Genomic DNA, 136,521 nt, shown 5'->3' with positions numbered 1-136,521 from the left:
CAGGTGGTTGTTGCATATATACCTCTTCTTCAAGAACACCATGAAGGAAAGCATTCTGAACATCAAGCTGCCTTAGAGTCCAGCCCCGAGACACAGCAAGAGACAAAATAATACGAATAGTGGCAGCTTTAACAACAGGACTGAAAGTATCTTCATAGTCTATCCCATATCTCTGTTTAAAACCTTTAGCCACAAGACGAGCTTTATATCTATCCAAGCTTCCATCAGATTTTCTTTTAATTTTGTAAACCCATTTACAACCAATGACATTCCTACCTCTCTGTGGTGGAACAAGATGCCAAGTTTTATTTTTCATAAGAGCATTATACTCAAGATCCATTGCTTCTTTCCAATTATTATCAGCTAAAGCCTCATCAGTGGTACTAGGTTCTCCTGTAGTTGTTAGGAAACCATACCTGACAGTACCATCAGTATAAATCTTATCTTTGCGTATACCACTCTGTGATCTGGTAGCAGGACGATGTACTGATGCAGCTGGCACCGCAGCAGAAGAAATTCCCTCTGTACCGTCATGAGCAGCAGAGAGTTCTCCCGCCCGTGCAGATGCAGCTGTGACGTTCACTGGTTCGTCTCCACGGTCGCTGACGCCTGTCCCGGTCGGCGGAGGAGAAACGGTTGCCGACGTGGCTGCTGGCTGGTGGTCGAGGCGATCAGCAGGAGAGTCGCCTGCACCTGTGCCTGATTCTCCTGATGTTGGCAACGATCCTGAAGCACCTGCAACCAAGTCTTCTTGTGTGTTTGTGCAATCAGAATTTGCTTCGGTTACTCCAGCCTGTACACTTGATTCTTCCTGGTTTTCAACATTCAACTCAGAGAAAACATTAGATGGACAATTAGTATATTGGTCTGCTACATGTTCTCCCCCTAAACCATAGCAAAGAATTTCGGAGCGAAGTCTAGCACCGGCATTAGGATGTAATTCACTGAATGGAAAAATATTTTCATCAAAAATTACATCTCTAGAAATATAAACACGGCCAGAGGAGACATCAAGACACTTGTAGCCTTTGTGCATGGTACTGTAACCAAGAAAAACACATCGGTTGGATCGAAACTGGAGTTTGTGTGTATTATATGGGCGAAGATGAGGCCAACATGCACACCCAAAAATTCTCATTGAAGAGTAGTCGGGTTTTTGATGGAATAAACGCTCTAGGGCGTAGTGAAACCAATCGTTTTACTAGGCACACGATTGATAAGATAAACAGCTGTTTGAAAAGCTTCGTCCCAGAATTTGAGTGGCATACTCGCATGGGATAACAAGGAGAGCCCGACTTCAACTATGTGACGGTGTTTTCTCTCAGCAGACCCATTCTGTTGATGGGTGTGTGGACAGGAAACAAGATGAACTATGCCTGTCTTATGGAAAAAGGAATTTAGAGTTTGATATTCGCCTCCCCAGTCAGTTTGCATAGCAAGGATTTTTCTGTCAAACAAGCGTTCTACAAGGAGCTGAAATTCCTGGAATTTTTGGAACACTTCAGATTTGTGCTTTAAGAAATAAATCCATGTGAACTTGCTAAAATCATCAATAAAACTCACATAATATTTTTTTCGACCAACTGATTCAAGAGCATAACCCCAGACATCAGAGAACACAAGTTCTAAAGGAAATTTAGAAATACTAGACGACTTGGGATAGGGCAACTGATGGCTCTTCCCTTGTTGACAGGCATCACAAACTGACTGACTCGATGACTCATCACGATAGGGAAGATTATTGCTACTGACAACTTGCTTAACAATAAAGGATGAAGGATGACCCAGTCGACTGTGCCACTGAGATAGAGGCAATCTAGTGGTACTGTAGACTTGCTTTATTGATGGTGCTGGCAAGGGATAGAGGCCTCTGTGGCATCTTCCTCTAAGAAGTATGTTCTTCGTTTCCTGATCCTTAATAAGAAAGAAATCAGGGTGAAATTCTAGAAAAGCAGAGTTGTCAGTAGCAAGGCGATGAACAGAAACAAGATTTTTCTTGGCATGTGGAACACATAGAACATTATTTAAATGCAGATCACGAATAGGGGTATGAACTGTAGTATGACCAATATGACTAATGTCCATACCTGTTCCACTCGCCGTGTGAATCTGATCATTCCCTTGATACTTTTTCTTCATGGACAACTGCTCGAGATGTCCCGTCACATGATCTGTGGCACCGGTATCAGTGTACCAGTTGGTGTCCACACCGTACGAGGATGTTGCTGCTGCAACAAGGCGCTGATCTGGCACGAAGTTTTCATCGAACCTGTGCCAACACTCTGCAGCCGAGTGGTTTTTCTTGAAGCATACCTGACATCTGTTCGCATCAGAGTCGGTTGGAGCGCCTGACATCCCGCGGCTGTTGTTGTAGAAGCCACGAGAGTTGGAGTTGTTGTTGTTGTAGGAGCCGCGTCCTCCTGAGTTCCTGCGACCAGAATGCTGGAAACCGCGACCAGAAGATGCGCCGCCACGAGTGGAGCCTCTCCCGTGTGACTGAGTCTTGCCGCGCCACGATCCACGACCCCGGGTGGCGGAATTTGCCGACCCCGAGCCAGAGCTGCCTCCTCCATAGATCAAGTCCATTCTAGTCTCAAAATTGAGGAGTTGAGAATAGAGTTCACCAACTGAGATGGGTTCCACTCGAGCGCATAGAGCGGAGACGATCGGTGAGAATTCTTCGCCGAGCCCGGTGATGATGTACTCCACCAATTCTTCATCTTCTAGGGGCCGTCCTGCAGCCGCCATGTCGTCGCCAAGAGCCTTCATCTTGGCGAAGTATTCAGCAACGGTGGAGTTCTCCTTCTTGGTCGTTGCCAGGGCAATCCGCATGTTGACGGATCTTGCTCGCGTCTGTGACGCAAACATGTCTTCGATGATCTTCCAGGCGTCGGCGGCAGTGGCACAGGTGGCCACCTGCGTGAGGACATCCTTGGTGACCGACGCCAGGAGATAGCTAAGGACTTGCTGGTCCGTAGCCTCCCAGTCCTCACGCTCTGGATTGGTGACCTTCACCTCCTTCCCATCGGCGCCCTTCTGGACGACTTCGGCCGGCGGCATCTTGGCGTCACCAGTGAGATAGCCCAGAAGACGTGCGCCTCGGATCGCCGCACGCACTTGTGCTTTCCACAATGCGTGATTATTCTTGCCGAGTTTCTCTGTGACGGGTTGGGCGAGGAGAGGATTGGAGGAACTAGATGATGAACTCGCCATGATAGTTGCTCAAGAGCGATGCAATCTATTCACGGACTAAGGCTCTGATTACCATGTAGAAAGATCAGAGGAGCGGAAGCACGACGCCCTATCTTGGGTCGCTCGTGAGTTGCGTGTTGATTGATGCAGAACAGCCCTGCATGCAGCACTTACATATAGGCGTGAAAGCTTTGGAAGCTAAGCCAAGAGACTATCCAAATATAACCTTCCTATACATAGATAGTCTATTCCTATACATAGATGAACTAAATCTCTTGGCTTTGGCAAGATACGTTAAGGCAAATATACATCAAACCTTCCTATCTAACAATGGCTAATGACGAGGGCTGCTGTGAATGTGATAGTGGTGGAAGGAAATTTTGAGCTGAGTAGTCGCCGCTGATGTAAACCGTACTGCATGCGTAGCCAAGTCAGTCGTCTCGTAGCTAGTGTAACGCCTGTCTTTATTTCTTGCTTTCCTTGTCAACAATGCAAACTGTTACAAAACCATTATAATAGTAATAGTAATAATAATCGAGGTTTTACAATAATTGCAGTGACGCCGGGAATGGCATGCATGTCGGGGTGGAGCTGCAGGTTGACTTTGTCAAAATCTCCATGCATGGTGGTGTGTGTCAGGCCAGGGCCGGCATCAGACACACAGTAATATAATGTAGGAGTCCGTAGCTAGTTTGCGTGAAAATAAATTAAGACACATGAGTTCCCTCTCGTGGTTTGATTGGAGTTGGTAGTGGAAACGCAAATGGCCGCCCCTCTTGCTATATATGACCCTCCATGAGCTACAATGATCTTGATTAACCAGATCAGTCATCGAGGGCTACCAATATGGGGTGGCCGTAGGTGCTCCCACGGCCATCTCTTTTTTCTCTCTCTTTTTGATAGTTTTCAGTTGTTTCTTTCTTTTTTCTTTTTTTTCTCCAAATAGCATGTAGCGGTACCATAGGGTATATTTTAATAATTGCCCTCATATAGTCAGGGCGAATCAAGTAGGGGATCGAGACCTCCTACCTCCCGAAGATCAATGGATACCCTCTTAGCCCCTCTTCTTTTTCGGAACAAATAATGAAGAAGAAGGGAGGAAGAAGAAGAGAAGTGGGGAACAAGAAGAGAAAGAAGATGAGCCCCCTCTTCACTTTGCTGCTGGATTCGCGCCACTACATATAAGGCCTGTTTGGTTTCACTTACCTGAGAATTGCTTATCTGAGAATCAAGATTTTCTGATAATCCGCTGTCTGAAGAATCTGCTGTCTGAAGAATCTGGGATGTTTGGCAATCATATTTCTTAAATTACTGTGTGTTCTTAATCTGTGGTAGTAGCTGCTTAATCCATCTACAACACAAAAGCATGATATAAAGATCATTTTTTTAAACAGAACAAACACCTATTCAGGTAAATCTTGATTTTAGGAGATGCCATACGCAGAACCACTTGAATTCTTATGTCTGAAAACCTGAGTATATCTATGAGGAGGAAGAAAAATTACCTTGAAGCACCTCCAGCAAGATCAATCCGGCTGGATCTGTTCGGCGGTGACCCTGGGGAGGAGGGGCAACGACCAGGCGACCGGTGCAGAGGGGGAGGCGGCGGTGCAAAGGGGGCGGCGACCGGTGCAGAGGGGGGGCGGCTAGTGCAGAGGGGGCGCCCGGGCGTCGAGCGAGGGGAAGGGGGCGCCGCTCCTGGAGATGGGGAGGGGCGCAGAGGGGGCGGCGGTCGGTGCAGAGGGGGCGGCGGCCGGTGCAGATGAGGCGGCGGCTGGTGCAAAGGGGGCGGCCGGGCGTCGAGCGAGGGGAAGGGGGCGCCGCTCCTAGAGATGGAGAGGGGCGCAAAGGGGGCAGCGGCCGGTGCAGAGGAGGCCGGCGGCAGGGAGACGCGTTGGCAGCGCAAGAGGTGGGAGGAGAGAGCGAGGGGTAGGGAGGACCGAGGGACATGCGCACGGGGTGGGGAGCTGAGGGAGGGGTATGCGGAGGAAAATGCGTTCGCTTTCCTACGAATCGAGCGAAAGGAGGCCGGCCAGAAAAATCGCTCGATAGTTGTATTTTGGATTCCCAGAGAAGCGACGGTGGAAAAAATCAAGCCGGTGAAGGAAGCGTTTGGCGGGATTCTCGTTTTTTTCCACCGAGAATCCAATTTTAATCGGAACCAAACAGGCCCATAGCCCCATGTCCTATATATGCTGCGCTAGTCTGCACGGATCTTAACTCTTAAGGCTCAACTCGGCTGACGCGAGCAATGAACAATTCTTCTATTTTCCTTCTTCCTCGAGGGGAGCGATGAACAATTCAACGGAAGGAGCAATGTTTTCAGATACCCATCACCCTCACGTACGTCACCAACTGATTTGGTCTAAACTGAACTTTTTGCAACCCGTCCTGCACTGCTGCAGTTTTTTTCAATTGAAATTTATTTTTTATTTTTTCTGACGCTCGTAAGGAGCGGTGGAGAGAGTACAGGGGGTTGGAGGAAGCAGAATGACCGAAGTTACAAATAGAACCAACCAGAGATTACATTTGGTTACATGGGAGAAAATAACTCCATTCTTCGAGACAAAGTTTGTCGACCGAGGTGCGGAGCCGGTTTTGCTAGAAACGGAAATCTAAGGCGCAGCGTCGAAAGATAACATCATTTGATTCTTAAACATGGTTGAAAATTGCTGCATTCCTACATTTCCATAAATTCCAGAGGAGCCCCGTTAGTACTGTCGAGCGCATGTTAAGGAGGAGCATCCTGGCCCCGGCAGGTCAACATCCCACAGAGCTTCAACCTGTGAAAGGATAGAGGAGGAAAGTCCAAAGGCACTCCAAAAACTCCGAGCGCGGTGGCAGTGAAGGAACAGATGTTCATTGTCCTCCGTCAAAGTTACATAAGGGGCAAGAACCATCATCGTCCGCACCACGGGAGCTGAGGCGAGCATTGGTGTTGAGCTTGCGGTGATGGAGAAGCCAGAGGAAGGATTTGCAACGTGGTGGAGCCGCGTTTTGCCAAATGCAGGAGGCAGAAGCATTCAATTAGGATTATTGCCAATCTAATCCTATCTGTCTGTCACAATACCTGAATGACGTAAGAATACTCATCTTAATTTATGGTCAGTGGGTACCATCCTTGTGTTCCTTCCAGCTAGCTAGTTGCATCAGGCATCAGCAAAGCGGAGAGCGTCAAGCAAGCAACTCCAGGGAGGCCAGGGATCAGATGGGTCAACCTCAGGCAGGCTGAGGCCCGGAGTGTCGGCGTGATGCATGTTCATCTTCATCATCTTGACGATGCGATCGATAGCTCCATTTGAAGCACAGAGACAGTCAAACCTCAACCCATTTACGTTCTCTGAATATTACAAAGAAACAGCCAATGTATCTCCTTTTAGAACATATAATACAAGGAGAATCGATCAGATTCGAACAAACTAGGACAGGATTACTCGGTGTAATTTAAGGACTGTTTAGATCTCTACCTCGGACGCCGCGCCACGCCATGCCACACGCGCCGCAGGTGTGGCGGCCGAATCGGCCGCCGCACCTTAGGCGCGGTGTGGCGCCGTCGGCAGGCCGGCAAACAGCCCTCTAGTCAGCTTCACCAACATCTTTGCTCTGACCAAGGTAAAGCTTGGCCTTGATGATCAGGGAGTTGAGAAACCAGCCGTTTCAGAAACCCTGATCCTGCTGAAGAAACCTCTTGGGCAACCTCTGGTATCGATCGGGAATAAAACCCACACGTCCGCATTGTATTTGACTATTACTGAACAAGAACTGAGCAATCAACTAGGTTCAGATGTGCATCTGCATGCAGATCTGAGCTAAAAGATCATGCAGTGTACTCCGATCTTGCTTCTCCTGCACGGTCCATTCACGTCCAATGTAAAACTTAGTCTTGATAATGCCTTTGCGTCTTTCTTAACAAGTGGAATATAGGAGCAAGCAATGAAAATATCAAAATAACATGCTTCAAATCGACTTCAACATGCTTCAGTGCTCAGATAGGTTCTCCACTTCCAAACCAGTAAAATGTACCCGCCTAGCTAGATTGATATACTGTCAGATAAATAATCTCTAGGAGTTTCTAACACCATCATCTTAAGGCCTGCCAGCACTAGAAGCTGCAGCATTGCCGCTTCAAAATAACCATCTACTACCATTACACACCATCTTCCATATGTACAGACATAAGAGAGAGCCTGCCAATCTCACTACCTAATCTCATTCATTAGACAGCATCATCACTTCTTCCTTCTTTTGGAAGTCCTGGTTGCCTGCGAAGCTCCTGCAGAAGACGCCTGTTGAGCAGCCTCAACCGCTTCGGCTTTAGTGCTTCTAAGGGTCCTACTCCTAGGCACTGCTGTTGATGGGCCTGCGTTGTTATTTTCTTCCACCAGCTCCGCTTTGACTTGCTTGCGCCTCTTCCTCGACGAATGGTTAGCTGAAGGGGCTTCATCCTCACCAGGCTCATTCACATAATCATCGCCACCGGCTTCACCATCCTGGCGGGGCCATTCGGTACCGCAACCTGGACAACCTCTCGAAGCCTGCATATGCAGATGAATTAGCAAGCCATATCTTAAAAATCAACAATGGTAACAGTGTCAACTAGAATTAGGTGGCTACCTTTCGTTGTGAAAATTTCTTCCTCTGACAGTACTCGTGAATTCTTACATTGCATTCATCATTAGGACAACTTGAGGCCTGTTGCAGAACATAAACAATAGAAAAATAGATCATAACTTTTGTAGGTTACACGGTAAATTTAAAACAAGACCAAGGCAACTGAAAATTATAGAATCGTCAAGTATCAGTACCTTAATACAAGCTTCATTACAGACCATGCATGATGGGATGTCATTACCACGGAACCAGCTTCGGAGATCAAGAAATGATCTGGTGCCCAGACCAATCTTGCCTGTGGAGGTGTATGACAACCAACGGTCCCGTATCAGTTCATCCAGAGTTTTCTCTTTCTGGGTCAGTGAGAAGTTCGTTACGGAAGTAGGAAGACGAGATTGGCTGTCCTGTGAACCGTCTACAATTATGACCTGGGAACAGAACAGTCAACAACTCGTCACACCATATTGCAATCAAGATTAAGGCCAAACAATCAGTATATATTGTAGTGCTGCTATGCCATGCCATTTCAGTATTTCACAGAAAATACTGAAGGTACTACTGCTATCATTGATGACATGGCAACTGCAAAAAGTATATGAAACTATTATATGCTTAATTGCTTGCAAATTTGTAACCATTATGAGCTAAACCAAGCGCATAGCCATATACATGTTTATATAAGACAACCACGTGGTGAATAAATACATGAAAACCAACAAATCATCTTCCCAGAATACTGTACAACAAACCTGGTTGTCCAGCCGGACATTGAGAGCGTCAATACTGGTTATGCTCCCATCATTTCCAGCTTCCTGAACAATTGCTTCTAACTGCCACATGAATCATTAGTTACATCAATACATGTGAAAATCAACAGCATATGTGATATCAGATTGAGCTATACAAAGCAAGCCAACACATACCAATCCCTTGTAGAATGCAATCTGAGGCACAGAATACTTTGTTCCAAGCTTTGATTCTTCGTCAGCAATGTTATTAACCACTCCGTAGTACACCATTCCATCATACTGGTTTATGCATGCTCGCAACTCAAACTGCAAATATGCGAGGTCCTTGTTGATCTTGAGAAGTGTATCACTGAACAGTTGTTGATGAGTTGCTGCAAGCCAGGATATGAAATAAGTGACTGGAGACTAGACAGTTGGCAGAATGAATTAGAAGCTTGCAACTCCTAGGCTATATACTCTTCTATATCTGGTACTAGATGTATGATTCAGCCAAGTAACCAGCCAGGCATCAGTTGAACTGAAAATGATTACAATCCCACATGCGAAGGCCATTAGAGACAGCAAGCGGCGTGGTATAGGAATGGGTACCGGGGTCCCTGTCAGAGGCAGCAGCGAAGACTGCGTGGAAGTCGGGCTCGGCAAGGGGGCCGCGGGAGAGCAGCGCCTGCAGCAGGGTGTGATGCCGCTGGCGCCAAGGCAAGGGTGCCATGCTCTGGCTGCTCCCCGCCGCTTGGAAGATAGCCTAGCACTAGCAGATGATTTCGAGAACTAAGAACCTAGAGAGTAACTTGAACCCCGCTGAATATATGCAGTGAAGGATGGGTTGGCCGTTGCGTACTCTGGAAGGAGAAGGGGGCGGAGTGGCTTGCACTGTAAGCTGCTGCTTGCCCCTGCACCCTGTTCAGCATTAACAAAGGCCCCCATTTCCACGACTCTTTTACCCCACCCCAGGGCTCAGGCCACCCTTTCATCCACACATGGTGCTCCAGGGGGGCAGCCCCCTGGCCGCCCAACCGGGCATGGCGCAGGAGCATTTCGTCGAGCACTTGTCGGGCAATGACGCGTAAAGGGAAGATGGCTTACCGGGGTTCTTGCCGGAGAGGGCGGCGAAGACGGCGTGGAAGTCGCGCTCGGAGAGGGGGCCGCGGGAGAGCAGCGCCTGCAGCAGGGTGTGGTGCCGCCACGACAGCGGCGCCATCGCGAGCTCCTGCTTGCTCCCGCTCTCGCTCGGGAACCGGGTGCTGCTAGGTTTCGCCCCGATTGGATTAGATCCGGCGCGAATCGGGAACGAATTCCTCCGCCCGGGGATTGGGAGGATCAGAGTAGAGGACGGAGGGAAATCGATTGATGTTTTGGGTGATGGATGGATGCCGATGAGGATTTCGGCGTTTCGCGGGAAGCGAGCGAGCGGGGGAGACGGGGAAGGAACCCGGGAAAGGAAATCGATGCTGCTGGGTGGGTTGGGCTGGCTACTGCAGCTGCAACTGAATGGGCTGGGCTTCCTGGTCAGGTCTGGGCTCGCCAAGGTGTGTGCTCTTGGGCCGGCTTGGCTTGCTAGATATTTTGCCAGGCAGGCTCTCAGCCAATGATGGCCACACACGACGCGCCGACTCGCAGCGGCGCGCGACCCACCCACCCACCCAGCGATCCTTCGGCTTGCCTTCCATGGCGCTCGCGTCCACCACCATGCTGGCCGCGACGACTCTCCCGCGGCTCCTGCCCGGCTCTTCTTATCCCTACGCATCGCTCTACCTGCAGCCCCATGGCAGCAGCTACTGCGGTAATGGTCGCGGGGCGCGCAACGCCGACCTCCGCTGCCGCCGCCGGCTCCTCACGGCGCGAGGCGAGCGCCCGCCTCCCGACGACGAGGACGAGCAAGATCAGCAGGATCCGTCGTCGGCACCTGCTGGGGGGTTCGACTCGGCGGTGGCGCTGTTCAACCGCGGCGAGTACCACGCGTGCCACGACGTGGTGGAGGAGCTCTGGTACGGCGCCGAGGACCCCGCGCGGACGCTCCTCCACGGCGTCCTCCAGTGCGCCGTCGGGTTCCACCACCTCTTCAACCAGGTCCTCGGTCCTACCCATCCATCGACCGATGAATTGTTGGATTTGGTGAACTGCATATGCATGCCAACAATCGATCGATGGATTCTGAATTTGACGCCAACAATATATCCATTGCTCGATGGATCGGCCTGTTCGTGCAGAACCACCGCGGCGCGATGATGGAGCTCGGTGAGGGCCTCTGCAAGCTCCGCAAGCTCAACCTCGACGACGACGACCCCTTCTCCCAGTTCCGGGAAGAGGTCGCCGACGTGCTGCAGTTCCTCTACCGCACCCAAAAGGAGCTCGCCGCGTGTACGTGCAAACTTTCTTTCTCTCCGTTCTCGGTCGAATGATAATCGATCAACACAGTCGAATCAGAATCCATTGTTCCATTGATTCAGGCACCGATTACCTTTGTTTAACCATGGATGGCTCGCCGAGCTCGTACCAGCTGCTCGGCAACTTCGCCGCCGGCCAGCAACTCTACCGGTTTGAAGCTGATGATACAGACAACGGCGCTTCTAGCATCATCTTTTCCGTATCTGACGATCGCACTGCACAGGAAGCTCATCATAGAGTGAAACTTCCGACATTACATGCCACGGAGCAAAATCTGACAGATCTTCAATGTGCCTACCAACATATATAGTTGCGTGTTTCAGCTGAGGTTCGGTCGAGTGCAGTGGCTGGACCATTTATCTACCAATGTATATATGTAGCCTAGCACATCAATTTACGCTTTTCAATGTGTTACCTATCTCACTGATTTACGGTTTTGAACGAGATCTAGTTAAGTGGTTGAGCATTTACTTAGAACAAAGTAGTTAATATAATAAGACCATTTCATTCAAAAGAATTATAAAATATTATTTTAATAAAAAATTGCTTTGGGTCTTAAATTTGATCTAATTGTAGTCAATCCAATAAAATATCTGCCCACATGTTACCTCAATAAGAAAAAATAACTTATACCAATAAATTATTTTTAAAAATGTAAAATACATTTAGCATTTCCTATCCTAAGTTTTACAATTACACGGCTTTTCTTTGCAGCTGCAACTGCTCAGACCTATAACTGAACGGTTGGGCTGTGCAGCTGCAGCCAGTCCAAGAATTTGAAGTGAACGAGCCAAATAACATGCAATCTGTTGATTTATTTCTAAACTCGCAACACATGCATTTCTTCCTTAACGATCCATTTATCTTTGACTTTATATCCGATGGCAATTGTGGTAGAATATGCTTTTTTTCTAAACTCATAGCATGTATGTTTCTTCAGTAGTAGTATTCTCTTCATAACTTTAATATTTATACATCATTAAGCTAACACTTACTATGCAGTCATACAATATTTTTCTAATCTCAGCACACATATCTTTTCCTACAAGTTTTTTCTTCGAATTTTAACGTAATCTGACACAATAACATATACCTATTATTACCATCGCTTTGCTTTCTGAACAGCAGCGTCTATACGTCAGTTTTTTTTTACACCTATCCTAGTTGACGCACAAAATAAGCGGCATCAACATTCGCACAAAAAAAAAAGAAATAAAACCCCAGAAACACACACGCCCAAGGGCAAGGGGAAAGAAAGGGTGGAAAGCCACCGCAGCAAAACCAAACCCTCTCGGCTTCGCCCCCCTCCCCGCTCCCCTTCCCCTTCTCATCCGCGGCGGCACGCTCAAGCTCAGGGACTCGCTACCGAGGTATGCATCTCTAGCCCCCTAGAACTCCGAGCTCCAATCTCTCACCATAATCCCAAAATTTCTGATTTTCTGGGATTTTTTCCGAATTTTTACGCGCAAGATTGGTTCGATCTTGCTTCACAAGGAGTACACATTTGTCTAGGTTTTTGGGGTTTCCGCGAGGGAGCTTAATTAGTTGGAGACTTGGAGCCTTCGTGATGGCGGCCGCGAAGGCGGATGCAGACGCGGAAACGAGGGACGTCGGCGGCGGCGCAGGTGGCGCGGGCGGCGGGGGAGTTGGTTCCTTCAGCGAGCAGAGGCTGGTCGAGAAGCTCAACAAGCTCAACAGCACAGCGGCGAGTATTCAGAGTATCCTTTTTTCCATGGTTACTTTCCAGCACGCTCGCAAATTCCGAAGCCTAGGTGTTGCTGTCCCTTTCAGATTCTTTTGATTAAGTAGCGCTAACTTGCAAACTGCAATGTCTATGAGTAGAACTGCTCAGGGGATTTCATTGGGCATACTAAGTGTGCCTGTTCCGTGCAGTGCTTATTGTCTTGTTAGTTTTCTGGTGCACATGGATAGAAGTTAAAAATCCTCTTTGTGTATGAATTTATCGTATCTGTAGGACAATGTGATTTATGGTTACTGTACTGTCAGACATTTTTCTTGATTTTAGTGTCTTTCTCAGGCAGTTTATTTGAGAAAAATAGTATTGTAAATGTAAATACATCATGGTAAAAGTTTTGGATATCTAATGAGCTTGATTTTTTATGTGTTTTTATCCTTGGATATAAAGGTGTAGAAATCAGGACTCCATGTGTTTCACTAGGGGTGCAAATTGGTGACCCTTAGGTGCACCTCCAACCTTTTGGAAAATTAGCACAAAAATTTGAACTAAAGAGGGTTGAAGGTGCACCTAAGGGTCACTAATTTACACCTCTATGTTTCACTTCCATTGGCTAAAAGGTGACCTAGGCTACCATCATCTTGCTAATAGCACTATTACCATCATCTTACTGTCACTAATACCCTTTTGTCTTTTACTTGATTGTCCCTTTTATCGCTGGCTCTTGTTTGGTTTCAGCTCTAGCCTACACCAGCTTTCTGGTGACTAAAAGGCTTTGTTATTATTGTTGTTACTGCCAATGCTTGGTTACCATCTCTCTATAAATATGATTTTCATTATCTTTCGAGGCCGTTCCCTTTGTGAAATGGAAATGATAACAGGAACTCCTACGGCTCTACATTGCATATTTTAATAATCACTATGTCTCTTCGGGACATATATTTCTGCTATCCTGTTCAGTTTGCCAATTAAGCGAGGAAAATAATTATATGACATATCCTTCACTAAGGAGCTAAATATTGGTGAGGTGGTTCTAAGTTCTAACTGCCAAACTAGCTTGCTCTGGTTGCTGTTATTTATGTACTAATATGATAGTAACTAGTAAGCCGTTTTTTACTCTTGGTTTGCTGATTGAGCTTTATGGTATTCTGATCATAACCTTATGTTATCTGTGCCATGTCCAAAATAAATTGTAGCAGCATATTATTGCGCTGAAAATGTATTGTGAAACTACTTCACCTTTTTATATTATGGCTGTATATCTTCATTTTGAGCCAACTACCCAGTGAAATGAAGACACATCCTACACCCCCTATTGATTAAACAAATTCTGTAAGGCATATGTTTGGAGTTTGAAGTAAAGGTGCCCTCTGCAGTATTAGCATGCTGCATGCCCTTCTTATTGACCGTAAAAAAGAGAATCCTATGATTTCAATATTATTGTGCTGCTTCTTTGTGAGGAATTTCATGCCATATGTTGCATATGCCACTCCATATCTAAGCGAGGAACTGTGAGATATACTGCATATGTTCTTTTTTTTGTCCCTTCTAAATTAGAATTGTCCTTTTTTCCCTATATAAGTTTGCATTTAGAGATTGTATTAGCAGTTCTTTTTTTTTGTATTCCTTAATTCTTATGCAGCACTTTCACAATGGTGCATTTTTCACCGCAAAAAGGCCAAAAGGGTTGTAGACACATGGGAAAAGAAGTTTAATAGTGCAACGAAAGATAAGAAAGTATCATTCCTGTATCTATCGAATGATATCCTGCAAAACAGCAAACGCAAGGGAGGAGACTTTGTGAATGAGTTCTGGAGGGTTCTACCTAGGTCACTGAAACATGTATATGAAAATGGGGGAGAAGATGGAAAGAAAGTGGTGGCAAGATTAGTAAGTTTCATCATTTTTCACTGTTACGTAATTAATTCTTCGCATTCCACCAGCTCCTTTTATTCTAGAGTTGTCCGAGAGCATTGTCCAAGAATTCAGGAGGATCTACATGTGTCAGTACCATTGGATTGACCGTCACTGGTTTAGTGTTATAGGAAATTATTTGAGCCATATGCTATTGCTGCTCTATATTATTTAATTATCCTTATTACTCCCTTATAGGCTTATCTGGGTTCCAGATAGCACTTTTGTTTGCTCTGGTGTATTTTGATGATGTTATCATAGTCACCTGCATCAGGGAATGGTGCATTATATTTTGATTTATATAATCATGTGTAGAGAAAATGTGAGCTAATAGTAATACTACAGCTGCATCAATTAGTAAAACAATTAGCCTTTTTGATATGCAGCTTTCCTTCGTGTTCGGGAGAAGCAGATAGCCTTCTTAGTTTCTAGCCTAATTTCTCTATTTCTAGGAGTGTTGGGTTTAATGAGTACATATTTCTCAAATGAGTGTCTTGCTTGGTATGTTGCTAGTCAGCTGCCAGAAACATCGATTCAGACTCTTCCACTAGTATTATATGTATAAAATATTTGCATAGGGTTTGTGAGTCATAGTTTGCTTGGACCTTCATCAATACTCTGTAAGGAAAGTTCCTATTCATAGCATGAGTGGATTTTATGGAATTACTCATGGTAAATTTAATCATTTACTTATCTTTATTGCTAGTAAAAAAAACTAAGTCTATCTTGCTATTCTTTTTGGAACTACAGATAGGAATTTGGGATGAACGTAAGGTTTTTGGGACCCGTATTGAAAGTCTGAAATATGACATTCTTGGTGACAACCCTCCTATATTGGATAACAACGGGAATAGTTCAAATCCTAGCTCAAATCCCCCTTCAAATTCCAAAGTTTCACGGAAGGATTCTGGTACAATAGTAAAAGTAAGTTGCTTATTCTACTGCATGAATCTAACATATTGGATTGGATATTAGAGCACCTTCTTATTTGTTGGCTTTTACTGTAGAAACTTACTGTTGGTGGGATGCCTGAAAAGATTGTGACTGCATACCAACCGGTCCTTGATCAACATTTTGATGAAGACACAGCTTTAAACAAATGTAAGAGTACTGTTGGTGTTTTGGAGAGGATAAATAAAGATATAGGCGATGCTAGCACCAATGGTAAGGATTTTTCTTGCTCATATTTAATGTTGTGAATATTTGCTGTTGAAGAAAGTTTGACAGCACTCTTATGTGCTCTGCTTTTTTTTTGTCCTGTATTTTTTTTCATAAGGTAATCAGCCAGCATCGACATTGATTTCCGACCTTCAAGAACAAGAAATGACCCTAAAGCAGTGCATCGAACAACTTGAAAGTGTAGATGCAGCGAGGATATCCCTGATCAATCAATTAAAAGAAGCTCTCAGCGAACAGGTCTTGATGCTTTCATTATCTCTCCAATGTTCCATTTCAATTACATGCCTTGTGCTGTTCAGAACTATATGTTTTTCTTATATGACAGGAGTCAAAGTCAGTGGTTCTTCGCAGTCAGTTGCAAGTAAGAATTATTCTTTATCTTATTGCATGCTGTTGTCCTTTTTGTTTGTTGTTATTTCCTTGCAAAATCATGTCCTAGGTCATTCTGTCCTATGATGCCTTTACTGTTAATGCCCAATTAAATGGGGTTTATTAGGTCATAAATGCTGAGCATGTTCTAGATCTGTAAGTATTCTCATTATGATGCTTATATATCTTGTCCTGTCTATTCTTTTAATCTATTTTGGAGTTCCTGGACAATATTCTTTTATCTTGGTACTGACTAAGATGTCCCATGATATGTGGCCATAAGTAGAATGTTTCATCTATCTTTGGCATCCCGTTGATGAATGCATCCACATGCTCAGGATGAATAGTGTGATAAAATAATTAGAAATAGAGGCAGGACATGCACAGATTCCTAGGGAGGCGCTAACATTATTAAACCAATTGAGGTTTGCGTGGTATGTGTTTGTTGCATGTCTATGTCAGCGATCATAATTCATAACGACTTGGTGCGCCTTATGTTAAGGACAGTATTTTGTGGTACTTTTTACATGCATTTGGGCTCGGACCATTCTGTGAATTCAGATGTTTTCTGTTTTGGTAGGTATGGGGAACCCGATTAACATCCATATCCATCAGAATCTTACTTTTCCATCCATAGCCATAATAGCGAGTGTCTATAAGTGGATATGTGTAGACCTACAAGTAGATAATATTATCCATTACCCCTGCATTGCAAGTGGACTCACCTGTGCAGTTGGTCCTGCCAGCTCCGGATTATCTTCCCCAAGTTTCAGTTGAGCTATTAAAATTATGGTGTTGACACTAGGTTGAATTCCAATACTAAACTTTTGGTCTTTAAGGCTTCATCCATTTTCTTCATGCCTATGGAGTCTGCTTGTGCATTTAGTTTCCCATTCTGTGCAAAGCAGATCCTTTATAGTATTGAATCACGCCCAACACATGTAATTGATCTCGTTAGAATTCTATGGTGTCAACGAGAGTTGAGTACAGTGAAATTTTGCTCAATTTAATAGAGTGGGGAGTATTAAATTTCTAATGATCTGTACAGGCATGGGTAGGGGAGTGGGTGTTATCCTTCTCATACCCTATATTCGAGTGAATTGGTAGATTTGGTGGAAAGGATTCTGCTGCAGAAGATAGCTGTGGTGTGTTTGAGTGTGTTAGAAGACTTGGTTTTGCAATTCATGGGCGCGACTGGATAGCCGCGCCCCCCAGCAGTGCTCAGCTACCAGACAGCCCCAGGGAGGCAGGGTTGAGAGGGCACTGGGAAAGGCAGATTGCTAATTCTTGACTAATCTTTGGAGTCTTTTTACAGTACTGTTCCTGACTATGGTAATCTTCATCCAATGGCATCCCCATCAAGATTGATGGAAATTGTAGAAGATCAAATCACCACCCTGTCTAACTACTTCTTACTGTGTGTCGTCACATAGATCTCGAACACTCTTGCCTCTTTCTCCTTTTGTTCCCCCAACCCCCCCCCCCCCCCCAACACACACACACGGATGTAAAATGCCCCCCCCCCCCCTCCCTTTTTTTTTGTGGAGTGGACATATCAGAAAACGTGGTTTCAGTTTCACGTTAGCCAGCTCCCGATTCTAAATTCATGCAGGTTAGTTAAGAAAAAAAATCAAGATTTCATGAATTATTTGTTTGCTGAATGCACTTGGGATAGTGAGCAGTGAGCACATGTGTCAAGCCATCTAGTGTTCCTCTAGCACAAGTATGCATCTTACCAACTCCTGTTGCTACTTGGCTACCCCACAGGCTTAGTTAAATCCCACGGTTCACTTGAACTGCTTCCTGATTCATTTATATTTGTGAAAAAACCACACCTAGACTACTTCCCTAGCACCTTGATAGTCCCTGTGCATCACCTTCCATATAGGTCTGTGGTCTTGACATCCACCCTGTCTGGCTGTTGCATTCCTCTGTCTGATTGGGGATGATATGGTAACAAAATGCCTGAGGTCTTATTTTGAAATAGAGTTTGTATCCCAGGTTATGGAGTCATGTGTGTCTTGTTGCCTATCACTGCCTCAATTAACTTTCTTGCTGGAATTTATCTGTGATGTCACAATTAACTTTGTTTAATATTGGTGATATCATTGTATTTGATATTTGTATCTGTTCTGCAATTATAATTAGGCTTTACCCATTTTATGACATTATTAAAGTGATACCTTGCTAATCTTTGATCTCATTATCAAAACAGGTTGCTCGAGCAGAGGCTGAACGTGTCATTCAACTTAGACAACAACTGGGTGGTGCCCTTGCCACTAGCGCAACACAATCTAGTCCTAGTCCGCTCATGATTACTCCACCAGAGCAAACAACTGGTATGGTGCAAGGTTCAGGGGTAAGGACAACACCTCCACAGTCACAGCGACTGACTCCAGCAACCTCACTTCCCCCTACAGTCAGTGCAGTGGGTGACGAGTCCAAGAGGTCGGCAGCAGCTATGGCAGATAAGCTTGCATCTTTGTCAGCACCTGTGCTGAGCTCCATTCTCTCATCTCTTGCCGCTGAGCAAGCTGCTTCCATAAATGGTGGATCATCTTCTGGAGAATTCTCTGGAGGACCACCAGGCTTCCAGATTGAAAAGAGGCCTAGGCTTGAGAAGCAGGCTGGTGATATGGGTGCTCCTCCCTTTTTTGGGCAAGCGCCACAGGTGCAACAGCAGATTGGAGCAGTACCTACTACTCTTGGAGGCGCGCAACCACCAACGCCAGTTCCATTTCCACCACCTCCACCGCCATTGCCATCTCTATTGCCACCGCTTCTACAACAATTTGGTCAAAATACTGGAGGAATGATCGGAATGGGAGGACCTTTCGGGATGATGGCAGGCTCTATGCCACCTCCACCTCCTTTGTCCAACATTCTGCCGGCAGGTTTCCCGGGACCAAGTGGGCCACCTCCTCCACCTCCACTTCCACCGGCGCAGAGCCAGCCCCAGCAGCAGCAGCAGCAGCAGCAGCAGTCTTCTCAGGCACCACAGCAATCACCGACATCAACTGGATTCTTTCAATCATCAGGCATGAGCTTCTTTCCTCCGGTGCAGGTGCAGCAATCTCCATCTGCCCAACGACAGTGATTTAACGGTGGCATAGCATTCATCGGGCTATAAAGGCAGCGCCTTGTGCTAACTTTGTACATTAAAAAAATAATCTCTGAGTATCGAGCTTATATGTGACTGGTCCTGCAAGCGAAGCAGGACCAATGGTCACGGATTAGAAAGATTTGTAGAATAGGCATGCGGCTTTTGTGATGTATAGCTAAGTTGTTCCTTTTGGTCCGAGGAATTGTTTGACTCTTCATGGTCATATGTAGTAGTTAGACTTTGCCTTTTCCTTTGCATTGATCTTCTGAGGCAAAAGAAACCGACGTTGGCATTGATCCTTAAGAATTGCCCACTGTTAGAACAGTTTTAGCGCTGAAACATCTGTAGAACTTACTGGTGATATGACGTGAACTTCAAATATTTGCGATGACGTTGTTTTAATTTAATTTTATTATTATTATTTTAAATCATAACCTCCTTTTTGGGTGCCGTCATGGCTCTCTCATCATTTGCTGTCAGACGAGGGCTAGTTTGGAACAAGGAACAGTGATTTAGATGAGTTGAAATGAACAGATAGGATTTGGGGAAAAGAGCCGGTGCCTGTATGGTCAAGTTTGTTGGGGCAGAGATCCCGCTTGGGGGTTGGTTATGTGTGGATGCAGTAAGCTATGTAAGCATACCCATGACGGCCAAGCTTCCCTTATTTAACTTCCAAAGATAAGGGCAATGCTGTTTGAGTGCCTGAACATGGCAACAATGATGAGGGAAGGAAGACGGACGAGTATCATGCACAGATGGATCTCCAGTTACCAACATAGAGTGCAGAGAAACAGACACACTTGTTTCCCCAATTCCAACTTCAGGATGAATGCCAACAAAATGAGCCCTCCAATGAAAAAAAAACATTATGATCGTTTCTATTAATAACACAAGACTTGTGATTCTATGCTTAACTATGATCCAGCACTATTTTTAACTGAAATTACCTTGTCTGCTCGTAGTAGTCCTACCAGGTTAGTTATGTCTACTACAAGCTGACCAAGGAAAAGGGGAGAGAGAGAGAGAGAGAGAGAGAGAGAGAGAGAGAGAGAGAGAGAGAGAGAGAGAGAGAGCAAGCTAGTTACAAGCATACAAAAGAGGATCATCAGAAGAGGTACAAGCTGTCAGACCCAAAGGGCGCTTGTAGATTCCGGCCAATCGGCCATGACCTTCACTGATGGATTGGCTAACTAATAATTATGCCTCGGGTTAAATCTGCTCCCCGGCGCCGACTTCGTGCTGGCGTTGAACTCCACGCTAGGTTTAGCACCTCTGGCCACCGCCGTTGTCGTCGTCGTTGATGGTTGATGGGCGGCACCCTTGACATGGAAAGTGTTGGTGGCCGTGGCCATGGCCGCCGTCGGTTGCAGTAGCAGCAGCCTCCTGGCAGCCGCCTGTTGACACTCACATTTGGCACGGGTAAATTTGAGCATGAAGATATAAAGATTAGCCTTAATCGAATGTAAGATGGAATCAAAATGCAGAAAGATGATCACCATTAGATAGCCCTCGTCGAATTGACCGAAATGGATATATGGATGACCCAAATCGGACTTTGGATGAGGAAGTTATGGCCGACGAAAGACGAAGTGCTACAATTGACACATTAATTCAGTTAAAAGCATCGCTGACGAATCGGTCGTTCCAGAGCCAAATCTGAGCCGATAACGAGCCGAGCCGATTAGCACCGATTGATTCGGTCAAAAGCATCGGTTATAGCAGAGAATGAATTGGTCATTTCAGAGCCGAAACTGAGCCGAGAATGAGCTGAGCCGACAAGCAGCGATTGATTCGGTCAAAAGCATTGGTGATAGCACAGGATGAATCGGTCATTTCAGAGCCGAACCATAGCCGAGCCAAGGAGCACAGATTGATTCGGTCATATGTTATTGGATTGACCGAATGAGTCGGTCATTGTCCGAATTTGCGGGTTTTGACGAGATTTCGAGATCTACTCAGATTTATACTTTCCTTAACCCGTGTTTTGTTGGTTTGAGACTTTTTGGTGCGGCCCTTGCTTGTTGGACAAGCCCATACCGCCCATGTATAGTTGAAGGGTGTAGGCCGATTGAATGAACCACAATCGAATCTATGAAACACAACTACTCTTTTTTGTCTTTGTCATTACTTTTCCAACCCTAGCTGCTGTTTGTTCTTCATCTGAATGGCGATCTACGACACCCTAGCTGGTCTGCCAAGCCTAGGGCAGTCCATTTGTAACATCCTAGATTTTTCTGAAATGTTATTTGTGTGAAAAATACGGGTTTCAAAATATTTTCGTGCATGTGCTTGTAGATAGCCTCAACCTAAGTGTGAATTCTTTCCCTTTCTAAAATTCCTAGTAATTAAACTTAAATTTGAACTAAGCATCATTAAAATGTTAGCGTGAAATAGTTTGCAGTTAATTGGATTTCTTTTGAGCTTGTTTATTCGAATTTGAATTAGATTGTTTGAGTTTGAATTTGCATGGGAATTAAATTTGAATTGAGCCATTCAAATTTAATTCCAAAAGCTAACATCTAACTCAGCCCAGCAGCTAGCCCAAAACCCTAACCGGGCCAGCCCAGCACAGCCCAACCCAAGCAGCTCAGCTGGCTGAGCTCGGCCTACTAGTGGCCTATACCTATAGATAGCAACGGGTAAAATCCGCGTGGATATTAACTTTGTAAACCCGTACCCGCGTACTAAAATTCGTACCCGTACCCGCGCCCGCAACCCGCCACGGGCATGAAATTTCACCCATAACTGCTATCCGCGGATATCCGCATACCCGCAAGATTTAGAAAATCAAGCACATATTACATTTCAACAGCAAATAAACACTATTTATTTAAGAAAATAAATAAATTTAAGCATATAAATAAACTAGTCTCGTACATAAATACATGATATATCACACATTAACATAAACACTAGATGAAATCAGTTTAGGACCCACATGTCAGCCGCTAAATCGGGTTTGGCGGGTTTGCGGATGCGGATATTATATTTTCAAACCCGTTAGCAGATATCTGTCGGGTTAAGGTTGTACCCACGCCCGCGCCCGCGGGCATAAATGCAAACCCGTATCCGCACCCGTCGGGTTTGCTATCCGCGGGCACACGTATATTTTGTACCCGTTACCATCTTTACCTACACCCGCGCTGCACCCCGCATGGCCCAACACCGGCCCACGGCCATCCAAGCACCACACTGTCCTCACACACCGCACCGCCCCTTACCCGCTCCCCTCGCCCAGCCATTGACAAGCGGGTCCCGCTTGTCAGCTTTTCCTTCATCCTCCAGCCGCTCCCTCGCCGCCTCCGCCCCTACGTACCCGCGCCAGCACCGCCGTCCTCGCTCCGCAACAAGGGGCATAACCGCCCGCGCCTACCCTTCTCCACCTGGCCCTTCTCGCCCGCAAGCGCCCAAAACCTAGCAACCACCCACGCCGCATGTAGCCGGATGTTACCACGCGTCCGCGGCATGGAAGCCAACGATCCCAGCCGTCCCTCAGCGTCTGAGACCCCTCAAACCCTAGCGGCCGCCCTATAAAGACCCCTAGCCACCCGCACTCGCGTAACCCTGGACCCTTTGGGGTTTTCCCCCTTTCCCCATCCGCCGCTGCCACACCCGAGAGGGAGAGAGGGTGTCAGTGTTTTACCGCCAAGCCTACTAAGGGATACCACTGAGGTGGTGAGTTGTAGGTAGGGTATCGCAGAGATCAGGACCTCGAAAGTGCAAGGAACATAAAGTTTAGACACAGGTTCAGACCGCCGAGAGCGTAATACCCTATGTCCTATGTGGTGGTTTGTAGTGCCTTAGGTGTTGATCTGGTTGATCTCATTTTGGAGGGGGTCCCTTTTCTGCCCTTATATAGTTTCAGAGGACAGTGTTATATAAAAATACCAGCTCAAGAGTCCTACCCGAGTATTTTTCGGGTGATTTTGTTGTGTTCCAATCAGTAGATCTGTTGTAGATCTGCTTCATTTTCTCCAACGCGCTCCAGGTCCGTAGTTTGTAGATCTGCTTCATTTTGTCCAACGCGCCCCAGGTAGGGAAAATCACCATCTCTCGTCTAGTTACTGTTTGAAGGAGGCGAAAGCGAGCGCTCCGGTCTCTGCCGGCGGGGCCGGCGGTCTTCCTCGCCTCCGATGGCCTTCTGGGCTTCGCGAGGTGGTGGAGACCGCTGTGCTTCTCCCGGTCGGTGGTAGTGGTCCTAGTAGTTCCAGGGTTAGGTTTCCGACAGCGGCGTCGAGGAGTTGGCGGCGGCGACGTCAAGGAATAAGGTCCTCCCCCCCCCCCCCCCCGCGGTCTCGGTGATGCTTCACTCCAGCGTCGTCAACGAGCTCGTGGAGGTGGAGTCCGGCTTCGCCGGCTCCTGTGTAGGAGTCCGCGTGGTCTGCCATTGCGTCGTCTTGGTGAGGCGGCGGTGCCAGCGACGCGCTTCGTCAACCACGCAGCGACAGTTGTGGGCTTTGTGGCTGGATGGAGAGTGGATCGAGTTCGGGCTTCCTTCGACGCGAGTCGACAGCGAGCTTCGATCCAAGGTCGGAGGGGCTCGGGGTGCGTCCCCGGCTGATGCTTCTTCTACGGTGGTTTCAACCCGGCCACGGCATCGGGTGTTTACTGCGGCTCGCTTCAAAGCCTTCTGGCTATGGGGCTCCTCCAGATCTGGGTGGCGTTGGGTGTCCCCGACGCCGATGACGGTCGGCGGCGGAGGTCGTCGATGTGGGTGGAGTGTACGGTGGCCATGGTTTTTGGTGATTTTCTTTTTTTTCTAGGGGCTTCCATGCATTTTCGCCAGTACAACTGTCTCTGTATCCTGTACGTTCATGTCTGTATGCGTATGCGTCATTTTATGTTTTTCTTGTCTATTAATACAGATACGTATTACAAAAGAAAAACATGCCCCAGCTTCGTAGCTTGTAGATAGATCTGCTAGATTTTCTTCATCTTTGATCGAAAGCCAAATTCTTTTCTTTCTTCTCTGTATACCTTTATTATCTGTGATATTTGTTAGGCTTTTGATGCCATCTTGTTTTTTGAAGGCACCGCTGCAGGCTGTTGGATCGATTGCGAGAAAGGACGCAAGATAAAAAGTGCAGTCGACTTGATAGTCCAATCTGTTTGCTGCTGCCTGCTGTTTGTGGTAGGTACTCTTCCTTCCTCTCCATCCTCGTAATCGCCTCAAATCGAGGAAATCTCTGTAGCGATTCTCTAAAATCGTTGAGATTGACTCTAAACAAGGTCTTTTTCCCAACATCTTTGTAATGATTCTTTCCTTTTTTTTCTTCGTTTTGATGTGTTGAAGTTGACGATGGGAGGTCTCTCGCGGCGGTTTCTGAATCTGGTCATGGACAACCGCATCCGTGGGGTTAGATCGCTGCGCTGCATCGACCTCACGCGCCAGCAGTTCTTCAACACAACCATACCTGCACTGTCACCGAACGGAAAGGGATCTGGATCAGAAGGACCGCAAGACGCTCCCACCTCTCGGGAGACTGTGGCTGTTGCTGGCAGCCAGAGGAACAAACAGGTGGCGGGGGACACCTTAAAGATGGAGAAGATTCGGCTTCCCAGCCCAAGCTTCAGCATCCGTGGCTTTACTTCAGATCTGAGCGACCAACTGATGCACTTCTTCCCGATTGCGGATCGCAGAGTGGTTTGTGTGGACCAGTTGGGGCGTGGTGTCCTCCTGGAGGCAGACACAGGAAACGTGGTGATCATGCCCCCTCTCCACAAGCCCAAGTTGACGCCCATCTCCCTCTCTGTTCCCAGCCCTGATTTGGATGACCATGACGGTGGCATCCGCAGCAAACTTTTTGTCATGGAGAGGATTCTCAAACCAGAGCCAAGCAGCATGGAGCAGACGTATCAGTTCGAGGCCTTTGTCTACCGCAGGCCGGGCCCAACCTTCTTCTACAAGTGCTGGCACTGCCAACTCCTTCCGTCGCTGCCATATGTCCATAGCACCAAGCAGTGGCACAGCTTCCCACAGATCAGCTCCTATGCTGTGGTCAACGGTGGCTCTGAGATTTGCATATCCGTCGAAGGTCTTGGGACCTATTGCCTTAACACGACGAGCTACACATGGACTGAAGTCGGCAAGTGGACGCTACCCTTCAATGGCAAGGTTGAGTATGTACCTGAGCTGAAGCTCTGGTTTGGCATTTCTGCCAGTGACCAGACCTTGGCTGCTGCTGACCTCTCTGCAATGGACTCCCAGCCACAGCTACTGGGTAGGTGGAAGGAGCTTGACCTGCCAGAGGAATGGAAGGAATGCAAGGATTCTCAACTTATCAATCTGGGGTCTGGCAAGTTCTGCATCGTGAGGTTCTTACACACTACGACTGCCAAGGGTGACATCAGTGATGAATTAATTGACCAGAATCTTGCTGTCCTGACCGGTGTGGAGGTGGCGCTGCATGCACACCGTAGCAATGCCAATGCAAGTGCCAATAAGGGCAGTGGAAGAGTGGAACTCAAATTTTCAAATCACAAATCTAGACGTTACAAGTCTAATAGCAGCAATGGTATCTCAGCAGTGTTCTGAACAGTTCCAGAGCTGGGCTTACAAGACCGTTTTTATGCATCATGTTTAGTATGGTAATTTTGGCACTCAAGACTTTTAAGAGAGTGTGGCGTCGTTTCTAGTTCAAGTATGACATTAAAGTGTTTTCTAGTACCTGTGTTGTCCATTCCGTACTGTATTGTGATGTTGGCTCCTGCCTGCCCATGTTGATTCTAAGGTATCTTAATTAAGTATCTGCAGTCTTAATTTATGTTCTTGCATGCGATTGTAAAATTCATGTTCTTGGCTCGACTTCACAAAAGTGCATTTTCATCATTCCGGTGAGGTCCACACGGGCCATGATCTCTTGTCGCCTGATTGGTTGCTTTCGAGCTCGCACAATGTGCTAATTTTCACTGCTAATGATACAATTATTATATGATCAGTATATGTATTGAGTGATAGTATTAATGTATGTTAAAGAGTATTAAGCCATAATAAGATGAGTTAGGGACTGTCGTAGTACAATCATGCAAAATAAATATTATAGGTATGAATATTTTGATAATTTTGACCTTCTGCACCATGTCTCCATGCAGGCAACCAAACATCTCGTCCTGGGAGCTCAATAAGTAATATCTCCAACTTATCTTTATACTTAACTATCTCCAACTTGGATTACTCCCGAGGGAATGCTGGGAAATTGAATACCAGCAAATTCAAATGATATGAGCTAAATTAAATTTCGCTTAAATTTGTCATGCGACAAAGCTTGGTCGGGGTGTTCCTATTGCAGCTTTGTTGCACACCAAGACATAGTATTTACATATGGAAGTTCTCAACTGCTGATATGCAGCAAGGGATGTGTGTTTTAATTAACAATCTGTTTTTGTCTATTAGTTTATGGCTTCATTTGGATTTTTGTGTAGTCCATGGCTGGGATTTACAGAAGTCAGATGGTTTGTCATTATTGATCTGTTGTGAGTCACCTATAGCTGTCTAGTGACCATCTGCATGATCTCATTAATTTGAGCACCATTAATACATCTTACTACTTTATCTATTTCTCAATGGACAATAACCCTTTCCGCCAGCCGGTTGTAGGTAGCAAGTGCATCTTATTCCTTGATTAATGAACATTTGGGAATTGGGATGGAAGTATATCTAAGACCAGTCCCAACGCAAGATGGGATCCTTACTTTAACGTGTGAGGCCTATCTCCCCTTCATTTTAAGGGTGGAGTTCAGATTGTAATTTCTGATATTATTTGCATTCTAATTGTATAATAGGATTGTATTGGAGCAATAGATGGCACACACGTGCGAGCCTCTATTCCTAAATATAAGGAGGCTTCCTTTCGTAGTAGAAAGAGTTATGCTACTCAAAATATCATGGCAGCTGTAGATTTTAATCTTCAATTCACATTTATCTTGGCCGGTTGGGAGGGGACAGCCCATGACGCTCAGTCTTACGGATGCTTTAGAGAGGGAAAATGGTCTTCGTGTTCCTGAAGGTAAAATAAAACTTGTGTAGCTTATTATTTTAGTCATGAAATTTAATACCTAGTGTAGCTTACATACATATCCCTTGTATGCTAGGCAAGTTCTACCTAGTTGATGCCGGATATGGAGTCAAACATGGATTTCTACCCCCTTTTCGTGGTGTTCGGTACCACTTGAATGAGTGGGGCAACAATTCTGTGCAAAATGAGAAGGAATTATTCAATCATAGGCACTCATATTTGAGAGTCATAGTTGAGCGGGCATTTGGTTCATTGAAGAGGAGATTTAAAATTCTTGATGATGCTACACCATTCTATCCTTTCTCTACACAAGTAGAAATTATGGTTGCTTGTTGTACAATTGGGTTATACAAGATGGAGGTGATGACTTTATCACTGCTGAGAGTGAGGAATTGCCTACCATTAATCATCAAACATCTTCTCATGGACAAGCAGCAGAGCATGCCTTTATGTTTAACTTCAAGCAGAAACTTGCCAATGCCATGTGGGAAGACTATCATGCAAATAATATATGATTGTTATATATTTCTTTTAATGTGCCTTTCACTTGTATGGACACGTAGAACATGTATCTTTTCTTTGTATGCACATATATCTTTTATTTGCATGCACATGTATGTCGCTGAAATATGGACATGTACTTTGGCAAACTTGCTGAAATATGGATATGTACTTTGGCAAACTATCTTTCTGAATTTAATGTATCTGTTGTCATGATTCAGTGTATGGTGATGGATTGTGTCAATGGACTCCAACTCAGTCCACATTTATGCTCACCTTTCTTATCAACATTGTAGCTGATGGCACTAAGATCTCTACCGGCTTCAAGAAAGTTCATCTCAACGCTTGTGCTAAGGCTCTCAACAATCACTTTAAACTCACAAGGACAGGTGATCAAGTTAGTAATCACTTGAATACATGGAAGAATAAGTACGCTAGGATCAACTATCTTAAGAATTTGAGTGCTGCTCTTTGGGATGAAGATGAATTCATTGTTTCTCTGGATCATGACCACTACAAAGGACATATGGCGGTATGAATTTCACTATCCTTTTATATTTGATATCACTATATGCTGGATATTGTATTTAATTAGTGTTGCACTCACTGTTAGGATAAAAAATAAGGCTGATGATTAATATTTGAACCAGCCTCTTCCATAATATGGTTTTCTAGTTACAATCTTTGGTAATAGTATTACTACCCGTCAGTATGCAAAGAGCTCTAATGAATCAATTGGGAATGATAAAAGTGAAGGTGTGAGCAATGGGGCTGATGGCATTGCAGAAAGTAATGGGCTAAACCATGGTATTGGTAAAAGTGTTGTCAATGATGATATATCTTCATCAGCTAGGCCAGCTAATAGAGCCAAGACTAATAATACCGGGAGAAAGACTGATTGCTTGGTTGAGGCATTTGATCGTGGCAGGTAAAGGCTAGCAAAGGCAACAGAGAAAGCAAGCAATGCTTTACCAAATGGTTTGTTTGAAGCCGTGGACAGTCTTCTAGGTTTTAAGCTTCACCACAAGTCTGATACTATCATTACTTGGTTAGGCATCCTAATGATGCCCATGCTTTCGTGAATCTACCATTCGATTGGAAGCTATCGTGATTTTCGAATTTTGTTAGTGAAAACTTCTATTCGATTGGAAGCTATCGTGGTTTTCGAGATTTGTTAGTGAGAACTTCTAACTTGTGGGTTATGATTAGTGTCATGGTGGCTGCTGTCCTTATGTTGGTTAGTCTAGTTATTTTGGTTGACTTAAATTTGATATATGTCATGGTGATATAAACTCATATATGCGTCGTACTTTTACCTGTGTCATTGAACAATACACTTGGGATTAATTCTATATATTATATCATGTTGAAACTCTACCTGTGTCATTGAACAATACATTTGGAATTAATTATATATATTATATCATATTGAAACTCAGTTTTTGGAATTAATTCTATATATTATATCATATTGAAACTCAGTTATGTTGCATAAATATATGGACATGTATTATAGTATAATACATTTTAACTAAAATATGGTGGTAAGCTCACCCTAAGAAAGAGGAGGTAACCACACTTACTTGCTCTCCAACCAAACACAGAACGGAATAGTTCTTAAATATGGTGATAAGCTCACCCAAGAAAGAGAAGGTAACCACAACCAAACACATAATGAAATAATGGAATAGTTCTGCTCTAGCGCACTCTTCAACTAAACAAAAAATGGAACGGCTCCATTCTGCTTACCAAACATAGAACGGAGCGGCTTGATTCTTAAAAATTGGAATGGAACCATTCAGTTAGCTCCCCAACCAAACACAGAACCATTCTATTTTAGTTGGCTCCCCAACTAAACACATCCTAAAAAACATCCTAAAAAGAACTGACTACCTGTCTCTTGCAAAGAGGTCCCACAATTATTCAGGCATACATAATGGATAGAAAAGGGAGTTTTGATATAAGCCTCGAAATCATTCAGAACGCTGATTCAATGGTACCATCGCTGCCAAAACACATGTGGTACCAAGATTTGTGCTTGATCATCTGGAGTTCCACTTTCCCTTTGCTGCCGTTGCCACTGACATCATTGTCACGCCGCACCACCTCCACCCCAGTCAAGACAACGAAGTATTCCTCATATACCTCGCCAAAGGCTAAAGAAGTCCGGGTGTAGAAGAATCTCACGATGCAAAACCTGCCAAAGCCCAAGTTAACAAGCTGAGGATGTCGTGCTGCCAGCCATTGTTCGGGTGGGTCAAATTCCATCCCAACAGTCACCAGTAGTGTCTGGGAACCCATGGCGGAGAGGTCAGCAGCAACCAAAGTCCGGTCCTTGCGAGAGATGCCAAACCAGAGCTTCAACTCGGGAACATACTCAACCTTGCCACGGAAGGGTAGAGCGCACTCTCCCAATTGGCTCCATGTGTGGAGCACCGTGTCCAAGCTGTAAGTGCCAGCACCCTCCGCGGATATGCGTATCTGGGTGCTGCTGCCACTGCCACCATTGACCACTGCATATGAGCTGATCTTGGGGGGCCAGCTGCGACTGTACTTGGGGTCACGGACGAACGGCGGTGGCGGAAGGAGCAGGTGGTGACAAGGATTGGTGGACGCTGTCATTGTAGGCTTCCGGCAGACAAAGGCCTCGAACTGACTGCTCAGCTGCCCGCTGTATCTCACCTCATCGTTAGGAGCACTTTCCAAGACGAAGAGACTGCCTTCCACATCATCATGGTTGTCCGCAGCAGCATCGCTGGGGATGAAGATGGAGATCGGCCGCCGCTTGGGCCTCTGGAGAATGGGCATGATGTCCACTTGGCGCATGTTAGCATCGAAGATTATGGTCCACCCAGAGCGGTCAGTGCAGAACACCTTGTGACCTGCAAGCGGGATGCATTCTATATCCCATCCTTTGCTCGTGGCTGAGCTACAGATGCTGAAGCTTGGGCTGGGAAGTCGAATCTCCTCCATCTTTAAGGTGTCCCCCGCAACCTGTTTGTTCCCCCGGTTGTCAGCAACAGCCGCAGTCTCCCGAGAGGTGGGAGCGTCTTGCAGTCCTGATCCAGATCCCTTTCCGTTCGGTGACTGTGCAGGTATGGTTGTGTTGAAGAGGTGATGGCGCGTGAGGTCGATGCAGCGCAGCGATCTAACCCCACGGATGCGGTTGTCCATGACCAGATTCAGAAACCGCCGCGAGAGACCTCCCATCGTCAACTTCAACACATCAAAACAAAGAAAAAAACAGGAAAGAATCATTACAAAGATGTGGGGAAAAAGACCTTGTTTAGAGTCAATCTCAACGATTTTAGAGAATCGCTACAGAGATTTCCTCGATTTGAGGCGATTACGAGGATGGAGAGGAAGGAAGAGTACCTACCACAAACAGCAGGCAGCAGCAAACAGATTGGACTACCAAGTCCATTGCACTTTCTATCTCGCGTCCTTTCTCGCAATCGATCCAGCAGCCTGCAGCGGTGCCTTCAAAAAACAAGATGGCATCAAAAGCCTAACAAATATCACAGATAACAAAGGTATACAGAGAAGAAAGAAAAGAATTTGGCTTTCGATCAAAGATGAAGAAGATGAAGCAGATCTATCTACAAGCTACGAACCTGGGGCGCGTATTTCTTTTATAATACGTATCTGTAATAATAGACAAGGAAAACATACAATGACGCATACGCATACAGACACAAACGTACAGGATACAGAGACAGTTGTACTGGCAAAAATGCACGGAAGCCCCTAGAAAAAAAAAGAAAATCACCAAAAATCATGGCCACCGTACACTCCACCCACACTGACGACCGCCGCCGCCGACCGTCATCGGCGTCGGGGACACCCAACGCCACCCAGATCTGGCGGAGCCCCATAGCCAGAAGGCTTTGAAGCGAGCCGCAGTAAACACCCGACACCGCGGCCGGGTTGAAACCACCGTAGAAGAAGCATCGGCCGGGGACGCACCCCGAGCCCCTCCGACCTTGGATCGAAGCTCGCCGTCGACTCGCGTCGAAGGAAGCCCGAACTCGATCCACTCTCCATCCAGCCACAAAGCCCATAACTGTCGCTGCCTGGTTGACGAAGCGCGTCGCCGGCACCGCCGCCTCACCAAGGCGACGCAACGGCAGACCACGCGGACTCCTACACAGGAGCCGGCGAAGCCGGACTCCACCTCCACGGGCTCGTCGACGACGCCGGAGTGAAGCATCACCGAGACGGGGGGGAGCCCGGGAGGACCTTATTCCTTGACGTCGCCGCCGCCGCCAACGCCTCGACGCCGCCGCCGGAAACCTAACCCTAGAACTACTAGGATCACCACCACCGACCGGGAGAAGCACAGCGGTCTCCACCACCTCGCGAAGCCTAGAGGGCCATCGGAGGCGAGGAAGACCGCCGGCCCCGCCGGCGGAGACCGGAGCGCTCGCTTTGGCCTCCCTCAAACAGTAACTGGACGAGAGATGGTGATTTTTCCTACCTGGGGCGCGTTGGAGAAAATGAAGCAGATCTAAAAGCATGTTCAGCCGTGCGCTCGCGCCGCCGGCCGCAGGTGCTTGGGCTGCTGGTTGCTGCGACGCTAAGAGGAAGAGGAGGGGGCGTTGGGCTCTGGAGTACAAAGGCCGGAACAAGTGAAAGGAATTCTGGGCCTGGCATGGCCGCGCGGCACGGGTGGAGGCAAGCCTGAGCTCAGCTGCCGTCGCTGGACGGACCATGGTGCGTCGACGAAGGAGCTCGGCCTCACGAGCGAGATTCGGCGTGGGCGGCCTCCGGCAGGGGCCGATGGCGCGGCATGGCCGGCTTGGCCGAGCTCCGCGTGATGCTCTCCGAAGGTAGGCGGGCGGAGCTCGGCCTCGGCGCCGCCGCGGCTGTTGGCGTGGGGGCGAGGTGGGGTTCGGCGGCCGGTGCAGGCGGAGGCGAGGAGGAGCGCGGGGGGCGGCGCATGAGGAATTCGGGCGCTCGGCCGCCGCCCGCCGAAGCAGCAGAGTCCGCGTGATGCTCTTACGGGGATTGATTCTTTACCGTTCACTAGTGCTGAATACATTTGCATATTCATTACTTTTTAGGCTGATCCAAAGCGAGGTGGGAGCAGCAGCAGATTTGTTCTTCCCTATCCCATTTGTACGAGTCTGTACCATCAGTGACGGGAGCGAGGTGGTCCTCGCCGCCGCCGCGAGCGGGCAGGGCGGAGCGGATGAAAGAAGAGTGCGGCAGGGGAAAGCTGGGAGGGAGGCTGAGAGAGGATGGCTTGACTATAATTTTTTATTTTCTGAAGATCAGTCTTAAAGACAATTAATGGACGAGCTATTTTTTACATTACTAGATCCGGATTCACGGGGAGCGTTCCCGTCCATCAATGGAGGGCGGAAGAGAGGAGGCGTCCGCGGAGAGTGGTCAGACTCAGAGGACCTCAATCCTACCAACAATGGCGGCAGTGAGAGAGGAGACAAGGGGGAAGGAGGAGGAGGGGACCTTTTCCCTTGCATCAATGGTGGGAACGTGCTAGAGCTCATCCGGTAAAGCTCCTATGGTCCTGCTTGTGAATGGTAAGTGAACTTTTCTACGAGCCTTTGCGATTTGCAGATCTAGTTCCCCTTGCTTTGAGTCTTGGATCAAGTTGCTATGTTTGTAGAATCAAAGCATGGGCGCAATATCGATGAAGCACGCAGGGGCTCTAAGCCTATCTCCAGCGATATCCTCCAAATCCCATCCCCTATTTCCATCCTCCATATCAACTTCATTCTCTATACCAAATTTTACTCCAACAACGTCCTCTATTTCCATCCTCTATACCCCACAATCTTTTTTTTATCATTTCCTCCCCTGCCCGCCGCCGCGCGCCTCGCCCGCCCCCCGCCGCCGCGCGCCTCCCCCGCCCGCGCGCCGCGCGCCTCCCCTGCTCCCCGCCGCGCGCCTCCTCCTCCACCGCCCGCCCTCCGCGCCTCCTCCTCCCCCGCCCGCCGCCGCCGCACGTCTCCCCCGCCCGCCGCCGCGCGCCTCCTCCTCCACCGCCCGCCTTCCGCGCCTCCTCCTCCCCCGCCCGCCGCCGCGCGCCTCCCCTGCCCCCCGCGCGCCGCCTCCCCCTCCACCGCCCGCCCTCCGCGCCTCCTCCTCCACCGCCCGCCGCCGCGCGCCTCCCCTGCCCCCTGCGCGCCGCCTCCCCCTCCACCGCCCGCCCTCCGCGCCTCCTCCTCCACCGCCCGCCCTCCGCGCCTCCTCCTCCCCCGCCCGCCGCCGCCGCGCGCCTCCCCCGCCCTCCGCGCCCTGCCCCTGCCCGCCGCCCTCCGCGCCCTTCCCGCGCCGCCCCTGCCCCGCCGCCCGCGCCCTGCCCCTGCCCGCCGCCGCGCGCCTCCCCCGCCCTCCGCGCCCTGCCCCTGCCCGCCGCCCTCCGCGCCCTTCCCGCGCCGCCCCTGCCCCGCCGCCCGCGCCCTGCCCCTGCCCGCCGCGCCGGGATGGAGGACGCGCTCGTGGCCTCCTTCTGTGCGGGACGGAGACCTCATGCCCCATTTTACCAGACGCGATGAAGGATACCGCTAGAGTGGTACAGGCGGCACAGTATCCTCTATGTTAGAGAACAGGATGGTTTACAGGAGGCCGGTGGAGACAGCCTAAGTTGTTATCCTTTCATGGATCCTGCATTTTTCATTTTCACCCAGTGGAACCCACAGTTCATCAATTTTAGATTAGAAATGACCAGCATTTTATTCAGATGATAGTTTCCTGACACTTGACGGTTTATTGTTTGTGGTCCGTGTGCACCCTTCGGAGTAAAATTTTTCGCCATTCGACAGTGACTCAATTGATTTTTTTTCCCCTTCGGTGGTAACTTAAGTTAGCTTTTATCCTTCGAAATAAGCTGTTTTTTTAACCCTTCGGAGGAAGTACCTTCGGCTGGAATCACATCCGAAGCTCCTAACCAGGAGTCAGGCTGTCAAGAAGAGAATCCATCTCGTCACTCACATAAGAAGCCCAGTAACATGGACTGGCGTGCTAACCCACCTGCGCGTTAACATGAGACCTTCGGTACAAGGCACTTGCTTGGACCGAGGGATGTGCTCTCGTAGATGCTGCAGCCCTTGTTTGTCTCCATAATTAATATTTATTGTTTGTTTCCCGGCTAACGTAATGTTTCAATATTAGCTTCGTTTTTCACAGCAATGGAGCATTGCTTTGAGGCACCGAAGCATTCGTTGGAGTGGCCCTTGCATTTACTATTTTATTTCTACAATTTTCGTGCTGAAGTCTCTACATATTCTATTAATCACAAGCTTTTGCAGATAAATTTATCTCTAATCTTTAATTATTCGTTAACATGAATGATTCATGGTCGTCGTTTCATATCAACAACGGTCTTCGTTTGAGGCACCAAGATGCTTCATTTCAGGCTTCCATTATGTTTGGCACCGAAGTTAGATGCTCAATTTTTTACCGAAGAGATAAGGCACCAAACTGGCCCATGATGCTGACTTCGCCAGCTTTGGCCCAACGCCTCAGAACTTTGGCCCGTGGCGCGCGCGGCCACCTTCGGTCCGTGATACGTGACCCCAACTTCGGCCCGCGGCGTGTCCCGCCCGTCAGAGCTGTGTATATGGGAACGTACATATGGCATATTTTTACTAGCATACGGGATGAGATATGACCCACGCTCTACATATGTTGTAACTACTCGTAGCCTAATAGAACGACTCCGACAGTAGTAAAACTAGTCGGATACAGTAGGAAACTACTAGAAAAGCACTCGGATAGGACTCTATGGCATGTATCCGATTAGGATTTCCATGTAACCTGTCCCCCGAGACTATATAAGGGCGGATAGGGTGATCTCGGTGACACCTTACTTACAAATTCACCACCTCGGGGGCTATCCCTCGGTGGACATGGCGGTAAAGCACCGACAGCCGGCGCGCCAGTTAGGGGTGTTCATCGAGCACCCACTGGAGAACTTGATGGCATCTCTCAGCTTCACCAGCACCGTGCTCGACGAGGGCACAATCTTCTTCTTTGGCTTCTGGATCTGCGTCGCCAACCTGATGATTACTCCAAGTCGTTTTCGAGTAATCATCCGAGTTTAACCATAACATCTAAGTTGCAATGCCGTTTCGCGTACTGGAAGGATCTAGAACCCTCCGACTTACTCGAATTCGACTTCCGTCTTGTGGCACAATCCACCCTTCGGCGTATCGATCCCAAGGAACTGGAAATTTTCAACTACTCGGCTCAACATCGATGCGCTGCCGCGACGACCTCGACTACTCGACTCGCGCCGCAGTCACGACTGCCTCGACAAATCGGCAGCGCCAACGACAACTTCAACAACTCGTCTCGAAACTAGTCGGGAACGAGCCGCAAACTACTCGGTGACTAGCTCCGCTCGGTCAACAACTAGTCGGAATCAATTCCGACTAGTTGGCTCCATCGATAAATCGCTCACAGATCAAAATCGGTTTGAGACGGTTCAACCAGGACCCTCTCCGTATTGGAAGAGGGTTTTGATCATCTACCACCACTCGAAGAAGGAGGAGCCACCGCGCATCGGGGGCTATTGCTTCCGACAACTAATCGGATTCAGCTACTCATGTGATCCGTGGTCTGGTAAGCGGATCAGATTGGTTGGGCAGGTTTGGGCATCGGAAGGGCATAAAACCCTCCAGATCCTCCAAATCAAGTCCACCACGATTCGTTGCCACACCCGAGAAACTCCCTTTTCAAGAAGGCAGACCCCTCCCCCCATCTAACGACGAAGACGAGAGCCAGGCGGTGCGGAGTACCAAATGCTTTGCCCCCAATCGAGAAATATTCATGATTCACGCCGATGAGAACCGTGAAGGCCTAGAGCGGGTCCAGTTAAACGACTACGACGACTACCTCCTTGATCCACTCGACGAAGATGTGGACGTAACAATGGACAGTGAATCCTCATCCAACATCAAGGTGGAAGCTGCATATAACATCAAGAAGGAACGCCGCAGGCTCATCAATGCGAAGCGCGCCCAACGCAGGCTCCGCGCTGTCAAGACGAACCAGCAGGGGAGCGGTAACCTCCGCGACTGCTCCACGGGCAACCTTCATGCCATCATTAATGCTGGCAGAGACGCCCGCAATATCATTATTGCCAAGCAGCAGGAGCGTGAAGAAGTGGAAGCCTACAACCCCATCCGCTATCAACTCCCTCTCGACTACTTGAAGACTACTCGGAAGCGCAAGCCAGAAGCCGTGGAACAATCCACCGGTAGAAGACTCCCAGATCAAAGAAACGATTCGAGGAAACCCTTCACGGGCAATGACCATGCCACCCGAAGAGCAAGCATTCTGCGTTTGAATGTCAAGCCCTTCGGAGGGCCCTTGGAGCTCCGCCAAGTCTACGAAGAAAGGCGACGGGACTGCCTGACTAATGATTTACTCATAAATTAATTACCCGGCTTAAGGATGTTGTACCCGGCTCAAGGAGATTTTCTGAGGATCTTTTAGGTTTTAGGTTTTGTGTTTGTTTGAACCAATGGTTTCATTTTTTATTATCATTACAAAAGCATACAACCATCCATTCATTCATTCGTCATTCATCTCATACATGCAATCATTACAATCACATTGCATTGCATGGAAGCGTACAGCTGAAAGTGCTCACGCTAAAAACTCTCTCGTGTAAGAGGCCGAAAAGCCATGGAGCCGAGAGGGTCCATGGAATGAAAAAACCAAACCCTCTCAAACGAAAAACTATCGGCGCCGCGGAGCTCGAGCGGCTCCGCTGCATGGGCGAAGGAGAAGTGGGTCGGGGCAAAGGGAATCGCTTAGGCGCATCAGGCACCGGGCACGCGTAGGCACTCCATCCCATATAAAACGATTTCCTTAAGTCCCACACGCATCTCTCGATGCGACCAGACAAATATACGGTTGCGAATGTAAGAAGCACCACCACGTACTAGTGGGAACATGCAGAGAACATGGGTGTTTCTCTAGTGCTGGAGTGGCCGGAGCAAAAGGGCCTCAGGCATATGGCCGACCTGTTACTGTTATGTGTAGTGAACATGCATGCATGACACCATGAGATCTGGTAAGATAATTCACTTTAAATTTGACTAGTTATAATACACTTTTTCTCTTTGACTAGCTACTTTTTCTCGAGCTGGTCGGATCTAATCCAAGCATGCAGACGCCTAAATGTTCGATAGTTCAGACATCCGCGTACGATTTCCGTCCTGCATTCTCTCACTCTCTCGAATCACACAATATTGTCGTCAGGTTAGGTTATCTGGTCAAATGCTTAGTTCAGACATCTGTGTGCAGGTGAACGTCTTCTCCGCCGCCTCTGCCAGGACCGGCTAGCGCTGTTCATTCAACAACGGGCCGCTTATTGGAAACAACGAGGCAAGTTCCGGGCAAGTAAAGAAGGTGACTCCAACACCAAATTCTTCCATGCGCGAGCGAGCCACCCAGCGCTTGCGCCATGCCACGCACGCTGCAAAGGTAGCCGTATCTATTCCTGCTGGTAGCTGATGTCCTGCAGTGCATGATCAAAGCCAGTGGCACGGTGCGACACCCTTGCCCGGTGCTCCACAGTACGCGGACGACACACTGCTGCTGGTCCGGGCCGCCACTGAGGACATCATCTGCCTCAGACAGATCCTTGACTCCTCGGCAGCCGCGGGCTAGAAGATCAACTACCACAAAAGCACCGCTGTCCCCATGAATGTTCCAGAAACCAATGCAAGCTTCGCCGGCTGCTTGGAACACTGCAGTGCCAGCGCGCCTCCTTCCCACAAGTTTATCTCGGGCTCCCGCTCTCTAATACCAAGCTCAACTTGGCGGCCTTCACAACCCTGATAGCCAAAGTGGACAGACATTTTATCCGGATGGAAAGCTTTGCTTCTAAACCATGCTGGCCGCCTTGTACTGTGCAAGCACTTTGTCAGCGCAGAAGAGCCTTCCTATGGTCGGGCCAAGATACAACCACTGGTGCCCAATGCCTGATCGCGTGGGAGAAAGCGTGCCGGTCCAAAACAGAAGGCGGCCTGGGTATCAAACAAATTACAGTACAAAATGCATGCCTGCTTCTCAAGCTCTTACGCCGGCTCCATCATCCAGCTGGATCCTCCTGTGCCTCCTGGTCCTGGGCGCACTGACCTCCACTTACTCCCTTGTCCCTTCACGGGGATGTCGTAGGCGCGCACTAGGATGCTCTCCGCTCCCTCCTCCCAGCCTACCGTCAGCTAACAAGTGTCACTTCTCGTAATGGCGCCGCCACTGCGTTCTGGGAGGACACCTGGTCCGGCGACAAGCCGCTGTACACGATCTTCCCGGCCCTATATAGCCACGTGGCACCGCACAATGCCTCTCTTCAGGACGTGGTGCGGCGCGGTGTGCGCGACTTTCTGGTCGCACGCCTAACGCCCGAAGGATCGGCAGAGCTGATTGCTGTCCAAGGCAATCTGAACGGCTGGCTACCACAGGATGAATGAACCCGATGACCGCCGCTGCATCTTTCAGACGACTCATCACTAGCAAAATCTACAAGCTGGCAACTGGCACCGACGCGACCTGCGCCTTCTACAACTTCGTTTGGCGCAGCTATGCCCCTCCGAAGGTGAAGTTCTTTGCCTGGCTGCTCCTCCGAAATCGCATTCAGTGCATAGCAAACCTGAAGGACACAGATGGCTGCGAGCTCTGTAATGGTGCCAGTGAAACGGCGGACCACCTCATCACGCAATGCCCTTTCGCTCGATCCTTCTGGCGCCACATCGGCTGGAACCCCGACACGATACCGGCAGTGGCACAGCTTTGGACCGTCACGCCCCAAGGATGCCCCTGCTCGCTCTCTGCCCACCGTGATCCTTCTCTGCTGCTGGCTTCTATGGAAGCACAGGCATGGCGTCGTCTTCCGGAACCAAACCCCGAGCCTTCATCACCTGCTGCTCGCATGCCAATCCGAAGCTCATCTCTGGCGCTGGCGCTTCCCAACTCAACTACGGCCTGAAATTGAACACTGGAGCTCCGTCTTCCTCATGTAACTGCTCTACCCAACCTATGGTTGTAAGCCTTCTGCAGTCCTTGTACTGCCTGTAACTGCACCTCGCGCAAACACCTCCGTCACCGGCTAGCCGGCATCAATGGAAATCATTCAGGTGGGGACTAATCGTGCCCCCCGGTGTTTCCTCAAAAAAAAAAAATGCTTAGTACTATGGTCAGTTCAGACGGAGTTCTCTGAATGCCGACGGTGTGAAGTTCATCTGACTCTGACTAATATTTGTACATATCCAGCGGCGGGGCCGTATAAACTGAAGGAGTTTCTAGCTATCACTCAATTCAGTTAAGCCGCGCCTTAATTTGTCATGTGATCAAATCATACGCTCGCTTCTTGGACTACGGTGGGGATAGCTGAGAATCTTATTTGGTTGTGCGTACAATAATACCGAAGCTTCAGATTCAGATCGGCAATGCGAGCGATGTACGGCCAGTAGGTCACATATATCCAATACGCAGATATATAGCAACATGCTCGCTCCTTAATTTGTAACGGCGGCAGCAGCAGCAGCAGTGTATTCTGAACTTACTCTGGAGCAAGTTTGGCCAACAACATATATACCCAACATTCCACTATAGTTCAATTCCTAATGAGGTAATGCTAATTAAATTCTACCTATACTGTCTCAGCTCTGAAGATGGTTATTGCTACATACTGGTCTGAGGACAGTTCATGTGAACTTACTAATTAAACTAGTAGCACATATAGACGACCATGTATAGTGAAAATGTCAACAATTCGAGTAAACAATGCATTGCCAACTAACCAACTACAAGTAGTCTACAAGTGCGTCTCCACATGGAATGGAAGAGGTGCTGGCCAAGGACCATCTGTCTCTCTACTCCCCAGATTTGACCTTGCCGAGCTCCTTCTTCCTTCTGCTACTCGATCTGCAATCATTGAAACATTCATTCTTGGCCCGTTTCCTCTTGGACCACAGTGGTAGATGGCATACTCGATCAACTAGTTTACAAATTTCTAATAATCGATGCTGCCACATGCTGTTTAACATACAGTACTGGACGGCTGCAAATGAGATGACACTTGCTTATTTATATATAGGATCTTGACTGGAATGGTAGAATCAAATTAATCCCTTAATCTAGACAGTATAGGTGAAATCATACGACATGACCGAGATAGATTTTGACAGCCATGTGTGCAGGTAAGTAAAAGGACGAAGATAAATTATTATGAAACTAACTGTAGCCCAAAACTAAACAAAAAATGGGGACGTATCTCAATTTTGGTAGAGCACTAATAATCAATGCATCTATCTTTCAGTATTGCACGTTAATCTCCGGTTAGTTGGTTAAGAAAAACTCTCGATAGTTTTATTTAATTTTGCCCTATAAATCCAAAAAAACTTGGGGATGTAGCTCAATTGGTAGAGCACTGAATCTTGCATGTTAGAGGCACGGGGTTCGATTCCTCGCATCTCCAATTATTAGAAACATTCACAATGGTTCAGTTAATTAATTAATTAATCTTCAAGCTAAGGATAGCTAGCATTCATGTCACCAGAACCGGCCCACTAAAATCTAGGCGAGGGCTGCAAAATCTGAGGCCCATCGAAGCCCAGAGGCAACTCTTCTTCCACAGCGGAGCTAGAACGTGGTGAGATCATCGCCCTGCCCAGGCTTTGCAGGTCAGGTGTTTTGAACTTTTGATAGGATGGAACCTTCTCGTCCAAATTGTTCTCGAGAACCTAAGGAAGAGAGAGGAAGCATACAGCTGATGATGCATCGCCAGCCTTTCTGTGCTCTGCACGGCACGGGCTTGATGATGATGCCCCTGTTTGTTGTTGGCTGTTGCCCATCCTGCACCTCAACACACAATACCTGAGCATATCTATATCTCTTTCCTGATACGGTTTCCATAAATCAAGGAGGGTAGTCTTGATTATATTGGTTAAATCAATCAATGAATCTACGTACTACGCCTGAACATCTGACGCTATCATCTACTATGCAGATCAACATGTAGAGGTTGATCTATGCAAAATAAAGCTACAGGATTCGACGCACCCCTAGCATCTCCAAAGAAATACGTAGTTTCTTCTTTAATCTCTCTTCCATGCAAAAAATATAAAATCTTTATATTATGAAAGCAAACAAAAGTTGGGGATGTAGCTCAACCGGTAGAGCATTAATCTATGCATAATAAGGGTATGGGGTTCAACTCCTCGCATCTCTAACAAAAAATTGATTTTATTTTATTTATCTTCCATATATCTATAGAAAAGATATAAAATGTTCATTCTGCAAAACCAATGAAAAGTTGGGGATGTAGCTCAACCGGTAGAGCATTAATCTATGCATGATAAAGGTACGGGATTCAACTCCTCGCATCTCCAACAAAAAATTGATTTTATTTTATTTATCTTCCATATATCTATAGAAAAGATATAAAATGTTCATTCTGCAAAACCAATGGAAAGTTGGGGATGTAGCTCAACTGGTAGAGCGTTAATCTATGCATGATAAAGGTACAGGGTTCAACTCCTCGCATCTCCAACAAAAAATTGATTTTATTTTATTTATCTTCCATATATCTATAGAAAAGATATAAAATGTTCATTCTGCAAAACCAATGGAAAGTTGGGGATGTAGCTCAACTGGTAGAGCGTTAATCTATGCATGATAAAGGTACGGGGTTCAACTCCTTGCATCTCCAACAAAAAATTGATTTTATTTTATTTATCTTCCATATATCTATAGAAAAGATATAAAATGTTCATTCTGCAAAACCAATGGAAAGTTGGGGATGTAGCTCAACTGGTAGAGCGTTAATCTATGCATGATAAAGGTACGGGGTTCAACTCCTCGCATCTCCAATAAAAAATTGATTTTATTTTATTTATCTTCCATATATCTATAGAAAAGATATAAAATGTTCATTCTGCGAAACCAATGGAAAGTTGGGGATGTAGCTCAACTGGTAGAGCGTTAATCTATGCATGATAAAGGTACGGGGTTCAACTCCTCGCATCTCCAACAAAAAATTGATTTTATTTTATTTATCTTCCATATATCTATAGAAAAGATATAAAATGTTCATTCTGCGAAAACTAATGGAAAGTTGGGGATGTAGCTCAGCTGGTAGAGCGTTAATCTATGCATGATAAAGGTACGGGGTTCAACTCCTCGCATCTTCAAGAGTTTTTTTTTCTAATTTCTCTTCCATGCATGATATAAAGGTATAACGTTCAACAAGATTAAGTTTTTTTCTTTAATTTGTTTCCCAAAGAAGATGGTGAGAATTTGTGATTACCACCTATTCTTAGGACGTGCAACCGTTTTTTGTAGTGAACCTTGTAAATCACTACTCCTGACTCATGTGCTGGGTGTTTTTTCTAAAAGAAAAAGGTTCTACTATATGTCTCTTAGATATTATCGATTGGATCTGTATCCTTATCCTTCATGGATGTTGTCGGACAAATCGGTGTTAGGAAAGCAACAGTTTGGGTGTGATCCCAAATATCTCATACTATAAAGATTTCATTACGCGTTGTACAAGGAACAATTGAAAAACAAATTTAAAAAGGTCCTGATGAGCAGCGGACGTCCATGTCCTTAGTTTTCCCTTTCTTCCATGGTACTAACAGAGGCAAGAAAAATCATTCGATTCTAAGCTTAAACTATCATTTGGTCCTATTTTATCAGCAAGAAAACACTACTTCGCAACAGCAAGAACAAAATGTTATAAATCTCAGCAGGAATACGGGGCGCACGGCCACGATCCGAAGAAGAATCCTGATGAGGAATTCCAACAAGATCACACCAGACGGTCTAATCCTGCAACATGTACCAATCAAACTAACCACTTCTTTTTCATGAAGAACCGATCAAACTAACTTGATTTGAGGCAGCGGCGGAAGTTCAGCACATGTACAACATCCAAGATGGGACATTTATCGGAGTGCATCCCAGCTTCCAAATTAAAGTAGTGGATTTTCTTTTTTGTTCCATTGACGATGCATATGAGTTGTGGGTGCAAGTAATTAAGTTAGAAGATAAAAATTAAAAATAATTATAATGCGAAGATAACTAAAAAGTAGGGGATGTAGCTCCATTGGTAGAGCACCGTGCACAAAGAATGAACATTCAAGTAAGTTACTGGAATGACTTAAACCACCAAAGGGGATGTAGCTCAAATGGTAGAGCGCTCGCTTTGCATGCGAGAGGCACGGGGTTCGATCCCCCGCATCTCCATTTATTTTTATTTTTATCCGTCTCTCTCCTCCCCGGTGGCCGCCCCCACCGTTCATCCACAGGTGAATGCCACCCACCCCGCCATTACCAGCAGCTTCCCGCCGCTCCACTCCATCCTGCGTTTCCCAACACCCTCGCCGTTTCGTTTCCTCCGCCCGTCGCACCAATCCAGTCAACCACCGTACCCGATGGCGTCGTCGGCGTTCAAGTCCACCACGCGCCGCGACCTCCACGCCTCCTCCTCCTCCACCTCCCGCTCCGACCCGCCCCCGTGCCCACGCCGCTCCCGCTCCCGCAGCGTCAGCGCCGCGCCCCGCGCCCGCGGCCACGAAAGCCTCCAGCTCCAGGAGGACTACGCCAACACCCGCACCAACCCGCTCTTCGACTCCGCGGCCTCTCCCTCCGCCTCCCCATCTCCGCCGCCGGGGACTACTACTAGCGCCGGCGGCGGGGATGTGCCCAGGCGGGGCAGAGGGCGTGAGCCGCTCAAGGGTGGGGGACGCGGCGGCGGTGGGAGAGCGCGGTCTGTGTCCGTCACACCGCAGCGGCGGCACGCTGTCTCTGTGCCGTCGGCGGACGCTGCTGGTGCTGTCGGTGCGAGGAGGGCTTCGCGGCCGCGGTCAGTGGCCGACGACGCACGCCCGTACAGGGGCTCTGAGGTCAGTCTCTGCTTCACATTTCACCACAAAATTTTATCTCCAGAAAAGCTCCCCGCTTTTTCATGACTACGGTTTGCAAAATTTTCTTTGTTTTGCTTTCTGCTATACGATCAGCTAGTACACTAAGTACAGGCCGTGTAGATATGCAGACTAATTGATAGTCAATCTGCATTCTATGTGTATAGCAATCTGAATATAGCTGACTAACTGTTGTCAGGGGATGGCAATTAATCGAAAGTTTTTGTCTTGCTACTTCTGACAGACCGATGCTGAAACCATGGACGTGGCAATGAAATTGCAGTCATGGAGGAGCCGGCATTCGAATTCAGAGGTATGTCAATGGTTCTGAACCCTAGATTGGATGTCTTACGTGTATGGTAACCCTGTGCTTTAAAGAAACTTGAACTCTCAGTTTCTCACAAAGTAAAATCCTCACAGGGCAAGAATAGGGGAATTGATGCAAGCTGTTCATCTCAGGGGTCAACAAACGGAGTGGTATGTAAATAGCTTGTGTACTTTTGTGCTTTGGTCAAATGATGCATGCCATGGGGTTTGCAGCCAACATGAACATGCTAGTGACTAAAAGTGTGTTTATTGCGCAAAGGGTTCTCAACAAATGGATGAAACTGCTCATTCAGAAGCTAGTACTGCTGCTTCCTCAACAGGTCAACATCTTGAGCATGTAAGAACTGGTGAAACACTCGTGTGAAGCTATTGTCTGTCGCAATTCCTTGGTGTAGCTATGAACTTGAGAAAAGATTACTTTTGAAAAGTGATGTTTTCTAAATGGAAGGAGTGGCACATATGCAGTTTTCCTTTGTTTTTTTAGGGCTAGTACAATGGATATTCCAACATGATGCCCACTTATTCTCTGAGTTTGCACCATATTCTCTTTCAATACAATATTGCCAGGTTGAAATGTGTTTTCTAGATATTTCGCTAGTCCCGCTTAATGTTTGCGAAGGAAAAAAGTTTGCCTTCATTTCCAGCTTTTGCTTTGAATTTGGATTTGCTGTTTTTCTCCACTATATTCTGTCTGGACCTTTCATTCATATTTTATTCTCTTGTGCTAAGTTGTTCATGATGCTACTATTTTTCGTTGATCAATAGGCCATTTGGCAGCAGAACAATTCAAACGTCCCAGTGGATCCAGTTCTGGAAATTCCTCCCGAGTTCGATCCAGATTCTGCTGAGTTTATCTTTGACATAAGTGATTATGCAACAGAATACCGAAAGAAAGATGTTGTAGAAATCCCTCTTGAATTTGATACAGATGCCGCTGAGCTGGTTTCTGATACGAGGAACAGTGCAGAAAAACAGCACTGGGAGCAAACGGAAATTCCTCTTGAGTTTGATACAGATGCTTCAGAGCTGGTTTCAGACATATGGCACCATGAATCAAACCAGCAACTGGGTCAATTGGAAGCTTCTCTTGAGTTTGATCCGGACACCTATGAGCTGACTCCTGACATTACAGAATATACAATAAAACTCAAAGAGGTCTGTTAACTGCTGTGCCAACTGTGTTGTGCCTTAAGTTAAATGTAGTCACTACTCATCAATTATAACCCTTTACTGCTTGATTGCAGTCACATGAACGCGCTCGGAAGCTTCGGGCAGATTTGGCAGTTGAAGAGCAGCGGGAACAAGAACTCAGTAGAATGCTGAAGGACATAGTAACAACTCCACAATTTACTGAGACACATAAAAAGCGGCCAAGAAGAAAGGTAACGTACCTGCTAATCCAAACACTAATACAATCCATTTGTTCATGTAAGCTAGAGGTTTGTGTTAATAATATGCAATCTTGATCTTACCTTTATATCTGCTTTGGGATTACAGAGTAGCATAGAAAGGCTGAAAGTTTCGAGGCATTTAGCTGAAGAGGCAATGAATTATTTCGAGGAATGTGTTTCAATTTCAACAATGGATAGCACTGATTTCTCATCACCTGAGGACCCTCAACCAAATTCAATTATGAATGCCCAACCAAAGAGCAATAGTAGATTTTTCCACAAAGGGAGATCAAGCTTTCAAGAACCCCACACTCTAGCTGATCAACATAGCCATCATGAGGTTAGTCAATTAATTTTTCTCTTAGCTTGGAGTTTTGTTGTTCCAGTTGGCTCGTTGCTGTCTTTTAATATGCTCTCATTTGTTGGAAGTGCACAGTAGTATGACCCTGTACTGAGACTCAAATTTGAATTATTCTTGGAATATATTGTGTGCCCTTATTTCGTGATATTATCTCCAGCTTATTGAGTGTTCTGAATCATGGGGAGCACCGCAAAAAATTTCATTATTCTATTTTAGAAGATACATATATCTGGGGGTCATCCTGAAAATGCTACCCTTATATAATAGATTGTCATAAATCATAATAACATTGGTAATTGTTATCCTTCTCTAGTTTATCTTCTGTCTGATGTATAGTTTCAGAGGATATCCTCACCTTGAATTTTTCGTGTTATTTCAGTAAAATGGCATTTTTTTCTCTCTTTGCTTCTCCCAGGATTTGGACAAGCAAACTCAGTGCTCAATTAGCATAACTGGATCTGATGTCTCTGACAATGCTATATTTGTCCACACAAACACCCATGGTTTGAAAGTTAGAAGCAACTCAAATGATGATCTCGATGGCTTCGACACTCCACGGAGCAGAAGTTCCTGTTTTTCTTTCACCCATGAGCCAGTTAAAAATGTGGAAAACTGTAATGTTCAGCAATACCTTGGGAATTTTGGAAGGGGAAACAATAAAGAGTTAAGAGAGACGAGGCCTAGTTATTTTGCTGATGACTATGTCTCTCAGAGAGTTAATCTGGAGTTACTTAAGGATATGTCGACCTTTCAGAATCGAATGGATTATGGAGGGCTTCTTATATGTAACATTAGAACATTCTGACAGTGAACAGAGTAAATAGTGCCCACCGGCTAAATAAGTAAAGTAAATTATCATGATGCAACTGTAAAGAGATTAGTATTGTTCAAGCATTCGCATTGTGAGTGTAACTGTTTCTTTTCTCTTTGGCATATGTGAACGTTTGGCGGTTCTGTAATAATCATACATCCGCTTTTTTTTTTGTTTACTTTGGGAATAATGTATTTAGCACTATAGGAATGGCATACCCACTTTTATTTATATTCTAAAACCAAGTCGATTGGGCTTGTTGTCAACATTGCAAGTCAAAATATGCCATTACCGAGGTTTGGCTTTGTTCGTGCGACGACGTACCATGTTCCCATTTTTCTTTGGAGGAGACGTCATGTTATGATGTTACTAGCTGCTCTCCCTTTTATCGAAGCGAGTACTTTATACACACGTTAGAGTGGTTGGTTCATGTCAGTACTAGATTTGGGCGTTCTTCTGCCCATACCCTCGTAAAAGCTGCAGGCTTGATTTGTGCTATCTTATACCAGCATTATATTCTTATTATTTCCATATCAGTCAGCAGTTGTATGTCCAGGTAAGTTGGAAGCAAACATGTTGCTTCATGACGAGTGAGGTATGAGAAGGAAAGGTTTGGAGTTCCCTTGTCTTCGGTTCAGGAATCTGGCGACCTAAAACTTTTTCACTAGGTAAGCTCTCAGACAGGCAAAAGTATAGATGAGAAACGACGTTAACTGCTAAACTAAACACTCGCCTGATTACGTTAACGTGCTTTGCTTTTGAGCCTTAACACGGCAATGGGGGCATGAGACAGCAGCAGACGGCATGAATGAAAAGGCCCAGGGCCGACGACCCATCCACCACGAAACAACTTAAGGTCCAAGGCCCATACGTGTCAGTTCTAGATTTCGTTCTCGTTTTGCCCATTCCCATAAAAAAACTGAATGCAGGTTTGACTTCTGCTATCTTGTACGCTATTAATTATATTCCTATTACTTCCATCTTAATTAATCAGCCGGGTTATTATATATATATACAAGTATTGGTGAGGATGTTCGTTTAATTAGGACGTGGGCAGATATGATGTAGTTGCAGGTAACTTGCAAGCAAGCAAGCATTCATGCATCATGTTGCTGCATAACGGGTGAGAGATTAGATGAAAGGTTTGGAATTCCCCCGTCTTGGTTCAGGAATCTGGCAACCTAAAACCTTTTTACTTGGCCGACTCAAATGAAAGACGACAGCCACAAAAGTAGATGAGAAACCAGCAGGTCGACAAAAAGTTGGCGTAACAAGCAACACGTTCAAAATTAATACTCGCATTGCTGCACAGGCTGTTCTGTCTTTACTTCTGGGTTTTTGCATTCCTTGGTCTTCAGTATTTCTGGTATGGTTGTACATGTTTCCGAATGTGAACAAGCTTAGCTTGATTCCTTTAGTACAGCTTAACTATTGGTTTCGTTTTTCCCATGCTGGTAGTCATATGTCGCACATCAGTGGCTGACAGTCAGTTATCTGAATTATATTGTTAGTGCACGCTTTGTGCCATGTCAACTTTGGATGGATGGTCCAGTCAGTCAGGCCTGGACAAATCACAGTTGCTTAGCACGAGTATCATGCAAATTTCCCTCCCACTCAGGCCTTGACAAATTTCCCGGGGAGTGGTATTCTCATTTGAATCGAGTGACACATTTTTATCTTTGTCGATCCGCTGTGGTGGATGATTGAGTGATGATTGCAGCTCGGTTCTTGCATTGCATTCAAGGCTCTGCTCTGCTGTGTTCGGACAAGTGTCGCGGACGTTGCAGTTGCAGAGCAGGAGAGGAGGAACCAACGGCTTGGGAGAAGGCAGCGCATGGGAGGGCATGCCATTTGGAGTTGGAGGCCTGCACTGCAGCCGGGCGGCGCAACGTGATTTCCGTCGCCTTGTGCAGCCATGGCTCGGAGCCAGAGGCAGCCGTGTTTATACACATGTTGGCTCCTTCAATTCCGTGCATGCCTTCTCCGGTTGTGGTGCTTAACAAACAAACAAACAAACAAACAAACTCACTCACTCTTCAAAAAAAAGAAAAAAAAACCTACCACGACGGAGACATGAATGAGCTTCGTCACGCTCAAATTAGATACACACAATACAGAAATTTACCAAAACAAAAAAAAAACTGTTACCAGGCTCTCTCTTTTTCCTAATTTGAAAAAAAAGGTCCTCCTAATTTCGTCTTACACCGACAGTTTGAAGCCAGGCTGCTCATTGTTCGATGGAGTGACTGATTTTCCAGGCCACGGTGATCTGTTTGTTACCTGCACTGCACGCGTAGGCCGCCGCGCAGCACGGTGAAAACGGCAGCAACTGGTTGCCAGGCGAGCAAGATTACAGCAGCATAACAATTAACAGGGTGTCTTCATGTTTTACCAGCACAGCAGTAACGGGGCGGAGCGGAGATCCATCCATCTTGACCAAAACCCCACCGCCGCCTCTTGTCCTGCGCCCGCGCTATAAAACCTCCCTGCTGCATCCATCTCGCCGGCGAGGACCGACGGGGGAGCCAGTAGACGTCCTACGGAAACACGCTGCGTCCCCCGCCGCTCAGAGACGGAGGCAGAGATCGATCATGGAGAGAAGATCTCCTCAGCCATCTCCGCCCCCTGTTTCCTCCCCTCCGTCGTCCTCCTCGTCCTCCTCCATCTCCATCGAGGAAATTCCTACCCGCAAGAGGGCCAGGGCGAGGGCCAGGACCCAGGCCAAGGGCGCCGACAAGCCCAAGAGGCCCCGCAAAGAGGCGCCCCGCCAGACCCAGAGCAAGGAGGACCCCGCCGATCCTGCTCCCAATGCCGCCGCCGCCGCCAGCGGCAAGAGGAGCTCCGTCTACAGGGGAGTCACCAGGTACGCGTCTCGCCATCGGCATGCCGCTGTCCTACCCGTCCCACCTCCTGATTCCGATCGCCATCGCTGCTCCCCTCGATCCCAATCGCAATTCTCCGCGGGGCCTGCATTGCTGCCAGGTCTGTCCAACCAAAGCAATTCAGATTTCAGAAATAGTGGGAGGAGTATCTATCTGATCCCCAGCCCTCAACTGCACAGAGTTGCTTCCTTCTGTTTGCAATTGCTTCCGACGCGAAATCTCCGCTTGCATGTTTCATCCATCGATTCTGGACCGCAAGCTGTCAGTTCCTGTTTGCTCTGCTCATCTTTACGGAGTTCTGAGCGCCAAGCTCTCTCTTTTTTTTTAGTAAAAAAAAAACTGTCTCTTTCTCTCTGTTCTTGTTATATTTCCACGCTAGGAGAGGTCGTTTTCTGATAGCTAGGAAGTAGGAAGTTAGTTCATCTGCTTTACTGCCAGCCGTCTTGTGGTGCTCGGTTTCTTTGATTTCTTTTCCCCCCTCTTCTCCTTGTTGTAAGGAGAGCGCTGCAAATTTCTTTTGTAAATTAATGCTGCTGCTTCTCACCCACATACGCGTCGCGTTGCATGCGTGTAAACAGGCACAGGTGGACTGGCAGGTTCGAGGCCCATCTCTGGGACAAGCACTGCCTCACCTCCCTCCAGAACAAGAAGAAAGGCAGGCAAGGTGTGTATTTGCTCCTTGTATCACAAATGCATGTACACTCACTTGAAACTTGAAAGGGACATGGAAATGATTTTCTACATATTCTAGTCATATTCTTTTTCTTCTGAAAAATGGTTCTTTTTTATCTTACTTTTTTTCAAAAGGAAAACAAAAATTCCAATACGAGGATTGAGCACTGAGCAGTAATACCTACCAATAGAAACCCAAACAATTAAGGTCCTTTGTCCTCTGCAAGGATCCTGATGCATCTGCCAGTAGTACAGAGCTTATTTCAAGAGTGCACCGAATTTCTTAAGGCTGACATTCTGATCAGGCTTTGTTTACCTCCTTTTCTTTCTGCTATCTTTGGTGGGGGCCCTTGCCTGGTGATCTGCATGTGACTGTGATCTACTACCGCTTGCTGCTGTACTGGGTGCCCCTACTCAATAGTCTATTTGGGTAAGTCCCACATTTTACTAAATATATCTAAGCTGCCTTTGCCAGATTCATGTTACTTGTCGCCAGATCATGGTGTGGTCTGCATCCTTGTCTTGCTATGAAAACCAATTAATTGTCCACGATCTGCAGGGGCCTACGATACTGAGGAGGCAGCTGCTCGTGCATATGACCTTGCAGCTCTCAAATACTGGGGTCCTGAAACGGTCCTGAATTTCCCAGTAAGTTCCTGCATGCTCCTAGAAAATATTTTTTCTCCAATCTGTCAAGAGTTCATATTGTTAGCAGAGACAGAGGGCGAACTGAAAATGGCTTCTTTTGTGCTCAATTATTTATGAACAAGACACCAGCTAGCAATAAATTTAGATGACATGAAGCGATGAGCTCAGAGCTCACCACCTCTGTCGTCTTGTTACAACTAGTAGGAAACATGTCATTATGCAAACACAGACAAGACTAGCTTCATTAATGTGCGGTCGTAAGCAAGCAGGGGTAGTAACTGGCCGTCAAAGTCTGTTTGCATTTGGTACATGCATGTTAACTATGTTAGTAGATGACATCAATCGACTAAGATTGGTAATTTGATTGATGCAGGCGGAGGATTACTCGGGCGAGATGTCTGAGATGGAGGGGGTGTCGCGGGAGGAGTACCTGGCCTCCCTCCGCCGCCGGAGCAGCGGCTTCTCCAGAGGGGTCTCCAAGTACAGAGGCGTCGCCAGGTACTACTTAATCACCAGCATTCAAATTAAAACCCCTCACTTATTATAGATTTCTGGTTCAACTAGCACATGCAGCAGCCAGCAATGTTCATCAAACACACCTGCAAAACTGTGCAACCCAAGTACCAAAAATGGAACTGAGAATGGGGTCCAGTCCAGAGTGCAGGCTGACTCAAAGGCAGAAACCTTTCTGCTGTAGTATTCTCTATTCCGCTGACACGGCATGTTGGAGAAGAGGTCCACCTGTAACGTGACTGCCATGCATCACCTGGGCCTATGACACGTCACACGCCAGCCATGTCATGCATGCATGACACATCAGCATTGTTCACCTAGAAGTGCCAGCTCTGTACTGCATGCACCACTTAGTTTTGAACCCAGTGCATCACTCGTTATCTCTCCTCATTGTTCAGAGATGCATGTCTTGAGATTCATTCAGTATAAGTTAAAATAATGAGATTTCAATATTCTTATTGTTTTGATGATCAGGCATCACCACAACGGGAGGTGGGAGGCGCGGATTGGGCGAGTCTTTGGGAACAAGTACCTCTACTTAGGAACATTCGGTATGGGCTTGTGTACTATACTCCCCAAAAATGTTTATAGTTGCATGCTCTTTGCATTTCTTTTAACAAGTTAGCTTATGCCAGCATTTAAGGGCTACTCTTGTTTGTTGTAGAATTGTCCTACTTACTGTCAGGGCCACCTAACTCTAACCAGTTTTTATGAAGGTTCATCGACCTAACTTCTACACAATTGAATGGCTCGTATTTCTTAGTTTCCCTTGAATGCAGACTAGCCAATCCCCTTGTATACTGTCCTATTCAGATATGAGTGATCCTAACTACTATGTCGCTTTTCTAAATGAAAAACAAAGAAAAAAACAGTGAATCTGATCATCTATCAAATCAGATCATACTAGGGAGCATAATACTGGTGCACTTTTCCTGGGGCCAAAAAAAAAAGTCCTTTTCTTGATTGTCAAGATCAAGACCATAAGACCAAGATACTCTCATGTAAGCAATCCCCAGAAATTTGCTCCTTCAGAAGTCCAACTTGCCTAAAAATTAGTAGCATAAAACAGGCAAGCTGTTGGCTAATTAGTAGCCAAAACTACATGGTTTCCAAACTCATGTGACACGCACGTGGCGCGAGTAGTCACCACTCACCTGCCATCCACTGCCAGTTGCAGTAATAATAAGATGGTACCTAGGGATCTTCAATTCATCAGCACTGCCGGCCTTTTGTTTTTTCACTTGCCTGCGTGACTCAGCACCAGCAGCCAGTGATCTCTTCACGTGCATCAAGCATGCCCTGTGTGGCTGTGTCAAAACTAGATCAAGATTCAAGATCCAGACCACAGATTTGCTTTCACCGCTATTACCATCATAAAAGGTCAGTGATAGAGGAAAACACAGAGGTTAACTACTTGCACTGAGATTGGACATGTCCAGTGACTGGCACATGTGAAAGGAAGCGGCCACCGTCCATTCAAATTAGTGAATAGCCATTGTCTGCAATTCAGTATCTCCTATTAGGACAACAGTGCCCGAATGATCATCTCCTGCATGTTGTATTCTCAAACCAACAAAAATATACATTCACCAGAATCTGCCACCTAGTATTTGTCTTACTTTCCGGATGCACTGTACTCTAAGGACAATGACACTTGAACAAATTTCACATTGTCGAATTTCTCAAGATATTAGTCAATGCATCATGTCTAAACTTACAAAAATGCACTCATTCAGACAAACTTACATCATTCTCTTCCTGCAGACACTCAAGAGGAGGCAGCCAAGGCCTATGATCTTGCAGCGATTGAATACCGAGGTGCCAATGCTGTAACCAACTTCGACATTAGCTGCTACCTGGACCACCCGTTGTTACTGGCGCAGCTCCAGCAGGAGCCACAAGTGGTGCCAGCACTCAACCAAGAACCTCAACCTGATCAGAGTGAAACTACAGTCCAAGAGTCTGATTCAAGTGAAGCGAAGACACCTGATGACAATGCAGAGCCTGACGATAATGCAGAGCCTGATGCTAATGCACAGCCTGATGACAATGCAGAGCCCCTCACAGTCGACGCTGTCATTGAAGAGAGCTTATGGAGCCCTTGCATGGATTACGAGCTGGATATCATGTCAAGATCTAACTTTGGCAGCTCAATCAACCTGAGCGAGTGGTTCACTGATGCAGACTTTGGCAGCGACATTGGGTGCCTGTTCGATGGGTGTTCTGCAGTTGATGAAGGCAGCAAGGATGGTGTAGGTCTGGCAGATTTCAGCTTGTTTGAAGAAGGAGATGGTAAGCAAAAGGATGTTATTTCAGATATGGAAGAGGGAATACATCCTTCAACGATGATCAGTGTGTGCAATTGATCTTGAAACCTACGCGTGCTGTCTGTGGGATGCGAGATATCCAAAAAGGTTTTCACTTTTCAGGTGTCCTTTCTTGGGTATACTTGATTTGTCCAATGTCATAATGCCACTACTGCAAAGAAGCTGAACTTCTTGTAGAAAGCCCCATGGCATTTAGCTTGGCATTAGACAAATGTGTTAATGTTCTTTGATTCTTTGAATTTGCTCCAGGCTGCTTGACTAACCTTGAGAGATTGTCTCACTTAGCCTAGAATCAACTAATCACATCCTGATGAATCTGAAATGTGGTTTGAATGGTTGTGTAGCATCACAGTTTTGCATGGCAGTGCTGCCAATGCAGCACATATTTGTGCGTTTCAACAGTTACAAGGCCGGAACCCTAATAGCTCCAGCTTAAGGAACATAGCTTCTTCTTTTTTTTTAGAATTAATCTTGACAGAAGACCGTATAATTTTTATTCCATACATGTGACATTTTTTTTTCAAAAGCTGATAGTTTACCGAGAGCTACTTAAAAGACAATAGGAAGTTGTCGACGAGTCCCCCCCAAGGCAATCATATATGAGGTGGAACATACACCAGTATCACATATCGATGTCAAAACTTGTTGATAAGTAAATTCTTTTCGAGGCGTCATACATGAATACACAGAGTATACATCTTCAACGTCCAGTAAAAGAATGGAAAGCAAATTTAAACAACCTATTCACGGCGTAAAAGTATCTCTTTTCCTGCTAAGTACAAACAGGACTACCTTTTTAGCATTCTGAATGATGGCAAGTCTTGAACGCTAGAAATGCACCCCATAGTAAGCTCTTTCTCTAATTGAACTCGTGTAGACTTCAGAACCTCCTGTAAAATGGAAATAATCATCAACTCAAACAAGGTGTTGAAATGGAAAATGATTAGCATGCATAGATTATTGTCTAAGTGAACAATGCTCACATTGAATTCCATATAACTAGCTCGCCTTGCAAGCCATTGAGCATCAAGCACCTGAAATGCTACACAAAAAAGGTTATCGAAGGCTGCCTCGTCATCTTCAAGTAGTTGAACGAAGTGGACACCAGCTTTTGTACTAATTTTTCCTACAAAGTGATATAGCGGATAAGATTTAGTTCTTCATTGATTGCCTGCTTACGGACCAAATTCCAGAGGCAGTGGAACCATGGCGGGAAAATGAATCCGAATGAATACTAAAAGTATTTAGCAGACATTGCAATAAATCACCTGATTGTAAATCCAGCATTTGAACTAACATATAAGATATGTTTACACCACCTGCTGCGAAAGGATACTCCCACTCAGCTCTCTTACCCTCGGCCTTGTGCAGTAACCTATGAAAGGAATCCTGCATATAAACTACAGAGGTTAAACACAACAGGGTCACCCATTAATGGCCGATTTATATAGTAAGTGTTCAGGATGGATAGAAACATACTGGATAATTTCTGGCAAAGTATATTAGGTTCTCCAAGGACAGGAACCCACCTGCCCTGCAAGTTCAGCATACAACTCATATTGGTTCAAGTGGTGCCAACATAATGCATGATAATTTATCATGAAATTTCATAGGAACCTAAAATCTGTTGATGGGTCAGAGTTTTGCCAGCCCATGTCCTTCCACAGATCTGATTTTAGAGGAGGAAGTTGTCGGTTAGGATAAGCTAACCTCCAAAGTTCTTTCAGAGCATCCTGTAACAGAAAAAAGATATTACCTTTTCTGATCAACACTGCCTTGTCAGTCACGAATCAGCATATCAAATCTATTGTATTTATCCCATTCCTCCAGGTAGAAAATTAGCATTCACTTGATAGGAGAAAAGTAAACCATAAAGGTAAACTATATAGAGAACCAGAACCTGGTGCTTGACAGAGGAGCAGTCATATGGCACATCTAACCTTTGTCTCAACAATTTCAATCTTTCTACCTGCAAAGTTAGCGAAACTGTTAAATACCAGAAAACAGTAACTTAACAAAGTTGAGCAATGTAAACACTACTTTAGGAACTGAGAAGGAAGTCAAGAATAATGTGCCTAAACTTGCTCTCTAAAAGAAATTAAGATTAAGGGAAGAAGGATTGCTTTGTTTTCCTTTAGACACATGCATGCCAGCATCCAAGGAGAAAGTCAATTAAGAAAAGAAATTAACAACAGATGTGAAATGGATACACTCATACACCAACATTTGCAATAAGGTAAAGAAATAAGGACATGTTGATGCAGGGCAAGAAAAGGTTTTACTTTAAGCACAATCAACTCATCCAAGAACTTAAGCTTGAAGCTGTTGGGGAAATATAACTAATATCAAATTTCTCCTTACTAATAACAAAATCTCCTGATAGCATACTGCTATACAAACTCATGCTATCAATAGAAGGATTCCCTTCCCTTTCTGTTGTACATCAGTTCAAATGAAAATAGGACTTTTGTAAGCACCACTGTACCTGTAATGGACTGAGATTAAGTGGAACTGTTTGTCCATTTTGTGAACTTTGGGGAGCAGAAGAGCAACCAAAAAGCCTTGCAATCAAAGATCCAAATTCAGAAAGAGCATTTACTGCATAGAGAGGAACGGTTTTTTTCAGAGCAGTACTTCAGAATGGCATGAGTGACAATTGTAAGTGCAGCGTATTAATCAGAAAAGAATGGCAAAAGTGAATTTAAACACAAATGATAAATAGATGTTTTAGATATAATCAAATCTTTAAACTAGGGGATCTTGTATATAGAATGCATTATACATTTTCTTATCAATAAATGGATCATCTGGTGCCCAAAGCATTAAGAAATAAAAATGTGAGCGAAGTGGATATTTTCAGAAATAGAATTACCAGAAGCACCCAAGTGATAACTCATAAATACATGGACTAGGATGAAAGAATTTATCAAGTAGGACTGTAGGAGTGAAATCTTTTGTATACATGTAAGGAGGACACTATAGCATTAACATCTAGCTCTTCTTGAATTACCTATCTTTCTTGCAGATTGAGCAATAAAAATTGACAGAAGATGCGCCCAACGAAGGCACTCCTCTCTTGTCCCATCCCAGAAATCTGACCGTGTAGCAGGCTCATATCTCTGCAAATAAAAAGAAAGGGCATACTGAAAAAACATGAACTAAAAAGTTGGTCGATGGCCCAAGCATTGGAGGAGTTACTAACCTTGTTTTTTTCTTCATGAGGACCATTTCCTAGAAGAGGTTCTGTTACAGGATCTGATACTGTTGTCTCCATTCGTTTTTCACTTGTTTTATCAGATTCAGAACTGCAAGGCCTTCGTTTTATAGCTTTTGAGGCCATACTAGCTGGCTGTATGAAGCATGCCTGCACCGAGAGAAAATGGAGCAATATCAGAAAGTATACATCGAAAACAACTATAACCAATAAGAGCAATACCAAACTAACGAATATTCTTTGGTCAGCAAGAATCCCAGGAATAGTTTAGAGGTTCAGCACAAATTGAACCATAGGGAGAGCTGACATAGAAAAGTTGACAGTTCAGTAAAGTTTGACGAACCAAATTCGTAGTGAAAATTTTTTTACCTAAAATTACATAGAGAAACAAATCAATACGAGCAAATTTAAGCCATGGTATTGAACGAATTGGAGCACCTAGCTGCAATCGAATTTACGCCCAATTACTGAAGACGCTGGAAGCAATTTTAACTAACTCGCAGCTACTTGGTCCAACAAATGGCAGCCAGCCTCCTTGACATCAAAATTCGCAAATTTAGACCCTTCTTATCATCACAAAGGAAGCTACTGGGGATCGTCTCGTTGAAATCTAGGGAAAGGCCAGAATAGGTCGCCTCCACCGACCAAGTTTGCATGAAATTTCTCCAAGAAAAAGAAAGTAACTAGCGGCATTGCATCAGATCGCGATTCGCTTACCTTGCTAATCGCCAGTGTTCGCCGCCCAACTGAAACCCGATTCCTCAGTCCCCGTGCTTTGTCTTCCTCCCCCTTTCCTCCGCGAGGTCAGAGGAGAGGAGCGTCGGTGTCAGAGATTCAGAGATCCCCACCTGCACGGCACGGCTCTGCGATTTGCACACGACGGTAATTTCCATTCATTAAAGGGGTGTTTAAAAAAATATGTCATGAGACATGCTATACTACTAGGTGCCCCCCTGGCAAAACACGAAATCACACGTGACCCCTGCACTTTCCGCTCCGAGAAGACGAGGCGTGGGCCCCACCTGTCAGTTGGCAGCACGGTTTCAACCCCGCCGCGAACGCCACCAACCGGTTCGCGCCACAACGCCCCAGGCATGGCGCTCCTCCTCTTCCTCTTCGTCCTACTCTGCTTCGCCGCCGCCGCGGCTGAGTCATCTCGTTCTCCGGCCACCTCGCTCTTCGTCCTCGGTGACTCCACCGTCAGCTGCTCAACCAGCATTCTCCCCCTCAACCTCACCGCACCCTCCCTCCCCGCCGGCCCGTGCCTCTTCCCCTCCGCCCGCCTCCTCCTCCCCGACCACCTCGCCGCCAAGATGGGCCTTTCACCGCCGCCCCTCATCTCCACCCTCAACGGCACCGCGGCCGCCGCGGCCAGGGGCGTCAAATTCGGCGGCCAGTACGGCGACCGCGGGATGTTCCGCATGGGCGCCGTCGGGCAGCAGCTCCGCCTGGCCGCCGAGACGCTGCAGCTCGAGGCGGGCACTCCGCAGGACGCCTCGGCCGCCGCGGCGGGCGCGGTGTTCGTCCTGTCCTTCGGGACCGACGCCTACGCGCGCCTGCTCGCGTGCGGGCCCGCCGAGGCCGACGCCGCAGCGCCCAAGCACGGCCGCCGCGGGCTCGGGCGCCTCCTCGCCGACCGCATCGCCCGCGCCGTCTCAGTACCGTGATGGATTCCTCCCCCCAAAAAAAATAAAACCTTTTTCAGCTGAAAAAAATCTTCGGGGACGAGCATTTTGACGGTGCGCGCGCGGTGTGTACAGGAGCTGTACGAGGCGGACGTGAGGAGGGTGGCGGTGATGGGGGTGGCGCCGCTGGGGTGCGCGCCGCGCGTCATGTGGGAGGGGCCGCGCGGTCTGGGCGGCGGCCGCGGCTGCGTGGAGGAGGCGAACGAGCTGATCGAGGGGTACAACGCGATCCAAAACAGGGGGTTTACTGGACAATACCGATCCGAAATAGGGGTTTTAATAGAAAATACTGGTCGCGATTATTAATTGCAATCCGATTCAGGGGTTTTCTGCAAAGATGCGTAATGGTGTTTTCCGAAAAATGCCAGGTAGCAGGAGCAGCCGCCGGCGCCAGCCCACAGGCATCGCCGTCTCCGGCAACCTACGCAACCGTCGGTCGGAATCGCGGCCTTTCAACTGGAGCCACCCTCGCCGCCTGCCCGCAAGGGCACCAGCCCACCATGGACATTGGACAAGGGCAAGAAGAAGAAAGTGGCTGATGACGAGAAGCCATGGAAGGTGAGCAGTCGGCCGGCCTGCGGCGTGCTGCTCTCATCACCCTAGGTCCTGGCCGCCCTCATCTGTTTTCCACCTCGATCGCCGGCCCTCACCACACGGCCGTGGCCGGTGACATTGTTTCCCCTAGCTATCTTCTTCCACATCCATCAGGCAAATCGGTCAAAGGAAGATGCAATTGGACCAGCTGCTGGTGCTCAGCATTTCTTTAGCTTGAGTCACAAGAAGTAATCATACAGATCTCCAATCACGCGAAATGACACCAAGTAGGAAATCGACAGAAATCAAGATCATATTAAAAAGGATGGCTCTCCGTCACCTGATCATGCCATGAATTGTAAACCACTCGGTCAAGAAGCTCCACCTCGGACAACTGTTGTGGAGGAAGCTAAGTAAAAAGCTAGCGGCGGTGCTAGCTTTAATTGGAAGTATCTCTGATCTTGTGAAGATGAGAGATATCTTTGACTGATCCCCCCTTTAATTTGGCCTTTGTCCAAGTATTGTGCTTCGTTGTTGGAAAGAACAACGACATAATGGTGGCCGTCCATTTCGTTAAATCATGGAAAAGAAAGGGCAGAACATGTCCTGAATCCAACTAGCACGCATAAGGAAGCATGTCTCAGTGCACCTGCAGTACTGCAAACGATGCATATCCCTTCATTTCATACTTCAAACCCATTCCATCATCTAAACCCACACTGCTTCCAGCTCTCCCATATTCAGGTCTTCCTTCAGCTTCTTCGTCTGTTCGCTACATCGGAGTTCCAGGTCCCAGGGTTGTTCATCATCCTGCACATCAGTTCAGGTGCAGTTCAATTGGTCTGTACTTGTGCATCAGCTTTCCACTAAATTCGTCGAGTTCGTCCAGCTTGCCTTTTGGGCATTATATTTTAGCCGGTTCTTCAACATATTCAATATGTGCATGCCCCCCTAGTTAATTCATAAAATCTACTCCACGGCAAACTGAAACCATACTGAATTCCTTAGTTTCCAGTCTCCACATGGCAGCACAACTGACAATGTTTAGAACAGTAAACTTCTTATCACCATTCCAAAGTTTTCACTTCCTTTTGTGAACTATTTACACATTTGAAAAGTGACAATTATTAGTAACTGATAACAAATCGAACAACTTCACCGATCGAAACAAACCCCTGGTAATCTTTTTGGTGTTCTTTCACCCAACCAGCCTGCTGAAGTAGCACAATTTTCATGCTACCCTGGCAAACGTGCTCACATGTGTTACCACTGGATCTAGGGGTCCACCCTGTTGCTCTCAAACCAGTGTTTCTGTCTTATGAACATGGTTTGTCTTAATAAAGACCTAACAATCCAAAAGCACATGTTTTGTCTTATCATATGATTGGTCTCCCTTGTCCATGAATTGAGCTTTCTCACCGAAAAGGACATGACATAAACAATGGTCCTTGCTGATCAATCATGGAAACAAACAGGTACCTGTTCTCGCTTGTGCTGCTTGTCAGATACAGTAAAATTCGCAGTGCGATTGCAGAAGATGGATTAAAAAACAAAGGAATTGATTTCCGTTGGTAAGCTAGTCCTCGCCTCCAATCCAACTCCCACCGGCACAACTTGACCGGAGCCAACAAGTCATCGGCATAAAGGACGAGCAGGATTGGCGACGGTTCCGAACATCAGAGCACGCGAATCATGCTGTATCTCCGATGTGCTTGTCATCTGAGACGAATTGATGCTCGTAGCTTAAGAGGGAAAGAGGATAAATTATATAAAACTAAAACCTTAACTTATAATTGTGAAATCCTAATGTATAGTCATTCCTACCCTAGAACTAATATAAGAAAGTAAAGTAAGGTACATAAGTGGCAAGTATGAAATGTGGAAATGTAAAGAAAGAAATACGAGGAACCAAACTTTTGAGACGAGTATTTATCCCGTGGTATTGATAGGTACTGAACCACCACTAGTCCACGATGTTGAAGCACTCACAAAGAGTACTGCTTTCCGATCATCAAATCTCTTCCGAGACACCCCTTGACTTGCCATAAAGGTTCGGCCACTAAAGCTCACGCCAAGTTCTCCGGTCACCTTGATGCCGTCTTCACTACAGAGCTTCCCACGAAGGAGAGGTCTTTTCATCCCCGCACAAAGCCATTGTCGCCGCTCCACACCAAGCCGGAGGGTCGAAGACTTGTCAGTGAGCCACACAGATTCGAAGGGACTGGCACGACAAGATTACAGCGGTAGTTCACTCTGGAACTATGCACAAGACAGCAACAAGCTAACCTAGCGCTAACACTCTCATAGCATGTGTTAAAGCTTACGGATGTAATCAATAACCACTTAGGTGACTTGGAGAACTTCTTCAGAGTCTAGTTGCTTCTTACGAACTCTAACAACCTCAAATGATCCAGGATGAGACGTTTATATAGGCTAGAAAGCCAGTCACAGCCGTTACCTGACTTTTTTCTAAAAAGGCTTAAAGCGTCAGTTAAACCTGTCGCCACCGTCGGTTTAATCGGTCACACTGAGCATGCATGGTACCTGTTGAACTCCAGCTGACTGCTTCTGCTGTCATCCTTGTACTGACCGGTGTCGGTTCAATCGGCACTGAAGATATTGTCGAGCCAGCCATCTGCAACTCCAAAAACTCTTCTCTTCTGCAACATTGAAGTAATAATGCACCGATGTCTTTTTTGACCGTCAGTTCAACCGGTGCTGAAGCCACTTTTTCCCAAAACCTTCTGGAGCTTATGTGCATATAATTATAGCAAATTGATACTGCACCGACGCTTACTGTGGCAGAACCAACCTGAATTACACCGGCTCAAGTACGCGAGTCCTCTCTGGAGGGCTACCTCGTGCTTCAAACGGTATAATCCTATTGGCCTGTCGGGTAACGTCCCGATAAACCACCGAACGCAGGATCCAACAAGGTACCTCACACGAAGGTGAGTCCAGAGATATAAATGCCAATACATTTTACACCACAGGCAGATATATTACAAAAATTATACAAAGCATCAGTAGCTCCCACTAAGAGGAGATTATTACAAAACAGGTTTAAGTTATAAGTCAAAGCAGCGGAGTTTAAAAGCGTAAACATTGTACACGTCGTTATTACAGATATCATGCTAGCCCTGGCATGATATCACTCGGCGGAATCTGTGTTGGCCGGGGACGGATCCCATTCCACGGACCAACCATCAGGCAGAGGGTAGGGCCATGGTGTAATGAATGCTGGTTCATCAGTGGGATTACCTGAGGTAAATCAACAAAAGCAAGGCTGAGTATACTAATACTCAGCAAGACTTACCCGGGATTGGGTATACTTTAGCCCATAACTAGACTTATGAAGGCTTTTCAGGTTTTGGGTAGGGTTTTTAGCTGAAAAGTAACAAAGAGTAGATCCTTATTTTCAACTTTTAGCTTTCAGATTCTAGTTGATTAACCATTCTAGGTAAGCACCTATAACTACTCACACATGATAGAATCTTTAAGCAAACATCATCTTTGATAGTCACAAAGTTACTCTTGTTACTCTATGTGGTAAAGGGATCAAGCAGTCTCAACCATCGTGAGAAGCGGACGATTCCTGAATCGAATTCAAAATCTTGCAAGGATAAACCTAACACACACGCTTGGAACACCAAAGGGTCGTTCCTAAGCAACCGTTTGCCTTTCATTCCGACTCGTGGATCAGGGCCACCACAAGCGACTGCAGGATCATACGCACTTCCAAAGTGCAGGACGTACGTCTGTAGCGCGACTACAAAACCCGTACTCCTGGTTGCCCAGCAACACGTATTCCTACACGTCGAACAAAGTAACCAAAAGAAGCAAATACATGTGGTGGGGGGTATGTCCACTCCTCGGGCCGATTGGTTACTAGGCTTACCGCTTACCATATTTCACGGCATGTGGCTAGTACTTTCAAACGCTTAACCATCGCTACCACACACTGCGGCCTTATCCAGTTCAACAACACAGACGGGGTATCATCTTAACCATGATATCTTACAAAACTCCCGTCCGTCATCCTTATAGTGATAACAGGATTGTAAACATTACAATTCCTATGTCGCGCGAGTGACAGGAAATCACTCGACTTCTACCGGTCCTATTAGCAGAGTAGCTATTCGGACTCAGTTCTAGTGTTCAATACATCGGTTCCTGGAATTATGCAACTAAGGTTTCCAAACAACTCCTAAGAACTTAATGCATAAAGATATAGATAAATAGTATAGTTTGCAGTGTAATTAAAGTAAGGGTTATGTCCGGGGCTTGCCTTCGCTAGTGGGGCTGGGATTAGTCAAATTAATATCTTCCGAACCTTGGTTCGGGGCTTCAGAGAATTCCGCGATAAAGTTCCCGGGATCTTCAGAATAACCTCCTTCTGGTTCCGGAATCTGCTGATAATCCCCGTCAGCGAGAGCGGTCGAGTCTATATGAGATGCAAAGTTACAAGTTATGGAATGCATATACTTTTATGTTAATTCACAATAAAGTTGCAATCCAAACAAAAGATCATTACATTTTAATAAACAACCTAACTATCTTGTACTGGGCAGTCATTTATTGAGTATTAAGTATCTTATCTAGATACATTAAATAACTAAGTTAACTTTATTAAATATCTAACTAGTGGCATGGAGCAACAGGTTGGGGTGATGCCTAATAACTAAGTTAAATCCTTTTATCTATTGCTTGTATTATTGATTTATATGAAGTCCATATTGATACTAAATTATGTACTTATTATAACATGTTCAATTTGTTTTAGTTGTTTCCCACCTAATCTTAAGTTGGAAATTTGGCAATAAACTACACTATTATAAAACAGTACTAGAAAAATAATTTCTTGATTTTAGAGCATTTAAATTATTCATAAAATTTTATGAACTAGAACTATGGGTCATGAATTTTTCTTTGAATCTAAACTTAAATTCATGGCTGAGGTTACATTAGGCCTCTAACTTTCAAATTTTTATCTTAAATTACTCCTGTTGTAACAAAGCTAAGATAAAATTTTCAGCCCTAAACATGAAGGAATACATTTGGAATTAAATTAAGTAACTTTTATCAACATATAACAAAAAGTACTCGAAATCTAAGCAAATGAACAGTAAAGTACTCGAACTTTTTACACAGAGCTATACATAGCACATACAGTCTAAGTTCCAAATTTCAGCAATAACACATGTCTACAACATGAGATACAATTAAAACACTTATTTTCTAATATTTAATCTATATCAGAAAATATACACCTACAGCTCAAACTTCCTAAATAAAAGTAGTCGAGTTTTACTTAAAGATTCCAACAAAATTTAGTTTGCATTTTTATGATTTTTCTCGAATAGATACAAAATTTCTAAGTTGACAGCATTATTTACACAAGGGGGTCCTTCGGGTACTATTCAGCTGAGTCTATAGCATTATAGAAAAACCCCTGGGTTTTCAAGTCTTCTAACCCGAGGTCCTTAGGCTGGGGACCGAACCAGAGCAAAGAAAGGGTGGCCGTGTTCCGGCGACGGCGGTCACCGGCGGCGAGGTCCAAGGGGAGGAAAGGGTGCAGGAGCTCACGAGGGTTCCGTTGCACCACGTGTCGAGGACTGGTGTGGCCGGAGTGAGAGATTTCGACGAGGACCCGAGGCGGCGGCGGAGAGGTCACCGTCAACGGCGAGGTTCCGGTGATCAGCGTTGGCAAGGAACCTGCGCACACGAACCAGCACGTCATGGGGAACGTGTAGGTGCAACTAATTGGAAGGATTCGTGTCGGAGGAGAAGCAATCGGCGAAGACAGTGGCGGCGGCGGCGAAGTTGAATACCGGCAATCGTCGGGAGGGAGATGTGCTGGGCTACAGAGCCAACGGACGGGTCGTGGAGCTTCACAGGGGTGATGTGGTGCTAGCTAAGGTACTGTGGTGGCGTGGGATGGTTCGGGGTGAGCTGTCCACGAGGAGCAGGAGGCGGCGGCGGACGGTGGCCGTCGGAGACGAAGTTTCGGTTGCGATTGGAAAGCAGCAGGGGGTCGAGGAGCACCAGCGAGCAATGGGGAAGCTTGCACGAGGGTGGATTGGGGTGGAGGAGGCCTGGTGACGGCTGTCCACGGTGGCCCATGGTCACCGGAGTGGAGGAAGAAAGGGCGGCGGAGGAATTCGGGTCGGGTGCTCGGGAGTTGGCAGTGGGACTGGAGGAATAGGGTGTAGGACTCAAGGGGATGCTATTGCGCGCGAGAGATAGGAAGTTAAGGCGCGGCAGTGGGCTGTCCACAGCGACGAGGAGGTGGCGGCCGGCGGAGGCTCTGGGTCGTCGTGGCGCGCGCGCGAGAGGGCAGCAGGGGAGAGAAATTGGACCGGGAAAGGAAGGAGGCGACGCGTGGAGAAGTTCTCAGCAGGAGGTGGCGCCATCGGCGGCGGCAGAGCGGCGGCAGGGGCGAAGCTCTGCCGGCGGCAGGCGAGCAGAGCAGGGACCCACGTGCGCGAGGAGGAAGAAGAGAGGGGAGAGGTCCGGGGGACTAGTTTGTGATTTCCAGAAAATGTAGGGACCTCTCGGTAAACTAAAATTTCCCACTGCTACAAAGGTCAAATGAGAAAATGGTCAACATGAACGTTGTAGAGTTTTTCAAACTCTACAACATTGCTTTAGGGCTTAGGTTCAGAAAATCAAAGTTTTCAACTCTTTAAGTTAAGTTTATGAATAAAGGTGGAATTTAAATTACTTTTGTCTTTATTCAAATAATTTGATCAAACTTTGGGTATGTTTACACATTTTCCTGGAATGTCATGATTACTTGTGTTTTTATACATTAGTCCTTAAGTAAAGATGAATTTGACTTTTATATTCCAATCATTTCATATGTAACCCTTATATTTGTGTTAATTACACATATATCCTTAGTTTCGTACAAAGTCTATTTTTCTTAGGTTTTAACTTAACTTTTGTACTTTTCTTCTCTATAGTTATTTAGATTTGACACTTAGTAGTACTTTTACCCAATTACACTCAAGTACTTATACAATTCAATAATTACAAATATGCCCCTAGTTCTCTGTACCACTCATATACATCAAAGCAAACATACATAAGATATCCAAACTTAGTATCTAGGTTTCTAACTACCTGGATGTTACACTTACTGTCCATAGAGCTGGTTCAACCGGTGTTGAAGTGATTTCTTCACTCGATCGCCATACCAATTTTCCAATGCACCGACCAGTTCAAATTTTATGCCATCGGTTTAACCAACCCATATAATCATGCTGTGCTTGTCCAATTTATCGTTGCGGTCATTTGGACATCTCTGGTTTTTCACCGTAACTTAGGCACGTTGACAGCGATTTGGACACCTTGATTACGGATTGGACTCCATCCATTGGATCTAAAAATCCTATAAACTTAAGCTCACAAACTTGTTAGTCTCATTGACTATGTTATCATACAATCAACAAAATTACAATTATAGCTTAATAGGACCATGTTTGTTACACCATTGGAGCTGGCAAGACTCGTCTTGATTGAACAAGACAAAAGCTGACGCGTGCTAGGGTTTGGGACTCGAAGGTTGGTGCGCTGGACGTTGCGCTCACACTGGATGGAAGCTGCGGCAGCCGTCGAGACGTCGGCGGATCATCGAGGGGAGAAGAAGCGGAATGGGGTGCCAGCTGAAAGAGGAGGGTTTATATGAAAATCTTAAGGGGTGTTTTTGAAAAATATGGGATCGTGGCTAGTTTAAAATACATATCTAAAATAGAGGGTTTATGTAAAATATCGAATCGCGATTAACAATTAATTGTGAAACAAATATCTGAGTAGTAGTTCACAAAACCTATATATTCACGATCGCATAAAAATCAACGCAGCATGGAAACTAAAACACTCGATCGAGAAGCTCCATCTCTGAAGACTGATCGCCTGGCCATTTGTGAAGAATGCATGGAAGTTGGTTTTTCAAATCGTGCGTGGTTGCTGATGAAAATAGTTTGGTCTTGGACTAGGGACTGGCGGCTGCGCTCTGCCCGCGTGGCCATCTGTGAATGCGTACAGGTTAGTAGTTCGAATTATTGTGTGGTTGCTGGGGGGAAACAGTTCATTTTGTCCTTGTTCCTAGAGAAGCAACGATGATCCAAATAAAAACCGAGGTTTTCGTGGTGAAAGCAAAGGGAATCTCTGACTGATTCGCCCTTAATTTGACTGAAAAGGACATGATCATCATATAATACTGGTGGTTGATTGCTGAAGAGATAAAATGCATGGAATTACTGATCATGCATGGCCGGCATTATATATCAGCAGGGTTGGAGGAGGCGAGGGAGGCATGCTGCGGTCTGGGCCCGTTCAAGGCGACGGTGGGTTGCCTGAGCAAGGAGATGGCGTGCGGCGCGCCGGAGCGGCACCTGTGGTGGGATCTCTACAGCCCCACCGAGGCTGTCGACGCCCTCGTCGCCAACTGGTCCTGGGGGTCGTTATCGTCGTCGTCGCCGCCGCCGGATTCGGCCTCCGCCTCCGCCTCCGGCTCCGGCTCCGGCTTCGGCGTGACGATGATGAGCATCTGCAGTCCCATGTCGCTGCAGCAGCTGGCATATGGTTAGTATTGTCGAGCGTACATAAACGACAGACACGGGAGTCTACATATATGGACCGATTGATCGATGGACAACATCAAAAAGATGCTTTCTTGCTTTCTCATCAACCAGAAGAATAGGAGCAGGAGGCGGAATCATCTATCATGTTTCACGGACGCGCGCGTTGGGTTGGGCCAGGCTGCCGTCCGTGTCCCGGCTGGCCGTGTCAGTATCGATCGATCGAGAGAGACTGGACAAGTTCATAACAAGCAACTCCGACCCGAATCTCAGTATACGTGTCACTTGTCATCGTGTTTCGCATGCTCCATCGTCATCCGTGGTGGCTGCCACGAAGTACGTACTTTGATTTATTTTCTTGACGATGACATTTTTATTTTTACAAAAGACAAATATATAATGGAACACATAGAGATGCAATAAAAAATAATATAAATGACACAGTTGACGTGTGATGATGATATGGGTGGAGGATCCATCGTTGATGAAAAGCAGGCAAAGTAAAAGAAGAGGAGCTGGATAGGTGTTCCATCTGACACATGCATGCCTGTCTCGCGTCGAGAGAGACTGAGAGAAGAATCTCTTGGCGCCATAAGGTTTCAAAAAGAAGATACCATGCATCTCGATCTTGACGTATCATGCTAAAGACCTGGCCTGGCCGCTGCTGTTTCCATCATCATCAGCTACGCAACGCTACTAATTAAAAACCGATTTCTCTGTGACATCCATCTTAAATTATACAGGCAGGCAACAAGGGCACAACTGCCTCTGATAATCTTAGCGTCGTCGGGCCTCGGGACTGGAAACCGATCGACTCTGAGAACTACTTACTATATATTTTTATTTTTAGAGAGGGTGATCCAAGTATGGAATCGTCTCTAAAAATCTATACTTGCACAGGCGAGCACTTACCTACGTAGGGTATCTATAAAAGTTAGCCTTCGTTCTACCTCCGCTAAAGTATGCCTCGAGATACAACTCTCGCTTTTCGAGAAGTCAAAATAATTTTAAATTTGATCAAATTTATATAAAAAATTACTAACATTTATATTTTATCAAAATATAATACATAATTAATCTAATGATACTTATCATATAATATAAAATCATATAATATAAATGTTATTACTATTTTGTATAACTTTGATTAAATTTGGAATTGTTTCAGTGGCGGAGGACGCCGAAAATTTTAGGTGTGGCGGGGCTGCGGGCGGCGGGCGAGCGGCGTGCGGGGGCGGCGGCGTGCGGACTCGGGAGCAGAGCTGCAGAGTGGGGAACTGAGGATAGGGTTAGATTTTTTTTTAGTTGGGCTGGGCCGGACCGAGGTATGGCGAGCGCCACATCTCGCCACACTGGACCCTCCGCCACTGAATTGTTTGACTCATCGGAAAGCGAGAGTTGGCTCCTCACTTTCATCACCTAATCTTTGTCTTCCCTCCCCCTTCATCCATTCGACTATATGTATGCATGCGACGAGATCGGCGGGATGCACTTTAGCATCGAGAAGCAGATGGTGTTATATATCTGGGCTCGTCGTCGCTGCCTGCTATATGTGGTTCTACATCGGCTAGGTTTGGAGCCACTGCCGCGAGTGGTGCACGCAACACCCAAGGACTTCTGTGCCTCAGCATTTGGAATAATCTAGCGCAACACGGCGGGAGAAGAATCTACCTTAGTTCCATGCTGCAAGCAGGACATGGATTGTCGAGTGATGATGATTGACAACGTCGTCATCCCTCGATCACCTTTTGTCGGGTATCATAACTCATAAGTGTATATCACTGGTGTACAGAACACGTATAGTTTCCTTACCACCCCACCTACACAACATATGTGAATCTAGATGGGATGCTTTCCTTTTAAACTGACTCATAAAGAATCTTTTAGTCCCGGTTGGTAACCCTAACCGCAACTAAAGGGTCCCTTAGTTCTGGTTGGAGCCTTCAACCGGAACTAAAAGGTGACTCTTTAGTCCCGGTTGATATTACCAATCGGAACTAACTTTTAGTCCGGTTGGTGGTTCGAACAGAGACTAAAGAGGAACTTTTAGTCCTGGTTGGTGGCTTCAAACGGGACTAGGACTAAAGGTTCCCCCAGCCATTGGACCTTGGACTAATGCTTTCATTAGTCCCGGCTCAACCCTGACCGGAACTAATTGAGGTGGATGTATGTGCTGTTCTAGTATCTGAAAATAGCGTTTCGAGAGGTGGTGGGTGCGAAGATGGTTCATTATATTATTTCAGTAAATATTGAGCTAGCTAGATGCAGATGCCCCAAACACATATACGAATATATCTTTTTACATGTCTCTAAACGTTTTTTTAAAAAATATAGTAGTGCAAGCAAATTAAAGCCATATTCGAATGGATGATAGATATGGTAGGCCAGAGCTGGCTAATGGGTCGAATGAGGATTGGATGGGCAACGGACGGGAGGAGGGAGGGATATAGGTGCCGGCCGGCGCCCGGCAGCACCGTGAAGGAGAATGCATGGGCGGCGTGCACGCGCGTCTTGCTCTGCTCCACTCGTTTGTTTCTTGCTCACGATTGATTGATTGATTAAAAGCCAGCTAGCACGGACATGCATAGATGGTGGCGTCTGCCAAATAAATGAATGATTATATCTGCTTATTACCTACTAACTCCATCTCAAATTACACTTTCTCTAGATACAAATTTAGGACGGGAGGGCTAGTATTTCGTAGCTAATTGCATGGAGCTAGATGCGAGATGGATGATGAATCACTGCAAGCGATAGCGTCGTACGTGTGCGTACAGTGGCCGCATGACAAATTGGCAGCCACGAACAAAACGCATTCATGGGCTAACGTATGCTAGCTGTTGCTGCCCACTTTTCATGTATCCGTATTTCTGCATGCACAGGACGATCGTCAACTTGCAACTTTATTTGACCTCCTACACAATACGTAGACAGACTGATTTATTGTTAGGGGCTTTCCCTACTATATTATTTACAAGAAAAACACGTAGAGCTACCACAGACCATCGATATTGCTTGTGTGCAACAGCCGCCACGCATGCATCCATCTGTATACGTGGTTGCCCTGCTGGCCACAACCACAAGGTCCATCCAATTCATCCCACAATGCAATACATATTTGCCCTCCTTACCAACCCAGATGCAGGCAGCAGCAGCCCACACTACAAGGGGCAATCTCGTCCGCCCTCCCTCCCTTCTCAGCTACCATATATCTGCCTGCTCGCTGCAGCTGTGTCTATTGGCCAGATTATTCCTTCTTCCGCCAAAGCCAAAGGGATCTAGCATCTCATTGGCCACCGAGGATCGATCGACATGGAGAACAAGACCACTAGTAGCAGCAGGGGAGGAGAAGAGGAGGCGGCGAAGGTGCCCCTGCTCGAGCCGAGAGCGGCGGCCGACCACCATGGACGCAGCAGCAGCTTCAGCAAGGTGGAGCAGGAAGAAGTTGAGGACGACGACTCGTCGTCGTGCTTGTCGCTGGGCCGGCGTGCGTGGGAGGAGAACAAGAAGCTGTGGGTGGTGGCGGGGCCCTCCATCTTCACCCGCTTCTCCTCCTTCGGCGTCACCGTCATCAGCCAGGCCTTCATCGGACACATCGGCGCCACCGAGCTCGCAGCGTACGCGCTCGTCTCCACAGTACTCATGAGATTCAGCAACGGCATCCTGGTAATCTACTAATCTTATTGCTTCTAATTACACTTTACAAATATTACTAGCTAACTACTAGGAACATTGCTTTACAAAACCAACACAGTGAGACTGATGTCAGACGCACACAAGAGAGGAGGAGTATTTTTATTTTTTAGTCAAGGTTGAATAATCTAACAGTACTGTGGTCCACGCTCGACTCTTGAGAAAATTTAATACCTCCATCTGTATTTCGGGTCCACAGTTAAATTCTCTCCCAGTAAAAGTTCGCCACCAACTCCACCGCATATTCAGTGGACCTCTCTTGAGAAATTTTCTTCCACGTGCAGTGCAAAAGAGAGAGGCATTGAATTGAATGGGTTCGTGTTCAAGTTGGTTGCTCTGCTGTTCCTCTCCCCGCCAAGAGAATGCAATGCGCCAGCGTAGACGCCAACCAGTACCCATCGTCGATTGTGAAGTCAGTGGTGTCCGTATATCGCGCGCGCTCCAAAGTCATGGTAGAAAAAAAAAATGCGTGGACGACTCCAATCAGTTAATTGCTAATCTTCCTTTTCTTCGCTGGCAGCCTGGCACGAACACCTCTGCTCTGCTGCGAAAGCAACCTGAAAACAACCTGTAAAACCATCATCAGCTGGGAAAAGAAAACATAACCTCGATATGACATGATTATCAGTATATGACAGCCAGCCAATGTAGTAACAATCTAGAAGCAAGCTTAAATTAACTATGCATTTCATGGTACCGTGAACTGCAGCTGGGCATGGCGAGCGCGCTGGAGACGCTGTGCGGCCAGTCCTACGGCGCCAAGCAGTACCACATGCTGGGCATCTACCTCCAGCGCTCCTGGATCATCCTCTTCGCCTGCTCCGTCGTCCTGCTCCCCGTCTACCTCTTCACCGAGCCCATGCTCGTCGCCCTGGGCCAGGACCCCAAGATCTCCGCCGTCGCCGGCACCATCTCGCTCTGGTACATCCCCGTCATGTTCTCCTACGTCTGGTCCTTCACGCTCCAGATGTACCTCCAGGCGCAGAGCAAGAACATGATCATCACCTACCTCGCCATGCTCAACCTCGGCCTCCACCTCGCCCTCTCCTGGCTCATGACCGTCAAGTTCCAGCTCGGCCTGGCAGGGGTCATGGGCTCCATGGTCTTCGCCATGTGGATCCCCGTGTTTGGGCAGCTTGCCTTTGTCTTCTTCGGGGGTTGCCCTCTCACATGGACCGGGTTCTCGTCTGCTGCCTTCACTGACCTCGGTGCCATCATCAAGCTCTCGCTATCTTCTGGTGTCATGCTCTGGTAAGCAGCATATTTATGCTTCAGTATGCATAAAATGCAGTTTCAGAAGTAGTAACAATGTACATGTCTCTTTTTAATTAATTTATCAAGATTTTGATACGACTGTAATACATACATACTCATCGATCTGCTTGGCATTTTCAGTTTGGAATTGTGGTACAACACCATATTGGTGCTCCTCACTGGATATATGAAGAATGCAGAGGTTGCACTTGACGCCCTTTCAATATGGTAATCTATGCTGCACTTAGTAGTTGTTGCTATTCACAATTCTTCCATAGACTTTGGTATCTTTCCACTCATAATTAGTGCTAACTAACAGAATAGTAGCTACATGTCATTGCACTGGCCATGATGTCCCTTCTGTGGTCACAAACAGCTAGCATTACTAAGCAGTGTGGTATCTATTTGCGACATGTGCAGCCTTAATATCAACGGTTGGGAGATGATGATTTCTATCGGCTTTTTGGCTGCAACAGGGTACGTACTTTATCTTAGCTTTTCATCCATTAATGTCTACTATTCCCACCATTTTGATGCTAATGCAACTACGTTCAGAGTGCGAGTGGCAAATGAGCTTGGAGCTGGAAGTGCAAGAAGGGCCAAGTTTGCGATCTACAATGTCGTCATCACTTCTTTCTTGATCGGATTTGTGTTATTTGTGCTCTTCCTTTTCTTCCGTGGAAGCCTTGCCTACATATTTACTGAGAGTCGAGCAGTGGCCGACGCTGTTGCTGACCTCTCGCCTCTGCTAGCCTTCTCCATATTGTTAAACAGTGTTCAACCAGTGCTATCAGGTATGCTTCTCAGTTCTACTGAATGACAGAGATTTGTGCAATGTACCTCATATTTTATTGACACTAAAATGTTACTTCATCATCTATAGGTGTCGCTGTTGGTGCTGGCTGGCAAAGTGTAGTTGCCTATGTTAACATTACATCATACTACTTGATTGGCATCCCTCTTGGAGCAATCCTAGGCTATGTGTTGGGACTTCATGTAAAGGTAAGATTATAAAATTTGGTTCGATTGTGTCTGGTACTCGGTGCATCTCTTAGCAGTAAGTTGTGTTCCTCACTCCACTTGGTCGTCTGCTGTGTAGGGCATTTGGATTGGCATGCTGCTTGGGACACTAGTCCAAACTATTGTGCTTCTCTTCATAACATTGAAGACGGACTGGGAAAAACAGGTTATCTTGACTCACTGTTTGCTTGGTGTTGTACTTAGCTATGCCATTTGCAATCTTCATTGACTGCTAGAAGCAGGTTACACAATATATTGAATAAATTCCTTTTCCCTATTTGCAGGTGGTGATTGCTCAAGAGAGATTGAAGAGATGGTACATGGAAGAGAACAGAAGACTGCTGGGCTCTAGGGGCAATCCCTGAACCAGCCCTCCAAAGTGGGCCTTTGTGAGTTCACAAAAAATATTTGATCGGCATCGGAGATCCTTTGGCAGACACATATCTTCTCAGTTCTCACCATCTTCTCAAGAACGAAAATGTGTTCACCTCAAGCCAAGCAACGAAATCCATTGTTGGCAGTAGCGAACGTCCAGTAGAAAAGCACTGTATCAATTGCCAACTGGTTGGCTTATATGCGTGAGCATGTGTTGGCTAGCCGTGAGATTGGCAAGACTGTTGCTCTGCATCAATTTTGGGGTACGCTAATGTCCCATCAGAGCCGTGGTTGTGGTTTGGGGCATTTGTGCTGATTGTGTGTGTACATCTGCGTGTGTAACTAGTTCTAGATGTGCACCAATTGGGTTCTTGATCTACCTTGTTGACTGTACTACTGATTTCGACAAGGCAAAATAAAATGGTTTATACTTGCTAGGGTTCTGCTTGCAATCTGCCGATCTCGCGCTGAAGTGTTGATTTCTGATAAAATGCAATCGATTTTCAGCAAAGCTACACGACACTGTAATTCAACCCGAGGCAGATTGAGCAAGCAAAATCGAATGCGAGATCAGAGGACATATGGGAGGAGGGGAGTTGGGGACGAACCGAGCTGAACTCTGTAGGTGAATGGGCGATCCCATCCTGTCCTACAGGCTCTTGTGCGGTCAGCGGCCGAGCGTGGCCTACTCCCTTCCTCGATTTAACCCAGCTGCCGATCAAGGCTTGTCCGCCGGCGTCTAGGGCTCGTTGCCGCCGCCGCGGCCACAGCCGGGCAGTCTAGCGGCGATCCACCGGCTGGGGCCTGGGCTTCTCACTTCTCAGTCTCGGAAACTGACACCATGGCCCCACACTTCTAGTGGTGGCTGAATCAGCACGGCCCACACGCCAGGGAGACGAGCTCCTTTTGTGCGAGTACACGACGCGAGCACATCACCCCCTCCTCTCTCCGTCGGAGCGTCCCAGGCGACGGCGGCGTCGACGAAGGATTCCCGGCGGGCGGCGGCTCTTGGTGGACTCGACGGCCGTTGGAGGTTTGCCGGCGGAGGTTTCAGCAGGTCCTTGATAGACTCTGCTTTCCTCCGGACGAATCCAAGTTGGGCAAATGCCGACGCCGGTGAAGTCGGTGCTCCCCGTGGTGCTCCTCGGCTGCGGCGGCGTCGGCCGCTACCTCCTCCGCCACATCGTGTCCTGCCGTCCCCTCCACGCCAACCAAGTATCGCTCTTCTTCTCCCCCTGTCCACTTGTATGTCCGATCGATTCGGCGATCACTGATTGCCTGACGGTTTCTGTTGTTTAACTACCTGCTACCGCCGGCAGGGCGTGGCCATCCGGGTGTTGGGTGTCGCCGATAGCTCTTCCCTGCTCGTCGCCGACGACGTCCACTCAAGCGGCCTCGATGACGCGCTCCTCACCCACCTCTGTGCCGCCAAGGCCGCCGGCTCTCCCCTGTCATCCCTGCTCGGCCAAGGTAGATATTCCATCATGCGATTCTGCTCACTTTCCTTGACATGTAGAGTAATAGATGCTTGGATGTGCAATTTCAGGGAACTATCAGCTGTTCAGGAACCCTGAGGCTAGGAGTAAAGTCATTGACGCTGCTACCACGCTTGGAAGAACAACCGGTTCGTTATTCTGTGCTCTACTGCACATACGTCTTCTTCTTCCTCTAGTATATTTTGCTTCCTGCCTTTTATTTTCCAGTGAGTATAGCATCAAAAAGATTACATCTTTGCCGTTTCGTTTCTGATAGATTTGAATCGTATTCTGGTTTTGAACCTACATTTCACATTTCATTATCACACACCTGTTCGCAGGTCTGGTACTAGTTGACTGTTCAGCAACCTATGACACTGCTAGTCTGATGAAGGATGCCGTGGATCATGGATGCTGCATTGTATTGGCAAACAAGAAACCTCTTACTGGTCCTTATGTAATGCTATTCGACTTCTTATTTTCTGCTAATAGTCTTTCTTGATGCTGAACTCACACTATTTCCTGTAATTCAACAAAGAGCAGCTATCTGAATAACAATGTATTTGTTACCTGCAGGAGGATTTTCAAAAGTTGGTGTCCCACTTCCGTCAGATAAGATTTGAATCTACTGTATGCTCTTGCTTCTATCAGTGGCTTCATTTTCTTTTCTCTTTCCCATTTTGATGCCTGTACATACTACTGTTGTTTATATATGACCTGAGTTTTGCTGCAAAGGGTATATCTCAGCATCTTGCCTATAATATATCGAATGTTGTGGTATTATTATGTAAGTTAACTCTATCATTGCAATTTCATTCTTTCAATCTTTACAGTGAATTAATTTGTATCTGACTGTTGTTTGAGTATTGTTGGCTCGAAATCAAAAGATAATGCACATATATAAATGGTAACAGTCAGGGCATACATAACACATATTACTATTTCTATTTAACATTTTCTCTCTCCTTTTTGTGTTTCCACATTCACTAGGGATTATTGGTGAATGGTGATTTATATGTGAAATTGTTACTTTCAGGTTGGAGCAGGTTTGCCTGTGATAGCTTCTGTAACCCGTATTATTGCATCTGGAGATCCAGTTTCTCGTATAGTTGGCAGTCTAAGTGGTATGCAGCTATTAGTCTATTATGTAAAAAAATACGCCCTGTTTCTAAAAAAATTAACAAGTTTTCCTTCGTATGGGTTTGTAGGTACACTCGGTTATGTGATGAGTGAGCTGGAGGATGGAAAGAGATTTAGTGAAGTTGTAAAAACAGCCAAGTCTCTTGGCTTTACAGAACCAGGTCTTGCAATATCTCACTGAAATATATTTTTTTTCCATTACAATTTTCCTATGTGTCGATTTGTAGTTAACTCTTTGTTTGTGAAGTGGTGCTCAAACAAAAATCTCTATAGTAATTAGTATGTAACTAAGATAAACTAATATAAATAATCTAAGCACAAGGAACACAGCTTTTATATTATTATTTACCAGCTTAAAATGTGCGTTTACTGATGGCTTTATTTTTACCAGATCCACGTGATGATCTTGGTGGAATGGATGTGGCTAGAAAGGTTAGTTGCCTCTCAATTTCCCATTTGATAAGTGGTGTTCTGTTTGTCACTTATTTCCTAAGTGAACTGTTATGTATTGCATGAACTGCTGCTGTGTTGAGTTTATTTGTGTCCTACTAAGATTTTATGTGGAAAATCTTATGAGCATAACCATTTTCACAAAATGCTCATCCTGTTCCAGTAGGTTTTGTTATTCACTTGTTCATATTCTGAAAGCCAAGAAGGCCCCACAGGTAGCTCAGGAGCTCACGCACAGAACACACACATGAACAGTAGTATTCAGTATTCACATATTCGACTTTAATACCTTCGCAGCTTCAACTTCCACATACCTATCTTGATATGGTTAAATCACAAAATAAAAACTTACTTTTTTTGTGAAAGGGGTAGCTGAGGTTTGGTTCAAATGTTTCAATTTATCTTTGTTAACAGGCAGTCAGGTCTAAGAACTTCATGTTTGCATGCAGGCGTTGATCCTGGCTAGGCTTTTGGGGCAACAAATCAGCATGGACAATATCAATGTATGCCTATTTATACTATTTCTCAAGATCCATAGCTTCAACTTTGATATCCATTTTTCTACAAACATGGTGCTTTTGGACACTGGGGGATATTTTCACTGTTATTGATTATAGTTGAAACTTATATCGGTGTAACTGTTACTTTGGCTTGGTACTGGTTTATGGTAGCATAGATATACTTGTCTGAATTTGTTCCAGCAAATCATAATTAGATATGCCAAGTCTGAAAGAGTACTAAACAGTCACCAAACTTGTAAAGCTGTTTATATAGCTGATTGATTACACCATTTGTTTCTTGTGGAGCTGTTTTATTCATTTATATAAATATATGGCATGAGCTTTTCTCTAGATTTGGTGCAATATGATCGCTAATAATTTGAATGTCTTTACACCAAAAATCATTTGATACTTACTGTAGATTCCTTTCTTTTATACAAAACTAGATAATTAATATAATGCTGTCAGTTAAGTGAAGCTGGGATCGAAATCAATCAGGCACTGTGTTTTTGACAATGTCTAAGTGAGCCAATTTTGTGTTTTTCTTCACTCTCAGGTTGAGAGTTTATATCCTAGCGAATTAGGACCTGATGCAGTATCCACAGAGGACTTCCTTGAAAGTGGTCTAGTACAGCTTGACAGGAGCATGGAAGAAAGAGTCAAAGCAGCATCTTCTAGAGGAAATGTTCTTCGCTATGTCTGTGAGGTTGGAAGCAAAGGGTATGCATCAAGCCTAGTGTTATAGTACTGTGCAATATCCACTGGCATCATAAATCAGGGTCCAATCTTGTTACCTATCACTTCTTTACTTATTTGGAGCTTCGTACCCAGCTTGTTTCTTGCTGGCTGGTTTTCAATCCTTCTGTGGTATATCTAACGCCCCGTTTGCAGGTGCCAAGTAGGCCTTAAAGAGCTCCCAAAAGATTCTGCGCTTGGTAGATTGAGGGGAAGTGACAATGTGGTATGCTGCCCTTCTTTCTCTTACTTGCTCTATTTTTATTTGAGCATCTGCCACCGTTGTCTGTCAATTCCTACTCGTAGAGAGACAAATCATTCTATGCCACGGTATTATATGGGCCACCGTTGTATTTCCTTTATGATTTCTAAAGTCTGTATTGTGTTTGTTTCACTCTTTCCAGAATAATATGTTTTCTTTTAGCACCATAAAAGAAGTTTGGTCTCCACAAGAAAAAAAAAAGAGTCTTTTCTGTTCCCAAAGCATCAATGTCCCAGCTACGATTTGGTTTGATAATTCACAAGACCATTTTTGTGTGGTGATCCATCAGGTGGAGATATACAGCCGATGCTATGAGAGCTCACCTCTGGTGATCCAGGGCGCAGGAGCTGGCAACGACACCACTGCTGCAGGCGTTCTTGCTGATATAATGGACCTCCAGGACCTGTTCCAGAGGACAGCATGATTGGTGTCCACGGCATCTTGTTAGCACCAGAGCGTCTAATTGTTGTGCGTAATAGCATCACCGAGTACGAGAGCGTCTAATTGTTGGGGTCGTCGCATGGACATTTTTGTTCATTGTATCAGCTGCTGTGCTGTACGAAAAACTCCTGATTGGCAAACTGAATGAGGCGTGCGACGTTGGAACAGCACTGGCGAGCTTTTTCGAGAAAGAAATGCTAAGGTCCCGTTCTTTTTTCCTGTTGCTTGCCGAATTCCATGAAGACTTTGCCGTGGCTCCGAGCTGCGAGCCTGAGATCTATCTCCCCCTTCCTCACTCTATCCATCCCAATCCAATGCTGCGCCGCAACCCCACCCGCATCGAGCTCCGGTCATCCGACCGCGACGAGCTCGAGGACCACCTCCGCGCCGCCGCCGCTACCACCACCCCAGCACCCGCCACCCCCACCGGCTACACCACGCCGCCCCCGCACACCACCTCCTCCTCCAACCCCCTCCTCCACCTCCTCCACCCGCCGCCCGGCGCCGCGCCTTCCAAGGCCCAGCGCATCGGCCTCTCCACCCCGACCCCCTCGAACCCCCCAAGGCCCTCCTCCTAGCTTCCCCCCAATCCCAATGGAGGTCGAGATCAAGCTCCGCCTCCCCGACGCCGCCGCCCACCGCCGCCTCACCTCCTTCCTCGCGCCCCGCCTCCGCCGCACCCACGCCCAGCGCAACCTCTTCTTCGACGCCGCCGCGCGGCCCCTCGCCGCGGCCACCGCCGCGCTCCGCGTCCGCCTCTACGGCCCCGACGACCGCGCGCCCCTCCGCGCGGTGCTCGCGCTCAAGCGCCGCCCGCGCATCGACGCCGGCGTCAGCCGCGTCGAGGAGGTCGAGGAGCCGCTCGACCGCGCTCTCGCGCTCGCCTGCGCCGACGACCCCGCGCGCCTCGGCGGGGTCGACTCCCCGATCGTCCGCCTCGTCGCCGCCGAGTACGGCGTCGGAGGGGACGCCGCGCCCTTTGTCTGCCTCGGCGGGTTCCGGAACACGCGCGCCGTCTACGAGCTCGAGGACGACGGCCTCGTGCTGGAGCTCGATGAGACGCGGTTCGAATTCGGGACCAGCTACGAGCTTGAGTGCGAGACGGCCGAGCCTGACCGGGCCAAGGAGGTGCTGGAGCGCCTGCTCACGGTTGCCGGCGTGCCGTACGAGTACTCTCGGAGCAATAAGTTCGGCTGCTTCATGGCAGGGAAGCTGCTTCCTTGACTAGGCATCTATGTGTTCTGGGTAGTATTCTCTTCGCTCGATTAAACAACTTAGTCACAGTAACATTCTGTTTAAGGAAGGAAGGCTTCTCAATTTGTATCAACTTGATGTCAAAATCTTGAATTTGATAAAAATTTCCCCTATCGGAAAAAGGGCTTCTCTCCTCAATTTGGTGTATGCTTTGGTTCTGTGGCATACGTAATTAACCTATGACTCTATCCAATATCCAAATTCAAGCTGCCATTTTTTCTGTGATGTACATTCTGTCTACAAACTCTACCTGATGATGCATCATCATAATTCATAGGTGCCTGATGGCCTGCCATGTTCAACTTCAAGATAAGAACTTTACCAATTGCTGCTGCCTTTGCGTGTTTCCTGGCTTATATTCGCTGGTGGTGTTGTGTTGCTTGCATTTGATGCCAGACCTGCAGTTGCTCCTGCTACTGCTGAGAAGCACCTTTTGCACTAGCTCAAATCTGGATCGTTCATCTTGAGAGCAATGACTGTCTTTGTTTCTTCTTCCCTTTGCCTTCTCCTATGCAAAATACTTCCTCCTGAAAAAAAGGGCTTTGATAGGAGTGCCTGCTGATTATGAGCTGATGACTTCGATGATAATGCCTGCTGGTTAATAAGTATACATGTAAGTATGTGTGTCAATTTGGGGCATTCTTATTGAGCACATTCAGTTCAGAATCCATTGTTTTTCAAGTGTCAGCTAGGACCTTTGAGATTGGGAGTTTGATTGCTTGCGCTTTAACTGAATGTGCAATGTTTAATGGCAATGGAACCTATCAGCTTTTTCTTATCCCTACTTGTGCATCCACTGCTTGTTGAAGTGTTGGCCATGAACATAATGCCAGCATACGATTTTGATTTCCACCACTGCCTGTTGATTCCTACTACTAGAGAGACAAATTATACTAAGGTCCGTACTGTGTTTGTTTCACTTTAGGTTTCCTTCAAGCACCGTATAAAGAAGTATGGTCCCTATAAGGACAATCTAACTCTGGAGAATACTTTTCTGTTTCCAAGCATCAATGTTCCAACTATCATTTGGTTTGAGAATTCACAAGAACATTTTGTGTGGTGATCGGGTGGAGATATACGACCGATGCTATGAGAGTCCCCTCTCTGCTGATCCAGGGCGCAGGAGGCCAGGAGCTGGCAATGACTGCGGGTGTTCTTGCTGATATAATCTACCTGCAAGACCTGTTGCAGAAGGCCATCTTGTTAGCAGCAGAGAGTTTGATGCTTTTGTAGATCCTATGAATTTTTTTTTTGTTCATTCAGCTGCAGACTATGCGTGCGAATTGGAAAACTGAGACATGCGACGTTGGAAACGATTTTGAGACTTCTTTTAAGAGAAAGAATTCTGCAGACTATCCGCAGCACAGCAGTGGTCTCGCCGTCGGCGGCGGCCGGTATACGGGACGGATCTCGTTGGGCGTCGTGGGAGCAGAGCCCGCCCCGTGAAGGTCTGGCAGGTGGGCCCTAACCCTCCCATGGCCGTTGCCCTTCGGAGGGAGATAAAATTCGAAATGCTCTGTTGCTCTTGTCTTGTCGGCCGGCCGCCACTCGAATCGAATCGGAGGCATGGCCGCCGCAGACGCAGAGCAGGAGAAGGAGCTCCTCTCGTCGGTGGTGGCCGACATCCGGAGCTACTCAGGATCCGACCCCCTCCGCCCATGGCTCCGGTACGCCACCACCATCCACCGCTCCCTTCCCTGTTCTCCGTCTCTCTACACCGGTTTCCTTGTCCATCGATCCATTGATCCGCGGCCCGTTGTTTGGTAGGGGGGTGCGGAAGATGGAGCGGGCGCTGCCGCCGGCGACGCTGCGGGAGAAGCTGCCCAGGTTCCTCCAGAAGTGCGCCCAGGAGTTCCAGGACGACGTACGCTACCGCGACGATCCCCGCTACCTCCGCGTCTGGATCCAGCTGGTGAGCCAACCTCAGAGTGCTGCAACCACCCGTCTCGATCCACTTCCTCTTCCCCTGTTACTGCCGACCCAATGCATCATAGTGGCTCTTGAGCAAGTGGCCCCCATCATATACCGAGCTCCTTTTGGCTTTGGAGGCCTTGTTGTAAGAAATCATCTTACTGGGTTTCTTCATTCTGTAGATGGACTATGTGGCGGATGCGAAGCCATTGCTCAAGAAGATGGAGAGGAATGGAATTGGCCTTAAGAGAGCTTCATTTTATATGGCTTATGCACTGTATTATGAGAAGCACAAAAGGTTCAGTGATGCAGAGAAGATGTACAATCTGGGGATCCAGAAGTAAGCAAGCTCTTACCCCGTACGCTGGTATTTCAGTCTTTTACCGATACAATCATCTGCTATTATAATTATAATTATTGTGTGAGCTCAACTTCCATTATCTATATCCAATATATTATGAGCTACAGAAAAGCAGAATTTTGCATGTACTTTCATCATCTGGAACTATGCATATCTCAGGTTCAAATACTGCAAATTAGTTACTAGTACTGGTAGTTAAAAAGGTTAATGTCTTTTTCATTATGGGTTCCTGAGGGGATTTGATTTAATTTACAGAGATCTCTGGATCTTATCATTTTCCTAGATGCATGTGGGGTAGGCTTATGACAATCTGAACATCTCCACTAAAACAGTATGCAACAATAAACAAGTGAGACAATTAGTAATTCCAAGTAGCTCTTCATGTTAAATAGATCTCAGTACACTGTTCATTTCAGAATAAAGCTGGTTACTTACTGAATTGCTTAATAGCCTGGCAGAGCCTATCGGTGAGTTGCACAAAGCACATGAACAGTTTATTCTTCGAATGGAATCATACAAGAGGAGGAAAGATAAAGTATGACTCTCATTTCATGTATTAATTCAGTTTCAACTATGACCTATGTTCAATTTGTTCACCTCTTCTTCTTTTTTTAATTTATGTGGTTTAGCTGCAGGAAAGAATGCCTAGGAAAGCTGATCCAAGTGCTAAAATGCCTACGAAAGCTGGGCCTAGTGCCACATCGACGAACCAAGTTGAAGGTAGGCCTGTGAAAAAAGGGTACACAAATCAGTTGCTGGTGTAAACGATGTTGTATTTGCTGCTTTTCTTTCTATTGAAAAGCTTATTGGTCAATCCTTCCCAAAATAAAAGAAACATACTTCTTGTGGATCCTTACCTCGAACTTTCCTTTTCATAACAGATTTTCTGATTTAATTGACAGGCAAATATAATGGATGATTTGTTCCAGTGTTATCTTGCTTATTTATGGAATATCTTGCAGGTGAAAGCAGAAACAGTACACAACCGAAATCCAAAACAACTCAGAAGTCAGGGAGCAGCTCCACTACATTAGGTTGTCATCCTCCATTAGGGCCGGCTAAAGTTGGTATGCTATCCAGAGGCAACTCTGGAGCAAACTACAATTTGTCCCGTTGTAATAGCGATGATACTGTAGTTGTAAGGTTTGTAGGCTCTGCATTGGTTGGGAAGTCAGAAACTGAAGACGCCTGCCATCATGGCCTTGTAGAACCAACTATAAACACTAAGGAGGCTATGGATGCCATCAATAGCATGTTTTTGGAGCCAGTGGAACCTGAGACAACGCTCAAGAGACACTCAAATCGTGAAAAGACAAATTCTAATCAGCAAACAAGTGCATTTGATATCTTTGTTGATGAAGATGAGCCTAACCATAATAATCCAAAGATGGTCCACAGCAATAGCATGAAGCAAGAGCATTCAAAGTTCGGACAGCAAACAAGAGGTTTTGAGATCTTTATTGATGAAGATAGTCCTAATGGCAATGACCAAAATGCGGGGCACTACAAGAACTCTAAGAAGGAAAACATGAAGTCAAATCAGGAAACAAGTGGGTTTCAAATCTTTGTTGATGAAAATGAGGCTAACTGCAATGTACAGAATGCCATGTGCCACAAGAAGAATAGATGTCCTCCAAGACCATTGCATGATTCATCTAGGCATAAAGGCCAAAATGACTTTCAGAAGTCATTTGTTGGAGGATTTGCAATATTGCCAGATGATGAAGAAGAACAATGTGAGAAAATTGATGATGGTGTCAAGACAAACTCCAGAACCGTGCAGCCTGCCCGTGATAATAATACTTTGCTCTGTCCGGTTCAAGCTGATTCAGGAACACTATATCATGAACGTCCTCATCCTGCGAGTTCTGGGCTTCAAGAGGACACGGTCATTCATAGGTTTGTTGGATCCACTACTGATGATGAGGCTAAGGTAGAAAATGCATGCCACCATGGATTAGTCGATCCAACTGTCAATCTAAAGGAGGCTATGGATGATATAAACAACATGTTTGGGAGACCACTAAACTTCAAGGGTGAGAGAACAATGAAAAAAGCCAACACACTGTCAGATAGAAAAGCAGCTCCAGTTTCCGGTTTCTCCATATTAGCTGATGATGACCTAAAAGAGAACACCTGCAAAGCCAGTCAGAGCAATTCCTGCAAATTTGGGGATGAGAATGGTCTATTTGATCCCACAATCACGACTCGTGATGTCATGGCGGAGATCAACGATATGTTTGGGATGCCACTAGACTTCTAAGACATTTGTTCAGAGTGAACTGAATAACTCAACTGACAGTCAGACAAATGCCTTCGCCTTTTTGCTCTTCCCTTGAGAAATATGCAGTGTATTGGTGTATTGCTGATATGAACTATGAAGAGAGCTTGGAATCAATTGTCTTATTTGGTGCACATATGGTGAGCATTTTCTTAAACTAATGTCAAATGTTGTTCACAATGATCACTCTTTGAGTATGAAACAATGTGTCTAATTTTGCCAATAATTTTGTAACCTGAAATATGACCGGAGAGTTGCTACTTTGCTTTCGCTATTTACATTTTCCAGCGACTCATAACTCTGAAAATATTATTAGAGACTGCTCTTTGTTTTCTTTGTAATTTATTTGGCTTCTAAGATGCTTTGAAGTTCTAAAAAGATGGAGGAAAGCTACAGTTCCCCCTTGTTTGAGGGGTGAGCAGTGAGCTTGCAAGTTGTCACCACAGCGTAATCATCAAATAAAATGGAAAACTAAGCAGTATATACTAAGGTAGAATTCCTTGTCAGTTTTGTTTTCTCAGGGAAAATCCACACACAAAAATAAGTCTTGTATGTCTGTGCTAGCAATTAGTAACGTATATTGGAGCGTGAAGAATGGGCATTTGCTTTTTCTGAACTTCACATGAATGTACTTGATGCCCTGAGTTTTGCTATATCACTTCTTACTTTATTGATAAAGGCTTCTCACTTTATCTCAAAGATCAGTGTTAACTTGATTCTGGTTACTGCTGATGTGATAGCTTACAAATGCATTGCTTCTCCTGGTGCGGACAACTGGTGATTCAGGGGGCGGACAACTGGTGAAGATATCTCGAGAGCAGGGCATAGATAGCATCAACCAAGAGATCCCTGTTGCGCTGTCATATAATGCCGATATAGTGACATTGCCACATTGGCTTAAATATTGGCTCAAGGCCCAATTTTTTCATGCTGAAAAAGACGAGACTTGTGTATTTGTTGGAAATTGTAGCAGGCATGGGTACGCATGCTGCTCTGATCATCTGATGCTTATAAAAAACCCACTTTCTGATATCCAAGTCCTGTGGTTGCACATGTACCTACCTTAAGACCTACTCATGAACTCATGATAGTTTCAGGTCTGTATTTGGAGAAACTGGTACTATTTTTTATTGTTTCAAACATTCTAGCTTCTCTCTGGAAGTTGAGGCTGCGGTTCATGCACTGGAAGAACAAATCTTGCAATCGTAGAGAGAAACATGAGAGAAGATCATTGCCATTATTGATTCCCATCAGATTTAGCAGATACTACCGCGGTGTACAGCTTAAACAGGCAGCTGAATCGCGTCGACAAAGACTGAAGACGACGACGGCCTAACTGAAACTGAAACCGAGCTCAAAGTCTATCAGCGAGAAAATTGCCGGTTGCCCTTTTCCGCCATGATTTCAGTTCACGGCCGGGCGATGCTAAGCTGCGCGAGCCGCGCGGCGATGTCCCCTCCACCGGGCGCCGGCGCGCCCTGCTCCCTCGCCACGCGGAGCCCCGCCAGGGTGTCCGCGATGCCGTCGACCGCCGGGCTCCTCACCACCGGGGCGATGGCGCCGCAGACGGCCCCGCACGCGGCGTCGTCGAGGAAGCAGAGCGCGAACTCGTTCCCGGACTCGGGCTCCGCCCACGAGAGCGTCGCGCCGTCCAGCCTCTCGAAGGCGTCGCCCGGGAGGATCGGGTACACGAACACGATGCGCTGCGGCTGCTGCTGCTGACCGTCGGGGTCCGCGGCGTACAGGACCAGGGACTGACCCTGCGGGCAGAGGAACCTCACGGCGGCGTAGGCGGCGCCGAGGTTGCGCCATTGGCCGCCGCCGCCGCCGGCGGCGGGGAGGTGGAGGAACTGCACGGGGTAAGCGCCGCTCGCCATCGGGTCCGGCTCGGTCGTCGGTCGTCAGCAGACTCGATGGATCTGTTTGGCCAATAAGGGTTTGTTTTAGCTGGGGAGCCAACTTGAATGGAATGGTTACATTCCAATTTGTGAGGATGGAGTCGCTCCGTTCTACGTTTGGTAAGGAGAACGAAGCCGTTTCATTTTTTGTTTGGTTGGAGAGTGCGCTAGAGCAGAACCTTTCCATTCTGTGTTTGGTTAGAGAGCTAGGTGAGTGTGGTTACCTCCTTCTTTGTTGGGGTGAGTTTACCACCAGTCTCACGATTCCTTGAAATTGAATTATTACCGGTATGTTCATGACAAGGTTTGGTTGCTAGCCAAACTTTGCTACAAGTGTGAAAACAAAGCTGGGGTTTGCAGGCACGAGAGCAGTAAACCTCTGCATCATCAGCAATATGTTTGGACATTCATTGCTGCTTTAACATAAAAGATTTATGGAGAACAGCATCAAGGAAGCAACAATTACAGGCTGAGGTATGCAAGCATGGTTTAACATAAAACTAGGAGGACAATAACATGACCATTTCCATCTAATACAAAGATAAGAGAAAATCACGAGCTGAAGTATGCAGGTATAAGAGGGCAATAAAGCTCATCATTGTCAGCCATATCTTTTGACATTACTGGATTAACGTAGAAGATCATTGAAGCCGCTGCGGGGGCAGGAGCTAGATCCGGGGGGGGGGGGGGGGGGGTGGCCTGGGAGCCGGGGCTGGCGCGAGCTCGCCTGGAGCCGCCGCCGGCGGGCGGGCGGGGGCGGGGGCGGGGGGTGCTGCCGCGCGCTCGCCTGGAGCTGCCGCCGCCGGGGGCGGGGAGGGGGGGGGGGTGGTGTGCCGCCGCGCGCTCGCCTGGAGCCGCCGCCGCTGCGGGGTGGGGGGGGTGCTGGCGCGAGCGGTCGCCGGGGAGAGGGGCGGTCACCCGCAGGCGGGCGTCGGGGGGTGAGGGGCACCGGTGCTCGCGCGCGGGGTGAGGGGCACCGGTGCTCGCGCGCGCGCGTGGGAGGCGAGCGCTCGCGTCCGGTCATTTTCACCGAGCGCTATCGTTCCGCATATTGAGGGTATATTCCTCTACTGGAGCCGCTCCGCTCCATAGTTCTTCAACCAAACGCATGTAAAAATAGAACCGCTCCATTCGGTTTCCCCTCGTTCCACCAACCAAACACACCCTAAAGGAAGGAGTTCACTGGAGCCAAGGAATAGGTAACCTGCCCACTGGTGAGTCTGGTCACGCCCGTTCGTTTCTAATCCTATTTTTACTGATTGTTCAAGGTTTTGGGCCTTTTGTGGTATCAAATTTGCTCAATGTGAGTGTGAATTTTGTGGAATAGATCATCAAATACTGCAACCAGCAAATGCTAGAATTTCAAATCCCACCTAGGGAAAGCCTTCTCGTGAAATTGGCACACCGGTGCCTCAATCGTTTTGTGGGAGAAAAAAAAGAAAAAGGAGGGTAAAATGACATCTGAAAAGAACTATCATTGCTGATGTTATGCGTTGATAGTGAGATTCTATCCTTCGCTTCTCTTCTGAAAAGAACCTGGCATTTTCTCAATTATTAGAGTGGTACAATTAGTACCAACCAACAAAAGTTGGAGTGAATAGTCACTTCTATCAAATGATACAAAACCAAATATATTTTTCTTTAAGAAACAGAGCATCAACTACAGTTGTTGGCCCAGGCATAGTTAATGTAGACAATTCTATCATCCTGTCCCCATGAAGATTGATCCAGAGGAATGGTCCAGAAAGTAAGGCACTTCAAATATACTGGCCATCAAATGCCTACGCCAATTAGGACTTCTAGCAGCAAGAAGCCTCACGCTCGCACTCATTCTGCATTAGAGTGATAAGTATGAGATGAGCGTATGATGTTGCATTTTCCACATATGCTTCAGTTAATCTGTAAACATTTCAAACCATGGATCTCCATGTACATGAGTGGTGCAAAATTAAACATATACTCTACCAACTGTTAACATGCTGTGCCTTACTAACATGACCATGCTTTCCCGGAAGACTAATGTTACATCGGGTCAGTATCACCATACCTGTAGAAATGGTTGCCCACCTAACATGTCCTCTTTCCCTTAAAAAGGAAAAAAAAGGGGTGCCTGCCGACTCTTAAGGATCACTAGTTCTCTATGCACGGACATATCTCTCTCTCACCCATGTACTGAAAACAATAACACAGGCAACCTGACTGGACGGATCTATATAGCGATAGAAGCACATAAATTAACAAATTGTCTGCAAAGTATGACTGTGTCATCCCATTAGAAAAACTTAAAGCGCACCCTCACAATGGCCACCACACCCTCGATGTCTCAGTCTCAGAAAGTCAGAAGCTTGATCAGATGGCAGAAACAGGAAATAGGGATGAAAGACACGGCAGCCACACTGAGACTGGCATTTGTGTTCATTCACTGCCTCCTGGAAACATGCAGATGCAGCCGCTCCGTTTTCTGCAGTATTGTAGTTCATGCAACCGTGCACTAGGCCATGAGGCAGATATCTACATTTACAAGTAGGTTTCTTTGCTCTGGCTTGGTAACTAGAGATTTGTTGAGTTATTTATGTTCTGTTTCACATTCCTAAATCTTCTGTTTTAATCAAATTAGCTTTTGTCCTGCACCTTGCTAGCTGTTAATTTTAATAATTTGAAATGTTCTATTTAGGTAAGGTCGTAAGGAGGTCTAATTGAGTTAATTTCATCAAAAACTTGTGTTCTTATATAGTAAGAAAGAGTTCTGTTTGTTCTTCTTTTACAAATGCTTGAATTCTTGTACCATTCTTCGTAAGGTATAGCTATTGCACCATGGATGCTTGCCTTACAAATCTTTCTCCCTTCCTTCTGTTGATGCTGCAGGGGGGAGAGTGCTTTCTGTAGTACTGAATGCCGAGAAAAAGGAATGATGATTGACCATGCTCGAAGGAACCCGTCTTGAAATTGCACATCCATATCCATCAGCAATTAAACGATTTGAAATCATGTTCGGAGAAAGTATGGCTGTGATACTCCGTAATGTAGTTGGTTATTCAACTATTTCTGGACTATATCTATCTTATGAAATGAAACTGGCACTTTTGTGTTTGATTTTTTTAGCCAACACCAACTTTGCAACATGAAAAATGATAAATCAAGAGGCATCTAGTGTTTGGGCATTACAGTAGCAGCAATTGGAACACTGAACACTGAACACTTCAATTATCTGATGCCAAATGAGCGCCTTTCATGCTCCTATAGATTCACATCTTGATTGACATGTATGGAACAGAGTACAGAGATTCATATGACTGAACTGAAAGTTGTTAACACTATGCTAGTAGCCTCCTGAATCTTCCAACAAACTATTGTCCATGGATTCAAGGTTTTGTATCAGTTCTGGAGTCATGGTCCCAACCTGAAGCAGAAGGGAACAATTTTTTGGTTCTTGAGTGCAGACTCAGTTCTATGAATTGTACTCATGACTTCATCAGCACTATCGTCAGCAATTGCCTCTCATGAATATCTCCTAATCTTAGTAGTGTACACAATGTTTCAAGTCAGTGCACCAGGTATTTGGAATGAGTATTACTGTGTCCCGTATATGATCTTGAGCAAAATGCTGCATTCCATGTACAGCTGCTATCCGCTACTTGGGGCAAATAGGAGTTCTTCCACGCCAACTTTCATGTTGGGACCTGATGCAAACTTGATGAGTTTGTTGTCAGGAACTGCAACCTCGACAATGAACACACTACAGACAGGACGATGGTCTGAAAATTTAGACTCCCCGCGGACGTAGGACAGCTGCACTATCCCTTCACCATACCAGAGAATCCGGTCACACCTGCAAAATGTTTTTGGTTGATCCAGCAATGAATATTTTAGTGCACCCACAATGTTCAGAAACAGTGTATGCTGAAACTGAAACAACTGCGGCCCTGTTCTGAAGTCACAAGATTATTGCCTTACCATGCTGGTGTTCTTCGCTTCTTCTTTGACGTGACGTCTTCACCAGCATAATTGTCGGAATTCCAAGAGTACTTGTATGTGGGAGCAAAGAAGATCTTGCCCTCATTCCACCCTCTGAAGACTCCACTCTCTCTTTCAGTCTTGAGCTGGTCAGTTCAGAATACCCAATGAACACTTGCAGACAGAGTATATGCAGAATGCAGTACACTGCCATGAATTTGGTAGCTTACCTGATCCTTCTCTAAGAGAGTACCCCAGTCGTTGGCCTCGACGAGCTTCTTGGCCTCCGAGTAGCTCAGAGCGATCCGGTAATTCAGATCACCGAGCCAGATCACACGGCTGCGACCATTGCCACTTGTCAGTTCGCATTTCTGAATTCTGGCATCAAGTGAATGCACAGTGAGTAGTGTATGAGAAATTACTCGTGATCGAGGATTCTCTCGGGAATCCTGCGGCCTGATCTCTTGCAGAGCCGTCGGAACTGCGTGTTCTTTAGGATCTCGACCACGTCGGAGTTCCTCCTGAGCTCGTCGCCTTCCTTCTCCCCGGACGCCAGGTGGCTGCACACGAAGCACAGGCTCGTCTGGTGCAGCGACATGCTCACGGAGATGCAACCCTGCAACCAAACACATGATGGCAATTGAATGTTTGATCTTGACGGGGACGGACATGGCAATGGCGTTGGCGTGCCATTTCAGACAGCTGAGCTGCAATGGACTGAATCAGCCTGCTGAGAGCTGACCTTGTTGCCGAGGTAGCCCATGATGCCGCGGCCAACGCAGGAGAACCGGACATGGCCGACGTGCGGCACCAGCTCCCGCCTCACCCACACCGTCGAGAACAGCCCCACCATCTGCTTGCAGGCAACCAGGCAGTACCTCTCGCGCCGGCTTGCCACCGCCGCCGCGGGGCTCTTCACGTCGGACACCGCGAAGCTGCTGGTTCTGACCTCGTCGTCCTCCTCGTCCGACGTCGTCGTGTCGCTCTCGACGGCGTCGGCGTTCTTGCCGCAACCCATCAGGCACGGCGCCCTGTACGACCTCCGACTCCGAGGCCGCTCCGACGGGCAGGTGCAGGTCTTCAGCCGGCGGCCGCGGGTGATGGCGGCGCGGCGGATCTCTCTGTTGGAGGATTTGTGGAACCGCGACGGATCGAGCGGGCTGGAGCTGGGCGTTTGGAGAGCGGAGGCCGGGGATGCAGAGGCCGTCGTGTCTACGGACCGGCAGAACGAGAAGCTCGCTGCAGCTTCAGAAATGGCGTAAACGTCAGAGGGTGGTGAAGGCCGGTTCAGCGCCTGGTTGATGAGGGCGAGCCATCTCGACGCCGGCTCGTTGTCCTCGATCACCAGGACGTTGCCGGCGTTGAGGGGGACGACTTCTTGGAATCTGCATTGCAATTATGGCGGGAAAAATCCTATCAAGTTTTTCGACTTCAAAGTAACTTAGGTAAATGATATTTAGTCTCTGGATTAAAATTGCAATTTTTCCTTGTTGAATTAGGACTTACGGTAACTGGTTTTCCAGGATGAAATTAGTAAAATGAGTTGATAGCTGACAAAGTCGGTTGCTAGGTAACTGTCGATTGGATAGATGTGCAGGACAACCACAAAGAAAGGAAAATTGTGATTGGTTTGCATGATAAGAAGCTCAAAAGCAAAACATTAAATGTGCTGAAATCTCTTGTGGTGCTGGAGATATGAAAATGACAAGAATTTAAGCTCAAAAGGAAGGGTGTCAGAGTCTGTGATGTTTGAAGGTGGGCATTGTGTAGAAGACACTAAAACCTCTATCTGATAAGACAATATCAATAATGCAATTTTGTGATGTTTAAATTTGTGCATACCCTAACACATAAATGTCTGAATAATCATCAGAAGGCAGGAAATCGTTCAGATTGAGACCCCTTTCCGGAGTCTTTCCAGCTACGTTCCATGTGGCTGCAAATACCCTACGAAAATCAGAGAAAGAACCGAGTAAATATCTAAACTTGAGCTAATAAAATATGCTATCTGTGACATGTAATTAAATAAATATTTGAACCTCATAAAAAAAGTGAGTATAGCTTTAAAAGATCAGGGACTTTAACTGCTGGCGATTATGCTCACCTGAAAGCTTCTGTATGGGTACTACTAGTTGTTGCAGGAGAACTGAAGCCGCTGAATTTTAGACTTCTACTTTCTATTTTGGAAAGATGAAGTTAGAAAAGGGGAAGGAAAACCAGGCTTAGAATTCTTTTGAAGAAGACTAGAGTAGTAGAGTAAGATGAAATAGGTAGATACCGGAAAGACTTTTGAAAAAGGATGAGGATGATGCTGATGGGGAGGCCACTGATGACCTCTCTGGGGACTCTTTCAAATCAACTGAAAAAATATCAATGACGTTTTACTTTTATTAACAGGAGAAATCTAGTATGCTTCCACTTGCCAACCTGAAGTTAGCAATCATGGCCGTGCTCTAAGCTACTATGCAACAAGCTTTAATTTTCCAAGGTTCACAAGGAAATGGATATGTCTTATCGTCATGTAGAAAGGAAGCGGTTGCTTTGCCGTTAAAAAGGATGCTATGAACTCAAGAACCAACCTGTGGAGTTGGAGGACTCGATAATATGCCTTGACAAGGCATTCGCATCCTTTGCTCCTAGAACTCTTGGAAGGAGAAACTAAAAAAGAGAGGGTAGATAAACTCACTTGTACTTTTAATCGCAGATGATGAAACTTGCCTGAAAGAACAGAGAATATATTACCTTCTTCTTTCTGTTGTGTTTCTGCTCCATTTCTGCACACAGTTTCTGCCTCCAGCATGAAATGAACAACTTATGAAACAGAGGAATCGTTAAGCAATGAGCAGAGGTAATAGAACGCCTGCAAGAGGAGTTTTTAGGGAAAGTTAGGTAGGTACAACGGTAGAAGTTTTAATGATGCACGAAACTATGTAGAAGAGTCTAGTGATCCAGAAAGCAAATCAAAGGTAGCCACAGGGTTTCAAGACTTGTTTCTTTGGACAAAGAGTGATGCTGAAAGAATTTCAAAGCTAGAACGTGAAAGTGAAAAGGCACCAACAGCTCATTTAGAAACATTACTTGAATAGTAGTATGAACATAACTTGACATAAGAATCTCATCACATCGCCAAACAGAAAAATAAATTATTTTCTGCAAGAGACCTCTCAAAAATAGATGAATAAACTGAAAGTTCAAGCGAGAAGACAACAGAAGATCTAGAACAGAAAAACTTCTATACGAAAGGAAATATTTTGTCACAAAATACGGCATAAAAATGTTTGGAAATTCATAGAGACCACAAAACAAGGCTTTTCACCTGTTCATTTCAAGGATGAACAAATTACAATTTTTTTACTAAGAAAATGTGGTATAGATGAGAATGAAGCATGTAGTCCATCCTCAAAGGAAAAATCTACATGATGGACATTCATCCAGAGTTAGGGCGGTGATCCCATCCTATGGAACAGTGGTAGTTGACCAAAACAGGTTTAAAAGAGATAGGGGAAGTTCCGAATAGGGGATACAGCTGCTACTGTTGTCATGGACATGCCAATATGATAATTGGAATTGAGAAACATTATTTAATAAGATGCTGAAGAAAACAAAACAAACCACAGGGAAAACCTCATCAAAACAATGGACAAGACAATGGGACGAAGTCGCATTTGCTCGCACAGGAATAGGCATAACTAACCTATATCCTAACTCTTCGATAGATTGAAATGGCCATTGCAGGGAGTGTGGAGATCTTGCAAACCTTAGGGAACCATGAAAAGTAATTGACTAGACAGTCGGAAAACAAAGACGCTTCAGAAAATGGGGAGTTTGACAAGCTGTCTTCCAGTAATGGAGGAAAAGTTGTCACGAACTGAATAAAGTAACCTACATATACACCAAGGCTGCCAACTGCCAAGAACTGCATGGTGCTGAATTAAGAATTCAAAGGAAGCATCCAAATAGGGACAGTGGTTCCTCTAGGAACCACCGGAAGCTAGAAAATAGCTGAAAGTTTTGAAACAGGATGTTGGAATAGTTAATATAGGAAACCTCCAAAACCGTACCAGATACAGACGGCGGGAAGAAACCAAAGCTGAGCAACATACTTTGATTCATAATGAAGTAGTAATGACCAATTGCACACGGAAACCAAGAAGGGGGCAGACCAAGACCACATTATTGATTCAACAAGGTAGCCGTTTTGGCTTTGGAAGCATCCGTTTAGGCTCCAAGGGAAAATGACAAAAACGGATGGTCCAAAATCCATTGGAAACTTAAGAGCATGGTAAGTTGGAAGCAGCAACAAACCTCACAACATAGAGCAGTGAAAAGCAAGACAACCTTATTATGCGAAAGGTATATCAAGGAAAGTTTTTTTTTTTAAAAAAAGATTGCCATTGGTATCATCAACTGATGATGGTGTAAAAGAAAAACTCTGTTACTGCATTAGAAGCATCAGAACCGGGAGAAAGGTTATGGGGGAAGAGAGAAGCGAGTCCAATGATGAATCGAACTCCAGCAGATAATTAGAAAGGGAACGAAATCGAGACAAGAGAAAGGGGGGATTGAGATCAAAGAGAAGTTATCTGATGATATTCATACCGCGCGCAACGAAGCAGCCGGTAGCTAGCTAGGTAGATGGCCCCTGTTGATTGGATTCAGTTTTGTGGATCTCCTGCAACTTTAATGGCCATGGCGATGGACGGGGAGAGGCGTGCTACTGCCTGCCAAATGGAGAGGAGGCGTCTCTCCTGAATGCAAACTGGAGAAGAAGGAAACGGTTGTTTGAAAAGGAAACAAGTGGTTAAATAAAGAAAGAGAGCGATTTTGTTTTATTTTATTTTGTGATGGTGGTTTGGAAACCGATGGCGATGTCGTCGTGGTTCGTGCCATTGCGCTGCTGCTGCTGCTGGGGTCGGACGGCCGGGGAGGTTGACGAGGAGCGAGCGATCATCCGATCCCCGGCCGCTTCAATTCCAAACAGATTGAGGAATCTCCAAGGACCAAGGTGAATGGTGGTAGCTGCCCGAACCTGCATGTTGGTCAGGATCGATGGACCACTGCCCGCCTCCTGACGTACTAGTTTAATTGGCTTTTGACTTCCTGCTTGTTGGTTTCGGATAACTGCCTTGCATGCATGCTCTCGTGCTGCCTACATGCACTCCCGAATACAAAAAGAAAAGGAACAATGTAGAAATGATTACAAACTACATACAAGATTTAACTTGTGATCCACTTTCGGTTCAGGACACATGCGGTAGCTTTGTAGTGCTGTACAACTGAAAAATGCTGGGGAGCAGGCCGACTATAGTCAATCTCTATTTGAGCTGCTCGACACTACAGCAGTGTCTCACTGCTCAAAAACGGATGAAATTTTAATTATGAGTGGTCACTAATTAATGCTAGGGCTTACTCCTACCTGGTCATCGAACTAGATACATGCATGGACTACTCTCTCTTATTTGGGCCTCGCCTCAGCTCCTGGGCTTCTTTCCCTCCATTTTCCGTTTCCCAGGCCCCATCCATGATTTCCTTTCCTTTCAAAAACAAAAAAAAGATCTGTAACTAAGCGCACGCCTCCGACTCCGAGACAAGACTTTGACAACTACTTTACGCAGTTTGAAATCCAATAAGGCGCAGCTAGTGGGCGATTGTGCGCTGGGACGAGTTGACAATTTTTTGGCGTGCTTTTTTCTTCCCATTTGGAACAGCGGGTGTGTGGGAGATAAAATCGGTGGAGGATTATTTTCAAGTGGGATACATAAAAATATTTGCGCCTAGAATTCAAAAAATACTAAATTAAGCATGTAAAACTTCTTAAATTTCCACTTTTAAGTCATGTATCAAAATCTTTTTATCCCGAATTGAAGAACTTTCAAAACCTTTTTGCATCTCTAACTTTCAAGTCATATATATTAAAATTCTTATTCTTGGAATTGAAAAACTGTCAAACCATACATTCAAAAAGCATCCTACATGATTACATCTCTATTGTTCAAGTTACATATAAAAAGCTTTGTACTTGAAAATTCAAAAACTTTCAAATCATATATACATAATTTTTTATTATCTAGTTTTGGCATCATATACTTAAATCTTTGTGCTTACAGTTGAAAAACTTTTTACCTCATTTTCTTTTATGCCATACATTTAAAACTTTGCACTCTACATTAAAATATTTTAAATTATGTATGAAAACTTTGTCCATCCAAATTTTTTAGAACACATATAACAATCTTTCTATCTGAATATTGAAAACTCTTAAACCATGCATCAAATACTTTGTATCTAAAATTAGAAAAAATTGAGATCACGTACCTAAGAAGGTACCACGTCACTAGCTTTCAAGTGATGTACAAGAGTTGTCGGCCAAAACCCGCCGGCGGGCAGTGACTGGCAACACGAGGAGCCGGGAGGCCTCCGGGACGGCTGATGGGCCCCGGTCCCTCGGTCAACGGCCCAGCGATCCGGCGCGCACCCTGGCTTGAAGTCGCTAGGCGTGCCACCTGATCCTGCACCTGATCAGGAAGGTGTGACGTGTCAAACTCCTGCGTGCACAGACATATGTAAAGATTAGTCCGAGCCGTGATCGGCTCATCACCTCCTCCCCGGTATCGGCTATAGAGAGCCGATTGCATCAATACCGGATCGGATCTTTGGAACAGGCAACATACAGATATATATATATATTTAAATAAATCTTGTTTCATAAATATCAATCTAATCCAACCCACGATAACTAAGCCCTCACTGCACGATCGGAACATCCTACACGTGATTGAGCCTAACAAATACACGAAAGCATCGGAACAAACAACCTAAACAGAGATCATAGAAACAACCGAAAAGCCGATTCCTAGAGCAACCTCTATTCAAGCTACAAGCCGATACTAAAACATACTGCTGGAACATTCATCTCGTTTGTAAGGCCTAATCATGCACATATCGAACTAAGCCTCTAAATAAACAGAAACTAGCCATAACAGATCGGATCTACTGATAAAGACAAAACAAGATACAACCATCGCATCCGTGATCAGACACGACGATTAAGCGCACGAGAGCAACGAACAAAGCATGATTAAGATGCAAAAAGGATAACATTACTCTATATGTGCTACGATAACCAATGCTACTCGCCATCTACAAGGCTTCAGAACGAGCAACATATGAACAAACGAGCAAGGGTGATGCTACCCCGATCACGCAGAGCGTGATCGGGGCCGCATGGCACTTACCCGATGAAAACCCTAAAACAGGGGAGGCGATGCGCCGAGAGTTGTTGACGAATGATTCTGTGTTTCTTGTTTATTCATGGTACATATTTATAGTCCGTAGACTTGTCCTCTTTAACTAACCCTAACCAAACACGACATGAATCTTAACTGCCTAAATCTAAATTACACGGCCTTTCTGTCCCCAATCTCCTGCACAGGGTCCGATTCGCAAGCTTATCGTGACTGCCTTCCAAGCCCATCTTGCTCCATGGCCCATTTCAGGGCCGGTCAGATTATGGCGATAACACATGCCCCCCTGGTTTCGGCAATGGTAATTCCGAAATCACCTATTTTAAAATCGCCTCGACCCTTCGGCTCCCGATCCGTACAGCCACGCCCTCTCGACTTCCAATGGATGTGACTGCTCTGTATCAGTCTCCTAGGGAACCGTCACGGTGCCGATTCACTTCACCTCTCTGTTTGCCTTTATAAACTTACCCCTGCCATCTTCCGCAATCATATTTCTCTCACAGCCATTAACCATTACGCTCCTTCTTCTCTCTTGTTATGGCCTCTTCTTCTTCTGCCTCCTCCGTCATCTCTTTTGAATCCGAAACCTCCCGAGAGCCAACTCCAGAATATGATCCGATAGCTGCTTACGAAGTCCGTGCTCCCCCACATTGGGATGCAGAAGAATGGGATTTCCATTTCCAGTCGGAGGATGATGAATCCCTAACCGATGGCGAGGATCTTGCACTCCTCCTCAGAGCCGAGCTGGAGGAAGACGAAGATGATGCATCTTGGGGGGAAGACTTCTCTTCCTCAGAGGAAAAAGTCGATTCCTTTTCCTCCGACGAAGACCCGATGGCAGGTAACTTCCTCTTTGGCAGGTCATCGGACGAAGCTTTCGACGACACCCAAGGAGCCGAAGACGATGATGGCTTCACCAACACCAGCAGCGAGAATGATGACAGCGGCGACAACATAGCGATGATAGTGGTGCTAGCATTGCTCCGCCGACTAAGCGCCGCAAAACTACTGGTGTGTACTGGTGGTAGGCTGTAACGCCACCATTAGTTTGTTTCAAAGAGCAGTTAGCTCTTCTTTTGTACTTACTGGCTTGCTGTGAACGGAATCCTCTTTTGTATCAATAATTTTCTTGCGCATAACAATCTGCTCAAGAGCCGATGGCAACGCATCGGCCTTAAAATATACCAATCCGGATCCGAAATAACCTTCCAATTTGCTTTACCCTCTGCCGGACCTCAAATCCAAAGCAGATCTCCGGCAATTCTGGAATCCAGGCTGACTGCGCACTTCTTTTGCTCATAAACCCTAGCCGCAAAATCCTCCTCTGCTCCTTGAAACGCACATTCGATCCTGCGCCGCCAACCCTAGATCTATTCTCCAAAATCTCGATTCAAGACTCCCGATGGCGGAATCTTCGAAGACCGCCGCCGCCGTCTTCGGTCTAAAGGTAAACTTCGACCCCCATTAATTTAATGCAGCAACCGTAAAATTTACTGCGTGGTTAAATGAATTTTTCCTCGGCAACCTTGTTTTTCTTGGAGTTTTTTTAGGCTTCCGATATCTTCTTACCACACCCTTCTTCCCCCAATTCTTTCTGCCTCGGGCCTCGTTCCTTCGAGAAGCCCATAGATCTGATTTCATCTGAAGCCAATCGGATCCCTTTCGTGAGTCAGGACATAGATCTAGAGTCTTGGTCAGATAGCCTCCGCGCTTGGTCAAATCCTCCTAAAGGTTGGATAGTTTGGTATAATAGAATGGCGGATGCCTATCAGCCCTTATGGGAATCCATCGGGATAGCCCATGCTCTGTCTCTGTCCCTTTATCCTCTTGAAAAAGACGAGAACCTTCTGAAAACCATCGGCTACTTCTGGTCCGATGCCCTGAATTGTTTTCTTTTTGGGCATGGTCCGATGACACCAATGCTGCTGGATGTTATGATGATCACTGGCTTAGACATATCATCAGCTTGTCCCTCTACTTACAGGCTCTCTGTAGTTCCCTTCAAACTGTCTTCCAAAGCAGAATGTGCTAACTGGAGTACATACTTGAACCAACATCAGAAGAGCAAGGGTCCTGTATCGGAGAAAGAACACACGGCCTTCCTAAACCTGTGGCTTGAACATTTCCTCTTCTGTGGCCCTTCCCTTGCTCCGACTAAGAATTACCTCTCTCTGGCTTACGAGCTGGCCAAGGGTCACCCTGTCGGCCTTGGTAAATTATTCGTTGGGGAACTTTACAGATACCTTCACCTAATGATTTCGAGCCTTCTTTCACAGAAAAAACTCAGAACTGGTGGTCCGTGGTGGTTCATCCAGTTATGGGCTCATCTTTACTTCCAGAGCTTCATCCCCAATTTCCCCTCTCTAGTCGGCAATTCTTTTCCTGACCCGAGTGGGAGGCAGATTAGGTGCACTAGCTTTGGGCAGGCTCTGTACAGTCTTCCCGGCGGGAAATTGAACCCTCCAGATGCCTTACGTTGGTTCAGGATCTTTTACCGAGGCCTAGACAGCCCAAACTTTCTCCCGTATATTGATTCTGAACTTTTTGAGAACCCAGCCATGTTCCGGCTAGCTGATTTTGACTATGATGCTGACACCAGGCGTCTGTATTCCATTATGGTTCGGCCCTGTCTCCTTCCGGTTGGCATGAGCACTTCCAATCGGATTATGAAGCCAGGGTATGAGTTTTACCAGCCGGTCGTAGCAGCCCGGCAGCTTGGTCTTGGACAAGTACCTCCTCATTTCCTTCTTTACCTCCTGACGTCAAATAGAGTGGATCTCTCTGATGCTGTAACCACCCAAAGGTGTTACAGTCTTTTTTCGGACCTTCCCCTGTCTGTCCCTGCCAATCTCACCTTCACCTCTTCGGCTGTCGATTTTGAGGGGTGGTGGTCGATGTGGAAAACTCACATTTTCCGAAGAGCTCTAGGTCCGATGCTGCAGCAGATCCATTCCGAATATGAAATCCTTGCCGGAGAGGTATTGCCTCTTGACTAACGCTTCTTTTTTGACTTCTATTGGACTCTTTCCGGTCTCATTTTTTGTTTCTGCAGCGAGAAGATGGCCCAGAGCCGATGAACGATGATGGGTCACCCTTTTGTTTCTTGCCAGTTGCCCCTGTGGTTCTCTTCGGCAAGAATGCACCTCCTCCTTCAAAGAGCATAATGCAAATTCAGCTGAGCACTGCCAAGCTGACCCCCAAGCGGAAGCGATCCTCTGAAGTTGTTGCCCCCGAGCTCGTGCTAAGACGAGGAAGGTCCTCGTCAAGAAGGTCCGGAAGGAAGCTGCACCATCTCCTTCTAACCCAGAAGTCCTGGTCGCCAACCAGGTTCGGATCACCTTCCCCTTTTTACATGACCAGCCTTTTGTTCATGGCCACTCTTCTTTAATTTCACTCTTTCCCCCTGCAGCCCGTCGTTGTGGATGTCTCCAGTGGGGAAGAACCCCCGTGCCAGCAGGGCTTGGCTTTGGAGGTACCGGAGGATGTGGACGTGCCCATCAGAGCTTTGATCACCCTTCATGATCCCGATGCGGCAGTCCTGGAGGGTCCTTCTGCATCGGCTGACGTCCCGGCTGCTTCGCCAGGTACGCAGGAGCCAGTCGTGATAGCGTCCCTTGTTAGCCCCTCTCTGGTAGGACCAACCACTGCCTTAGCCACTGCCGACCTCTCTGCGCGAGAGACACATCCAGCAGAGCCGACCGCTACCTCATCGGCTATTGCTCCAGCAGAGCCGACTGCTATTTTACCGGCTGTTGCTTCTTCTTCTGGAGGCGTGGCTCCTCTGGCCTCTACCATCGTCGTTCAACCTTCGGAAGGGGCGCGCCCTCAGGAGCCGATCGTTCCTTCATCGGCTATCACTACATCTCTCTCGGGACAGGTATGCCTTATTCTTTTTAATTACTTCGGTCTTTTTCCTCTGTGCCTTACTCACCCTCTTTTCCGCCAGAATCTGGATCTTTCAGAGCTCCTCGCGTTTGATCCTGCCTCAATCGGATTGGCCATAATGGAAGCCGATGACTCTCCCCTGGGCTTGACCAGCATTGCCAATCGACTTCTCCGTATGAAGGATCTCCTATCGGGTCCGATCGATGCCCTGATCCAGGATTCCAGCGCGGTGAAGCAGATCCTTGACGAGGTCAACTCCCAGCTCCCTGTGAGCCTTCAAGTCAAGCTTTTTCCAGCCAGGTACCTCCCTTCTTTCCGAGCAAAAGTGGCAGAGGCTCGCCATCGGATTGAGACTCGGCGTTCCCAATCGCTCTTAAGGACTATCATCACCGAGATGTGCCAATCAGTCAACAAGAAGAAAGCAGCACTCGACGCCAAGGTTGACACATCTGCCTCTGCCCAGCGGCTTCATCTCCTGGAGAGAGAACTAAAAGACCTTGAGGCTAAAGTCCGGGCCACCAAACAGCGCATTCAAGAGGAGAAGGATCTTATTGCGGGTTCCAAACAGAAGGCAGCAGTCTTGACCGCTGAGCTGAAGGCAGACCTGGCCGAGCTGAGCAGCCTGAGCAAGCAAGTGGTGCCGGGGGCGAACGAAGAAGATGAAGCGGTGATTGCTGAAGTTGACCGCATCAGCCTTGACGCCATTGCTGCCATCGATGGTTTCCTCCAGAAGACCCGCCCAAGATGAACTCTGTATTTTCATGTCGTGACCCTGAAGTCGATGGTTGTACCTCGGCTATTTGATAACCTGTGGTGATTTCCTGCTACAAAAACTTCTAAAGTCGATGGTTTTACATCGGCTGTTCTGATGCCTTTTGTTAATGTATGGGCCGATCATACTCATCGGCCTCCTTTTTCATTTCTTGTCTTGCCAAAACTCCATCGGCTTGGCCCGTGTCACCTTTCTTAGCTTGCTAGCCATATCGGCTTATTGCCTGATGGGTGCCATTGGCTTCACTGTTCGTCAGCCCACGTACTTGGGAAGTATTTCTTAAGATGTTGGCCGTTGACTGCCACTGGAAACTTGACGCCATCCAATTCTTCGAGCATGTACGCATTCCCAGGTAGGACATGGTCAATCTTGTACGGCCCGTGCCAGTTTGGGGACCACTTACCATATGCCGCGTCCTTAGTTCCCAGTGGTAATACTGCTTCCCAGACCAAGTCTCCTACTTGAAATTCCTTTGGTTTGACCTTTTTATTATATGCACGGGCTACCTTAGCCTTATTCTCCTTGATCTTCTCTAGCGACCATAGCCTGAGTTCCGTGAGGTCCTCCACATTGTCACTCATCAGAGTAGTATATTCCTCAGCAGATAAGTCATTCTGGAATTCTATTCGCCTTGACCCGGCCGTAACTTCCCATGGTAACACGGCTTCTTGCCCATAGACCAAGTGATAAGGGGAAGTCTTAATCGCCCCCATGACAGGATATACGGTATGCCCACAACGCTTCTGACAAAATCTCGTGCCAGCGTCTGGGGTATTCGTCAATCTTCCTCTTGATCAACTTGATAAGTCTCTGATTGGATGCTTCGGCCTGTCCATTTGCCTGAGCATAATACAGAGATGATCTAATTATCTTGATACCCATATCAGCGGCAAATTTCTTGAATTCTTCTGAAATAAAAACCAAACCACCATCCGTTGTAATGGTCTGTGGGATCCCAAATCTGTGAATGACGTGCTCCTTGACGAATTGAATAACATCCTTAGATGCCACCGATTTCATTGGGACCGCTTCCACCCATTTGGTGAAATAATCTGTGATAATTAAAATGAACTGATGACCCTTACTAGATAGAGGATTGATTTTGCCGATCATATCCATACCCCAGCCTCTGAACGGCCATGGTTTAATGATGGGATTCATCACGGACGCGGGCACCATTTGGATCTTCCCGAACCTCTGGCATGCTTGACACCCTTTATAATACTTAAAACAATCTTCAAGCATGGTGGGCCAGTGGTACCCTGATCGCCTAATTAGCCACTTCATCTTGTGAGCCGACTGATGAGTCCCACACGTTCCTTCATGAACTTCATGCAGGAGCTGATTGGATTCGACCGGCCCCAAACACTTAAGCAATAACCCTTCCAAGGTTCTGTAAAACATATCATCCCCTATCAGGACATACCTCATGTCTTTGTACCGTATCCTCTTGGATGCCTCCCGAGCCGAATCCTTCAAGTAATTGAAGATATCGGCTCTCCAATCTCCCTGGTCCAGTAAGTACACCTGATGATTCGACCCATCGGTTTTGTACCCTGAAGCCAGTTGCGATAGAGCATTGGCCTCTGCATTCCGAGCCCTAAGTATCCAATAAAAATTTATATACCTGAACTGGGCCATTAGCTCCTGGCATTGAACCCACAACGGGAATAGCAGCTCACTTTCGCACCTGTATTCTTCTGTAAGTTGGGAGATTATCAATTTCTAATCCCCGAAGACTTCCACTGCTTCAGCTCCGGCCTCCAGAAGCAATTCCATGCCTTTATGCACCGCCTCATATTCTGCAAGATTGTTGGTACAGGTAGCAGGTAATCTGATCGAGAAAGAATATGTTGCCCCCCAAGGCGATACCAGTAAGATGCCGATGCCACATTCGTCTCCACAAACTGATCCATCGAAGTACATAGCCCAGGCTCGTACAGAAAGTGCTGCTATATTGGTATTGACACTCTCAGCAATGAGATCCGCTAACGCCTGCCCTTTAACTGCTTTTGCGGGTTGATAACGGATATCGAACTCTGATAATGCAAACATCTATTTTCCCAATCGGCCTTTCAATACAGGAGCCGATAGCATGTGTTTTATGACATCCGATTTGCAAATGATGATTACCTCAGCCGATAGCAGGATATGGCAAAGCTTGGTGCACGTAAAAAAAAACAAAGATAAAGTTTCTCCATATCGGGGTACCTTGTTTCTGCATCCAACATCCTCCTGCTGAGATAAAATACCACCCTCTCCTTGCCATCATATAATTGTACTACCACTGAAGCAACAGAGGTGTCACCAACTGACAAATATATGTAAAATGGCCTATCTTGTTGCGGTGGCACCAACACAGGCGGCCTCGACAAATATTCTTTAATTTCTTCGAATGCCCGTTGCTGTTCTGCCCCCCAGCGGAACTCATCATTGGTTTTGATTTTTACTAACTCCATAAAGGGTTCAATCCGCCCAGATAAATTAGAAATAAACCTCCTGACGAAGTTAATCTTGCCAATAAATTGCTGGAGCTCCTTCTTGGTGGTGGGTGGCACCATAGTGCTACGGCTTCCTGACTTTTTAGGCCAATCTCTATTCCTCTTTTATGAACCAGAAAGCCCAAGAACTGCCCGGCTGACACACCAAAAGCGTACTTTTTTGGATTCATCCTGAGCCCGAACTTTCTAGTTCGTTCAAGAAACCTGCCGTAGATCATCCAGATGTCCCTCGACCGATGCCGACTTTACCACAACGTCATCGATGTAAATTTCCACCAGATTGCCAATCAAATCATGGAAGACGTGGTTCATAGCATGCTGATACGTAGCACCAGCATTTTTCAAGCCGAAGGTCATAACCACATATTCGAACAGGCCCACCGCTCCGGGCACTCTGAATGCAGTTTTGTGTATATCTTCAGGGGCCATGAAAATCTAATTGTAACCTGCATTACAATCCATGAAACTCAAAATCTTGTGGCCGGCAGCAGCATTGATTAATGTCTCTGCAATAGGCATTGGGTATTCGTCTTTCGGAGTAGCTCTATTGAGATCCCTGAAATCCACGCACACTCGCCATCGGCCGTCCTTCTTCTGTATGGGCACAACGCTGGAGATCCATTCGGCGTATCTGCAAGTCCTGATAAATCCAGCTTCTAACATCTTCTCTACTTCTTTCTTTACTTCAACCAGGACTTCGGCTTTCATCTGCCGGCCCGCTGTTGGAATGGTCAAAATCCACTCTTAAGAGGGAGCCGATGTTCGACTATACTCCTGTCCAGCCTAGGCATCTCTGTGTAATCCCATGCGAAACAATCGGCATATTCCTTCAGCAAAGTTATCACCGGCTCTCATAAGGATGGGTGCAACTTCCTACTTATGAACGTTGGTTGTGGCTTATCCCCAGGACCGATATCTATCTCCTCAAGTTCGTCAGCCGATGTGAAACCATAACCTAGCTTCCCATCCTCCGTTAGATCAATGCTGCAGATGGAAAAGGAAGATAGTAAAAAGAATTCCGGCCGATCGTTAAGATCGGCCGCTCCACGCATCCCATTGTTTTCCAAGTTTTTACAAAAAGAATAAGGCTGGCTGCCAGCGCTGGTCATCCCATAACAACTATGTAAAATACTTGACATCAAAAATTCATTTTTTTGGGGCCGATTGCAGGAATCGGCCTCTATAGCTTCGCTGCAACGTCTCGCTTCTTGCGGCTCCTTTATTCTGTGAGGCCGGTGGATAAGACCAGCCTTACTCCGTTTTTTGTAACCTCGATGTGATCACACCCCTCCAAGCTCATCCCTGAAATCGGCTCTTGATCCTCCACATCCCAAATGCTCATGGCGGCATGCGAAATTTCAATCGAGTCGTCTGCCTGGACCACTTCCACCATCCCATTGGATCAAACATTGATACATTGTGGAGGGAATGCAACAGTTAGTGTGAATCCAGTCCCTGCCAAGTAAAACATTGTAGGTACTTTTGCTGTTGATGACGAAGAACGAAGTCGGGACAGTCTTGTTTCCAATGGTGAGATCCACACTGAGGACACCCTGAGCTTCTAAAGTCTGCCCATTAAAGTCACTTAGCGTGACATTGGTCTTGATCAGATCTCCGGTGGACCGCCCTAAACGGCGTAGAACTGAGTACGGCATGATGTTAACTGCCGCTCCCGTATCCACCAGCATTTTATTAACGGGCTGACCATTAATATACCCTTTCAGATACAAGGCCTTCAGGTGCTTGTAGTTCTTGGCTTGTGGCTTTTCGAATATCACCGGCCGTGGTCCCAAATCAAGCTGGGCCACCGATGGCTCCTCTTGGGTCCGAGCATGGAACTCTGCAGGAAGTACAAAAACCATGTGTGCATCAGCCGATACCTTTTTATCGGCTTTTGTTGACTTGGGCCGCCATTCCTTCCTGGGAGGGCGCGACTCTTTCTCCTGCACATAATGAACTTATTCTGCCAGATCTGGTCGCGCTTTCCTTAAAGTCTCGATATACTTGGTCTCGGCCTCCTCCAAGCTACGCAGCCGCTGAACCCTGTGCTTCTAGAAATGATTAAGTCCATCAGGGCACCAACGTGGACGATGATACTTACCTTCTTCTTCATCTTCCCTTCATGGTGATTGAACCCGCTCTTGCCGGGTTGGAGCAGATCCTAGCCACCGGAAAACTGAATCCCTTGCTTCTGACTTCATTGGTCCACACTCTGGGCAATCCCTGATAGTAGGCAGCCGGCTCATACCTGAATCCCAACAGTACCTGAAGAACAGGCAGTGCTAATGATCACGGGCATCTTCGTGCTTCCTCAGACGCTTTCCGGTGCGACGCTCATACTCTTCTTCCTCAGATTCCTGCTGGAGGCGCTGCTGGTACTGGTATTCATATTTCCTGAGGAGATCAGAGGAAGTTGGCCGTTGATTCCTTACATACCTTACTTGTCTTTCTATGACGTACTCTTTCTTCTCTTTTTGGGGCCGGTCGCTGGGATCAGCCTCTCTGTTCTTGCCCTGGCGGCGTGATGCCACCCCCGCCATGTTGATGCCAAGCGCGAAGTCCAGTTGTCGCCTTGCAGACCGGTCGTAATTTTCCACCATGTTGACACCAGGGAACGGCTGAGTGTCGACTTTCATGGCGGTCTGGCCTAGGATCAATCGGCCCTGCTCAATAGCCGATTGGATTTGCCGACGGAGCTCCTTGCAATCACTGGTGCTGTGGGTAAAAGAATCATGCCATTTACAATATGATCTTCCTTTTAACTCCTGCGCCGTGGGAGGTTTGTATCCTTCTGGAAACTTCAACTGCTTTTCTTTTAATAATAAGTCAAAAATTTGTTCGACTTTACTCACATCAAAATCAAACCCCTTCGCCGGCCCAGTTTGCTTTACCCACTTGCATGGTACGGGATTTGCACCGCGAGCCCATTCTGCAACTGATACTTTCATTTCTTCCCCGGAGTCATCGGCTTCTTCTGTATCAGCTAACGCTACTTGACGCTTAAATTTTTCTTGGTACAGCTCAGGGTGACGCTGCTCATACATCGTCAACTTCTGAACTAGATGCGCCAAGGAAGTGAATTCCAATTGAAAAGCTAGATCTCTGATCGGCTTCAGTAATCCCAATGACGCCAATTCGACAGCTTCCTTTTCTGAGATCCGTGTTGAATAACACCTGTTCTTCATCTCCCTGAAGCGTCGAACGAACTCTGCCATGGTCTCTCCACGCTTCTGTCGTACCTGCGCCAGATAGGCAATTCCCGCCTCCGCAGCCTCTGAATGATACTGAATATGGAATTGTTCTTCCAGCTGCTTCCAGTTACGGATGGAGTCAGGACCCAATGACGTATACCATCCAAAATCCGGTCCCGTGAGCGATTACGAGAAGAACCTTACTCGCAACGGATCCGATACGGAGATCATACCCAATTGTGCCAAATATCGGCTCACATGTTCGATGGAACTAGAACCTTCTGCCCCACTGAACTTGGTAAACTCAGGAAGCCGATACTTGGGCGGCAATGGAATTAGATCATAGTCACCTGGATACGGCTTAGTATAGCCGATCGCTCTCCTCTTTGGCAATATGCCAAACTGATCTCTCAGAATGGCGTTGATTTGCTCCGCTGTTTGTAACCCAGGGGCTGAGTGCATACTGTCACGACTCGGCCCGGTAGCATAAGTTGCTAACCACGCTTGCTTGTCTGCGTCGGCTCCAGAAACCCCTCCAACTACTTTTTGTGCAGAATGTACCGGGTTATTGTTGTCCGGTATGTATGCACACATGTAGCCATGTGGGATTTCCTTGGGTGGCTCGCTAAAGAACTGGTGATCCATGGGATCACCTCCCACTTTATAAACCACATAAGCTGGAGCACCATGTGATTCTGTAGCTGCGAGCGCATAAGGCAATGGAGGTCTAGTCTGGAACGGTAATTCTCCCTTATGACTTCCCAAAGTAGGCCCAGTTGGAGAATGTTGATGCTTCATAATTTCTTGGACCACTCGCAAAGCTACACGCTCGAAAGCGTTAACCAAACTTTCAGAATGCCGGTGCAACGAATGAGCCACCGCATAATTTACCTCCTGCCGCAGAGCTCTGGTACGATCCTCAGAAGGGGTATACAGATCTGTCAGACCCGGGGCCACGGGGCTATGTACATCAAGGAGTCCGTATTGGACTAGGGGATAGGACATGTCCTGTACCTCATTTATGTTGTATTCTACTCGCATGCAGAGTAGAACTAGTCGATACAGAAGGAAACTACTCGAGTTGTACTTGAGTACGATTCCTAAGCTAGTATCAGGCTAGGATTCATGTAACCCTGTCCCCCGGATATATAAGGGCGGGCAGGGACCCCCTCAAAACATAAGATCACCAGATCAACACCAAGGCAATACAAACCATCATACAGGACGTAGGGCATTACGCATATTGCGGCTGAACCTGTCTAAATCTTATGTTGTCTGCACCTTCGAGTTCCTGATCTCGGCGCATCCAACCTAAAACCTACCACTTGGGTATACCCTTGGTGGGCAGCGGATAAAACCCGACAGCTGGCGCGCCAGGTAGGGGTGCGCATCAGAGATCCGCTGGAGAACTCGATGGCAGTTTTCAAGTTCCCCAGTCCCGTGCTCCCTGAGGCACAACCTTTGTTTTTGGCTCGTGGGTTTGCGTTGCTAACGGTGCAGGCGGTTTCCGTCGCACTACTGTCGACGACACCTTCAAGCTAAAAACACTTGCCGCAAGGCTCGACGACTTTGTCGATAATCTCGACGAGTTGCCGTTTTCTGACTCTGCCAGGGAGACCGAGGCAGCGTCTGTTTCTACTGTTCCTTTTTCCACGTTGGAAAAGGACTTGAATCTTTGCTCCAGGCGGGAGGTTCCGGGGCCACCGCATGTCGGGAGGCTGAAGATCACCTGGCCGCTTGCGGGCTGATGATCACCACCACCTCCGAAGGACGAATTGTTCATTGGAGGGGGATGAACTTGTCCGACTCACTCGGACATGAAGACCGATTGGTAGCCCATCTGGAGCCTTTGCCTTTTCAGGAGGGCAGGGCGTTGGCTGCCATATCCGAGGGCTCGACTGAGCTAGTCGAAGCCCCTTCCAAAGAACTCGCAACTCGCCAAGTCCTGATGGCGGAAGAAGGGGGACGACGACGCCCTCATCCCCATTGGCGCACTTGACGGCATATCGGAAGATGAAGACACCGCAGAAGCCGAGAACGAGAACAACGCCGAGCGCGACGCGCGACGTGCAAGGAACAGAGCTCGTGCGGTTCGCAGAAGGCGCGCCAACGAGCGCATACGTTCTGCACAGCGCGAACTCGATGCCGGAATTCGCCGCGGCAGATGAACGTGGTTTCAGGACTCCTGTGGCCAACATTGCTCGGGTAACAGCACTACTCGAGCGAAGCAACGACCCCAACGTCCGACAAGCACTCATCTACGCCCAACGGGCGTGGGTCCAGTTGGACCAGCAGGCTCCGGCATCGCTCGTCAGGGACGAACACGTCGGAGACAGCCGAAGCCAGGCCCCAAGTCGAACAACGGGTCATCGCCCGCGACCCCAACGCAGCAACAACAATGATGGCGTGGGTGGAAGCCAGATCACCGGTGGGAGGCGACAGCCACCTCCGGCAAACAACCCGAGGCAGCCCAATCCTCCACGTCACCAACCTGATCTTCGTCAGAAGATCAATGAGGGGCGCGATGCCCAGTCAGTCCTCGACTCGAGGCGACGGGAGCGTGAGGCAGTCGAGCGAGACGATGCTGACTGCAGCGATCGTTTCCCCGCGTTCACTGCGAGATTCAACAACTACAAGTACCCGGAGGGTTTCAAGCCAATTGGCATTACCAAGTATGACAGCAAGCAGGCCCCCCAGCAATGGCTCCGCTGTTATTCTACTGCCATTGAGGTGGCTGGCGGCTCCAACACTACCAAGGTCGTCTACTTTCCGATGGCTTTGGAACCTGCACCGTTGACTTGGCTGGAAAGTCTCCCCAGCGATTCCATCGACTCCTGGGAAGGCCTCAAGAAGGTCTTCATCGATAACTTCCAGGGGCCATATCTCGAGCAGGAACCCGGCACGACCTCGCCCAGTGCAAGCAAGAGCGCAATGAACTCCTCCGATCCTACACCCGCCGTTTCTTCGATGTGCGGGCCACCATCGCCAACATCTCAGAAGAGGACATTATCGACTGCTTCTACAACGGCCTCACTGACCCAGGTATATATCGTGATTTTGGGCGTAACAGGCCAAAGACAGTTGCAGGTTTACGCGACATGATGCACGACTGGTCTGAACAAGAAGAAAAGATGCGCGAGAGGTTTCCAAGACGTACTGAACTCAACCATAAGCGCAACAACGACAACCGGGCTGACAAAGGCCAGCGGGATTTTTCGGGTTCTTCCTGAAAGCGCAAGCCAGACGATCTCGTCGCGGCTGTGGACCGTCCTTCGCGGGGCAAGAAGTCGACCACATAGGAGCAGTTTGAAAAACTCTTGCAGAAGAAGTGCCCGTGGTGTGTCAACTCCAAACACGCAGCGATCGACTGCTTTCAGCTCAAGCGCACTTTTGGCTCTCCTGGGAACGGCAAGAAGAACAAGTCGACGGGCAAAGAGCCCGAAGACGAGGAACAGGAGGACAAATCTGAGACGCCTAAGTTCCAGGATGCCTCCAAGACCGTCAATGTTATCTTTGGCGGTGACGAAGATTTTTGCTCCAAGCGGGAACAGAAGTTGCTGCTACGAGAGATCCTGTCAGTTGAACCAGCGGTACCACGACCACTCCGATGGTCGGAGGTCCCCATATCATTTTCCCATGACGATCAATGGACTAGCTTCTCCGAGCCTGGGAAGTTCCCACTGGTGCTGGATCCCGTGGTCGCAGAAGTCAAGCTTACTCGGGTTCTTATCGACGGCGGGAGCGGACTCAATCTTATCTTCGCCAGTACACTAAAGAAGATGGGTCTGGACCTCACCAACAAACTTGCTCCGAGCAAAGCTCCTTTTTACGGTATTGTTCCTGGCAATGCCGCGCATCCTCTTGGGACAGTTGTTCTTCCAGTCACTTTCGGGACGAGGGAGAATTATCGTACCGAGTTCATCAAGTTCGAGGTGGCCAGCTTCGAATCTTCCTACCACGCCATACTGGGGAGGCCGGCGCTCGCCAAGTTCATGGCGGTGCCATATTATGTCTACTTGCTTCTCAAGATGCCAGGACGTAACGGTGTGCTCACGCTCCGAGGCGACTTGAAGAAGTCCTATGATTGTAACCAAGAAGCCATCCAGTATGCATCGACTTCCCGCGTGCCAGATGCTTCCGCTGAAGTACTCGCGGCCGCACAGCAACTCTCTCAAGCTGAGCTGGACATCCCGACGAAGAAGGCGAGTAAATCGGGCGTCAAGTCGACGGGCGAGGTGGCTCTCAAGACGATCCAGCTCCAAGAAGGCGATTCCTCTAAGGCAGCCATCATCGGCGCGGGCTTGGGTGACAAATAGGAACTCGCGCTCGTCAGTTTCCTGCGGGCTAACCGAGACATATTCGCATGGAAGCCATCGGATATGCCAGGGGTGCCCAAGGAGCTGATCGAGCATAGTCTTAATGTGTACCCACAGGCTGTACCAAAGAAGCAACGACTTCGTCGTTTTGCCCCCGATAAACGGGAGGCTATCAAACGGGAAATAGCTAAACTCCTCGCGGCTGGATTCATTAAAGAAGTAATCCACCCAGAGTGGGTGGCTAACCCCGTCCTTGTATTAAAAAAGAACAAAGAACGGAGAATGTGTGTCGACTATACCGATCTCAACAAGCATTGCCCAAAGGATCACTTTGGGCTCCCTCGCATCGATCAGGTAGTCGACTCAACCGCAGGTTGCGTATTGTTATGTTTCCTTGATTGTTACTCAGGTTACCACCAGATCGCTCTCAAGGAAGAAGACCAGATCAAGACCGCGTTCATCACCCCGTTTGGGACTTATGCCTACAAGACGATGTCTTTCGGGTTGAAGAACGCTGGCGCCACCTATCAGCGGGCAATTCAGATGTGCTTTGCTGATCAGCTACACCGGAACGTGGAGGCCTACGTGGACGACATGGTTGTGAAAACTCGAAGTCCCGAGGGCCTCATCGCGGATCTGGAGGAAACTTTCGCCAGCCTAAGGAAGTACCGATGGAAGCTTAATCCGACTAAGTGCGTTTTTGGTGTTCCGTCAGGAAAACTGCTCGGGTTCATAGTCAGTAACCGGGGCATTGAGGCCAACCCTGAAAAGATTACCGCCATCACTGATATGGAGGCACCTGCCACAATCAAAGATGTACAGAAACTTACAGGGTGCATGGCAGCTCTCAACAGATTCATCTCCCGGCTCGGGGAGAGAGGATTACCTTTTTTCAAACTCTTAAAGCGTCAGGACAAGTTTCACTGGACAGAGGAAGCCGAGCAGGCTCTGCAGAATCTCAAGCAACACCTACAGTCACCCCCGATCCTCACAGCACCATTGCCGGGCGAGACTCTTTTACTTTACATTGCGGCAACTACCCACGTTATTAGCAGTGCTATTGTTGTCGAGCGCTCCGAGGAAGGCCATGCTTTTGGCGTGCAGCGGCCCGTATACTTTGTCAGTGAAGTACTCTCAGAGTCTAAGGTGCGCTACCCGGCGGTCCAAAAGCTTCTCTATGGCATATTGATTACTTCGAGGAAATTACGCCATTACTTTGAAGAGTACCAGATCGTCGTGATCACAGACTACCCGCTGGCGGATATCCTACACAACCAAGATGCCACGGGTCGTATTTCAAAATGGGCAGTGGAACTGGGGGCTTTGTCGATCGACTTCAAGCCACGAACTGCAATCAAGTCCCAAGCTCTAGTCGACTTCATGGCTGAGTGGAGGGAAAATCAAGTCTCAACTCCAGTTGACAAGCCAGAGCATTGGACCATGTACTTTGATGGTTCTCTCAAGCTCGATGGCGGCGGCGGTGGAGTTTTATTCGTTTCCCCGAGAGGCGAACAACTCAAATACGTCCTCCAAATTCTCTGGGAGGTATCCAACAATGAAGCCGAGTATGAAGCGTTGCTTCACGGGCTCCGTTTGGCGATATCACTAGGGATTAAGCGACTACTTGTATATGGCGATTCACTCTTGGTCGTTCAGCAAGTCAACAAAGAGTGGGACTGCAACAAGGTGACCATGGAAGCTTATGTACAAGAAATACGCAAGCTAGAAAACAAATTTTCTGGCCTAGAAATTCACCATGTGCTGCGGGAGCACAATGTTGCTGCCGATGCCTTATCCAAGCTGGGATCAACCCGAGCTCAAGTCCCAGCAGGGGTATTCGTTCAGGAGCTGATGCACCCGTCCATCAGCCCTTCACCACCGGTTTCCACCGCCACTGGCTCCGTACAACCAGAACGGGAGGTACTGCTGGTCGGTGAGGACTGGAGAGGACCTTTCATCGACTTCATCCGAGATCTCGTCTTACCGACCGGGATGGACCCCAAAAGCGCTGCTGCCGCCCGCCTCATGCGACGGAGTAAGGGGTTTGTCCTAGTCGAAGACAAACTTTATCGGCGGAGCGCACGATCCGGAGTACTCATGAAATGCGTCACAACAGAAGATGGTCTGGACATATTGCGAGAAATACACGAGGGCGTGTGTGGTAACCATGCCGCCTCAAGGTCACTGGTTGGCAAAGCATACAGAGCCGGTTTCTGGTGGCCTACCGCCGTGTCCGACGCCGAAGATCTGGTACGTCGATGTCAGAACTGCCAGTTCTTCGGTAAGCAAACTCATGTCCCGGCCCACACCCTCATCACCATACCGCCTTCCTGGCCGTTTGCTTGCTGGAGCCTCGATATGATTGGGCCCTTCACAACAGCGCCAGGAGGTTTTACTCATGTTCTGGTGGCTATCGATAAGTTCACCAAGTGGATCGAGTTCAAGCCGATCGCCAAGCTTACCCCAGACAGGGTGGTCGACTTCATCTCCGACATCTTACATCGTTTTGGCTTCCCTAACACTATTATCACTGACTTGGGCTCAAATTTCACGGCCAACCAATTCTGGGAATTCTGTGAAAACTCATCCATCGAGGTTAAATATGTTTCAGTGGCTCACCCAAGGGCAAATGGGCAAGTCGAGAGGGCGAATGGTTTGATTATCGATGGCCTCAAGAAAAGACTTTACGACACCAACAGCAAAAAGGGCGGGAAGTGGATTCATGAGTTGCCACACGTAATCTGGGGGCTCAGGACTCAACCTTCAAAGGCCACAGGGCAGACCCCGTTCTTCCTTGTCTATGGCTCCGAGGCGATTCTTCCAGCAGATATCATGTGGAAATCCCCAAGGGTTGAGATGTATAAAGAAGGCGAGGCGGACGAAGCACGACAGCTGGAGTTGGACTCTATTGAAGAGGCTCGCTGCTCTGCTCTCGTTCAGTCAGCCCGTTACCTACAGGGAATCCGGCGATATCATGATCGCAACATTAAGGAAAGGTCATTTAGCATTGGTGACCTTGTCCTTCGTCGCGTTCAGGATGAGTCGGGTTTGCACAAGCTTAACTCAAGATGGGAAGGACTGTTCATCGTCAAGAGGGTTACAAGACCGGGATCTTATCAACTCCGGCACCCCGATGGTCAGGATGTACCCAACTCGTGGAACATCCAGCACCTGCGACGGTTCTACCCCTAGGCAGACTCGTGTCCAATTTATGTATGCATTCATGGCAAGTTTTACTTTTTCTGGGTCGATTTGGCGGCTTTGTGCCACACAGCCCGAAACGTAAATTCTTGAATATAACGGTGGCGGCTTCTGGCCACGCTCAAATTCTATATAAAATCGACTACTTGCCGTCGGCACAAAGGTCGTCGCGATGCTAATCGTGTTCTTTCAAACTGGTTAGGCCCGTCTGGCTTGGGTTCTATCTAACTCGTTTGGCTATTCCTGCGGTGGTCACACCTCAGGGTAGTTTTCGACTGTTTGCCATATGCATCCTAGTCGTCGCGCCACAGACTGCGCGTTCCGGGCCCGAGTGGATCCTTTTTGGCGGAATCTTATCTAGCTCACCCGATGAGCTCTCGCGAAGGGCTAAATCGACTACTCTCTGAGTCGCTGCACTCAGAGGTAGCGCGCCTATGCTTCAAAGCAGATGGGGCTTTTAGTCTGCACATAAGGCTACAAAGGAACAAAGGTGGTTTCTTATATTACAAAAAGTCTTAAGTACTAACGGTTCAATCCTGGACCATGTTTCCTACAATTTTTTCAGCTACAAGCCGGACCTCTAGCAAATACTCGCGGAAGCTTTCATCAGAACAATCTGCAGCTGCACCCTCCGCGAGTACTTCTAGCCGAGCCTTTGGCCAGAAGGACTTTACAAGGCCTAGGGCATGGCCCACGTAAGATGTGGCAGCCTCGGTGACGAAATTGAGGATCTTTTGTGGCGCCCCGCGAAGACGATCAAGTAGTGGTTGCCCATCTTCCGCACCGTCTTCCCGGGGATCCACCATCTCTACGAGTTCTTGAGCTGCCACCTTCAAATCATCGAGTTCCTTCTGGCGCTGCTCTTTTTCCTCGCCCAAAGTCTTGATCTGCTGGAGGCAGTCGACTAGTTGCTTCTCTGTGTCGGCCATCACCTTCCGCAGACCCTCGACTTCATCTGCGCGGCGATATAGCATGTTCTTCAAATCAGTAAGCAATTCCTCCTTATAATTTAATAGCTGCTTAAGTTCTGCGATGATAAGCAGGTTTCAGATCATGAAGTTATCGACTACGGGTATGACTCCGAGAATTGAGTTCAACATACCTTGATGGGTTTTCCGCTGTTTCTTGAGTCGGCCTTGGAGCTCGATGATATTCTGCTCGAAGCCGGCTCGCTCCTGCAGCAGCTCGTCGATACGCCTGGTGGACTCTTCCAGCTTCGTTGAAGTTTTCTGGTTCATGTCCTACATGTTTTTGGGCGTCAGAGGATATCGATTTCATCATACAGTTACCAGTGGTCTAGTCAAGACTCACCAGAGCAAATGAGTCGATCGCCTTGATCATTTGGCGCAGGCGGCTCAGATCATCCCCTGGGAGGTGCACCTCTTGGAGTATATTGGTGTTTTCCCCTACAGGGGTCGGCAACTCGGGTGCCTCGCAAGAAGCACCCGCACCCTCCAAAGTTGACGGCTGCGAGGTCCCTGCAAAGGACAAGTGTTAATATAGCAATGATTGTGGCACAAGGCAGTGGGATCATTTACCTGCACCGTCGGCGGGAACGGCAGTGGTAGCCTCGACTTGCTCATTGCCGGGGGCTTCGGGTTCTGTGTGCTGGAGCTCGGGTAGTGGCGAATCAAGCATGATTACATCTGCCCTCCCTGCTGGCTCCTACGCGTCGGGTTGCCCAGGCGACAGCTCGGGGGCCGGTGGCGCCAACTCGAGTTCTGGCGTCACCGCAGCTGTTGATCTGCTTACGACAAAAGCACAACATTTTTACTGTGATCTTTACACATGGCTAAGGGCAAGGTCCAAGGCATTACTTACATCTGGGATCGTGTCATTGTCGGCTTCCTCCATACCAGCTTCAACGGCTTCTTTATCACGGTACTCGTGGCTGGAGGAGTTGGTGTACAGGACGAGGGGGCTGGCAGCTCGGGCACGGCGATGTCCGTGACACCTATTGCCGGCGGCGGTGCTGTTTCAGTCGAGGGCGTGAGCTGCCCCGACATTGTGCCTGCCACGGCAATTGTCACATCGTCTGCGACAGAAGGTGATGGATCGGCCCTCTCGCCCTCTATGGGCTCGGCTTCTGGTGCACCTTTTCTGCTGGGGGGCACTTCCGCTACCTTTTGGCGCTGGGAGCCGGGCAAGGAAGACGAGGGGCTGCAAGACAGGGTTGTCATCAGTGTTCAGCAAAACAACTCGACAGTTTTTATAGTTCGACAAACACTTACCCGACAAGGTCAGTGGCGCTGGCTTTGCGTTTCCTCATATCCCGACGTCGCCGGGGAACGAGAGGTGCGTCGTCCAACCAGTCCACGGATGATCCGGAGGAGTCGTCGGCTTGCACCCTCTCCCCAGCCGCCCGGCTGCCCGTGGCTGATTCGCTGCCAACAATTTGTTCTTTCTGTGCTTTGGCGGCACTGGGCAGCGTATGGTAAGGCCGGGGCAGATCGGGGTGTGGCGAGTAACTCCGATACAATGCTGATGAATCCTGTATTAAGACAAATCGACAATCAGTTAGTATCAACTCTTCAGATAAAGGGAAGAAGTCGAGAAGTCGAACACTTACTGCTGGTGGTCGATTCTGGGCTGTAAACCCTGCTGGAACATACGGGACAGCATCCACATCTAGTAGAATTCGCCTGACGCGCATAAGTGCAGCATCGTCCCCAAGCTCTTCTGCGCACATACGGGATGGGTCTTCAGATCCCAAGTACTCGAATCCTAAAGTATGGCGCTGCTGAATGGGTTGGACCCGGCGTTTGAAAAATGATAGCATCACTGATGCCCCGGTTACCCCTGTCTCTTTGTGCGCGGCAATCAACTCGAGCAATTCTTTGACTTGGTCCATCTCGGCTTCATTTGGCTCCAATGTCCATTCGCCACGCTGAACAGGGGGCTTGCCGGACCGCACAGGGAGTTGGGGGGCATGGTTCGCAATGTAGAACCAGTGTTGTTTCCACCCGGGGACATTTGACGGAAATTTATATGATATGTATTTATCACTAGCGTGCTGCCTAAGCTGGATTCCAGCGCCCCCTATTGCAGAAGGATTTTTCGAGGTGGGCTGGGGCTTCACACGGAAAAGATAGCGAAAAAGAGCCCAATGCGGTTCAATTCCGAGGAAAGCTTCACAGAAATGAATGAAGATGGAGATATGGCAGATTGAATTGGGGTTGAGGTGTTGCAGTTCAATCCCATAGAAGTAGAGCAGACCACGGAAGAAGGAGCAAGTGGGGAGGGCGAATCCTCGTTCAGAAAAAGAGCAGAAAGAAACGATTTCATCGACATTTTCCATGGGAAATGGATCACGAAGAGGAAGTCGCCAATTGATGAGATCCCTTTCCTGAAGCAGACCCCCCAATACCAAATTTGCTAAATTTTGGCGAGAACACTTACTAATTGTCCATTCTCCAGTTGCTGCTTGCGCCTCTTTCAGGTCCTTCTGGTTGTTTTTCTTCGGGGCCATTTCGAATCCTTGCAGCCACGAGTTGTTTTTACAAGGGCTCGGGGGCTGTAGCGGTGGGCTCGAAGATCTTCGACTATGCTGGGTGGCGGAAGGGCTCGGGCAGGTCAGACTCTAATTGGGATTTTGTTTTTTTCTGATGGCGGCGTCAGATCTGAAGGCACAGGCAAAACCCTAACTGACCGCGAGGTTAAATAACCAGCGGTCAGGCAGTGGTCACTGTGTGTAAGATGAAGCATCACGCAATAGGATTCATTGCATACAAGCGGTTTTTGGCACATTTTTGGGACCGTTACCCGATTCACTATTTTTTCTGGGTTAGTTGTCCCGAAAAAAGAGGTTTTTTAGGTTTTGAGTCTAATTTTTGCTAATTGCCTCCTCTCAGACTTTATTTTTCAAAAGGAACTCTTTTTTGCCACGACCTTTGGGATCCTTTTTTCCAAAAGATTTGGACTCAAGGCTCGGGGGCTGTACGACACGTGGCATCGACTACTTGTTTTTCGAAAGTACTCGAAGGATAAGAAGGAAAGATTCAAGGCTAGTTTGACCCTCAGCTTGATTCTTTGATTCAACCTAAGGCTCGGGGGCTACTCCATATGGAGTGCGATTATTCATCGCACCCCATATAAAAGAAAGAATTTGGGGCAGGAGCACCTCATAGCTTCGATGCAGTCAGAAGAGTACTCGAAGAGCAGTTTCAAGACGGAGCTTCGAAAGAAGTCGAAGATGGCTTCGGAAGTACTCGAAGAGTCTGCAGTGCTCAGCTACGAAGAGCTCGGGGGCTTGTCAGACCCGGGGCCACGGGGCTGTGTACATTAAGGAGTCCGTATTGGACTAGGGGATAGGACATGTCCTGTACCTCATTTATGTTGTATTCTACTCGCATGCGGAGTAGAACTAGTCGATACAGAAGGAAACTACTCGAGTTGTACTTGAGTACGATTCCTAAGCTAGTATCAGGCTAGGATTCATGTAACCCTGTCCCCCCGGATATATAAGGGCGGGCAGGGAGCCCCTCAAAACATAAGATCACCAGATCAACACCAAGGCAATACAAACCATCATACAGGACGTAGGGCATTACGCATATTGCGGCCTGAACCTGTCTAAATCTTATGTTGTCTGCACCTTCGAGTTCCTGATCTCGGCGCATCCCAACCTAAAACCTACCACCTTGGGTATACCCCTTGGTGGGCAGCCGGATAAAACCCGACAAGATCTACTCCGTCAAGAGCACCTTCAGGTGAAAACCCTCTCCACCTGACACCATGGTTACGAGTCCTTTCAAAAGAGCCGATGAGGTCGGCTTCAAATTGAGCCTTGATTTCGTCATATCTTTGCTTGTGCTCGGCAGAGAGCTCCTCATACGTAATTGGACCGTCTCTTGCCATTCCGCCGTCCGCGATTGACGAAGTCAACGGTGATGATTAAGTTGATGAAGATGATGTCGATGATGATGATGAAGTCGATGAAAATTGTCCCACTGGGCGTGCCAGAATGTGTTGTCGGCCAAAACCCGCCGGCGGGCAGTGACTGGCAACACGAGGAGCCGGGAGGCCTCCGGGATGGCTGGTGGGCCCCGGTCCCTCGGTCAACGGCCCAGCGATCCAACGCGCACCCTGGCTTGAAGTCGCTAGGCGTGCCACCTGATCCTGCACCTGATCAGGAAGGTGTGACGTGTCAAACTTCTGCGTGCACAGACATATGTAAAGATTAGACCGAGCCGTGATCAGCTCATCACCTCCTCCCCGGTATCGGCTATAGAGAGCCGATTGCATCAATACCGGATCGGATCTTTGGAACAGGCAACATACAGATATATATATATATATATATATATATATATATTTAAATAAATCTTGTTTCATAAATATCAATCTAATCCAACCCATGATAACTAAGCCCTCACTGCACGATCGGAACATCCTACACGTGATTGAGCCTAACAGATACACGAAAGCATCGGAACAAACAACCTAAACAGAGATCATAGAAACAACCGAAAAGCCGATTCCTAGAGCAACCTCTATTCAAGCTACAAGCCGATACTAAAACATACTGCCGGAACATTCAACTCGTTTGCAAGGCCTAATCATGCACATATCGAACTAAGCCTCTAAATAAACAGAAACTAGCCATAACAGATCGGATCTGCTGATAAAGACAAAACAAGATACAACCATCGCATCCGTGATCAGACACGACGATTAAGCGCACGAGAGCAACGAACAAAGCATGATTAAGATGCAAAAAGGATAACATTACTCTATACGTGCTACGATAACCAATGATACTCGCCATCTACAAGGCTTCAGAACGAGCAACATATGAACAAACGAGCAAGGGTGATGCTACCCCGATCACGCAGAGCGTGATCGGGGCCGCATGGCACTTACCCAATAAAAACCCTAAAACAGGGGAGGCGATGCGCCGAGAGTTGTTGACGAATGATTCTGTGTTTCTTGTTTATTCATGGTACATATTTATAGTCCGTAGACTTGTCCTCTTTAACTAACCCTAACCAAACACGACACGAATCTTCACTGCCTAAATCTAAATTACACGGCCTTTCTGTCCCCAATCTCCTACACAGGGTCCGATTCGCAAGTTTATCGTGACTGCCTTCCAAGCCCATCTTGCTTCATGGCCCACTTCAGACCCGGTCAGATTATGGCGATAACAACAAGAAACTTTAAACTGGGAATACAAAAACTTTAAAATTAAGTACGAAAAACTTTATACTCGGAATAGAAGAAACATTATACTTGGGAATACAAACATCACTTGATTTTAGCTGCTTGTGGAAAAGAATTGCATGATTTTGAGCAAACCCTATGTATAAATTCGTAAAATAATTTTTGTTGAAACAAAAATAAACTAGATCGGTAACTCTTGTGTCTCGAATTGTGTCTCAAATTGATTAAATAATCAAGAACTATGTATACAGAAATTATCTCACATGCCCTCTTGCTGCAGCCTGACGTCGCCCACTGTCACTCTGTGTCACTGGACATTACATGAATGGAGGGGGTGAAGGAATCGGCTCAAGAAACCGAGGGGATAAAAGTCATCTGACTAAGCCACGTGCATGCACAAAACAGTTCGCTGCAACCGACTGGTAGCGCTCGCGCGCCCGATAAGGCGATAAGGATTTTGTAATCCCAGCGCTAGTTTGATAAAGGTTTCATGCGCGAGTTTGATAAAGGTTTCGTGCGTATTAAATATAGTGATACGGTAGCATTTGCGACGATATGGTTTGGTAATTATGAAGAAAGATATGGAAGGAGTTTCGTTAGGATAAAACTGTATATACACTATTTTCAAGACTATGAAACTTGTTGAAATTTGCATTGAGGGCTATAGAGTTGCATTTTATGCAATTGCGTCCAATCATATACCTTATAATTAAATGTTATGGCTAGTCTATAAAATCGTAAAATGAAACTTTACATTGGAGGGCTTTGTTTCATTCATGAACTCATTAGATGACATGGCACTCCATGAAATTGTGCAATAAAATCCTGCACTGGAATAGCTAAATACATATAGTATTATGCTCTTGCACGGTCTTTTTTAAAGACATTCTAATACTGTTGCCAACCTTTGATACGTTCAACATATTGATTTGGGTTCTAGCTAGGATGCAAAAAAAAGGTGAATGGACGTGCATGCACTGAGTAGCACGTAGCATCACCGTAGGTGTGGATATCCGCAGGGGCAAGCAGCGTGCTTAGCTTTTGGTTGGACTTTCCAAGCTACTTTTGTTTTTGCAAAAATTAAAAGCCAACTAAAAAATTTAAACGCCCTAGCCCTAGGTGTTTTTGCCTAAAAACAGTTTTTACCGTAGTACAAATGTAAAAGCACCTCTCCCCTACTTTCAGTGGTTTTTGGGATAAAAAATTGCCCACCTACTACTGGTTATGAAAAAATCTCCGAACCCCTCTCCCGTCCCATCCCCATCCCCATCCCACCCCAACTCCCGCCCCATCCCGCCCCACCCCACCGCCTCCCGCCCCATCCCACCGCCGCCCCACCTGCCGCCGCCCGGCACCACCCCGCCCGGCGCCGCCCCGACGCCCCCGCCCCGGCGCCGCACCGGCCCACCCCCGCCCCTACCCCGACGCCGCACCGACCCGCCCTGGCACCGCACCACCCAGCGCCGCCCGTCGCCGCCCCCGCCCCGGCGCCGCACCGGCCCGCCCGTCACCTCCTCCTCTCGCAGTTCGCAAAGCAGCCAGTCTCCTCCCCTCTCGCAGCGCAGCCAGCCCCGGAGCCCTCCACCATCTCCTCTCCTCGAGTCAACAACAAAGCACCAGACTTCCACCACTCATTCCCGTCGCAGATCAAAGGGTCCTACCTCGAGTATGGATGGGATAGGAAATAAAATCTTTTCATCATATATGTTGACATATATCATAATTTTATAAGCCATTTACCTTGTGTAATTGCTACAGTTCTATTTATATGGATCATATGGATGAAAAATTTAGAAAATTTAATATTTTTTTCTAAAAGATACATTTACACGTGAAATAGTGAATATATTAGATTTGTACGAGTATTTTCGTATATAGACAGTCCTACAAACCTTCAGAGGTATTATAGGTATTTCACCCACAGCATATAGTTTCCCACAGCTCACAGCTGCTCTAACCAAACGGTCTTCTGCTTTTTCCACAGCAGCATTTTCACAGCAGCTTTTCCACAGCCCACAGCTCACAGCAGCTTTTCAAAAACCACAGCCCAACCAAACACATGTAGACCAGCAGCCTCGCTTTCCTGATGTTGTGGTAGGATCATATCCTTTACGTTCAGGATCGCTGGTGGTCCAAAGCTTTGCTCACACATGAGCAAGTAGGCAACAATGCAGAAGAAAGATCAAGCTGCCGTGCTGGACCAATGGTTTTATTAGTAGAGAGACCTGTTGTTGACGACCTGCAGCAGGGACCATCTCCGTCCTCGTCGTCGTCCAGCAGGCAATCGATCCCCATTTCACCGGCGCTAACTCAGAAGGACTCCACATGCGTCGGTGCCCGGCCGACCGTCCATCCGTCAGGACTTCGCATTACACCAACTTCGTACTTTGACCACTGACTACTGTGTAAAACATAAGCAAATTACAGCAGAGTTATATATAATAGTGTGAAATTACGTACTCTTGGAGACAAATCTAGCCACAGCCATTTTCAAAGTTTAAACATGTTGATGGTACATAATTACATATCCTAAATTAGCATATTACTATTACTAATTGAAGTCTTCTTTTGAATCGTCCACGTGAAACCACTAGGATCCTAAGTGGACACTCTAAAAAGTTAGAAAAATTCTAGAAATTCTCATAAAAATCAAAAATATCTGGCCATCAATCTAACAAATCTAATCATAGTACCATTCCATTAAATTACCCACCCCTGCCATTATGAAAATAGGCTAAAATAAAACCCCCTAAGCATGTATATAAATTACCCACCTCTGCTATTATGAAAATAGACTAAAGTAAACCCTCTAAACATGTATCTAAATTACCCACCACTTCCATTATAAAATATAATATAAAGTAATCATCTAAACATGTATCTAAATTATCCACCTCTACCATTATAAAAAATAATCTAAAGTAATCCTCTAATCTTCATCTTCATGTAAATTACTCACTTGTGCCATTATAAGAATAATGGAAATAACCCCCTAAATTTGCATATAAGTCCAATTATGTTATTATTAAAAGTTAAAGTAACCCATAAATCTGAATGTAAATTATATAATTATAACAAAATATTAAAGTGCACCAATATATTAAATTACTATTTCTATCATTATTAATATATTACTTATGTTATTGTTTATATAAAAATATTACTCATTATGTGTGTCACCATGTATTCATATATGAGGAAAGAGATAAGAAGATCAACTTTCGTGCTGTTTACATAGGTCAAACAAAGGATTCAATTAAATACATATGGAGATGTGATGCATAGTAAAAGAATATTACTAAATAAACCTATTACAACAAGATAATGATAAATATGTATCTTTTAGAGTATTGTGTTAGAGTATTGTGTTAGAATATTTAATGGACGAAAGAGAATAGGAGATAGATAATTATAGTTATTACCATCGGCGTCATCTGTCGATGTTTTTACCGTCAGCCTACTTAGGGATACCCTAAGGTAGGTGATTATTTGGTGAGGGGTCGCCGGATCTGGAATTTGAAGGTGAATGCAAGGACACAAGACACAAATTTAGACAGGTTCGAACCGATAGAGTAACGTAATATCCTACGTCCTGTTTTGGGGTGTTGTATATTGCGCCCTGCGCTTGGGTGTTGAGTTGCCTGTTGGCTGCTCTCTGTTGGTTCTCTGCCTATCTAGGTATCACTGCCCTCCTTTATATATCCCAGTGGATGGGGTTCCTAGTAGGATTATAAGGTAGGAGTCCCAGTAGAATTACAGGGTATGAGTTCTAATAGGATTACAGTGGAATCCTAGTACGAATCAAACTTCTTTTTCCTCACGGGTAGCTTTCTTACAGTACCCAGGGGATCTATCCCTGACAGTTATAAATCTTATTTATATTAACTCTAACTAGCAGAGCATGGTTGATAGGCTAGTCTATTTACAGTTTGGAGCATCTAAAGCAATCACTTTTGGCGACTCTTGAAATCCAAGTAAACAAGGAAAAACAGGCGTGTGCGCGTAGTTTTGAATGTGAGCTAGGTCAAGTCGATAATATGGGTCGACGATAAGGCACAGTATTAAATGGACGGTATAAGACTCCTTTTCCCTCATTTAGTAGTTTGTTCCCCCTACAGTGTAGTGGTCCTAATTATGAAGGAGCACTATATAAGTGACACGATGCACTATTAGCTATATATAGGACTATATTATATTGCCCATCACACACTGCTGCTATGCTATATGAACATGATATTATGAGCAACGTATATAATGTAATATTCTCTTTGCTCCAAAATGTTCACGTGTGGTGTTTAGTACATTATCGAGGCAACACTTTAGCCAGGAATTTCTATATATAAAAATAAAAATCTCATGACATGATTCTAAAAAATACCCTTACAGTTTCAGTCTTAGGTACTATATAAAACTATTCCTTCCTTAAAAAATGTAAGTTATTTTAGTAGTTAAGTCAAAATTACCTGTCTTTGATCAAATTTATATATAATATACTAACAAGGCATATTACATGGTATTTTAACAAAACTAAGTTGATGTTTTAGATGGTGGTGTATTTTCAATAGACTTAGTTAAAATTAGATTATTAGTTTGATTTGGACAAAACTAAAACGGAACGAGCGGTTAAATTAAGTTATGTTTTAAGTAGCAATTTTTCTATCTTCATCTATTCTCTACTGCGTGTGCAATCAAAATCGGACGTGAGCACAGTTATAGCTAGTTGACATGGATATAAAAAATAGTATACTCAATGCATTAACCTATGTAAGGATTTCTTCATGTGCAAGTGTAGTAGGAACACAGGAACAGAGGACCGTGCAACACGCATGAGGGCTGCTAGCCAGCATAGATGGCCAAACGGGTCGTGCCTCATGGGTGGCCCGCCCGAAGCACGGCCTGGCCCGGTCCGCATCGTGCCCCGGCTGGCACGGTCCGATAAGTCGTGCCGTGCTTGGGCCGCATGTGAGGCACGTCGGGCGGCTCAGGCACGGCCTGTTTAATTCGACAGCCCGATTAGTCCCTATAAAAATAAAATCCTAACCCTAGCTACTTCTGACTACCCGCCCGCCGCCTCCTCTCCCTTTGTCTTCCCCCCCCCCCCCCCACCCCCGCTGCCGCTTCCCTCCTGCTCATTGCCCGCCGGCGCACCCACGGCTCCGCTCGACGGCCGCCACTCGGACGTCCCGCTCGGCCCTCTCCGCTCGCCTGCTGCGGCTCGCGGCCTCCCCGCTCGGTCTCTCCGCGCACCGGACGTCGCTGCAACCTCCCGCCCGACCTCTCCGGCGCCGGCCGCCATCGCTAGCCTCCTGCGTGGCCTATCCGCCCCGCCGCCGGCCGCTCCGGTCTCTGCTCCGTCCGATCCAAGTCCGGGCCGGCACGGGCACTATGATCCCGGCATGCCGAGTGGCCGGCCTAGCCCTATTTTGGAGGCTTAGGGTCGTGCCTGGACCGCTGAGTCGACACGGCAGGCAGCCCAGCCCGGCCCGAGTAACTGATCGTGCCCGATAGGGCTGAGCCATATGGGATTTGGGCCGAGCCGTGCTAGGGCCGGGTTGTGAAAGGCGGCCCATTTGGCCAACTATACTAGCTAGTATACTAAGCAGGCACGCGGGATTATAATTTGGACAAAAGCGACTGGTTGGAAGGCGTAGTGGCTGTGACGACGTGGAACCCCAAACTCCCACAAGCTTGGTAGCACGAGGAGATTGACCAAAATGATCAATGCTACTGCAGCCTGCAGGGTCGTACACACACCCAGAGCATGGCGCGGCTACTGTAATCTGTTCTGCGTACTATTGGATCCACAGGCTAGGGTTATGTGCCTTGATGCTTCACACATACTACTTATTTGTGGCTGCGAGTATTTAATGGATGCAAAGTCTAGCATGCCACAGGAGGGGCCAGGTCATACCTGATGAGTTCTCAGCTAGCAATGCAAACTCATCGAGAGTGATGAGACCTGATCCGCACGAGAGAAAAAAACAAGAATAAGATCACGTGTGTACCGAAATCTGAACACTGTTGTGGGAGATAAGGCTAATTACAGTGGGGATTTCATGGTGAGTTTTATGGTATTAATTACCAGGACACATCAATATTTTTGTTGATGTGGCACTAATTTAATGAAGGAAGAGAAGGAACCAGTTTCATCCCCACGACACTCTGCTAACTCGTTTACAAGACGTTGGAAATAGCGTGAAACGACCACTGTGACCGCAGTTGTTTCATGAGGGATCCCATGCACCACTAGATCAACTAGCATTTAATTATAATGGTTAGATTTGGAAATAGTGAAATAAAACTCTCCATTGAGGTATAGTATTTTATTTGTCCTCCAATCTGATGTGGCATTCTTGGAAACAGTGATACGAAACCCCCCATTGAGATTAGCCTAATAATTAAATTTGTAGGATCAGTTTTTCCATAAGTTTCAATGCATATGTGGACCTACATTGCAAGTTGCCGTGTTATGAGGGTGGACCTCGTAACTGCATCATTTGATAAATGTCATGTTTGAGATATAGATATAGACGAATTAACCAAAATCACAGAAACAAAAACTGGTCATGTGCTATCTTCTGTGCAATCAATCTATACCTGCAAGTCGGGCCGTGACGGGCTGGCACGGCCCGGGCCCCGCCATGCTCGTGCCGATTTAAACGGGCCGCGGCCCGTCACGGCTGTCACAGCGGGCCATGCCGTGCCCGCCGGCAGGCTGGGGGGTCAGGCCCCAGCACGGCACGCGTCCAGCCAGCCCATCGTGCCGGGCCGTGCTACAGTTAACAGGCAGTCAGGTACTCAGGCTGTCAGGCACATGGCACACAAAGTTAATTTTTTTCCACATAATATGATTCTATAAAGGGTTGTTTGCACCACCATGCTATTACAAATGCACAAGGCATAAGATAGATTACATATTCAAGCACAATGCACAAGGCACAAGATCACCATGCTATTACAAAGGGTTGTTTAGAGTTCAATACAAAATTGGTTGCCTCATTAAAAATCTTTAGGTAAAACCCCATTTCAACTACATGAGGATAAAACCCTAAAGGAAAAAAAGAGTACAATCCAACCCTTTTAGTGATCTTCGAGCATCGAGCTCTTTAATCAGCAAAATGCAAATACGAGCAGCATTTGTTACTTGAACAAGCTTCGAATTGAAGAACAATGGTGGAGGGAGGAGCTTACATATAAGGGTGTATCAAACCTCATCTAGGAACATATTTTCCATCATTTCTTCGAGCTCCTTGTTCTGCATGTTGTGTTGCTGCCTCGCATGAGCTTGCTCCCAATCCTTGATCAGACTCAACCTCTCCACATGAGCTGGAGTTAGGCTTCGACGCCGGTCATCAAGCAACCTGCCACTCAAACTAAAAGCAGACTCGGAAGAAATTGTAGAAACAGGTACAGTCATGATATCCTTAGCTAAAATAGATAAAACAGGGTAAGATCGTTTATGATCATGCCACCAGTTAAGAACATGAAAGGATGCATCATATTGGTTAAGCGAATCACTATCCAAATAAGCTGATAACTCAGAAATAGCAGCTGAAATTGTAGGCCTAGAACTAGCAGGATTTGGTGTAGCAAAAGAACCAGGTGCACCACGAAAAATTAGACCCCAAACTGCCGGGTCATCACCTGGTGCAGTAGTAGGCTGTGAAGGTCTTTGCAACCTCAAAGCACCATATTTTGAATCTTACTTTGCAAACATGTTAGCTAACTCATTTCTAACATCATTGTAATAAGTAGAGTAATCATGATTGAGCAACTCAGAAAGTAAGCATCAAGATCAAAAGTAGTAGTAGTTCTAGACACACGTACAAATCTAGGATTATGATCATTCCTTATGTACTCCTCAAATTCAACAGAAGCACCAAGACTCAAAGGCAAATCTAGTCTAGCAATCAAACGACATAATTCAGTTCTAGCTACTGCAGGGTTATACTCAAAGTGTGCCACACGGCCATCAAGAGCAAAATGCAAATTTGTTTGACTAGTAGCAGTAGCAGCTTGTTGCTTACGTAAACAAGACCTAACATGCCTTCCCAAATGACCGGTTCCTATGCTAGATCTAGCAGTTAATACTTTCTTACAGAATTTGTATTTGGCGCCATACCTCACAGTCTTACCATTGACGTCCTTATCGAGCGGGTCCAAGTACTGCTAAACATCCGATGTCAATGATCTCTGCCTCTTGCCAGTGCCAGTAGGTTGGGTGCTCATGGTGCTCGGGGTAGGGCTCCGGCTCCCGATCGGCGTCGAGTCTGGCTGCGTGCCAGGGCTACCACCAAACAGGGGGTCGCCGTCATCGCCAACATCGTCTTCATCGTCCCCGGCACACCCACAGGCCCGAAGATTGTCGTTGATGGAGCCAGAACCGGAGCTAGATCCGGCCATGGCGTGCGGTGGAGGAGGAATTGAGGGTGTGGCCGAGGTGGGGGTGCGGCCGGCAAGAGGTGTCGGCGCGGAGGAGGGGTTCTGCTCGCCGCGCAAGATCTGGGTGATGCGGCACCACGGCGGAGGAGCGCCGGACGTGGTGTTTGAGGCCCGGCGGGCGGCGACGTGCGGTGTGGCGGAGTGGTTGGGGTCGCCCAACGGAGGAGGTTGGGTCCACCGGCGCCCGACGGAGGAGGTGGCGGCTCCTCGCAGGGCGGCCGGCGCCCGGCGGAGGGGCGATTCATGGCCGCCACCGTGGCGCCGATGCTTGAGCTTCGTGCCTTCGTCTTCGATGGGTGGCGGCGGCGGGGCGGACGGGAGCCGGGCAGTACTGTGGTGGCCGGCGGCGGTGGTGGCGTGGTAGGGTACTAGGGTTAGTGTTTGGAGTGGGGCTCGGGACGGGATCGCGAGGAGACGAGGAGTCGGGGTCGGGGGGGAGTGGGAGTGTGGGACTGACGGGCTGGGCGACTGGGGGAGCTGGGGGGTCGGATAGAGTCATAGAGATAGACTTAAATGGGCCAAACAGGCTGTGCCGGGCCGTGCCTGTGCACCGCGGGCCACCCGGGCCGAGCGCCGTGCTACACGGGCCGTGCCTAAAAGGGCCGTGCCGAAGCAGCCCGGCGGGCTTACGGCCAGACCTAAGCACGGCATTGTGCGTGCTCCGGGCCGGCCCGGGCACGATTAAAGCTGTGCAGGGCCGAGCTCGTGCCGGGCCAAACAGTCAGGTATAAATCAATCCAAACTGTTTTTCTCAAATTGGAGGTCAAAGTTAGAGAAATTTATCTACGCATATTTATGTCACGCATTTACACGTAGAGGTGGCACATTTGAGAAACAGTGCAAAGTAACACGTTGAAAAATTTTGTCCAAATTTTAACAAATTTGCAAGAACCTTCCTAGCTAGAACATAGGAGTATGTAGCTGCCATCCAACTTCGTGCAGCCGCTAGCTATTTCCTACACGGCGGAATAAAATGCCTTGAGCGAGTATGCAAGCTAAAAGTCTGCTAGAAAGGCTAGCCTTAAATTTCACACAGTAGACAACAGTAGCAAACTGTTCCTCTAGGTAATCCTTGCTTTAAAGTTGAGGTGGGCCTGGGTCAATATCTATGATTCATGTGATGTCGTTGACGGAAAGGGAAAGCATGCATGCAGACACATGCATATAGCTGTGTGAAAACAAATCATCAGCGAAGGTAGTTGTTGCTAGCTAGTAGGTTAGTTAGACGATAGCAAGTGAAAAGGAGCTCACTCACATTCACTTCTTGTCCTATATATAACCGGCCGGCACACGCTTCATGGAACAGTACGGTACCACCACTGCAACCACAACTACTACTCCGTCCACTGCAGGCAGCCACAGCAAGGCACCGGCCGCCGGAGAGAAGAGAAGCTCGCGGTAGTGGACGACGACGATGGGGAGGCCGCCGTGCTGCGACAAGGTGGGCATCAAGAAGGGGCCATGGACGCCGGAGGAGGACATCATCCTGGTCTCCTACATCCAGGAGCACGGCCCCGGCAACTGGCGCTCCGTGCCCATCAACACCGGCCTCATGCGCTGCAGCAAGAGCTGCCGCCTCCGTTGGACCAACTACCTCCGCCCCGGCATCCGCCGCGGCAACTTCACCCCCCACGAGGAAGGCATCATCGTCCACCTCCAGTCCCTGCTAGGAAACAGGTACACACATACCTTGCTCATCAATCCGGCCATGGCGTCCATGGTGATTGACCACCAGTAGTCTCTGCACTACATGTATATATGCAGATGGGCAGCCATAGCTTCTTACCTTCCGCAGAGAACCGACAATGACATCAAGAACTACTGGAACACCCACCTCAAGAAGAAGCTCAAGAAGCACCAAGCCATCGGCGCCATCTTTGCGCCACCTCCACCCTCCGAACCTTCCATCATACCAACCACCGCCGGCGCCGGCCATGTCGATCTCCATCATGACATGATCGTTAATCCCCTCCCCAAGGGCAACTCGCTACGCCCGGCCGCCTGCAGCAACACAGCTGAGGTCTCCCAGCTCATCGCCCGGCGCTCGCCGTTCGCCGCCACCGACGGTGACAGCTCCTCCTCATCGTACGCCTCCAGCATGGACAACATATCCAGGCTGCTCAACGGCTTCATGAAGAGCTCCCCGCCGCAGAACGACGCTGCCGACATCAAGCCCTCGGCCACCGACATCAACCCTTTGCTGTCGTTCAACCAGTACCACATGGCCGGCGGTACCACGCTACCAGCCTTCAACGACATGCTGCCGTCGCCACCGCCGCAGCAGCCGGCGTTGATGGAACACCGCGGCTACGACGAGCAGCAACACCAGCAGGGGGCACTGTCTCCGATCGAGAAGTGGCTGTTCGAAGAGGCTGCCGAGCAGGTAGTCGACCTGATGGATCTGTCCGACGGCTGCTGCTCAGTTCCAATGATGTTCTAGATCAAAAAAAGAAGATATCAATATCATACACGTCAGTTAGATAGGTTAATTTGTTGCTGCAAGTTACTTTAGTTTTAGGAGAAAGCTATATATATATGTTGATGCATGAGAGAGACAAAACAAGATACGTACATACTGGTCAAACTCCCTTGTAAATGCCACGCGGCCATCGTCCTGCCCATCTAGGTATACAATTGTACGTTACTTGTGGTAGAATTCAGATTTGACACTGCAAAAGTTAGAAGAATAAGAGATAGCAACAGGAATAAGTGTGACCAAATGACATGCAAGCATGCCAGCATGATGTAATTACGTGATTTTCTATTTTATATTTGTTATATATTCATATCTCGGTGCATCTAGTTCAGTCTATGGAGCATTTGACTTGTATTTCCATTAATAGAGAAGCAGGATTATTTCCTTGTGTCCAGATCAGAGAAAGTTTCTATGTACTTGTGTCTAGCAAGCATGGCACGGACAACTTTGCCATGACTTCCTGCCATACTTCTTTTGTACAGTCAAACGAGAAAAAAAGAGAAATAAAGTAACGAACGAATGCATGGAGTGTAGACTTAATTTGGCATTTTGGCTATATAGAAGCAGAAGAGAGGTGAAGTAATTGCAAGTCTCAATGGGCAAGCAGATGGTCCCTGATCACATTTAGTGCACAAAGAAAACCAACTCCCGATTTTATGTTATTCCCCCACCCCCAAGGCCCCATTCATGTTGCACAAATCATTTCTTTTCCTTTCAAATGCTTTAATGCTTCCATGGAAAATTGAACAAGTGTTAAAGTATGTATGCAATAGGATTTCAATGGAAAATAATACAAATTTGCAAGCATGGTTCAAAATATTGGCATAGCTGGTGCCTAGCAAACCATCAGCATAATTGGAAATGCATTGCTAGTTAGTAACATATCGAATTAAATCCAAAGGTAGAACTAAAAATGCTGACGTCAGTATACAGGGGATGTTTAAAACATGCAGTGTGCAACAAACTTCATTATAGATATATAGGAGTACGACAAACGGCAGTGTGCAAACTTCACAAGTCAATGGTAGATTTCTTTTTGTTCAAAACATGCAATTTTCAGATGGCATATTGATCGTTAGATGAGAGCAAAACCTCAGAGGAAGTGTAAGTAGCTAGATGACGTCTCAGGCTTTGATTGTTCTGCCTGTACAACGCCTAGCCTGTCGCCAGAATCACGATGTTGCACACCTGAGTACGGAACGCCTGACCCAGCTTGCTTGGTGCAGATATATGCATGTCTCGGATCAGGTAGAGCTGGACCAGAGATCATATCAGCATATAACGTTGAAACTTTGTCCTATACCAACCACAACTAGGAATGTTCAGTCCAGTCATAGTCTCTATAACTGATGTCATTAAGTTTTCAACCAAATGGAAGGAGGACAACCTTCTGTCGCGCCAAAAAAGGTGACTGGGAGCGGTGGCCATTTGCATCAAGCCGGGGGGGGGGGGGGGGGGGAAGCAATGCTAGCGGCTAGCACACTCTGCAGCGATTGAAACTAAGAAATATGAAATACCAGCTGAACTTAAATCAAACTTCATCTGCATATGCTGTATCTGTGATTAAAGGCAAGGCAATGATAGCTGCATGTTTAATTCATATATGCAAAAGCATCCAGTAACTACATACGTATCTGCAAAGCACAACACGCATCGATTAGAAGCATACATCTAATCCCGGTATAGCCATCACTATAAAGGAGGGACCAAGGCAGGACCATAGGGCTCACGTGTAATTGAACCACACCAATGGAAGAATGTGCCAGCACAACCAACCCGCAGGTAGGGATTAAGTATGAAAGGTCAATTCATGTTACCTCTGGATGAAGCTCCACTGCCTTTCAGTAAACTTCTTGCAGCATAGTAATACGGATAAGTTGTTAGTTTCGTCGAAAAGTTGTTTATATATCTGTTTCCATAACAGGCAAAATCAATCCTCGGTTATGGAACCAAAGGATGTGAAAACCGTTCCAGTTGCAGCCCGAATATTGGTCCTAAAGAATTCTGAAGTCTCTTGTGCAAAGATTTTACCTTAGAGCCCATAATCACCAGCTGGAAAAGGAGTCTTTATATGCGGAGGCTTCAACTGTTCTCTTCATGCGGACCTATACCACTTCTGCAAGCATGGGTCCTTGTTCTGATGCCTGCGTTGGTCTTATGTCCAAAGTGCACATTCCATATGACATTGTTGGTTGACAGACATGAGTTGCCATCGCTATTATTTCTGCCAAAGGCAATAGACTCAAAGCTGGACCTCATTAACACCAGGTGGGCCCCAATACATGATACCCTGCCTCAGGAGCAAGAAATACAAGTCGTCTGAGTGTGACACATTCTGTAGCATACGGATAGTGTCATCATCAGTTCTTTAATTGCTCTTTAATAGACAGATGATGTACAAAAGAAAAGGAAAGATCTGACGACCTGAATAGTATCACCCATGAATATTTGAATTGAATAAGAATTTCAGTTAACACAAAAACACTTTCCAGTCCAGATTCAGAGAACTGTGACAAGGTTTTTTATGTGAGTCTGCAGTACACCTGATGAAAACAGGCCTAAGCTTTTTATCACCAGCCAAAACAATTTTAGTCAGTTAAGTGGCTTGATGTAATGATTATTTCAAAAACTACTATTTACTTAATGTATCATGTAAAGAAATCGCACAGTTTCTCTTTTATTCCCATATTGTCAATGCAGGATTATGTTTATGCATAAAGTCACATATACATGTAAACTATTGTTGCAGTGTCACA

The 136,521-nt window shown here is 46.9% G+C and overlaps 16 protein-coding genes, 2 long non-coding RNA genes and 2 other non-coding genes across 32 annotated transcripts; 13 read left to right on the top strand and 7 right to left on the bottom strand.

Moving 5' to 3' along the window:
- Positions 1–2,591: 2,591 nt before the first annotated feature.
- LOC112872489 lies at positions 2,592–2,730 on the bottom strand. The gene has a single exon (XR_003224683.1). It is a non-coding gene; the product is annotated as a small nucleolar RNA Z247 (small nucleolar RNA).
- Positions 2,731–7,148: 4,418 nt separating this feature from the next.
- On the bottom strand, positions 7,149–9,972 carry LOC112902692 (non-structural maintenance of chromosomes element 1 homolog). Its single transcript, XM_025971862.1, has 6 exons — positions 9,636–9,972; positions 8,727–8,923; positions 8,553–8,633; positions 7,998–8,231; positions 7,807–7,884; positions 7,149–7,727 (listed from the first exon to the last, which is right to left on the bottom strand). Exons 1-6 carry the CDS (start codon positions 9,748–9,750, stop codon positions 7,422–7,424), a joined length of 1,011 nt encoding a protein of 336 aa, XP_025827647.1. The 5' UTR covers positions 9,751–9,972; the 3' UTR covers positions 7,149–7,421.
- Positions 9,973–10,169: 197 nt separating this feature from the next.
- On the top strand, positions 10,170–11,381 carry LOC112902332. Its single transcript, XM_025971356.1, has 3 exons — positions 10,170–10,619; positions 10,760–10,910; positions 11,000–11,381. Exons 1-3 carry the CDS (start codon positions 10,218–10,220, stop codon positions 11,245–11,247), a joined length of 801 nt encoding a protein of 266 aa, XP_025827141.1. The 5' UTR covers positions 10,170–10,217; the 3' UTR covers positions 11,248–11,381.
- Positions 11,382–11,545: 164 nt separating this feature from the next.
- LOC112902330 (actin cytoskeleton-regulatory complex protein pan-1-like) lies at positions 11,546–19,579 on the top strand. Of its 2 annotated transcripts, none has more exons than XM_025971354.1 (8): positions 11,546–12,307; positions 12,450–12,655; positions 14,276–14,523; positions 15,298–15,471; positions 15,555–15,711; positions 15,824–15,963; positions 16,052–16,087; positions 18,311–19,579. In XM_025971354.1, the coding sequence occupies exons 2-8, from the start codon at positions 12,505–12,507 to the stop codon at positions 19,190–19,192; spliced, it is 1,788 nt and encodes a 595-aa protein (XP_025827139.1). In that variant the 5' UTR covers positions 11,546–12,307; positions 12,450–12,504; the 3' UTR covers positions 19,193–19,579. The 2 variants fall into 2 exon arrangements, with proteins under 2 accessions (XP_025827139.1, XP_025827140.1); XM_025971355.1 differs by having other exon boundaries at positions 12,408–12,655.
- Positions 19,580–24,080: 4,501 nt separating this feature from the next.
- On the top strand, positions 24,081–26,788 carry LOC112902822. 3 transcript variants are annotated; one of them, XR_003230674.1, is made up of 3 exons: positions 24,081–24,333; positions 24,492–25,929; positions 26,291–26,788. XR_003230674.1 is itself a non-coding variant. In XM_025972000.1 (2 exons), the coding sequence occupies exon 2, from the start codon at positions 24,498–24,500 to the stop codon at positions 25,731–25,733; it is 1,236 nt and encodes a 411-aa protein (XP_025827785.1). In that variant the 5' UTR covers positions 24,082–24,329; positions 24,492–24,497; the 3' UTR covers positions 25,734–25,945. The 3 variants fall into 3 exon arrangements, 1 of the variants encoding a protein (XP_025827785.1); XR_003230673.1 differs by having other exon boundaries at positions 24,082–24,329; XM_025972000.1 differs by lacking the exon at positions 26,291–26,788 and having other exon boundaries at positions 24,082–24,329; positions 24,492–25,945.
- Positions 26,789–29,586: 2,798 nt separating this feature from the next.
- LOC112903425 lies at positions 29,587–32,941 on the bottom strand. 4 transcript variants are annotated; one of them, XM_025972691.1, is made up of 3 exons: positions 32,192–32,941; positions 31,094–31,194; positions 29,587–30,930 (listed from the first exon to the last, which is right to left on the bottom strand). In XM_025972691.1, the coding sequence occupies exons 1-3, from the start codon at positions 32,424–32,426 to the stop codon at positions 29,692–29,694; spliced, it is 1,575 nt and encodes a 524-aa protein (XP_025828476.1). In that variant the 5' UTR covers positions 32,427–32,941; the 3' UTR covers positions 29,587–29,691. The 4 variants fall into 4 exon arrangements, with proteins under 4 accessions (XP_025828476.1, XP_025828477.1, XP_025828478.1 ...); XM_025972692.1 differs by having other exon boundaries at positions 31,094–31,182; XM_025972693.1 differs by lacking the exon at positions 32,192–32,941 and adding an exon at positions 31,329–31,510.
- Positions 32,942–43,871: 10,930 nt separating this feature from the next.
- TRNAA-UGC lies at positions 43,872–43,944 on the top strand. Its single transcript has one exon. It is a non-coding gene; the product is annotated as a tRNA-Ala (tRNA).
- Positions 43,926–47,689, top strand: LOC112901919. The gene is made up of 8 exons (XM_025970788.1): positions 43,926–44,603; positions 44,866–44,934; positions 45,042–45,098; positions 45,208–45,285; positions 45,714–46,103; positions 46,193–46,330; positions 46,446–46,679; positions 47,116–47,689. Exons 1-8 carry the CDS (start codon positions 44,133–44,135, stop codon positions 47,503–47,505), a joined length of 1,827 nt encoding a protein of 608 aa, XP_025826573.1. The 5' UTR covers positions 43,926–44,132; the 3' UTR covers positions 47,506–47,689.
- Positions 47,690–49,694: 2,005 nt separating this feature from the next.
- Positions 49,695–54,886, top strand: LOC112902025 (AP2-like ethylene-responsive transcription factor At1g79700). Its single transcript, XM_025970921.1, has 7 exons — positions 49,695–50,374; positions 50,972–51,057; positions 51,487–51,495; positions 51,625–51,713; positions 52,087–52,211; positions 52,701–52,777; positions 53,991–54,886. The coding sequence occupies exons 1-7, from the start codon at positions 50,103–50,105 to the stop codon at positions 54,590–54,592; spliced, it is 1,260 nt and encodes a 419-aa protein (XP_025826706.1). The 5' UTR covers positions 49,695–50,102; the 3' UTR covers positions 54,593–54,886.
- Positions 54,887–55,180: 294 nt separating this feature from the next.
- LOC112902497 (ELMO domain-containing protein A-like) lies at positions 55,181–58,927 on the bottom strand. 3 transcript variants are annotated; one of them, XM_025971621.1, is made up of 11 exons: positions 58,790–58,927; positions 58,485–58,630; positions 57,756–57,917; positions 57,564–57,672; positions 57,039–57,151; positions 56,454–56,522; positions 56,171–56,286; positions 56,033–56,087; positions 55,822–55,942; positions 55,537–55,679; positions 55,181–55,443 (listed from the first exon to the last, which is right to left on the bottom strand). In XM_025971621.1, exons 3-11 carry the CDS (start codon positions 57,891–57,893, stop codon positions 55,342–55,344), a joined length of 966 nt encoding a protein of 321 aa, XP_025827406.1. In that variant the 5' UTR covers positions 57,894–57,917; positions 58,485–58,630; positions 58,790–58,927; the 3' UTR covers positions 55,181–55,341. The 3 variants fall into 3 exon arrangements, with proteins under 3 accessions (XP_025827406.1, XP_025827408.1, XP_025827407.1); XM_025971623.1 differs by lacking the exon at positions 58,790–58,927 and adding an exon at positions 57,990–58,069 and having other exon boundaries at positions 57,756–57,922; positions 58,485–58,626; XM_025971622.1 differs by lacking the exon at positions 58,790–58,927 and having other exon boundaries at positions 57,756–57,922; positions 58,485–58,631.
- A 153-nt stretch (positions 58,928–59,080) lies between these two features.
- LOC112902536 (GDSL esterase/lipase At1g71250-like) lies at positions 59,081–60,136 on the top strand. Its single transcript, XM_025971657.1, has 2 exons — positions 59,081–59,425; positions 59,528–60,136. Exons 1-2 carry the CDS (start codon positions 59,081–59,083, stop codon positions 59,756–59,758), a joined length of 576 nt encoding a protein of 191 aa, XP_025827442.1. The 3' UTR covers positions 59,759–60,136.
- Positions 60,137–71,774: 11,638 nt separating this feature from the next.
- LOC112902495 (protein DETOXIFICATION 21-like) lies at positions 71,775–75,345 on the top strand. The gene is made up of 8 exons (XM_025971618.1): positions 71,775–72,237; positions 72,974–73,515; positions 73,660–73,746; positions 73,939–73,995; positions 74,074–74,312; positions 74,402–74,520; positions 74,618–74,704; positions 74,823–75,345. Exons 1-8 carry the CDS (start codon positions 71,884–71,886, stop codon positions 74,901–74,903), a joined length of 1,566 nt encoding a protein of 521 aa, XP_025827403.1. The 5' UTR covers positions 71,775–71,883; the 3' UTR covers positions 74,904–75,345.
- On the bottom strand, positions 72,340–73,102 carry LOC112902500. Its single transcript, XR_003230594.1, has 2 exons — positions 72,962–73,102; positions 72,340–72,832 (listed from the first exon to the last, which is right to left on the bottom strand). It is a non-coding gene; the product is annotated as an uncharacterized LOC112902500 (long non-coding RNA).
- A 452-nt stretch (positions 75,346–75,797) lies between the features above and the next one.
- LOC112902496 (homoserine dehydrogenase-like) lies at positions 75,798–80,135 on the top strand. 2 transcript variants are annotated; one of them, XM_025971620.1, is made up of 12 exons: positions 75,798–76,128; positions 76,233–76,383; positions 76,460–76,537; positions 76,730–76,845; positions 76,965–77,018; positions 77,425–77,512; positions 77,597–77,689; positions 77,920–77,960; positions 78,428–78,481; positions 79,035–79,198; positions 79,370–79,439; positions 79,765–80,135. In XM_025971620.1, exons 1-12 carry the CDS (start codon positions 76,018–76,020, stop codon positions 79,897–79,899), a joined length of 1,155 nt encoding a protein of 384 aa, XP_025827405.1. In that variant the 5' UTR covers positions 75,798–76,017; the 3' UTR covers positions 79,900–80,135. The 2 variants fall into 2 exon arrangements, with proteins under 2 accessions (XP_025827405.1, XP_025827404.1); XM_025971619.1 differs by having other exon boundaries at positions 76,454–76,537.
- A 365-nt stretch (positions 80,136–80,500) lies between these two features.
- On the top strand, positions 80,501–81,399 carry LOC112902498 (triphosphate tunel metalloenzyme 3-like). Its single transcript, XM_025971624.1, has one exon. It carries the CDS (start codon positions 80,511–80,513, stop codon positions 81,138–81,140), a length of 630 nt encoding a protein of 209 aa, XP_025827409.1. The 5' UTR covers positions 80,501–80,510; the 3' UTR covers positions 81,141–81,399.
- Positions 81,400–82,518: 1,119 nt separating this feature from the next.
- On the top strand, positions 82,519–86,760 carry LOC112902493 (probable inactive serine/threonine-protein kinase bub1). Of its 2 annotated transcripts, none has more exons than XM_025971613.1 (7): positions 82,519–82,837; positions 82,938–83,082; positions 83,264–83,421; positions 83,893–83,977; positions 84,078–84,162; positions 84,405–85,863; positions 86,464–86,760. In XM_025971613.1, the coding sequence occupies exons 1-6, from the start codon at positions 82,737–82,739 to the stop codon at positions 85,703–85,705; spliced, it is 1,875 nt and encodes a 624-aa protein (XP_025827398.1). In that variant the 5' UTR covers positions 82,519–82,736; the 3' UTR covers positions 85,706–85,863; positions 86,464–86,760. The 2 variants fall into 2 exon arrangements, with proteins under 2 accessions (XP_025827398.1, XP_025827397.1); XM_025971612.1 differs by having other exon boundaries at positions 82,520–82,837; positions 84,072–84,162.
- A 181-nt stretch (positions 86,761–86,941) lies between these two features.
- Positions 86,942–87,634, bottom strand: LOC112902499. Its single transcript, XM_025971625.1, has one exon. It carries the CDS (start codon positions 87,598–87,600, stop codon positions 87,133–87,135), a length of 468 nt encoding a protein of 155 aa, XP_025827410.1. The 5' UTR covers positions 87,601–87,634; the 3' UTR covers positions 86,942–87,132.
- Positions 87,635–90,029: 2,395 nt separating this feature from the next.
- On the top strand, positions 90,030–90,782 carry LOC112902501. Its single transcript, XR_003230595.1, has 2 exons — positions 90,030–90,144; positions 90,487–90,782. It is a non-coding gene; the product is annotated as an uncharacterized LOC112902501 (long non-coding RNA).
- A 43-nt stretch (positions 90,783–90,825) lies between these two features.
- Positions 90,826–96,375, bottom strand: LOC112902494 (type I inositol polyphosphate 5-phosphatase 10-like). Of its 3 annotated transcripts, XM_025971614.1 has the most exons (11): positions 96,175–96,375; positions 94,318–94,435; positions 94,155–94,233; positions 93,854–93,934; positions 93,680–93,752; positions 93,418–93,522; positions 92,318–92,960; positions 91,998–92,191; positions 91,806–91,914; positions 91,576–91,721; positions 90,826–91,450 (listed from the first exon to the last, which is right to left on the bottom strand). In XM_025971614.1, the coding sequence occupies exons 2-11, from the start codon at positions 94,345–94,347 to the stop codon at positions 91,246–91,248; spliced, it is 1,665 nt and encodes a 554-aa protein (XP_025827399.1). In that variant the 5' UTR covers positions 94,348–94,435; positions 96,175–96,375; the 3' UTR covers positions 90,826–91,245. The 3 variants fall into 3 exon arrangements, with proteins under 3 accessions (XP_025827399.1, XP_025827400.1, XP_025827401.1); XM_025971615.1 differs by lacking the exon at positions 96,175–96,375 and having other exon boundaries at positions 94,318–94,640; XM_025971616.1 differs by lacking the exons at positions 93,680–93,752; positions 93,854–93,934 and having other exon boundaries at positions 96,175–96,371.
- Positions 96,376–132,609: 36,234 nt separating this feature from the next.
- On the top strand, positions 132,610–134,087 carry LOC112902860 (transcription factor MYB30-like). The gene is made up of 2 exons (XM_025972043.1): positions 132,610–132,966; positions 133,054–134,087. Exons 1-2 carry the CDS (start codon positions 132,704–132,706, stop codon positions 133,727–133,729), a joined length of 939 nt encoding a protein of 312 aa, XP_025827828.1. The 5' UTR covers positions 132,610–132,703; the 3' UTR covers positions 133,730–134,087.
- The last annotated feature ends 2,434 nt before the right edge of the window (positions 134,088–136,521 follow it).

Source organism: Panicum hallii, chromosome 8 (genome assembly GCF_002211085.1).
Source record: "Panicum hallii strain FIL2 chromosome 8, PHallii_v3.1, whole genome shotgun sequence".
Classification (NCBI taxonomy): domain Eukaryota; kingdom Viridiplantae; phylum Streptophyta; class Magnoliopsida; order Poales; family Poaceae; genus Panicum; species Panicum hallii.
Note: the sequence above shows the minus strand (reverse complement) of the source record. Positions and strands in the feature narration are given on the sequence as shown.

Bases quoted from the DNA above. Each gene is read 5' to 3' on its own strand.
- LOC112902692 (XM_025971862.1), bottom strand. From the start codon at position 9,750: ATGGCGCCGCTGTCGTGGCGGCACCACACCCTGCTGCAGGCGCTGCTC. The intron at 8,232-8,552 runs GTTTGTTGTACA...TTCTGTTCCCAG, and splicing joins ATGTCCGGCTGGACAACCAG to GTCATAATTGTAGACGGTTC. The intron at 7,885-7,997 runs GTACTGATACTT...GTTCTGCAACAG, and splicing joins GTAATGAAGCTTGTATTAAG to GCCTCAAGTTGTCCTAATGA.
- LOC112902332 (XM_025971356.1), top strand. From the start codon at position 10,218: ATGGCGCTCGCGTCCACCACCATGCTGGCCGCGACGACTCTCCCGCGG. The intron at 10,620-10,759 runs GTCCTCGGTCCT...CTGTTCGTGCAG, and splicing joins TCCACCACCTCTTCAACCAG to AACCACCGCGGCGCGATGAT. The intron at 10,911-10,999 runs GTACGTGCAAAC...CCATTGATTCAG, and splicing joins CCAAAAGGAGCTCGCCGCGT to GCACCGATTACCTTTGTTTA.
- LOC112902330 (XM_025971354.1), top strand. From the start codon at position 12,505: ATGGCGGCCGCGAAGGCGGATGCAGACGCGGAAACGAGGGACGTCGGC. The intron at 14,524-15,297 runs GTAAGTTTCATC...TTGGAACTACAG, and splicing joins AGAAAGTGGTGGCAAGATTA to ATAGGAATTTGGGATGAACG. The intron at 15,712-15,823 runs GTAAGGATTTTT...TTTTTTCATAAG, and splicing joins AGGCGATGCTAGCACCAATG to GTAATCAGCCAGCATCGACA.
- LOC112902822 (XM_025972000.1), top strand. From the start codon at position 24,498: ATGGGAGGTCTCTCGCGGCGGTTTCTGAATCTGGTCATGGACAACCGC.
- LOC112903425 (XM_025972691.1), bottom strand. From the start codon at position 32,426: ATGGTCCGTCCAGCGACGGCAGCTGAGCTCAGGCTTGCCTCCACCCGT. The intron at 31,195-32,191 runs GTAGGAAAAATC...TGTTTTTTGAAG, and splicing joins TTTTCTCCAACGCGCCCCAG to GCACCGCTGCAGGCTGCTGG. The intron at 30,931-31,093 runs GTAGGTACTCTT...GATGTGTTGAAG, and splicing joins GCTGCTGCCTGCTGTTTGTG to TTGACGATGGGAGGTCTCTC.
- LOC112901919 (XM_025970788.1), top strand. From the start codon at position 44,133: ATGGCGTCGTCGGCGTTCAAGTCCACCACGCGCCGCGACCTCCACGCC. The intron at 45,099-45,207 runs GTATGTAAATAG...TATTGCGCAAAG, and splicing joins AGGGGTCAACAAACGGAGTG to GGTTCTCAACAAATGGATGA. The intron at 45,286-45,713 runs GTAAGAACTGGT...GTTGATCAATAG, and splicing joins CAGGTCAACATCTTGAGCAT to GCCATTTGGCAGCAGAACAA.
- LOC112902025 (XM_025970921.1), top strand. From the start codon at position 50,103: ATGGAGAGAAGATCTCCTCAGCCATCTCCGCCCCCTGTTTCCTCCCCT. The intron at 51,714-52,086 runs GTAAGTTCCTGC...TGATTGATGCAG, and splicing joins AAACGGTCCTGAATTTCCCA to GCGGAGGATTACTCGGGCGA. The intron at 52,778-53,990 runs GTATGGGCTTGT...CTCTTCCTGCAG, and splicing joins CCTCTACTTAGGAACATTCG to ACACTCAAGAGGAGGCAGCC.
- LOC112902497 (XM_025971621.1), bottom strand. From the start codon at position 57,893: ATGGCCTCAAAAGCTATAAAACGAAGGCCTTGCAGTTCTGAATCTGAT. The intron at 57,152-57,563 runs GTAATTCAAGAA...CTCTCTATGCAG, and splicing joins TCAATCTGCAAGAAAGATAG to TAAATGCTCTTTCTGAATTT. The intron at 56,523-57,038 runs GTACAGTGGTGC...CTAACTTTGCAG, and splicing joins TTAATCTCAGTCCATTACAG to GTAGAAAGATTGAAATTGTT.
- LOC112902536 (XM_025971657.1), top strand. From the start codon at position 59,081: ATGGGCCTTTCACCGCCGCCCCTCATCTCCACCCTCAACGGCACCGCG. The intron at 59,426-59,527 runs GTACCGTGATGG...CGGTGTGTACAG, and splicing joins GCATCGCCCGCGCCGTCTCA to GAGCTGTACGAGGCGGACGT.
- LOC112902495 (XM_025971618.1), top strand. From the start codon at position 71,884: ATGGAGAACAAGACCACTAGTAGCAGCAGGGGAGGAGAAGAGGAGGCG. The intron at 73,996-74,073 runs GTACGTACTTTA...AACTACGTTCAG, and splicing joins GGCTTTTTGGCTGCAACAGG to AGTGCGAGTGGCAAATGAGC. The intron at 74,313-74,401 runs GTATGCTTCTCA...CATCATCTATAG, and splicing joins TGTTCAACCAGTGCTATCAG to GTGTCGCTGTTGGTGCTGGC.
- LOC112902496 (XM_025971619.1), top strand. From the start codon at position 76,018: ATGCCGACGCCGGTGAAGTCGGTGCTCCCCGTGGTGCTCCTCGGCTGC. The intron at 76,384-76,453 runs GTAGATATTCCA...TTGGATGTGCAA, and splicing joins GTCATCCCTGCTCGGCCAAG to TTTCAGGGAACTATCAGCTG. The intron at 79,440-79,764 runs GTATGCTGCCCT...GTGATCCATCAG, and splicing joins TGAGGGGAAGTGACAATGTG to GTGGAGATATACAGCCGATG.
- LOC112902498 (XM_025971624.1), top strand. From the start codon at position 80,511: ATGGAGGTCGAGATCAAGCTCCGCCTCCCCGACGCCGCCGCCCACCGC.
- LOC112902493 (XM_025971612.1), top strand. From the start codon at position 82,737: ATGGCCGCCGCAGACGCAGAGCAGGAGAAGGAGCTCCTCTCGTCGGTG. The intron at 82,838-82,937 runs GTACGCCACCAC...GTTGTTTGGTAG, and splicing joins CCCCTCCGCCCATGGCTCCG to GGGGGTGCGGAAGATGGAGC. The intron at 83,422-83,892 runs GTAAGCAAGCTC...ATTGCTTAATAG, and splicing joins TACAATCTGGGGATCCAGAA to CCTGGCAGAGCCTATCGGTG.
- LOC112902499 (XM_025971625.1), bottom strand. From the start codon at position 87,600: ATGGCGAGCGGCGCTTACCCCGTGCAGTTCCTCCACCTCCCCGCCGCC.
- LOC112902494 (XM_025971614.1), bottom strand. From the start codon at position 94,347: ATGGAGCAGAAACACAACAGAAAGAAGAAG. The intron at 91,915-91,997 runs GTAATTTCTCAT...CAATGGTCGCAG, and splicing joins GAGAGAATCCTCGATCACGA to CCGTGTGATCTGGCTCGGTG. The intron at 91,451-91,575 runs GTAAGGCAATAA...AACATTTTGCAG, and splicing joins AAGCGAAGAACACCAGCATG to GTGTGACCGGATTCTCTGGT.
- LOC112902860 (XM_025972043.1), top strand. From the start codon at position 132,704: ATGGGGAGGCCGCCGTGCTGCGACAAGGTGGGCATCAAGAAGGGGCCA. The intron at 132,967-133,053 runs GTACACACATAC...GTATATATGCAG, and splicing joins CAGTCCCTGCTAGGAAACAG to ATGGGCAGCCATAGCTTCTT.